This window comes from Miscanthus floridulus, chromosome 4, assembly GCF_019320115.1.
Source record: "Miscanthus floridulus cultivar M001 chromosome 4, ASM1932011v1, whole genome shotgun sequence".
Taxonomy (NCBI): Eukaryota; Viridiplantae; Streptophyta; class Magnoliopsida; order Poales; family Poaceae; genus Miscanthus; species Miscanthus floridulus.
In genome coordinates, this window is record NC_089583.1 from 101,167,839 (window position 1) to 101,312,017 (window position 144,179).

The 144,179-nt window shown below is 44.0% G+C and overlaps 6 protein-coding genes, 1 long non-coding RNA gene and 1 pseudogene across 9 annotated transcripts in view; 5 read left to right on the forward strand and 3 right to left on the reverse strand.

The window, feature by feature from the left end:
* The window catches only part of LOC136548932 (protein IQ-DOMAIN 14-like), a 5,156-nt gene extending 1,628 nt beyond the window's left edge, over window positions 1-3,528 (reverse strand). The window contains exon 1 of the mRNA XM_066540284.1: window positions 3,271-3,528. Coding sequence (XP_066396381.1) covers window positions 3,271-3,528 — 258 coding nt within the window. The remainder of the gene's footprint in view (window positions 1-3,270) is intronic.
* Window positions 3,529-47,865: 44,337 nt separating this feature from the next.
* On the forward strand, window positions 47,866-50,844 carry LOC136552336 (uncharacterized). Of its 3 annotated transcripts, none has more exons than XR_010782811.1 (5): window positions 47,866-48,439; window positions 49,252-49,361; window positions 49,436-49,538; window positions 49,644-49,736; window positions 50,606-50,844. It is a non-coding gene; the product is annotated as an uncharacterized lncRNA (long non-coding RNA). The 3 variants fall into 3 exon arrangements; XR_010782810.1 differs by having other exon boundaries at window positions 47,867-48,439; window positions 49,436-49,492; window positions 50,606-50,841; XR_010782812.1 differs by lacking the exon at window positions 49,644-49,736 and having other exon boundaries at window positions 47,869-48,439; window positions 49,436-49,492; window positions 50,606-50,837.
* A 12,114-nt stretch (window positions 50,845-62,958) lies between these two features.
* LOC136548933 (protein FAR1-RELATED SEQUENCE 5-like) lies at window positions 62,959-63,709 on the forward strand (annotated as a pseudogene).
* Window positions 63,710-64,375: 666 nt separating this feature from the next.
* On the forward strand, window positions 64,376-65,170 carry LOC136548934 (protein FAR1-RELATED SEQUENCE 5-like). Its single transcript, XM_066540286.1, has one exon. It carries the CDS (start codon window positions 64,376-64,378, stop codon window positions 65,168-65,170), a length of 795 nt encoding a protein of 264 aa, XP_066396383.1.
* A 13,639-nt stretch (window positions 65,171-78,809) lies between these two features.
* LOC136550158 (peptidyl-prolyl cis-trans isomerase CYP21-4-like) lies at window positions 78,810-85,613 on the reverse strand. Its single transcript, XM_066541645.1, has 8 exons — window positions 85,404-85,613; window positions 84,703-84,901; window positions 84,489-84,528; window positions 83,937-83,987; window positions 82,028-82,113; window positions 81,094-81,231; window positions 80,833-80,980; window positions 78,810-79,288 (listed from the first exon to the last, which is right to left on the reverse strand). Exons 2-8 carry the CDS (start codon window positions 84,852-84,854, stop codon window positions 79,202-79,204), a joined length of 702 nt encoding a protein of 233 aa, XP_066397742.1. The 5' UTR covers window positions 84,855-84,901; window positions 85,404-85,613; the 3' UTR covers window positions 78,810-79,201.
* A 26,883-nt stretch (window positions 85,614-112,496) lies between these two features.
* On the forward strand, window positions 112,497-113,892 carry LOC136552337 (thioredoxin-like protein CDSP32, chloroplastic). Its single transcript, XM_066543876.1, has one exon. It carries the CDS (start codon window positions 112,522-112,524, stop codon window positions 113,557-113,559), a length of 1,038 nt encoding a protein of 345 aa, XP_066399973.1. The 5' UTR covers window positions 112,497-112,521; the 3' UTR covers window positions 113,560-113,892.
* Window positions 113,893-114,505: 613 nt separating this feature from the next.
* Window positions 114,506-119,393, reverse strand: LOC136552338 (DNA-directed RNA polymerase III subunit rpc8-like). Its single transcript, XM_066543877.1, has 7 exons — window positions 118,942-119,393; window positions 118,693-118,788; window positions 117,694-117,781; window positions 117,028-117,091; window positions 116,308-116,377; window positions 116,110-116,199; window positions 114,506-114,954 (listed from the first exon to the last, which is right to left on the reverse strand). Exons 1-7 carry the CDS (start codon window positions 119,050-119,052, stop codon window positions 114,865-114,867), a joined length of 609 nt encoding a protein of 202 aa, XP_066399974.1. The 5' UTR covers window positions 119,053-119,393; the 3' UTR covers window positions 114,506-114,864.
* Window positions 119,394-135,562: 16,169 nt separating this feature from the next.
* LOC136550159 (serine/threonine-protein kinase STY17-like) overlaps window positions 135,563-144,179 on the forward strand; it is a 9,802-nt gene continuing 1,185 nt past the window's right edge. Inside the window, exons 1-11 of the mRNA XM_066541646.1 lie at window positions 135,563-135,928; window positions 137,065-137,179; window positions 138,191-138,291; window positions 138,542-138,596; window positions 139,426-139,536; window positions 141,057-141,104; window positions 141,506-141,681; window positions 141,753-141,860; window positions 142,306-142,379; window positions 142,504-142,676; window positions 143,367-143,462. Of these exons, the coding sequence (XP_066397743.1) occupies window positions 135,729-135,928; window positions 137,065-137,179; window positions 138,191-138,291; window positions 138,542-138,596; window positions 139,426-139,536; window positions 141,057-141,104; window positions 141,506-141,681; window positions 141,753-141,860; window positions 142,306-142,379; window positions 142,504-142,676; window positions 143,367-143,462 (1,257 nt within the window). The 5' untranslated portion in view covers window positions 135,563-135,728. The remainder of the gene's footprint in view (window positions 135,929-137,064; window positions 137,180-138,190; window positions 138,292-138,541; window positions 138,597-139,425; window positions 139,537-141,056; window positions 141,105-141,505; window positions 141,682-141,752; window positions 141,861-142,305; window positions 142,380-142,503; window positions 142,677-143,366; window positions 143,463-144,179) is intronic.

Consider the following 144,179-nt stretch of genomic DNA (forward strand, 5'->3'; position numbering starts at 1 on the left):
AAGAATGAATGCCTCTGCCATGGATGCCTCAATTCTAGCTTTATTTCTATACTTTTTCCGAAGAACCTTTAGGCATCTCTCGATTAGATAGCACCAACGGGCTTGCATGGGCCCCCCCCATTCGTGCCTCGTGAGGCAGGTGCAAAATCAGATGCTGCATTGAGAGGAAGAAGCCGGGTGGGAAGATCTTCTCCATTTTACAGAGCAACACAGGTGCCACTTTCTCTAAGTCATCAATCATGGCCCGAGATAGCTCCTTGGCACAAAGCTGGTGGAAGAAATAGCTCAACTCTGCCAGGATGCGCCACACATGCTCAGGGACGAAACCTCTGGTCATCGTTGGAAGGAGCCGCTCAATCCATATGTGGAAGTCATGACTCTTCATCCCTAACACTCGGCAAGTGGACACGTTCACTCCCCTCCTTAGATTCGCCACATACCCATCAGGGAACATTAACGACTAAACCCACTGACATACTTCCCTCCTTTGGTCCTTCTTCAAAATGAAATCGACCGAAGTCCTTTTCCATTTCTTGCCAGGCGCGGGAGTCTTCATCACTTGCTTTGGTCTATCGCACAGTGCTGCCAGGTCCACTCTTGCCTTAACATTGTCCTTTGACTTTTTTGTGTCCATGAGTGTTCCCCAAAGCGCCTCGGTGATATTCTTCTCTATGTGCATTAAATCAATGTTATGTGGAAGAAGAAGATCGTTGAAATAGGGAAGCCTACTCAAGCCCGATTTATGAGTCCACATGTGGTACTGACCATATCCATCAAAACGACCTTTCTCTTTATCAACTTTGAGAGCCTCTATCTCAACGCGAATCTCGGCAGTGGTCATCATCTGAGGTGCAGGATCGGTGACTTCAACACCTTTCGTGAAGTTCTTGATGTCTCGTCTGAATGGATGGTCAAGGGGGAGGAACTGACGATGTTGGTCGAACGAAGAAAACTTGCCACCACTCTTTAGCCAAGTGAACCTCACACCTGCCTTGCATATTGGGCATGGGAACTTCCCGTGAACACACCACCCGTAGAATAGGCCATACGCTAGGAAGTCATGCAGGGAGTAGTGGTACCACACATGCATTGTGAAGTTTCTCTTTGTAGCTCGGTCGTATGTCAGTACCCCCTTTTCCCAAGCATCGATCAAATCATCGAACACAGGCTCCATGAACACACCCATATTGTTCCCCGGATGTTCAGGAATTATCAGCGACAAAAATACGTTCTTAGGTTGCCAATGCTACACGTACATTGCGAGCCTCCTCAGCTTTAACACGATGTATGCCATCGAAATGGGTCCAGGCGTCGCCATCCGATGGGTGTACCATCTTGTCCGGATTGTACCTTTTGCCATTTTTGTGCCATGTCATCTGTTTTGCGGACTCCTCTATCATGTACAGCCGTTGGATCCTCGGTATGAAAGGAAGGTACCGTAGGACCTTCGTAGGGATACTCAGCTGTTCCTTCTTGCCATCACTAGTGTTGACCTCTAGGTACCTAGAGGATTTGCACTTTGGACAGTGCGTTGCTCCCTCGTGATCTTTCCTAAAAAGGACGCATCCATTCGAACAGGCATGGATCTGCTCATACGGCATCTTAAGTGCACGAAGAAGTTTCTGTGACTCGTACAAGTTCTTCGGTAGGATGTGATCCTTCGGAAGCAGGGATCCAAAAACTACCAACATACCATTGAAGTTGTCCCAACTCATGCTAAACTGCGACTTCAACCCCATGATGCGTCCAATTGCATCCAGCTGCGATACTGTTGTCTTTTCATGCAAGGGCTTCTGCGCTGAAGACAGCATATCATAGAACATCTTTGCGCTTTCCTCTGGCTTCTCCTCCAATCCTTCACCAAACCGTGCCTGCTGAATGTCATCCATCCAGTCTGCTACCCTGCCATCTCCATCATAATCCTCGAGATGCTGTCTCACCACCTCCTCTCTAATATGATCGGCTTCACCATGGTGGATCCAGTGGGTATAGTTTGCCGTGAATCCATACTTGATAAGATCTTCCCCCATGAGCCTCTTAATTTTTCTTTTCTTGTTCCCACATCTACTGCATGGACATGGCATCCGGGCTGACCCTTTAGCAGCCTCACCAAATGCATGCTCCAGGAAAGCATTGGTCTTGGTCATCCATTCTAGGGCCATACTTGCGTGGCCCGTGTACATCCACTCATGGTTATCCATCCTCTGGCACATGCATATGTAAGCGAGTAATAAAAACTGCAGGTAAATCCACAAGGCGTTCCTACTATACATCTAATAGGTGAAGGATAGGTCCTAATCCCACCCGAGGATGCGTAAATGAGGTTGGCTTCCATGGTCCACTCCTATCCAAGATAGAATTTCGGCAGCACCTCCTCGCTGTTCTCCCGATACACGTCCTGGCAGGGAGATTGTGTATCAGGAGAACAACGAGGAGGTGGTGCCGAAACTCTGTCTCGGACAGGAGCGGGCCATGGAAACCAACCCATCTACGCATCCGCGGGCTGTCCAAAAAACGTGGACAATCCGAAACAGGTATAGAATTTGGTATGCAAAGATATGCATACCAACGATCGTATCTCTTTTGGACGGGAGATGCCTAACTGGGGTTACACGAGATGCAAGTATGCAAGATGGGTTATACCTAGGGTGTCGGTGAGGTCAGGCTAGTGGGGCGGTGGTGAGTCGCTGCAGTGGCAAGGCGACGCGGTGCAGGCAGAACCACAACGCCAACGAAGACGATCGGGGTCACCGAGTGCCTCCCAACGGTCCTCGTCCTGCAAAGAAAAGGCAAATGGTTAGACTCCATTGAAAATTTCGGCAGCACCTCCCCTGCACGGAGAGGTTCCCAAAACCTACAGAAAACATTGGCACGAAGGCCAACAACCACATGTATACCAAACATAGGCACGAAGGCCATCAACCACATACATACAACAATAACTACTACTAACACTAAAACTATGAACAACAACTACAACTACTACTGTCACTATGACTTACTAACTAATACTAACACTACTAATTAACTACTACTACTTACTAACTAATACTAACATTAGGGCATACATTGCCAGCGAGAATGCGAAGACCGAGGGCCGGCGACGACAACGGGGACGACCGCTACGGCGTGAGGGTCGATGAACCGAGGCGGCACCTTTCTTCTCCTCTTCTCCTCTTCTCCCCTTCTCCTTCTCTCCTCCCTTCTCTTTCTTCTTCTTCCTCCTCCCCTTCTTCTCCTTCCTGCATTCCTTCCTCCTCTTCCTCCTACCTCCTCCTCCTTCCTACAGTGGGCGCGCGGGCACAGGGCCGGTGGCGCGCGGGCGCGGGGCCGATGGCGCGCGAGCGTGGCGGGCGCGGGGCGGGAGGCGCGCGGGCGCGGCGGGCGCGGGGCCGAGGTGCGTGGGCGCGTGGGCCGGGGAGCTAGCGGGGCGGGCGTGCGGGGAGCCGGCGGCTGCGGCGCGGCGGCTTCGGCGGCAGCGGCGCAGCGGCTACGGCGCGCGTGTGTGTGCGTGTCTGGTGTGTGCATGGTGTGTGTTGTGTCCGATTTTTTTTTATTTCAAACCTCTTTGCCGAGTGCCAGATACGGGGCACTCGGCAAAGAAAGTATTTTGCCGAGTGCCCCCGATCTGGCACTCGGTGAAATAAAAAATTAAAAAAAATCCTGTCCTGGCTTTGCCGAGTGCCTAGGGCTAGCACTCGGCAAAATATTCACTTTGCCGAGTGCCAAACCTTGGCACTCGGCAAAATATTTTTTTTTTGTTTTTTGCCACCAACTTTTTTTTAGATTTGTATTTGTACCATGAACAACATGTTCAAATTTGGCATAATTTCATTGCTGTTTGCTATATTTCTTCACTTTATTTCGTTTTCTTGTAATTTTCCGAAAAATGTAGGTTTGAACTGTAGGTGCATCGAATAATAGTTTTGATCCATTCCAAAAATGTTATTCTTGTTTGTTAGTGTCACTTTATGCTAAATCTAGGAACTGTCTCCAAATTTCGATCAACGTGCTCACGGGATAACGTCGCGAACTTGCGTGCGAGTGGTTATTTAATTCTATAAAATTCAAACGAATCCCGAAAATCATGAAACTTGGCGAGATGTCGTGATATCACATGCATATGCGGTGGTAAAAATTTGAAAACGTTTGGAGGACGTCATCACGTATGGTGTTCACAAACCAGGACAATGTGATGATGTCCTGGTTTGTGAACACCATACGTGATGACGTCCTCCAAACGTTTTCAAATTTTTACCACCGCATATGCATGTGATATCACGACATCTCGCCAAGTTTCATGATTTTCGGGATTCATTTGAATTTTATAGAATTAAATAACCACTCACACGCAAGTTCGCGACGTTGCCCCGTGAGCACGTTGATCGAAATTTGGAGACAGTTTCTAGATTTAGCATAAAGTGACACTAACAAACAAGAATAACATTTTTGGAATGGATCAAAACTATTATTCGATGCACCTGCAGTTCAAACCTACATTTTCTGGAAAATTGCAAGAAAACGAAATAAAGTGAAGAAATATAGCAAACAACAATGAAATTGTGCCAAATTTGAACATGTTGTTTATGGTACAAATACAAATCTAAGAAAAAAAGTTGGTGGCAAAAAAAAATTATTTTGCTGAGTGCCAAGGTTTGGCACTCGGCAAAGTGAATATTTTGCCGAGTGCTAGCCCTAGGCACTCGGCAAAGCCAATATTTTGCGGAGTGCCAAACAGAAGGCACTCGGCAAAGAGGCCGGCGTTGGGTACCATTATCCCGGGCGCCTCTTTGCCGAGTGCCCAACTTTGCCGAGTGTCTGGCACTGGGCAAAGTTTGGCTTTGCCGAGTGCCTTATTTTACCGAGTGCCAGACACTCGGCAAAGCCCTATTTGCCAAGTGCCAAGTTTCGCCGAGTGCGGCACTCGGCAAAGGTGGCCTTTGCCGAGTGCCCGATATTTGGCACTCGGCAAAGATTTGAGCACTGGGCAAAGTCCCGGTTTTCTGTAGTGAATATTGATTAGTCTTGGTCCTCTTGGAACGATGGGATTTTGTTTTCAATAATGGTGAATTCTCTTTAATTATAATCTATGTATTTGTATTGGTTGCACTTTTTCATCTTTTCCTGTTAATGATGACAGTGATAATGTTTCATATTATCCTTGACAAGCACCGCATAGGTTTTATTATCAGTGATGTTAAAGTACCAATCGAGAATTGGCATATATTGCTTCGCTGGTTTTCATGTTGTGAATGTTGATCATCACACATGGAATCATCTGAAAATTTAGCTTCCTGTGAAATCTTGGTGGTGACAGAGGATGACACCATCTCATGTTGCAGCAGGCCTATGATTCCTTTATTATTTCCCAGGAAATATAAATGTGCTTATAGTGTGATTGGCCACTTATGTGCTCTACTACTTAGCCATGTCATATGTAGCTCGCATGAAAAAAAGCAATATTAGTGTTGAATGTTGATGTTACCACCAACTTGAAATTATAATGAAGTAGATCTCGATAAATTTTCAAGCTAATTATTTGATCCAAATTACTGGGATTCAATCAGTTCCAAAATGGTTGAAGTTTTAGTGAAATGGTTCTAGAGAAGATATGCTAGTGAAATGGACTATTATTTTGATATGAAGGTTAAATCTGATTATGGACACATGTTTTAATAAAAATAATCAGAAGAGATGTTTTCAAGAAATATGTGTGTATCGGTTTTACATCTTGTAGTTGGTATAGGGTCTAAATATAATCTAAAATTTGGCACATTAGTGCCCCTGAATTTCTAGGATGATCGTGTGGTCAGGGCTTTTATTATTGTTTGGTGACTGCAAAATAGCAATAGCTATATACTTTTGTAACACACTAAAAATTTTAATTTTGAAAATAGGTTTAAAATGATTAATTTATAAATTTTTGTGCTCATAAAATATAGAAAAAAGAATATTTTTCATTATGTTAAAATTCATCATAAGTAGTAGCAACATGGTTGTGCATACATGCTGTTGCATAATATTTGTTTTATATTGTGTGGTTTGAAACTAAACTTCAAATTGCTTCAAATGGATTTGAAAAATTCTTGAGATAAAAAGAAAATGGAATTCCTCTCCTCTTTCTCTTTGGCCCGGCCTGTTTTTTCCGCCGGCCCGCTTACCCCCTCCTCCTCGGCCTATTGGCCCGACCGACAGCCCAGCGTGCCACCGCAGCCCAGCAGGCCGGCCCAGCCGAGCTACGCGCCCGCGCCACGTGTCTCCTCCCCTCCAGGCCCGCCCGCGTGGAGCGCCTCCCTCACTCTCCCTCGCTGACACCCTGGCCCCGCCTTCTTGCCTCACTGATGTGTGGGACCCACCTGTCGGCGCCATCCCCTACCTCGAGTCGTCGTCGTGCCGAACTCTACCTCCGCCCCGTCTTCACCGGTTGCCGTGCACGCCAAGCTCCCCGCCCCCATAAATATCGAGCCCCATGTTTTCCGTCTCCATCCCCAACCCTAATTCGAGCTGCTATGCCGCCTTGTGCCCTAGCATCGCCGTCGAGATCTCACCGTGAAGAAGATCTACACCGCCGTGACGATTAGCTGCTCCTTCGTGCCCGTAAGAGCTTCCCTGAGCTTCACGTTGTGTTCTCGAGCATGCCAAGCCTTTTCTTTTTCTCTGTCTTGCTTTGCTTTACCTTAACCGCATCGACATCGCTCCGCTGCCGCTGGTGCTCGCCGCCGCTGGTGCTCGCCACCAGCCACCTCTGTCCACTTGTAGCCGGCGTAGATTGCAGTATTAGTTTCGCCGTGGTACCCTCTAACTCCTAGTACAGATCCCGAGCCGAATAGTGGTCTCTAGGACCGTCCCTGTGAACTCCGGCGAGGAGCCGAGCTCCCTAGCCATGGCACTGCCGTTCCTAGCCCCACTTCGGCGACCCCATCCCCACTAACCTCTCTCAGTCATCCATCCGAGAATAGATGGCCACAATTAGATCCCCAATCCAGCATACCCCTTCGGTCCATGGCACAGTGGTGGACTTGGTCCACTTTCCCACATCAACTGGTCCACGGCCGGCTCACCGCCCCGGTCCACTCCTGCATTGCCATGTGGCACCCACATGGACAACGACCCAGTCAACCCCACCGGTGCCAGCACTTTTGCGAAAAAAGCCCCTGAGTTTCCTTGAAAACAACCCACGGTCCACCCTCTATTGAAAGTATTTCAACATATGCCTTTAGATCTTCTGTTTTAGCCCCTCAGTTTTTATTAAAATGAGGCCCGGTCCAGTTAATATTTTATTTCAGTTTTCTTTTAATTTAAATACGAAATTTGATTTCCAAGTATTTACAAAAATGCCATTGATCTTATTTTATGCGTAGTTTCTCCGTTTTAACTCCGATTTGACCCGTTCAAGTTGCGTTAGATTCGTAACGACATAATCTACACATTAGTATCAATGTTTTCCATGTCAAGGGATCTGGAATATCATGATTTAAATCATAACTTGATTAATAACTATGCAACTAGATTTATAAATAAAATATGATTTATTTTGCTCTAATTTTTAGATTTAAATCTAAATTTGACTTAATATGATTTAGACATTTGTCTAGAATATTCTATATATACTTTTATATAAATAAAATAAATAAAGGCTATAGCTTCCTCTCCACATATAAAGTGAATCTTTTGGTAGATTTATCTTTTTCACCATAGCTCCGATTAGAGTGCTTTTCGCGTCTGTGTGATCGTATCAACGCGTAGATTTGGTTTCAAATTTTTTTTCATTGATTGGTGTATTGTTCTAATATAGTTATGTTTGAATGCAATGCATGTTTGTTCAGATGCTTGTGTGGTGCTTAATGATCTTGTCCAGTCGGTGAGTTTTACGTGTTGATCAAGAAGGAGTTTCTTTGAAGCTTTGGACTAGAAGAAGGATCTGAGTTTTAAGGCAAGTATAGCATGGGATTATCCTTGTTACCTATTCACCATTAATCACTTATCATACTGCATGTGTCTATCTTGATTATCACTAAGGATATCCTAGTCTTTTGGTACCTTGTGCCTTGACACCTTTGGGTTATTGCATTGGGTAGCTTTGCTAGTGCTCAGCCAAAACCATGATCTTGTAACTTGACTAATGGTATATGCAATAAACATTAAAAGATGTATTTTAGCAACATGGAATAAGGGGGCTAGAGCATTGGGCTATTTTATGGTGCTCTAGATTCATCTAAGGACTTATCTATAAGTGATTATCCGGGGCTTACAGTATAGCTGTGAGGGCTACATGGCTCTGGCTTTAGTTCAGTATGGGGACCTTTTCTAGCTTGTTAGTGGTTACCTTTATTGGCATAAGAATGGCTTGCCGAATTGGGTATAGGATAGCCTCTACTCTTATATGTATAGCTGTAACACCTCAGGTGTTACGAGCTCGCTAAGCACTGAGGTTACGGTTGGAGAACTAGATCTATAAATATAGTGAGTTAGTTACTTAAAGGTGCTAATGAAAATCCCGACAAGGAAATAGACGGGTAGATTTAATCGTTTGGCACAAAAAACAATTTTTATAAACAAAAATAAAATATAACTTGTATTTAGTACTTAAATAAATTCAAAGTGCAAGTTTAGTAGGTGAAAACAAAACCGTGGATTTGGTGAATAGAGGTTGTTCCATGGTATTTCTGATGGCTCAAAAATCAAATTGGAAATTAAAATTTGCCCTTTTCGTTGAATCGGCAAAAATTCAAAGTTGTGTTGAGAGTACACTTTTTTGACGAATTATCAAATGCAAAGTAGTTAAATAACACCCTGATGTTTTGGTTCTATTGTTTGGTATAAAGTGTGCGTGCTATGCTGTGAAATAGTTGTTGGTGAAGTTTAGTAAAGTTTTGGCCATTTAAAAATTCAACCAAAAGTTCTTAGGAACATTAGTTCTAACAGAAACCTTGAATTCTTTTAAGTATGAAACTATAGTAGACAATGCCATTTTGGCATTCAATTTCCAACAAAAATGGTGAAGCACTACATCTATGTTTTCGCACGATTGGTTGTAGTTAGGTGTATACTAGGTCGTGGTTACGTTAGAGTTACGATGCTCATGCAAAAATTGACCGAACTTCGCTAGAACGCGTTGGGGATATGTCATTGGCGCTCTGTTTGTGAACTGACAACTGTAGCGAATGATCTCAGCCGCTCACCTCAACTACCTCGCCCCGCTAGCTCTCGGCCGTTCGTTTCACCTACCTGAGCTACTACTACCGCGTACTACCTTCGCCCTGCTTTTTCTCTCTCTCACTCTCTCGGTGTCTGTCTCTGTCTGCCTCTCTAGCTGCTGTTCGTCGTGGCTGCATCCGCCATGTGAGCGGAGCAGAGCTCCACCTAGAGATGCTTCTCCTTGTTCTCTTCATGAGCCACCACCTCTATCCATCTCTCTCGCATGCCCATGTCGCCTTGGCCTGCTCCCCGCGCCCTGACCACGCCGTGCACCCTAGGCTCGCGCTCACCACGTGCCGAGCTCCGCACCGCCTCACTGCCCCGCTGTCGTGCGAGCTCCAGCCATCATGCAGCTGTCGCGTGCCCTCGCCATTGCCCTAGGAAGCAACTTCCCAGCCACGCCTTTCCCCGCCAGCTAGCCCTGACCGGCTATAAAGCCATAGTCGAGCAGAGCACCCATCCATAGCCACCCTCATGGTCTCCCTTCCTTCTCCAAATTGGCCACGCTCAACTCATCCCCCTCTAATTGCTCACACCCATGACTGTGCTAGGTCCTTAGCTAGCCTTTGGATAGAGCTTCGACGATATACATCCACTGGTGCAGCCGTGCATGGCCTCACCATCATCATGGTTGCCATCGGCGCCGAAGCTTGGCTCCTCCATGGGCATGCACTCCTCATCCATCTCCTCCTTGTTTTTACCTCATCTCGGAGCTACCTTGGTACCTTGCCACTTCTGCTGCAACAGGTTCTCCGATGGAGCTTCGTACCACTAGGAAAGATGGCGCTGCTCTGGTTCACCACCACCACCACGCCGACACACACGGGCAGCTCTCCTCATAGCGTATTTGATCAAACCAACGCCTCAAGCAGTACCTAGGTGAGACCCTATTGCTTTCCCACCCCTCGGATCAATCTGTACCGTGCTCATCTCGATGGAGCACGTGCGCCACCACCGGCAAGCCGCCATCACTGTGGTCATAGAACCCTAGCTCATCTCTGACCTTCCCGTGGCATGTCCCGAGACCGTGGGGACCCTGAGCTAGACCCGCGCACCTTCCAGCGACCCCTCCGATGCAGCTTCATACCACCGAGAATGATGGCACTGCTCTGGTTCACCACCACCATGCTGGCACACGTGGGCAGCTCTCCTCGCAGCGTATCCGATCGAACCAACGCCTCAAGTAGTACCTAGGTGAGACCCTATTGCTTCCCCACCCCTCGGATCAATCTGTACCATGCTTGTCTTGATAGAGCGCGTGCGCCACCACCGATGAGCCACCATCACTGTGGTCATGGAACCCTAGCTCATCTCTAACCTTCCCGTGGCCTCTCCCAGGACTGCGGGGACCCTGAGCAGGACCCGCGCACCTTCTGGCGACCCCTCCGCCGCCGTTGAGTCCTCCCTAGCTGGGCGTGATGGCCGGCCAGCGCGCCAAGAGCTGCGCCCTGCTCTGGGAGATTTTGTGGACCAAGTAGATGAGAAGGCAGATAGTTATAGGATCCTTTCTATAAAACACGAGACTCATATGAATAGTATCACATAGTGTTCTTTACCTTGAGTTAAATAAGGAAAAGCGTAGGGTCCTTTTTGCATAGTTACACGCCCTCTCTGGGCCTTGGCCGCGTGGGCCGCTACCGCATGCGCGCCTGGTGGGCCGCTGGCCTCTGCTAGGCCGTCGGTCGGGCGCACCGCCTGGGCCGGCCTTGTGCCGCCAGCGGCCGGGGCTTCGCCATTGGGCTGGCCTGCCTTGATCGGCTGGGCCTAATGTGGCCCGTGGTTCATTTTTATTTTTTCTGCTAATTTTATTATTTTATTTAAAATGTCAAGTTTGTAAATCCATAATAAATCAAATAAAAATCATAAAATGGCAATTCTAGTTTTGTTGAACTCTGAATAAAAGTCTATACACATAGAACACATAAAATCATATGCTTAGTACAAGATAATTGTCTTAAAAAATTAATCTAGAATTTGTTGTAATCAATGTTTTCCTAAACGGTAAATGGTCTTTACACGGTCGCCCTTCGTTTAGCGTTTAGGCTGTTACACGGTGTTTAAACGTAGTTAAACGGTCTAAACAGTTTTGTACTTTAAAAAATACATATAGTTATATATGTGCATGTAAAAAATCAAGTATTCTAGCATTTATACATATTTATCCGAGTAAAAATCAATTATTTTGGTGTGTATATATATTTATGCATGTGAAAAGAACCAATTATAGATATTTATGCATGTAACATATCAAGTGTACACATTTATAAATATAATAAACTTAAGTATACAAATTTATCCATACAAAACTGAACTAGATTTACCTCGTGTTCGCCTAAACAACCAGTTAAACAGCTGTTTAGCCCGTTTAATATTGTTTATCTCCGTTCTGTTTAGACCGTTTTTCCTATTTTTTTACTCTTTAAACGGTCAACCGTTTAATTTCTGTTTACCCCCTAATCAAAATGAGAGAATTCCTTATTTGACACTGGGAAAATGAGTCGTTCCTTTCTTGGCCCTGAAATTTTCTTCGTTCCCTATTTGACACTCACTTCAACTTTCATCCCTAATTTGACACTACCGTCAAATCCGTTAGCTAACGGTGTTAACTCGATGTTAAAAAGACGTTTTTGCCCCTAAAAAAAGCGGCGAAGCAAATTTGAGAGGAAAAAAACCTGCGCCTTTTTTTGCAGCTGGGCGCATGCATCAGCGGCGGGCGCAGTTTTTTTCCCTCTCAAATTTGCTTCGCCGCTTTTTTCCTAGGGGCAAAAACATCTTTTTAACAGCCAGTTAACACCGTTAGCTAACAGATTTGACGGTAGTGTCAAATTAGGGATGAAAGTTGAAGTGAGTGTCAAATAGGGAACGAAGAAAATTTCAAGGCCAAGAAAGGAACGACACATTTTCTCAGTGTCAAATAAGAAATTCTCTCAACCAAAATAGTTTACCACCGTTTACCGTTTAGTGGCCGTTTAATCGGCTGTTTAGGCCGTTTAGGCAAACACTGGTTGTAATTAATTAAATTAGTTCCTCTAGTCCAAATGGTATGAAAATTTTATGGTAGGTTCATCATATGGTTAGGTGTCCACTGTAATTTTTTGTAGCTATAGAATAATTAAGTTGCTAAGATAGCAAATGAGCCCTAGTTTGAATATATATTAAATCAATTAAAAGAAATAAAGAAACATCTTGGAATTGTATAACTAAACGCTTGTTTGAAAATGACATCTTTCTCAACGATGTTGATACGTAGATTAGTACGTAGTCATTAGAGCTAGCTTGTTAGTTCGTAGTATGTACTCTGTGTTAAGAGTTGTTGTTGCCTTGTTAATTAACTGTTGCATCGTCTCTGCATCGCATTACATATCAAAATAGGGACATCGATGGATCGCGGAGTCATTAAGAGTTGCTGGAGAAATAGTACTTTTGGAGATCATGTCACAAAGATGGAATACTAACTTTTGGTTATATGTTACCTTGGCAAGCTCCGATGCATAACCCGTACTTTTCTGCACTTTAAATTATGTTTGTGCATTAAGTTTTAAGGAGTTGAATGAAACCCACTTGCATATATATATATATATATATATATATATATATATATATATATATATATATATATATATATATATATATATATATATATATATATATATATATATATATATATATGCAAGTGGGTTTCATTCAACTCCCGAGTCTTACTAGTATGATAGGATCGTGTAGATTGCTGTGCTACAGGACTTCGATAGAAGTCAAGTGATTGCCTTTCACTCGTGAGAGATAGAAAATATATTATTATTGTTACTATATTATTATCACTTGGAATATATATATCAGTGATAAATAGAGACCGAGCAGGGATATGGTTTGGGTATTGGTGGTTATAAGAGGTTGTGTCCTACGACCAATGGGGCATAGCTTGGTTACACTGTTTCCCTGTCTGAGTCGATTAAGGACCGGCCGTTGTATTAGACTCTAGGCAAGTCACAGACTTATTATCCCGAGCACATACTTGTGTATGGGCGCAGGGAAGGCTTGTTGCTCTTTTGTCATAGTTCTGGCTCTATCCAGACCGACTTTCAGGGTTGTTTTTGGGTGGAGGTCCAAGCACCACTCTGAGTTCGAGACTCAGGAGCGAGGGCTTGGAGTCCAAGTTTGGACAGAGACCTGGACCCTGTGACAGAAGAGTGGCAGGTTGGTTCTGCTTGTGCCTGGGGTACAAGCAGGGCGTGTGTTTCGGGGTATCCAGTTGGGCACGTTGATTCATGAATCGCCAGTGTTCCCATATGGCTTGTCTACAATCTAGCACCGTAGTAAGAACTAGAAGATGAAATATGGTAAAATGAATCTGATTGGTTACCACCTGCTTAAAAGTAGCACAGGTGCTTACATAGAATGGTTAGTTAATGAACTAATGCTGACTGCTAATAAAGTTGAATATAAGGACGCATGCTTAGTAATGCTTCCTGTAGATGTAATAAACCCACAAGCCAGATAGCCTTGCATATCCTTGGAGTCTTTTCTTTCCTCCTGTCGGGTAAGTCTTGCTGAGTACAATTGAATACTCAGGGTTTTATTTTCCCCTGTTGTAGGTGATAGGCGGATGCTAGAGCTGACCCTTGTGTGTGGATTCCTCCTGGTGGGCTCAGAGAGGATTCCTTTATGCGGCGATTATAGTTTTTATTTATAATTCTAACTAAATATTTTTATAAATTGAAGTTGTAAAATTTGTTGTCATAGTTTATATATCAATGCTTCATCATGTCAGGAATAGATATTTAATTCCGTTGTAACTCTGATCACATGTTTATATTCCGTTGTTAAATTAAATTGTTCATAACTCTGATAACATGATTACATTCTTTTGTTATAACGATAAATATTATACTCTGATGTTGTATGAAAAGTGATGTAAGAAATGGTTAATAATGATGTAAGCTTTATTCTCTCATTTGTGATCCTGATGGAAAAATGTGGATTTTCGGGTTCTCCCTTGGGGTGTGCCCGATGGAACTACGTAATTTGGTGTCCTCCTTTGAGTACTTAGTGTCTAATAGAAGACAAGTACTCCTGTGAGACATTAGATTAGGCGGTTCTACCACAATAGCCATGATGAAATTGTGCCCTTTGGAAGGGGGTTCCTATATATGTTTACCGAGTGAATCTAGTGGCCCTAACTTGTTAGACGAACCTTTGAAAGGCTTCATAGTGAACCTTGCCGACCTTCCTTGGTAGTGGGTCAAGAGGCTGACCACCTCAGGCGAAAGAGTAAATCACGACTCACAGTGAAAGTGTACAACCTCTGTAGAGTGTAAAACTGATATATCAGTCGTGCTCACGGTTACAAGCGGTCTTAGAACCCTTACGGAATAGATGATCATTAATAGTTATTGATGATAATATTCATGTTTACCTGATCATGTGTTTATATGGGCTTATGAATAAACTTGTTGCCACTCAATTGCTAAAAGATGACTCATTAAAAGCTAATTGTAGTTAAACCAGTGTCAGCCTTTTAAGCCTCATGAAGCAGATGTTATATTTGTTGAGTACGACATGTACTTACACTTGCTTTACTTTTCAATTATTTAGAAAAATTCCAGATGGGTACCATTTTACTAGTCTGGAGGAGTTAAGCTTGTGATCAACCAGTCAGTTATCCCTGTAGATTGGAGACTTCACCCGAAGATCGAAGTTGTCTTTCCGCTGTTTGTTGTCTAAGGTTATATCATTTATACTAAGTACGTTATATATTGAGCATTGTCTTTTGATATTACCCTTATTTATAGCTATATGTAAGATTTGACTTCCTGGGTCCACGTAAGGTGCGTATCTGATTTTGTTCTTAAAACCGGGTGCTACAACTTTCCACGGGTTGAAATATGCCAATGGTTATGATATAGCTGAGCTGCATGGGTAGAGAAGCTGCAGGTCAGAATGTGATTGTCATGAATTTAAAACACATAAGTTTAGAAAATATTCTTTGACCAATTGCATACAGTATATATCGTCCAGTTGTCTTAGTGATCTGTTCTATCTGACATGATTTGATGATTAGAGTTGTACCTCGGAATTTGGGACCCTTTATGAATTGAAAATGGTCTTTACGAACAAATCCAACTACAAATACATATAGCCAAAACAATTTCCTTTATTTAATGCAATTAAAATTGTAACATAACACAAAATTGGCAGTCTATTTTTTTGTGAAACAATATTTATGTGTACATGCACCGGTCTGTCCAGGAAAATATTAAACAGAAGTTCTAATCCCAGGGATTGAATCACAACAGTGATGACATATTCATGCAACATAAGAAAGAAAATATTTTCATATCCAAATTGGCACCAATCTCTACAACGATGCCACTATTTTTTTCATATTCATTTTGGTTTTCTTTATTTCTTCCATGGTTTTTTTTGTTTTACTTTGATTGGTGGTGTGTTTTTTAATCGATTATCACCGGAACTACAAGGAATACTCTTTATACCCATTTCTTAAAGAAATGGAGATCATCATGATGTATATAACATATCTGGAAATATTTCCATGAGTAGTGTAGTTGGGTTCATAAACCCGGGGTCCCTCGCGGACCGGCTTCCCAACAAAGGCTCGACCCAAGCAGACAACGCGCAACTCATGGGCCGGCCCAAGTACCTAAATGATAGGCCAAAGGGGCGATCGAATCTCTAGCCGGGAGAACTAGCCGAAGAGGAACAGGCCCGCTTTCTAATTCCGGCCCACCTCTCCGACTGGAGCACTCGCTTCGGTCTCCAGCCTGCCTCTGGACAGCCTCTCTGACCGAAAGGCCCGACCAAAAGCACTACTTCCGACTCCGACCTGCGTCTCCGACCGAGGATACGCCAAAACCCTGCTCACAACTCGTCTCCGACTGGCGCAATCAGAACCGAATGGGACCAACCGGCCGGGGACGCCCGCTCGGAAAGAACCGGGGAACGAACAGAGAAAGCAAGGTAGGGTTCACAAGTCAAACCACGATACCAGGGACCGTACCCTGTACACCTACAGAAATAGTACTCTGCAACCTCCCTGATACAAATAGTGTTGTAGGCGTCGATATTTTCCTCTACAGTATTATGGGCGCCAATAACTCCCATACAGTAAGGCCCCCCGCCACATGCCTCTAGGCATCGACAGTGTTGTGGGCGTCGGCTTTTTCCGTACCGGACGAACATGGTAAAAAACCCTTGCATGCCTCAGGTATCAACAGTATGGCAGGCGCCGACGTCTGCCATACCCAAAGAAGACAACACCACCTCCCACGTGCATCCAACATTCAACAGTATTATGGGCGCCTACCATCATCATGTACCCGCCGGCATAGGCAGCAAGGCTCAGAAGCATACGTACTCTCTCCCCCTCACTTGTAAGGCCATCCCCTTCATCTATAAAAGGGGATGCGCTCTCTCCCAACATTCAAGTGATTCTAGATTCATTAGATCGATCAAGTTCACTAGTTCACAACCATAGAACCGCCAGGTTCGAACCTCAAGCATACGCTTGAACACTTAGCTCATAGCGGAGCTCCTGTCGCTCTCGGCCCTTCCGACTAGAGTCCGACCGGACCTCTTATACCCCCCCATCTTTCTCCTTCTCGTTTGTAACCCCACTGTAAACTTCGAGCACCTGGCCTCAGGAATAAAGTCACCGACCGACCCAAACTGGACGTAGGGCACGTTGCCTGAACCAGTATAAACCCTGTGTCATTGAGTGCAAGTCCACCTCTGACCACAACGTACGACAAAACTATAAATATTTACTTGTTGGTCACTTTCTGCACCGACAAGTGTGGTGAAATAAATCTTGATTATTATTCCATTACAGTATTGCAGCTGGTTCGCTCATTTATCAAGTATGTCATTTATAAGATGACCATCTTCATTAAGGGTTTGTTTGACTGCACTTCAATTCATCCCATCCACATGTATTGGGGTGGATTGGCGTGGAAAACTAACTATAATTAATTTTCCACCCCACAATACATGTGGATTTGGATGGACTAGAGTGCAGCCAAACAATAAGACCTCAATTTGTTTTGTGGCACTCTTGTTATTTCATAATCTAGTTATCCAACTGCATCTAATCTTCACGAGGAATGTAGATGTCCAATAATGCAATTGCTAGGATGCTACATCATTTTTAATTTTCCCAAGCAAATGTGAGCAACACAACACATAGCACACTACTCGGTGCACATACATGACCTATTTTAAGTGGTGGTATGGTTCACAAACATTTCATAGTATTTGGTGCATGTAGAATCAAGATACCCAAAAAGTTACTCAAAGCGTGCAGTATATAGAGGGTTGAGTTTAAAAGTTCTGTGTGCATCGAGTATATGTCAACGTGCATAAAAGATCAGTTTACAACTGGTAAATTTAACTTTCTACACAATTATCGGAATTGGTGTCCGGATGCAAATCTTTCCAGAAAGAGGAATCAATTTGATGAGGTTTTGTATGGAGCTTTAATACCTATTAGCTTTCAACCGAGACATTGGGTTATACCGACACTATAATTTGTATGCACAAGCCAAACAATTCCTTGTTTGACATCATATTTCACCTCATTTGGGTTTGGCTAACCAAATTTCACTTTTTTTTGTTGTCAGGTAGAGTTACAGTCACCAGCAACATCTGGAGTTGGATACAAACTAGAAATTTGTAGTGTGATGATGAAACTGTTGGGAGATGTTAGTATAGTTTTCTAGTGTGATAGGTTCGTGCACTAACCTACCTCAATTTGAAATATCTGCATGCTACTAATAACAGAACACAACTGAACAAATGTATCATTGCCGGCCATCCTCAATCACAATCGCACAATTAGTGGTAGCAAGGCTGATTTTCCTCTTCAACTTTGAAAACTGTTGGGGCCCTTTAGCTTTCCAAGGCTATATATTTGTTGATTGATATTGTGATGATATCCTTTCTCCCCCAACATAACTTTTTTTACAACGAAGACATGCACACACTGCTATGCACAAATTTTACTCACACATGGCAATATGGATCGGACCATCAATGCAAATCAGGTCACCCGCACATACAAGGTCTTAATTTAGTTATGGTTCCCAGATTGTTTGTATAGGTTTTGGAATCAATATTGTGCGGAAGCAATGGTTGAAATAATAGTCATTTGCACCATTCAAGATATAAAAATATTCAAGAAATATGAGGAAAATAATATTCACCTGAGCCACACCCACACCCCAAGCTGCACACTCTTTTCCACAAATTTTTTTGAACCTGGTGTGCTTCATGCATATGTTCATCGGAATGAAACCCACTACCCCCCCCCCCCCCCCTCATGGGTAGTTTTCTTACCATATCATATATCACTTCATTTTGCCTAAACTTTGGTTGACTTGTTGGTGTCTTTTAATACCCTACCCATATATTATTAGAGGCCTGTAGTACTTGTGTAGTTGGTCCATGTGTGATTGTAGTTGACGGAATTTAAGGAGGTGAAGGATGACTTGTATTCCTTGTTGTTCCAAACATAATACCTTAGGGTTAACTCTTTTGCACGAAGCGAGAACGAAAGAGTAAGAGATGTGCTATATGCATGTGCAGTATCATTCCATGTGAGGATCGAAGTTGGGGCATAAGCTAATTTTGGATGCATGGTGTCACATGTCTAAATGATTTTGAATTTAAATGTCATAAATTATGAATATAAAATTTGTATGAATACTTCCTAAACTTCTCTATGCCTCGTCCGAATCAATAATTGTTTTCTTTGTTTCAATATTAACAAATATTTGCATTATGTATATTAAAATGTACTATAGTTAATTTATCTAATTTATTTTTCATTCCTTGTTACGTTCAACTTGAATTGAGTTGACCTATATCAGTCTAATCCTTCATTTTTTATACAAGCTAATAAAGATGCTTATTAATTGTAAACCATATTAGATTTTAAAGGAAAGGCGAAATAAAGAGTAATGTCACAGAATGGTTCTAATTCACAACACCATGTGGTATATAATACTATAACAATATATCAACTAGTTGTTTGGTCTCTTAATACCTTGTGCAGAAACATCTCTTAATCGCCCCGGTTCAGACCTCAAGCACACGCTTGAACACTTAGCTCATAGCGAAGTTCCTGTCACTCTCGGCCCTTCCGACCGGAGCCGACCGGACCTCTTGTACACCCTATCTTTCTCCCTCTTGTTTATAACCCCACTGCAAACTTCGAGCACCTAGGCTCAGGAATAAAGTCACCGACCGACCCAGACTGGACATAGGGCACGTTGCCTGAACCAGTATAAATCCTGTGTCATTGAGTGTTAGGCCACCTCCGATCACAACGTACAGCAAAACTACAAATATTCACTAGTTGGTCACTTTCTGCACCGACAGTTGGCGCCGTCCGTGGGGAGGACGCTGTACATTCAACACTTTTTTGGTCATCGGATGGCCCATACTTCTACCGCCCCCGCCGTGGTGAGCTCGGGCGATACGATTCACTTTGGCTCATTGGAGTTTCCCGCACTCTCGCCCACTGGGATGCGGGTTCCACCTGTTTTCGAGCCATCCCAGGCCTTCCTCTTTGGAAGCCTGGAATTCACCGCCGACCGGCTTAGCGTACTCCACCTCCGTGAGGAGACTCGTGACCCGGCACCTGTCGGAGAGACGTCCTCCATCGACTCCGGGATGCGTGACTTCAACGATGCGGCATTTGCGCTCCATTCCGAGCAAACTCTCTGCTCAAACCCTGTTATGAGTAATATACATGCTATTATTCACTTACTATGTTCTATCCTCCACCAAATACCTGATGGAACCCCGTTGTCCCCAACGCAACTGTCGTACGACCGGTTCCCCTATGGTCTTGCATCTTCCGTGGACGCATACGCCCGGGGACTCCAAAAGATGCTGGCACCGCACCCTCTCACGTCTGAGTTCGTGGGGATGGTGAGCTATGCTCCCACCTATTTCCTCGACATCATGGATGACGACGTCGGGAGTGATGGCTCCAGCATCAGCGATGTGGTGCCTAGCCACCGTCCGTCCTGAGAGTACACTGTGGCGGATGCTCCAGAGCAGCCGCCAGGGGTAACGGAGTCCTCACAGACTCACGCCCCTTCGGGCCCTCATGTAGAGACCCCTGAGCTCACACATGAGCATGAGGAGGATCTATGATGATAGTGGCCGCATCAGCCACTGACTGCACTAGCGCGCTCGGTGCACCACATTGCGCCCCGTGCGCATAGACCGACAAACGACGCTCGGGGTCACGCCCGTCAGATCCAGCGCAACATCCCAGTTAGGGGACCGATCCCCTATAGTTCGCTCAGGCCAGTCAGAACATTGCCGCCGTGGTAATGCTCCTGCATGACCTATCTGAGCTGAACGACCCTCGCGAACGGATGATCCACCAGAACCTCCGGGCACTGCTAGAGACCACCATCATTCAACAAGCAGAGTGCTCCATATCACGACGCCGACTCGCGACCTCGCTCCCTGTCCGGGGAACAAGGACGCGGCAGATGGGGCACTACACCCTATCACCGCAACAACCACAGAGTGCGGCCTAGGAAGCCGCAATGGCACCTCACCTCAACTTGATGACCGCTCCGTGCCGACCGCTAGTCTATGCGTGGCTCAGGCTGAACCGAGACACACGCAGCGTCGACTGGAGTCCCAGCCCTAACAGCCTAGGACCATGGACCTTTGTCCAACACCTCCAGCAAGCGTCGTTCCCACTGTGCTTCAACGGAGGCCGCAGCAAAGGTAAGGCCAAGCACTAGGATCAAGATGAGGGCCCCTCCACGCAGAGGGGGAAAAAGAACAGAAAGGATCACCGCCGATCGGCCAACTCTACGTTGGTCGCCGTGGTGGATCACGCGGGCACGCAGCCCTAGCAAGACCCTCCGGGCCACTTCCACGATCTCATGGAGAGCCCGTGCACCAACCACGACTACCCCGTCAAACACCTCTACAAGGACTACCAGCTCCTCAAGCGCCTGCTGAGGTAAGCTGGCAGGCCAAAGGAAGAAAAAGGCGAGGAAGCAGCGACCAAAGAAGGGGGTGTAGCGGGCAAGGATCCAGACGACTGAAGGTTGAAGTGATCTGACTGGACACCTACCGACCAAAGGACGACAACGACGCCCATCTCTCTGAACTACTGGAACAACTATGTCGTTTTTCCTAAAGCTTCAATCTTACCATTATTTACTTATGCTCCTCCAAAAGCGCCTCGACCTGAACACTTTTTGGCCCAGGGCACTCAGGGGCTCCACTAGGGTACACTACTATCATTATGCTTAGTGACTACCTCCCTGTTTTGTTTACCTATGGTGGAATTCCTTCCTACCCAACCAACGGGATAGTTTGTTCCTTAGTTTTGCTTTACGTAGCATTGCTTTAAAAACATTCCAACCGATTGCACCCCGCCTTTCCCTATGGTTACGAGCAACCGAGCCTCGTGGGCCACGCCCCGGGCTCCCAAGGTCGCGGCCTATAGGACAAATGGGCAGGTATGAGAAAGAAAGAATAAAAAACAAAAAATATGCTAAGGGAAAACTAATGAATGAAAGGGAACAGGCTCCCCCGAACGGAGTAATTCCATCACAGAAAACAAAACCGACGGTAGTCATTAAACACATAGTAATATTTACATGGGGCTCCCCCACAAACTTAACTTTTACATTTTCTACTACTGCAAATACTACTATGACCGCAAGGGATCCGCTCGGTTCCGCTCCCTCGGCTTCGTCAAGCGCAACAGGTAGGAAGCGAAGGGACACCCCATGTAGGCCATGCCGACTCCGTCACGAACGACGAGCACAGGTCCTGGTCGAGTTTCTAACTGAAGCTCTCTGAACCCCGTCACTCAGGTCATCAAGGTCCCGGTTGGACATTTCCAACTGAAGCTCTCCGAACCTCGTCACTCAGGTCATCAAGGTGAGCATGCGTTCATTAATACAAAAACTATTCACACAAGGGCTCACCCACGATTGATGAGCATAGGTCTCGATCGAACATTTCTGACTGAAGCTCTCCGAACCCCGTCACTTAAGCCATCAAAGTGAGCACTACCAACCCCCTCTATTTCCTTACAATCATTTCATACATCCATACATGCATTCATTCCATATGCCCATGCCTCTCGGATGATTCGGACCCTAAACCACCCGGGGGCTCAGGAACTTAGCATCACATGTGCAGCAAAATGCATCAGAACGCTCCCTATTGCGTCATGAAGCAGTGGTTGCCTCATTCGACATGAGCAACCAACAGAGCCAGGGGAGAAAACCGTAGATGAGCACCATGCGGCCCTCGCCTGGTCCGACAGACTGGGTCATCTCAACCTTCTCGTTCAATCCTGAACCTCTCGCTAGGCCCATAGAATCTCCATCAAGGGGAGGCCATTAGGCCACCCGGGTCGATCTCCGAAATGACCAAGGCATCTGCCGGGTTGCAGGTAAAGGAGTAGTGGAATGTCACAAGAGGGCTATGCCGACCCCATCATGAAGGACGGACCCAGATTCTACTCGATCACACCCGTTAGTGAACTCACTGAGCTAGTCTTCGAGACCGAGCAATCGGGACAAGCAATGAAACTCAACCCCTCTGGTTTGTGAGGAACCAGATGGGGTAACGCACACAACTCACATTGAACCCCACGAAGGCCCGATAGGGCTCAGGGGCTCAAGACAAATGCCAAGGAAGCGACCTCAAACTTGCCAGATCCACGACTACGACTCGCCTAGTCCCACGGCGCGCACCGACGCTAGGATCCGTGAGCACCGCCTCTTCCGATCTTTAACTAACTAACTACGCTTCGTCTACACTCCAAAAAACCATGGGACCACAACTTCGAACTCATGTAACGGCTTCACTTCTGACTGCACTCCAAAAAACCCTTAGACTGTGACCCTGAACTCGCATCGATAGGATCTACGACATCTGGCTATGGCTTGGGACCGTGACTTCAAACTCGTGTAACGGCGTCACAACCGAGGCTAGGATCCATGACTCCGACCTGCTCGGTCCCATGGCGTGCACCGATGCCAGGACCCATGGTCTTGGTCTTGTCCGACCCCTAAACTAACTATTTAGAAACCACGGCACACACCGATGCCAGGGTTTGTCCAAACTAACTCCCTCACCCGATCCCATGGCGTGCATCGACGCTAGGATCTGTGACCTCTCTCACGACCGAACTAACTCCCTCACTCGATCCCACGACGCGCATCGACGCCAGCATCAGTGAGCTCTGGCTCATCCAAAACATGACTTTGACTCGCTCAATCCCACGGCGTGCATCGACGCCAGCATCAGCGAGCTCTGGCTCGTCCAAAACACGACTCTGACTCACTCGATCCCACGAAGCGCATCGATGCCAGCATTAGTGAGCTCTATCTCGTCCAAACATGGACTCCCTCACTCGATCCTACGGCGCACATCGACGCCAGCATCAACGAGCTCTGGCTCATCCAAAACATGACTCCGACTCGCTCGATCCCACGGCGCACATCGACGCCAGCATCAGCGAGCTTTGGCTCATTCAAAACATGACTCTGACTCGCTCAATCCCACGGCGCGCTTCGACGCTAGCATCAACAAGCTCTGTCTCATCCAAACACGGACTCCCTCACTTGATCCTATGGCGTGCATCGACGCCAGGATGAGGGAGGTCTGTCTCGTCCAAAACACAACTCCGACTCGCTCGATCCCACGACACGCATCGACGCAAGCATCAGCGAGCTTTGTCTCATCCAAAACTAACTACCTCACTTGATCCCACGGCGCACATCGATGCCAGGATCAGTGAGCTCTCTCACGACCGAACTCACTCCCTCACCCGATCCCACGACACGCATCGATGTCGGGATCAGTGAGCTTTCTCATGTTCAAACTAACTTCCTCGCTCGATCCCACGGCGCGCATCGACGCCAGGATCAATGAGCTCTCTTGCATCCAAACTAACTTCCTCACCCAATCCAATGGCACGCATTGACGCCAGGATCAATAAAGTTCTATTTCAATCCAATCTTCGTGCCTAAAAACGCCTCGGCTGCACAGCAACGCCTTGGTTGACAAAATTCCATCTCAAACTAAAAACACACACACACGCCCGCTAAAACAATACCCCCCAGACAGTTCCACCCAAACCACCTAGGTACTCGGGGGCTACACCGGCGGGTACGCTTGCGCGCACCCACCGATAAAACAAAAAACTTCCCCTGATGATACAGAAACACCCTCTAGACAGTTCTGCCCGAACCGCCTAGGGGCTCAGGGGCTACACCCGCAGGTGCGCTCGTGCGCACCCATCGACAAGACAAAAAAAAATCCCCCAGACGATTCTACCCGAATCACCCGGGGGCTCCTGTCGGGTTCATAAACCCGGGGTCCCTCGGGGACCGGCTTCTGCACCAAGGCTCGGCCCAAGAGTCTAAAAACAATAGGGCAAAGGAATGGTCTAGCAACCGACTAGAAGGCTAGGCCCAAGAAGAGCAACGCCCGCTCATCAGATACTTCGGCCCACCTCTCCGACCAGAGCGCTCAATTTGGGCTTCAGCCACCTCCGGACGGCCTCTCCGATCGGAAGGCCTGCCGTGAGCCCTACTTCCGACTCTAACCCTACGTCCCTCCGACTGGGGCTCGTAGGAACCCTACTTACCGCTCTTCTCCGATCGGCGCACTCAGAGTCGACTGGAGCCATCCGACCAGGGACGCCCGCTCAGTAGGAACTAGAAGACGTACGGAGAAAGGCAAGGCAAGGCTCACAAGTCAAAACCACTATACCAGGGACCATACCCTGCATAGAACAGTACTATGCAGCCACCTAACACAAATAGTACTATAGGCGCCGACATCTCCCTCTACAGTATTGTAGGGGCCGCTAAAACTCCCATACGGTAAGACCCCCCGCGTGTCCCTGGACATTGATAGCGGTATGGGTACCAGGATTTACCATACCGGGTGAACATAGCGTGACTCCTCACATGCCTCTAGGCATCAAACAGTATTTGCAGGTACCGATGTCCACCATCCTTGAAAAAGGCAGCACAACCTCCCATGTTCATCTGACATTCTACAGCGACAGCAACAGTGTTGTAGGTGCCTACCACTATCTTGTACCCGCCGGTGTGGGCAGCAAGGCTCAGTAGGCGTGGGCAACAAGGCTCGGCAGCATACGTACCCTCACCCTCTCACTTGTAAAGTCATCCCGTTCATCTATAAAAGGGGGTGCGCTTCCTCCAACAAAGAGGACCAATCGATCCAAGCTCAGTTCCTTTAGATTCATTAAGTCCAATAGCTCACAACCACAGAACCGCCAGGTTTAGACCTCAAGCACACGCTTGAACACTTAGCTCATAGCAAAGTTCCTGTCACTCTCGGCCCTTCCGACCAGAGCCAAACGGACCTCTTGTATACCCCATCTTTCTCCCTCTCATTTGTAACCCCACTGCAAACTTTAGGCACCTAGGCTCAGGAATAAAGTCACTGACCGACCTTGACTGGACATAGGGCACGTTGCCTGAACCAGTATAAATCCTATATCATTGAGTGCTAGGCCACCTCTGATCACAACGTACAGCAAAACTACAAATATTCACTAGTTGGTCACTTTCTGCACCGACACCACCCTTCTGTAACCAAATGAACCTCAGACCTTCCTTGCATACTGGACATGGAAACTTTCCATGAACACACCAGGCATAGAATATCCCATACGCTAGGAAGTCATGCAAGGAGTAGTGGTACCAAACATGCATTTTGAAGTTTTTTCTTTGTAGCTCGGTCGTATGTCCATACCCCTTCCTCCTAAGCATGGACCAATTCATCAATCATAGGCTCCATGAACACACCCATATTATTCCCCAGATGTCCAGGAATTGTCAATGACAAGAATACGTTCTGTCGTTGAAAGCATACACCGGGGGGAGATTGAGGTGGATAACGAACATAGGCCAACATGTGTATGGGGCAGCCATCATTCCATAAGGATTGAACCCATCTGTTGCCAGTGCAACACGTACATTATGAGCCTCTTTAGCTTTCTCATGATGAATGCTATCAAAGTGGGTCCATGCTTCACCATCGGATGCATGTACCATCCTGTCAGGATTGTATCGTTTGCCATTTTTGTGCCATGTCATCTGTTTGGGTTTTTATTTCCCCTGTTGTAGGTGATAGGCGGAGCTAGAGCTGACCCTTGTGTGTGGATTCCTCCTGGTGGGCTCAGAGAGGATTCCTTTATGCGGCGATTATAGTTTTTATTTATAATTCTAACTAAATATTTTTATAAATTGAAGTTGTAAAATTTGTTGTCATAGTTTATATATCAATGCTTCATCATGTCAGGAATAGATATTTAATTCCGTTGTAACTCTGATCACATGTTTATATTCCGTTGTTAAATTAAATTGTTCATAACTCTGATAACATGATTACATTCTTTTGTTATAACGATAAATATTATACTCTGATGTTGTATGAAAAGTGATGTAAGAAATGGTTAATAATGATGTAAGCTTTATTCTCTCATTTGTGATCCTGATGGAAAAATGTGGATTTTCGGGTTCTCCCTTGGGGTGTGCCCGATGGAACTACGTAATTTGGTGTCCTCCTTTGAGTACTTAGTGTCTAATAGAAGACAAGTACTCCTGTGAGACATTAGATTAGGCGGTTCTACCACAATAGCCATGATGAAATTGTGCCCTTTGGAAGGGGGTTCCTATATATGTTTACCGAGTGAATCTAGTGGCCCTAACTTGTTAGACGAACCTTTGAAAGGCTTCATAGTGAACCTTGCCGACCTTCCTTGGTAGTGGGTCAAGAGGCTGACCACCTCAGGCGAAAGAGTAAATCACGACTCACAGTGAAAGTGTACAACCTCTGTAGAGTGTAAAACTGATATATCAGTCGTGCTCACGGTTACAAGCGGTCTTAGAACCCTTACGGAATAGATGATCATTAATAGTTATTGATGATAATATTCATGTTTACCTGATCATGTGTTTATATGGGCTTATGAATAAACTTGTTGCCACTCAATTGCTAAAAGATGACTCATTAAAAGCTAATTGTAGTTAAACCAGTGTCAGCCTTTTAAGCCTCATGAAGCAGATGTTATATGTGTGAGTACGACATGTACTTACACTTGCTTTACTTTTCATTATTTAGAAAAATTCCAGATGGGTACCATTTTACTAGTCTGGAGGAGTTAAGCTTGTGATCAACCAGTCAGTTATCCCTGTAGATTGGAGACTTCACCCGAAGATCGAAGTTGTCTTTCCGCTGTTTGTTGTCTAAGGTTATATCATTTATACTAAGTACGTTATATATTGAGCATTGTCTTTTGATATTACCCTTATTTATAGCTATATGTAAGATTTGACTTCCTGGGTCCACGTAAGGTGCGTATCTGATTTTGTTCTTAAAACCGGGTGCTACAACTTTCCACGGGTTGAAATATGCCAATGGTTATGATATAGCTGAGCTGCATGGGTAGAGAAGCTGCAGGTCAGAATGTGATTGTCATGAATTTAAAACACATAAGTTTAGAAAATATTCTTTGACCAATTGCATACAGTATATATCGTCCAGTTGTCTTAGTGATCTGTTCTATCTGACATGATTTGATGATTAGAGTTGTACCTCGGAATTTGGGACCCTTTATGAATTGAAAATGGTCTTTACGAACAAATCCAACTACAAATACATATAGCCAAAACAATTTCCTTTATTTAATGCAATTAAAATTGTAACATAACACAAAATTGGCAGTCTATTTTTTTGTGAAACAATATTTATGTGTACATGCACCGGTCTGTCCAGGAAAATATTAAACAGAAGTTCTAATCCCAGGGATTGAATCACAACAGTGATGACATATTCATGCAACATAAGAAAGAAAATATTTCATATCCAAATTGGCACCAATCTCTACAACGATGCCACTATTTTTTTCATATTCATTTTGGTTTTCTTTATTTCTTCCATGGTTTTTTTTGTTTTACTTTGATTGGTGGTGTGTTTTTTAATCGATTATCACCGGAACTACAAGGAATACTCTTTATACCCATTTCTTAAAGAAATGGAGATCATCATGATGTATATAACATATCTGGAAATATTTCCATGAGTAGTGTAGTTGGGTTCATAAACCCGGGGTCCCTCGCGGACCGGCTTCCCAACAAAGGCTCGACCCAAGCAGACAACGCGCAACTCATGGGCCGGCCCAAGTACCTAAATGATAGGCCAAAGGGGCGATCGAATCTCTAGCCGGGAGAACTAGCCGAAGAGGAACAGGCCCGCTTTCTAATTCCGGCCCCTCTCCGACTGGAGCACTCGCTTCGGTCTCCAGCCTGCCTCTGGACAGCCTCTCTGACCGAAAGGCCCGACCAAAAGCACTACTTCCGACTCCGACCTGCGTCTCCGACCGAGGATACGCCAAAACCCTGCTCACAACTCGTCTCCGACTGGCGCAATCAGAACCGAATGGGGACCAACCGGCCGGGGACGCCCGCTCGGAAAGAACCGGGGAACGAACAGAGAAAGCAAGGTAGGGTTCACAAGTCAAACCACGATACCAGGGACCGTACCCTGTACACCTACAGAAATAGTACTCTGCAACCTCCCTGATACAAATAGTGTTGTAGGCGTCGATATTTTCCTCTACAGTATTATGGGCGCCAATAACTCCCATACAGTAAGGCCCCCCGCCACATGCCTCTAGGCATCGACAGTGTTGTGGGCGTCGGCTTTTTCCGTACCGGACGAACATGGTAAAAAACCCTTGCATGCCTCAGGTATCAACAGTATGGCAGGCGCCGACGTCTGCCATACCCAAAGAAGACAACACCACCTCCACGTCGCATCCAACATTCAACAGTATTATGGGCGGCCTACCATCATCATGTACCCGCCGCATAGGCAGCAAGGCTCAGAAGCATACGTACTCTCTCCCCCTCACTTGTAAGGCCATCCCCTTCATCTATAAAAGGGGATGCGCTCTCTCCCAACATTCAAGTGATTCTAGATTCATTAGATCGATCAAGTTCACTAGTTCACAACCATAGAACCGCCAGGTTCGAACCTCAAGGCATACGCTTGCACACTTAGCTCATAGCGGAGCTCCTGTCGCTCTCGGCCCTCCGACCTAGAGTCCGGACCGGACCTCTTATACCCCCCCCATCTTTCTCCTTCTCGTTTGTAACCCCACTGTAAACTTCGAGCACCTGGCCTCAGGAATAAAGTCACCGACCGACCCAAACTGGACGTAGGGCACGTTGCCTGAACCAGTATAAACCCTGTGTCATTGAGTGCAAGTCCACCTCTGACCACAACGTACGACAAAACTCTAAATATTTACTTGTTGGTCACTTCTGCACCGACAAGTGTGGTGAAATAAATCTTGATTATTATTCCATTACAGTATTGCAGCTGGTTCGCTCATTTATCAAGTATGTCATTTATAAGATGACCATCTTCATTAAGGGTTTGTTTGACTGCACTTCAATTCATCCCATCCACATGTATTGGGGTGGATTGGCGTGGAAAAACTAACTATAATTAATTTTCCACCCCACAATACATGTGGATTTGGATGGACTAGAGTGCAGCCAAACAATAAGACCTCAATTTGTTTTGTGGCACTCTTGTTATTTCATAATCTAGTTATCCAACTGCATCTAATCTTCACGAGGAATGTAGATGTCCAATAATGCAATTGCTAGGATGCTACATCATTTTTAATTTCCCAAGCAAATGTGAGCAACACAACACATAGCACACTACTCGGTGCACATACATGACCTATTTTAAGTGGTGGTATGGTTCACAAACATTTCATAGTATTTGGTGCATGTAGAATCAAGATACCCAAAAAGTTACTCAAAGCGTGCAGTATATAGAGGGTTGAGTTTAAAAGTTCTGTGTGCATCGAGTATATGTCAACGTGCATAAAAGATCAGTTTACAACTGGTAAATTTAACTTTCTACACAATTATCGGAATTGGTGTCCGGATGCAAATCTTTCCAGAAAGAGGAATCAATTTGATGAGGTTTTGTATGGAGCTTTAATACCTATTAGCTTTCAACCGAGACATTGGGTTATACCGACACTATAATTTGTATGCACCAAGCCAAACAATTCCTTGTTTGACATCATATTTCACCTCATTTGGGTTTGGCTAACCAAATTTCACTTTTTTTTGTTGTCAGGTAGAGTTACAGTCACCAGCAACATCTGGAGTGGATACAAACTAGAAATTTGTAGTGTGATGATGAAACTGTTGGGAGATGTTAGTATAGTTTTCTAGTGTGATAGGTTCGTGCACTAACCTACCTCAATTGAAATATCTGCATGCTACTAATAAACAGAACACAACTGAACAAATGTATCATTGCCGGCCATCCTCAATCACAATCGCACAATTAGTGGTAGCAAGGCTGATTTTCCTCTTCAACTTTTGAAAACTGTTGGGGGCCCTTTAGCTTTCCAAGGCTATATATTTGTTGATTGATATTGTGATGATATCCTTTCTCCCCCAACATAACTTTTTTTACAACGAAGACATGCACACACTGCTATGCACAAATTTTACTCACACATGGCAATATGGATCGGACCATCAATGCAAATCAGGTCACCCGCACATACAAGGTCTTATTTAGTTATGGTTCCCAGATTGTTTGTATAGGTTTTGGAATCAATATTGTGCGGAAGCAATGGTTGAAATAATAGTCATTTGCACATTCAAGATATAAAATATTCAAGAAATATGAGGAAATAATATTCACCTGAGCCACACCCACACCCCAACGCTGCACACTCTTTTCCACAAATTTTTTTGAACCTGGTGTGCTTCATGCATATGTTCATCGGAATGAAACCCACTACCCCCCCCCCCCCCCCCCCCTCATGGGTAGTTTTCTTACCATATCATATATCACTTCATTTTGCCTAAACTTGGTTGACTTGTTGGTGTCTTTTAATACCCTACCCATATATTATTAGAGGCCTGTAGTACTTGTGTAGTTGTCCATGTGTGATTGTAGTTGACGGAATTTAAGGAGGTGAAGGATGACTTGTATTCCTTGTGTTCCAAACATAATACCTTAGGGTTAACTCTTTTGCACGAAGCGAGAACGAAAGAGTAAGAGATGTGCTATATGCATGTGCAGTATCATTCCATGTGAGGATCGAAGTTGGGGCATAAGCTAATTTTGGATGCATGGTGTCACATGTCTAAATGATTTGAATTTAAATGTCATAAATTATGAATATAAAATTTGTATGAATACTTCCTAAACTTCTCTATGCCTCGTCCGAATCAATAATTGTTTTCTTTGTTTCAATATTAACAAATATTTGCATTATGTATATTAAAATGTACTATAGTTAATTTATCTATTTATTTTTCATTCCTTGTTACGTTCAACTTGAATTGAGTTGACCTATATCAGTCTAATCCTTCATTTTTTATACAAGCTAATAAAGATGCTTATTAATTGTAAACCATATTAGATTTTAAAGGAAAGGCGAAATAAAGAGTAATGTCACAGAATGGTTCTAATTCACAACACCATGTGGTATATAATACTATAACAATATATCAACTAGTTGTTTGGTCTCTTAATACCTTGTGCAGAAACATCTCTTAATCGCCCCGGTTCAGACCTCAAGCACACGCTTGAACACTTAGCTCATAGCGAAGTTCCTGTCACTCTCGGCCCTTCCGACCGGAGCCGACCGGACCTCTTGTACACCCTATCTTTCTCCCTCTTGTTTATAACCCCACTGCAAACTTCGAGCACCTAGGCTCAGGAATAAAGTCACCGACCGACCCAGACTGGACATAGGGCACGTTGCCTGAACCAGTATAAATCCTGTGTCATTGAGTGTTAGGCCACCTCCGATCACAACGTACAGCAAAAACTACAAATATTCACTAGTTGGTCACTTTCTGCACCGACAGTTGGCGCCGTCCGTGGGGAGGACGCTGTACATTCAACACTTTTTTGGTCATCGGATGGCCCATACTTCTACCGCCCCCGCCGTGGTGAGCTCGGGCGATACGATTCACTTTGGCTCATTGGAGTTTCCCGCACTCTCGCCCACTGGGATGCGGGTTCCACCTGTTTTCGAGCCATCCCAGGCCTTCCTCTTTGGAAGCCTGGAATTCACCGCCGACCGGCTTAGCGTACTCCACCTCCGTGAGGAGACTCGTGACCCGGCACCTGTCGGAGAGACGTCCTCCATCGACTCCGGGATGCGTGACTTCAACGATGCGGCATTTGCGCTCCATTCCGAGCAAACTCTCTGCTCAAACCCTGTTATGAGTAATATACATGCTATTATTCACTTACTATGTTCTATCCTCCACCAAATACCTGATGGAACCCCGTTGTCCCCAACGCAACTGTCGTACGACCGGTTCCCCTATGGTCTTGCATCTTCCGTGGACGCATACGCCCGGGGACTCCAAAAGATGCTGGCACCGCACCCTCTCACGTCTGAGTTCGTGGGGATGGTGAGCTATGCTCCCACCTATTTCCTCGACATCATGGATGACGACGTCGGGAGTGATGGCTCCAGCATCAGCGATGTGGTGCCTAGCCACCGTCCGTCCTGAGAGTACACTGTGGCGGATGCTCCAGAGCAGCCGCCAGGGGTAACGGAGTCCTCACAGACTCACGCCCCTTCGGGCCCTCATGTAGAGACCCCTGAGCTCACACATGAGCATGAGGAGGATCTATGATGATAGTGGCCGCATCAGCCACTGACTGCACTAGCGCGCTCGGTGCACCACATTGCGCCCCGTGCGCATAGACCGACAAACGACGCTCGGGGTCACGCCCGTCAGATCCAGCGCAACATCCCAGTTAGGGGACCGATCCCCTATAGTTCGCTCAGGCCAGTCAGAACATTGCCGCCGTGGTAATGCTCCTGCATGACCTATCTGAGCTGAACGACCCTCGCGAACGGATGATCCACCAGAACCTCCGGGCACTGCTAGAGACCACCATCATTCAACAAGCAGAGTGCTCCATATCACGACGCCGACTCGCGACCTCGCTCCCTGTCCGGGGAACAAGGACGCGGCAGATGGGGCACTACACCCTATCACCGCAACAACCACAGAGTGCGGCCTAGGAAGCCGCAATGGCACCTCACCTCAACTTGATGACCGCTCCGTGCCGACCGCTAGTCTATGCGTGGCTCAGGCTGAACCGAGACACACGCAGCGTCGACTGGAGTCCCAGCCCTAACAGCCTAGGACCATGGACCTTTGTCCAACACCTCCAGCAAGCGTCGTTCCCACTGTGCTTCAACGGAGGCCGCAGCAAAGGTAAGGCCAAGCACTAGGATCAAGATGAGGGCCCCTCCACGCAGAGGGGGAAAAAGAACAGAAAGGATCACCGCCGATCGGCCAACTCTACGTTGGTCGCCGTGGTGGATCACGCGGGCACGCAGCCCTAGCAAGACCCTCCGGGCCACTTCCACGATCTCATGGAGAGCCCGTGCACCAACCACGACTACCCCGTCAAACACCTCTACAAGGACTACCAGCTCCTCAAGCGCCTGCTGAGGTAAGCTGGCAGGCCAAAGGAAGAAAAAGGCGAGGAAGCAGCGACCAAAGAAGGGGGTGTAGCGGGCAAGGATCCAGACGACTGAAGGTTGAAGTGATCTGACTGGACACCTACCGACCAAAGGACGACAACGACGCCCATCTCTCTGAACTACTGGAACAACTATGTCGTTTTTCCTAAAGCTTCAATCTTACCATTATTTACTTATGCTCCTCCAAAAGCGCCTCGACCTGAACACTTTTTGGCCCAGGGCACTCAGGGGCTCCACTAGGGTACACTACTATCATTATGCTTAGTGACTACCTCCCTGTTTTGTTTACCTATGGTGGAATTCCTTCCTACCCAACCAACGGGATAGTTTGTTCCTTAGTTTTGCTTTACGTAGCATTGCTTTAAAAAACATTCCAACCGATTGCACCCCGCCTTTCCCTATGGTTACGAGCAACCGAGCCTCGTGGGCCACGCCCCGGGCTCCCAAGGTCGCGGCCTATAGGACAAATGGGCAGGTATGAGAAAGAAAGAATAAAAAACAAAAAATATGCTAAGGGAAAACTAATGAATGAAAGGGAACAGGCTCCCCCGAACGGAGTAATTCCATCACAGAAAACAAAACCGACGGTAGTCATTAAACACATAGTAATATTTACATGGGGCTCCCCCACAAACTTAACTTTTACATTTTCTACTACTGCAAATACTACTATGACCGCAAGGGATCCGCTCGGTTCCGCTCCCTCGGCTTCGTCAAGCGCAACAGGTAGGAAGCGAAGGGACACCCCATGTAGGCCATGCCGACTCCGTCACGAACGACGAGCACAGGTCCTGGTCGAGTTTCTAACTGAAGCTCTCTGAACCCCGTCACTCAGGTCATCAAGGTCCCGGTTGGACATTTCCAACTGAAGCTCTCCGAACCTCGTCACTCAGGTCATCAAGGTGAGCATGCGTTCATTAATACAAAAACTATTCACACAAGGGCTCACCCACGATTGATGAGCATAGGTCTCGATCGAACATTTCTGACTGAAGCTCTCCGAACCCCGTCACTTAAGCCATCAAAGTGAGCACTACCAACCCCCTCTATTTCCTTACAATCATTTCATACATCCATACATGCATTCATTCCATATGCCCATGCCTCTCGGATGATTCGGACCCTAAACCACCCGGGGGCTCAGGAACTTAGCATCACATGTGCAGCAAAATGCATCAGAACGCTCCCTATTGCGTCATGAAGCAGTGGTTGCCTCATTCGACATGAGCAACCAACAGAGCCAGGGGAGAAAACCGTAGATGAGCACCATGCGGCCCTCGCCTGGTCCGACAGACTGGGTCATCTCAACCTTCTCGTTCAATCCTGAACCTCTCGCTAGGCCCATAGAATCTCCATCAAGGGGAGGCCATTAGGCCACCCGGGTCGATCTCCGAAATGACCAAGGCATCTGCCGGGTTGCAGGTAAAGGAGTAGTGGAATGTCACAAGAGGGCTATGCCGACCCCATCATGAAGGACGGACCCAGATTCTACTCGATCACACCCGTTAGTGAACTCACTGAGCTAGTCTTCGAGACCGAGCAATCGGGACAAGCAATGAAACTCAACCCCTCTGGTTTGTGAGGAACCAGATGGGGTAACGCACACAACTCACATTGAACCCCACGAAGGCCCGATAGGGCTCAGGGGCTCAAGACAAATGCCAAGGAAGCGACCTCAAACTTGCCAGATCCACGACTACGACTCGCCTAGTCCCACGGCGCGCACCGACGCTAGGATCCGTGAGCACCGCCTCTTCCGATCTTTAACTAACTAACTACGCTTCGTCTACACTCCAAAAAACCATGGGACCACAACTTCGAACTCATGTAACGGCTTCACTTCTGACTGCACTCCAAAAAACCCTTAGACTGTGACCCTGAACTCGCATCGATAGGATCTACGACATCTGGCTATGGCTTGGGACCGTGACTTCAAACTCGTGTAACGGCGTCACAACCGAGGCTAGGATCCATGACTCCGACCTGCTCGGTCCCATGGCGTGCACCGATGCCAGGACCCATGGTCTTGGTCTTGTCCGACCCCTAAACTAACTATTTAGAAACCACGGCACACACCGATGCCAGGGTTTGTCCAAACTAACTCCCTCACCCGATCCCATGGCGTGCATCGACGCTAGGATCTGTGACCTCTCTCACGACCGAACTAACTCCCTCACTCGATCCCACGACGCGCATCGACGCCAGCATCAGTGAGCTCTGGCTCATCCAAAACATGACTTTGACTCGCTCAATCCCACGGCGTGCATCGACGCCAGCATCAGCGAGCTCTGGCTCGTCCAAAACACGACTCTGACTCACTCGATCCCACGAAGCGCATCGATGCCAGCATTAGTGAGCTCTATCTCGTCCAAACATGGACTCCCTCACTCGATCCTACGGCGCACATCGACGCCAGCATCAACGAGCTCTGGCTCATCCAAAACATGACTCCGACTCGCTCGATCCCACGGCGCACATCGACGCCAGCATCAGCGAGCTTTGGCTCATTCAAAACATGACTCTGACTCGCTCAATCCCACGGCGCGCTTCGACGCTAGCATCAACAAGCTCTGTCTCATCCAAACACGGACTCCCTCACTTGATCCTATGGCGTGCATCGACGCCAGGATGAGGGAGGTCTGTCTCGTCCAAAACACAACTCCGACTCGCTCGATCCCACGACACGCATCGACGCAAGCATCAGCGAGCTTTGTCTCATCCAAAACTAACTACCTCACTTGATCCCACGGCGCACATCGATGCCAGGATCAGTGAGCTCTCTCACGACCGAACTCACTCCCTCACCCGATCCCACGACACGCATCGATGTCGGGATCAGTGAGCTTTCTCATGTTCAAACTAACTTCCTCGCTCGATCCCACGGCGCGCATCGACGCCAGGATCAATGAGCTCTCTTGCATCCAAACTAACTTCCTCACCCAATCCAATGGCACGCATTGACGCCAGGATCAATAAAGTTCTATTTCAATCCAATCTTCGTGCCTAAAAACGCCTCGGCTGCACAGCAACGCCTTGGTTGACAAAATTCCATCTCAAACTAAAAACACACACACACGCCCGCTAAAACAATACCCCCCAGACAGTTCCACCCAAACCACCTAGGTACTCGGGGGCTACACCGGCGGGTACGCTTGCGCGCACCCACCGATAAAACAAAAAACTTCCCCTGATGATACAGAAACACCCTCTAGACAGTTCTGCCCGAACCGCCTAGGGGCTCAGGGGCTACACCCGCAGGTGCGCTCGTGCGCACCCATCGACAAGACAAAAAAAAAATCCCCCAGACGATTCTACCCGAATCACCCGGGGGCTCCTGTCGGGTTCATAAACCCGGGGTCCCTCGGGGACCGGCTTCTGCACCAAGGCTCGGCCCAAGAGTCTAAAAACAATAGGGCAAAGGAATGGTCTAGCAACCGACTAGAAGGCTAGGCCCAAGAAGAGCAACGCCCGCTCATCAGATACTTCGGCCCACCTCTCCGACCAGAGCGCTCAATTTGGGCTTCAGCCACCTCCGGACGGCCTCTCCGATCGGAAGGCCTGCCGTGAGCCCTACTTCCGACTCTAACCCTACGTCCCTCCGACTGGGGCTCGTAGGAACCCTACTTACCGCTCTTCTCCGATCGGCGCACTCAGAGTCGACTGGAGCCATCCGACCAGGGACGCCCGCTCAGTAGGAACTAGAAGACGTACGGAGAAAGGCAAGGCAAGGCTCACAAGTCAAAACCACTATACCAGGGACCATACCCTGCATAGAACAGTACTATGCAGCCACCTAACACAAATAGTACTATAGGCGCCGACATCTCCCTCTACAGTATTGTAGGGGCCGCTAAAACTCCCATACGGTAAGACCCCCCGCGTGTCCCTGGACATTGATAGCGGTATGGGTACCAGGATTTACCATACCGGGTGAACATAGCGTGACTCCTCACATGCCTCTAGGCATCAAACAGTATTTGCAGGTACCGATGTCCACCATCCTTGAAAAAGGCAGCACAACCTCCCATGTTCATCTGACATTCTACAGCGACAGCAACAGTGTTGTAGGTGCCTACCACTATCTTGTACCCGCCGGTGTGGGCAGCAAGGCTCAGTAGGCGTGGGCAACAAGGCTCGGCAGCATACGTACCCTCACCCTCTCACTTGTAAAGTCATCCCGTTCATCTATAAAAGGGGGTGCGCTTCCTCCAACAAAGAGGACCAATCGATCCAAGCTCAGTTCCTTTAGATTCATTAAGTCCAATAGCTCACAACCACAGAACCGCCAGGTTTAGACCTCAAGCACACGCTTGAACACTTAGCTCATAGCAAAGTTCCTGTCACTCTCGGCCCTTCCGACCAGAGCCAAACGGACCTCTTGTATACCCCATCTTTCTCCCTCTCATTTGTAACCCCACTGCAAACTTTAGGCACCTAGGCTCAGGAATAAAGTCACTGACCGACCTTGACTGGACATAGGGCACGTTGCCTGAACCAGTATAAATCCTATATCATTGAGTGCTAGGCCACCTCTGATCACAACGTACAGCAAAACTACAAATATTCACTAGTTGGTCACTTTCTGCACCGACACCACCCTTCTGTAACCAAATGAACCTCAGACCTTCCTTGCATACTGGACATGGAAACTTTCCATGAACACACCAGGCATAGAATATCCCATACGCTAGGAAGTCATGCAAGGAGTAGTGGTACCAAACATGCATTTTGAAGTTTTTTCTTTGTAGCTCGGTCGTATGTCCATACCCCTTCCTCCTAAGCATGGACCAATTCATCAATCATAGGCTCCATGAACACACCCATATTATTCCCCAGATGTCCAGGAATTGTCAATGACAAGAATACGTTCTGTCGTTGAAAGCATACACCGGGGGGAGATTGAGGTGGATAACGAACATAGGCCAACATGTGTATGGGGCAGCCATCATTCCATAAGGATTGAACCCATCTGTTGCCAGTGCAACACGTACATTATGAGCCTCTTTAGCTTTCTCATGATGAATGCTATCAAAGTGGGTCCATGCTTCACCATCGGATGCATGTACCATCCTGTCAGGATTGTATCGTTTGCCATTTTTGTGCCATGTCATCTGTTTCGCGGATTCCTCGGTCATGTATAGTTGTTGGATCCTCGGTATGAATGGAAGGTGTCATAGGATTGTCATGGGAATGTCAAGCTGCCTCTTCTGGCCATCACCAGAATCTACCTCCAGGAACCTAGAGGATTTACACTTTGGACAGCACTTTGCTTCCACGTATTCTTTCCTAAATAGGACGCACCCCTTCGGGCAAGCATGTATCTGCTCATACAACATCTTAAGTGCACGAAGGAGTTTCTGTGACTCGTGCATGCTCTTTGATAGAAGGTGACCCTCCAGAAGTAGGCTGCCAATAACTGTCAACATACCATCGAAGGCGTCTCGCCTCAGGCTATACTGGACTTTAACGCCATTATGCGTCCAATGGCATCCTATTGAGAAACCTTTGTCTGGCCGTGAAGGGGTTTCTGTGCCACGACAAACATGTCATAGAACGCATTTGTGGTTGCCTCTAGCTCCTCCTTCGTACGTTCTTCAGCGAACTGTGCCTCATGATAGTCATTTAACATGTCTGCTATCCTGGCATCAGCATCATAATCCTCAATGCGTGGTCTCACCACCTCCTCTCTCATACGATCGGCTTCACCATGGCAGACCCACCGGGTATAGTCTGCCGTAAATCCATTCTTCCAAAGATGTTCCCCCATGACCTTCTTCATTTGTCTTTTCCTGTTTGCACATTTGCTGCAGGGACAGCAAATTTTACTCTCTCCTTTAGCAGCCACGCCAAATGCCCATTCCAAGAAAGCATCGGTCTTGTCAATCCATTCATTGGTGACCTAACCCAGACTTGCGCGGCCTGTGTACATCCACTCACGGTCCTCCATCCTCTAACATATATAGCGATGAGTAATATAAACATCAATTGCATCTACACGACGTTCCTACTATCTAATAGGTGAGGATAGGTCCTAATCCCATGCGAGGATGCATATGTGGGGTTAGTTTCCATGCTCTACTCCTATCCGAGATAGAATTTTGGCAGCACCTCCCCGCTATTCTCCAAATACATGTCCTGCCAGGGAGAGTGTGTATCCAGAGAACAACAGGGAGATGATGCCGAAACTCTATCTTGGATCGGAGCTGACCATGGAAACTAACCTCACCTACGCATCCGTGGGCTGTCCAAAAAATGTGGACAATTCAAAATAGATACGGTTTTAGATATGGAAATATCTGCATATTTCCAATTGTATATCTTTCGAACGGGAGACGCCTAACTGGGTTACGTGATCTACGACCATGATATGGAAAGAGGGGTTATACCTAGGGTGGCGGTGGAGTCAGGCTAGCAGGGTTGTGGCGGGTTGGTGCAGTGGTGAGGCAACGCGGTGCAGGCAGACCCGTAGCGGTGAGGAAGGCAATCGGGGTCACCGAAGTACTCCGGCTCTGCTCCAATAGGCTCTTCTGTACAAAAAAAAGAAACATAAAACTGTCAATACAAAATTTCAGCAGCACCTCTGAAAGCTCTAGTTTGGTTTTGGTTAATTGATGAAACCCTAAGTGCTAACCTAGTTTATCAAAGTGATTATGAGATAGGTAGCACTACTCCAAGTGATGAAGCAATGACGAAGATCATGACAAAGGTGATGGCATGGTGATGATCAAATGCTTGAACTTGGAAAAGAAGAAAGAGAAAAACAAAAGGCTCAAGGCAAAGGTATAAAATGTAGGAGCCATTTTGTTTTAGTGATCAAGACACTTGGTGAGTGTGATCACATTTAGGATAGATAGTCGTACTATTAAGAGGAGTGAACCTCGTATCGGAATGCGGTTATCAAAGTGCCACTAGATGCTCTAACTCATCGCATATGCATTTAGAATCTAGTGGAGTGCTAACACCCTTGAAAATGTTTGTGAAAATATGCTAACACATGTGCACAAGGTGATACACTTGGTGGTTGGCACATTGGAGCAAGGGTGAAGAAGTTAGAAGTGAAAACGAGTTGGTCGTGAAGACGCTGGCGTCGGTTAACTGACCGGACATTGGGTCTAAAAGCACCAGACGCTGGCAGCTTATGTCCGGTCGAACTGGTCGGTCAGCACAGTACCTAGGGTATTGCACCGGACACTGGTATGTGTTCGGTCAAGGTAGACCGGACACGTCTGGTCGATGAAATACGCCTCGAGGAGCTTACTGGAAACGACCGGACGCTGGGGCTTCAGCGTTCGGTCTGTTTTGCCGGTGCGTCCGGTCAGCTTCGTAGCTGTTGGAATTTGACGAACAGTGTTTGAAGCAAGTGACGCATGGCGTCCATCGAGCAATTGGACGCTGAGTCCAGGGTCCGGTCAGTATGGCCGGAGCATCCGGTCAGAGCGCATTTTGCCCAATGAAGGGGTATAACGGCTCTATTTGATTGGAGCTGTATTTATAGCCCCATGGCTGGCTCAAGGGTGCTCTCTTGCACATTTTCATTGACATAGCAACCTTGTGAGCTTAGCCAAAGCCCTCCCACTCATCTCCGTCATTGATCCATTATCATTGTGAGATTGGGAGAGAATCCAAGTGCATTGCTTGAGTGATTGCATCTAGAGGCACTTGATATTCGTGTTGCGCTGCGGATTTTGCTTGTTACTCTTGGTGGTTGCCACCACCTAGACGGTTGGAGCAGCGGTGGAGGATCGGCATGAGTTGGTGATTGTTCGTGGCCGTCTCCGGTGATTGTGAGGGGAGTTGTACCTTCCCCGGCGGAGCGCCGAAAGGTAACTCTAGTAAATTGCTCGTGTCATTGAGTTACCTCACTTGTGGGTTGGTTCTTGCGGTGTCCTATCATGTGGACAAGGTTTGTGAAACACCTCTTAGCCGCCAAACCACCAAGTGTTGGTCGACACAACGAGGACATAGCGTGTTGGCAAGCACGTGAACCTCGGGAGAAAATCTATTGTCTCTTGTCTTTGGCATTCTCCCGGTGATTGGCTATATATTCATCTTGTGATTGGTTCATCCCCTACACATCGGTATAATCACCCTACTCACTTATTTACATTCTTGCAAACTAGTTGACACAAGCTCTTTAGTGTAATTAGAATTGAGAGCTTGCTTTATTATTTACATTCATCTAGTTGAGCTCTTTAGAGTAGCAAGTTTGAGAGCTCTTAGTGAGTATTTACATAGCAAGTTTGTGTGCCTAAGTAATCATTGCAACTAGAATTGTTGGATAGGTGGCTTGCAACCCTTGTAGAGCTAGAGCAAGTTTGCATTACGCTATTTGTCATACTAATCAAATTGCTCTAGTTGATTTGTAGATTTTTAAATAGGCTATTCGCCCCCTCCCTCTAGCCATATTAGGACCTTTCAACCTCCCCTGCACGGTGAGGTTTCCAAAACCTACAAGAAAACCAACGGCACAATGGCCAACATGCACATATATATGAACGGCACGATGGCCGACATGCACAAGATTATATCCAACCACATATATATAACAATGTCACAACCACTCCTACGACCACCACCACTGCTACTCTACCACTACTACTACCGCAACTACTAGTAATACTACGACGACAATGATGGTAGGGCATACCTAGTGGGGATCGTAGGACGGCGGTGGTGAAGGGGCTAGGGCGCCGGTGGACAAGGCGACGGCTAGGGAAGCCTCAGAGACGGCGCGGGCACGGGCGGGGGCGGCGGCGGCGCGGGCGCGGCCGGCGCTGGCGTGGGTGGGGGCGGGGGTAGGGCTAGCGCCTCCTTCTTCTTCCTTCTTCCTCCTTCTTCCTCCTCCTCCTTCTCTTCCTCCTTCTTCCTCCTCTCCTCCTCTCCTCCTCCTCCTCTCTTTCACCTCCTCCTCCGGCGACGCGGCGCGGGCGCGGCCACCGCTGGCGTGAGCGGGGGTGGCGACGGGGCTGGCGCGGCAGCACGGGCGCGGGCGGCGCGGCGCTGGCGCGGGCGTGCGTGCGGTGTGTGTGGGCCGGCTGGGCCGGGAGGTTAAATCCTCTCTTTGTCGAGTGCCCCCGATCTGGCACTCGGCAAAGTTTTTTTATTTTTTTTTAATTCTTTGCCGAGTGCCACCTGGCCAGGCACTTGGCAAAGAGGGTTTTTTCAAAAATTTTAAAAAATTCTTTGCCGAGTGCCATAGGTCCTGACACTCGGCAAAGAGACTCCTTTGCCGAGTGTCTTCTCCTGACACTCGGCAAAGAGGCTCCTTTGCCGAGTGTCATTTTTTGACACTCGGCAAACCATATTTTTTTCACTTTTGACCTCCAAAAAATGACACTCGGCAAAGGAGCCTCTTTGCCAAGTGTCAGGAGAAGACACTCGGCAAAGGATTAACGGCGGCTGCTGGCCGTTAACGGTGGCGGCCCTTTGCCGAGTGTTATTGTTTGACACTCGACAAACCTGGTCTTTGCCGAGTGTTATTCTTTGTCGAGTGTTCGGCACTCGGCAAACCACCTTTTTGTCGAGTGCCATTTGTTTGCCGAGTGCTTTCTCTCTGGCACTCGGCAAACAACCTCTTTACCGAGTGCCCGATAAAAAGCACTCAGCAAAGTCTGGGACACTCGGCAAAGAAGCCGTCTCTGGTAGTGCCCCTTGGCCACGCCCGACACTTGGGTTGGCGCCTAAAACTTGGGTTGGCGCTCCATCTTGCCCGACCCCTCGGTCGCGCCCGACACTTGGGTTGGCGCCCGACGCTTGGGTTGGCGCTCCATCCTCGTCCGTGCCCGACGCTTGGGTTGGCGCCCCATCTCGTCCGACCCCTCGGCCGCGCATGACACTTCAGGTTTGTGCTCTGTCACGTCCGACAGCGACCCACGATCTTACACCCACCGGATGCGCTCGTGAAATGAGTGTAAACAACCCCTTCGTGACTTCATAGAAGTCTAAAAAGGGCTCGGGGGCTCCTATCAGGTTCATAAACCCGGGGTCCATAATGGACCCGCATCCCAGCAAAAACTCAACCTAGCAGATGGCGTGGCGACAACGCGCGCCTCTCGGGCCGACCCAGATACATAATGATAGGCTGGAAGAATGATCCGGTCCCCGACCGAAAGGCCTGGCCAAGGTGGGGACATAGTCCGACTCCAACCTCCTTTTCTGACCAGAGATACCCTGGACCTCTGCTCGCGGCTCTTCCCCGATCGACACGGTCGGGGCCGACTAGGAACGACCGACCGAGGACGCCCGCTCGGTGAGAGCCCGGGGATCAGGCGGAGCAGATAAGGTAAGGTGCTCAAGTCAAACCGCAATACCGAGGACCGTACCCTGCCATACCCTGTGCACCTGCAAGACGGTGCCACCAGGCCATGCCAGATGGGCACTATGTAACCTTCCAGGCATGTCAGAACACAAACAGTATTGTAGGCGTCGATGTTTTCTATACCAGGCGAACATGGTAGAGCCTGCCACATGCATCTGGATATAAACAGTATTATGGGCGCCGACGACAGTCTCGTACCCGATAACGTGGGCAACAAGACTATGTAGCACATGTATACATTCTCTCTCTTTCTCTGACTTGTAAGACTATCCCCTTCGACTATAAAAGGGGATGAGCTCTCTCCTAAAAAGCTCTCTGGCTCTCTGGCTCTACTAAAAAAAGAGAAGCTAGACGATTCGATCACTCGAGGAACTGAGAACTCGAATAGCTCAATAGCTATAGAACTCTAAAGCTACACAGAGCATACGCTCTAATACTTAGCGCACGTTAGAGCCCCCGTCACTCTTGGCCCTTCGGTTTAGAGTCTGACCAGGCCTTTAACACCCCCCTTCTTTATTCCTACTCGTTTGTAACCCCACAGCAAACTTCGAGCACCTGGGCTCAGGAATAAAGTCACCGACCGACTGAAACTGGACGTAAGGCACGTTGTCTGAACCAGTATAAATCATGTATCATTGAGTGTTAGGCCACATCCAATCACAACGCATGACAAAACTATAAATATTTACTTGTTGGTCACTTTTTGCACCGACACTTCCTTTCTTCCAGGCTCCATGTCTAGCAGCTGGGGATTCCTAGTTAGGGACTGAGATGGTGATGTTGTGCAAATAGGAAGAGGGAAAATTAATTATCTCTTGAGAGCTTTCCACGCGGAGCTGATTACTTGTCTCCAAAGTTTTCCAGACGGCGGTGAACATGGGTATCGGTCATCTAATTCTGGAGAGAGATGCTCAAGAAGTGGTACGCGCTATCAAAACCGATGTGTATTCAGGGTCTTCCTTAGGCCATCTGATAGAGGAAATCAAGACTTTGTCAAATTTGAATTTTCTTAGTTTCGAGTGTGTGTTCATTGGTAGGGAATGTAATGGAGCCGCTCATCAGTCATCTATGTGTAGAGAGGAAGGAGATAGTCTCATGCTCCATGCCCAACAACATGTCTATAATTATTGCTAACCATTTGTTAGCCAATGAATAATGAATCTATACCCAGTTTTTTTTTTAAAAGAAAAAAGAAAGAAAGCAAGCCGTCCAGGGAGGAGACAAAATTGTGGGCTCACGCCCACGCGGTTTCAGAAAAGAGGCAGACCGCGTGGTTCACTCCAGGTCTAGGTCTGCAGCAGCAGCCGCCGCAGCAGCAGGCGCAGCCGTCGCCGACTCGCCGTCTTCATTTCCGCCCCCCTGCCCCAAATCCCCAAACAACCACACCACCAATAACAAACCCTAGCCAGCCCAGGCCTCAGCTCCCCACTCCGTCCGTCCATCCGGACCATCCGAAGCCCCGAGAGAGCGCTCCTCCCGCCGGCCGGCTCCTAATCCTATACGTGCTCGGCGTCGCCTGCCCGGAATCCGGGAATCGATCGGGCTTCTCGTCGCGTCGATCCCCTCGAGCTACCACTGCGAGAGCATGGCCTCCGGATCTCGCGGCCGCGGACAAGGAAACGCCGCCGCCGGTGGCGACGCTCTGGACACCCTCACCAACCCCGACCTCGCGCTCCTGTCGGCCGTGGACCTCGTGGTCCGGCTGCACCGCGACGACCGCAAAGGATCCGACTTCGCGGACGTCGCGCTCGTGCTCGCCCCGTGCGCGAGCGTAGGCTCGCCGAGGCCGAGGATAGGGTCCGAAAGGCCGACGTGGTCGCTGCTGACCTGCGGGACACTATCTGCGCGCTGGAGCTCCGGGCAGCCAACGCCGAGGCTCTTGCGCGCAACAGCTTTGGGTCCGACTCCGGCGGCTTCAGCTGGGGTGAGCGCGCGGTTGCCCGTGAAGACGACCTCCAGTCACGGGCAGGCCTCGAGCCCCAGATCGGGGCGGCCGAGCTCACGGGTGGCGAGATCCGGCCGCGGGACCTCACGGCCAGCGAGACCATCGTTGTGCCCGAGCTCCCGGCTGGCGAGATCGAGGACGGCGAGATTACTCCTGCTGAGATCAAGGCCACGCCTGCCGAGGTCGGGGACAACATGCCAAGACCTAGCCCGCTGAGGAGGATTGGCGCCACACTCCCAGCTGCTAGCTCGATGCCGGACGAGCTGGCTGAGGAGAGGGCAGTGGAGCGGGTCGTCGTGGACGTCGCTGTTCGCATCAGCCATGAGGTGGCGCAGGCAGCAGGAGTGGTGGATTCCCGTGACGAGGTTTCAGAGGCTGTCGCCGGCAAGAGGAAGAAGGAGCCAGCGGCTGCATTTGTATCTCAGGAGAAGGAAGAAGAAGCTTTGAAGAAGAAGCCGAAGCCCGCTGGTGCTCTGGGTGTGGCCTCCGAGGACAGTGATAGTGACAGTCAAGTTGAAGAGACGGAAGAGGAGCTACGCTTCACAGAAGCACAAGGCTGGAAGATGCTGGACATCCTGAAAGCTCAAGTTGCTGCTTGGGAGTCTGAATATGATGCTGCGGATGCCGCACAGAGCACGCTCCAAGCAGCAGCGCGCAGCAACACCACCTGTGGAGGAGGTCCAGACTGTTATCGAGGCTGAGGCTCGGGAAACAAGTGAGGCTACAGTGGCCAGTCTCCAAGAAGAGATCATCTTATGTGAGAGAAGGCTCGAGGTACGTCTGTGCGCTGAGATCACCAAGTGCAAGGATAAAGCCACTAAGACTGAAGCAGTCCTCTGGGAAGAGATCCTGGCCTGATGGCTCAGCGCAGTCACAGAACTTGTGGTCTGGAAGCACAGTGCAACAGAAGCCCAAGCACAGATCCGTGCAGCCTCCATGACCGTGGCACGGCTCTGCGATGAGATCGAAGCAAGGAACCACATAGCATCTGAAACTGAGACGTGTCTTCAAACTCAGGACAAGATCATTGCCATACTGCAGGCCAAGGTTGACGAGGGCAAGTGTAAACTCGCCAAGGCTGAGTCTCGGATCCGTGTCTCCGAGGAGCTCGTCGCCGAACTGCAGGACAAGATTGAGGCGAGCGAGCAGGACAGAGCCATCGAGGTGGAGGCACCAAGATCGAGGAGGATCTGCAGGCAAAGATCCGTACGTTGGAGCTCACGGTCGCCAACTTGGAGGCACGCGGGTGTGACATCAGCAGAAGTGACCGCACGGTTGCTATCGATGAGCAAAACCACTCTGGTATCACTATGCCAGAAAAGCTTATCAGTGACACCTTGATTAGTGACACAGAAACAAAACACGTCACTATAAGAATATTAGTGACGTGGGTAAATGAGAAGAGTCACTGATTAGTTGTTGCCCATACTCCAGGAACAAGACGCGTCACTAATAACAATATATCAGTGACTCTTGCAAAGAAAACGCGTCACTGATAAAACCTGTGACGCGTCTTGCTTAGCCGCGTCACAGATATATGGCTGTATTGGTGACGCGTATTGCTCAGGCGTGTCACTGATAAGGCAAGTGACACGTTTTGCCTAGACGCGTCACTGATACAGGGACATATCAGTGACTCTTCTCAACAATCCGCGTCACTGGTACAGCCGGCTGGACAACAAGTCAGATGTATTTGGCATTTGGGCTGCAAGGCAGGACCAAGTAATACGCGTAGGCCCAAGTTGGGTACAGACGGGTTGCTCAAAAAAAAAGTTGGGTACAGACGGACTCAACTCCGTTCTCCACAAGCCGCCGCCCCCGTCTCTCTCGTCGCATCCCTCTTCGTCTCCTCTCGTCGCTCCCCCACCGCAGCAATGTCACGAGCAGAGATCACGACTCCGCCTTCCCCCGGTGCTCCTCCGAGGTCCCAGCCCTTCCCTGCAGCCCGTCCGCGCCCCCCCTCGCGCCACCCCCGCCGCCCGGTCTCATGCTGGCTGTCCGCTACCTCCACACCGATGCGGCTCCCCAGCGCGCGGACAGCAGGTTGCCGCCCCTCCGCGACTTCACGACGCCGTGGCTTCCCCGCATCTGCACCGGATCTCGTAGGGGCAGGAGGCGCTCCATCCAGTCCTCCACTACTCCAGGTGTGGCCTTCTCCATCCCCATTCGTCTCACATCCCCAAACCCTAGATGGCGCATCAGCGGTCTAACGGTTTCGTCCTACTCTTCCGGAGGGGCGCCGGCAAGGAAGCTGGATCTGAGACGACAAGGACGTGCATGAACTCGCACTACTCTCAGCCAAGTTCAGGACCTCAATTCAGTCAAGCATGTCGGCACCAATATTCCATCAGGTGAACATGTAAGTAGCTAATCATCCTGTATCTTCTTTGTTCAGTTGCAACAGATTGTGTTTTGTTTAGGCCAGTTATCTTGGCTTTTTGAACTAATCAGTTCATTTTTTTATGCAATATATAAAAAATTGTATGAAACCTGAACATATGCACAGATGGCAATTTGATAGCTAAGTATTGAAACTAATCTTTACTTTGCGCTACATACATATCTAATTCAGTTTTAAATTTTAATTGAGTTGGAATTTCTGTAGTGTGGCATTAGTTAATGGGATTGCTAGCTTAGTTCCTGATAGAGCGGTATCGAGTTGCCTGATCCATGAGCATTATTGGCATGATGCTGTTATGCAGCTCAGCCAAATTCATAAATCGTCCATATTTAGATAACAGGGCAGGTCCTCTGGAACACCATCTTTTGATTGTATATATATGAAATAGCAGGTCCTCTGCAACCATATGGGTTGCTTAAGTATTACTTATGGAATGATTGTTTTTTGCTGACAAGAGGTACTTGATTACTGCCTTGATGAACTGAGTTCTAGCATAACTGAGCATGAAGAAACCCGGATGTATGGTTGTATGTTGATGAATCGGCTGAGGGTTCTGCTTTACAGTTTTAGTTTGAGTTCTAGTCTAATAAACAAGCTTTAGAAATTAATGCTGGTATACTAAGTATATGCACACTGAACTGCCACACAACAGTCTTCAGCAAGAAGCTCACTGTGATTAGATGCATCATCATACAAGAATATGTAATGCTGAAACTGATTAGTTTATTTTTACATAATCAACAGACCATATATTTATTCTTTTTTTTCAGTGCACCGAGGAAGCTCATCGTCCAGTAGAATGTGTGGAGTGGAATGTGAGTGCTCAAACTGAATTAGGCACCTGAAGTACTGATCTATAAAGGGACAGTTCTTGTGCGAGGTATAGTATTGAAGACATTGACCTGTGAGCACATGACTTGTAGTCAGCCTATACTTAAATTTTGATGTTTGCAGGGCTGCAGGTAGCTATGTTGGCTTCTAGCTGGTAATAAACCACTCTAGCAAATGCAGGTAATTAACGAACATGCTTATCTTGTAACACGCTTTTAAATATGCGGTAAGTGCTTCCAAAAATAAAAGTCAATATTGTGCCTCTAGTATATTAAGTACTGTGTTCAACTTCCATTTTCAAATTATTTTGTTCTATATATATTTGTCGCAGTGCCTTCAACAATCTTCTGCTAAGTCATCTGGCTGGTATGCTGCACACCACTTGTTTTTAGCTATGAGAAAGACAAACTTGGAATACTCTGAGGTATTCATATCTAAACTTTGGATGTGCAAATATAATGGCCCATGGTTGTTTGAGTGTGTGTGACTGTGTCATGTCCTAGTATAGTTTTTAGCCCATGGTACTTGTTCTGTTACCTGTCTTTTTCTATCTCAAGAGAAGAGAAAAGGTGGAGGCTTTATTTGTATTGCTACCTGTCTTTTCGTTTTGGGGAGTGATCTGATGAGGGTGGAGGAGCAGGTGCCAGCTCTGTGCTTTTGCAGCTGAACCTCCTTATGCTCCAGGTAGTTTAGTGATTGGATTAGGAGCATGCAGCTAGCTAACAGATTATTTTCTCTGATTGTTTATTTGTTTCCTAGCACTCGGATATAGTGTGGCCATTGTCGCAGTGGCCAGTTTGTGTTTCAATTTGAGTATCATTATTCGGTAATAGTGGCACTAGCCGATTACTCATAGTCTTGATGAAAAAGTTTGTGTGGCCTCAGCATTCTGTCTTCAAATCAGTCTCAAGGAAACAGTCCTGCGTGTCCAGAAAAAAGTCTCAAGTAACAGTTGTATTTCAAACCTTAATGCGATTTCACTACATTTGTAGGCTATTCCCTTGATGTAGAAGAAAACTCTGCAGTTTCTTTTCAGTGGAAACATGCACAGTACTACTTTAGTCATAAGCTCGAATGCTCGATGCTTTACGCTGCCTATATATTTTACTCAGTGATAGACATAGGCACAGCACCATCTGCTTGCTAATGAATTTCCACATCTGCGGATGTTCCTATGTCCCTTGATTGTTTGCATCAAGCTTAGCAACTATGATTTTTTACATTGATTGTCTATATTGTCCTATACATTGTACTGTACCATGTTTTTTTTACCAAAGTTCTATCTTGACACAGGAATTTGAAGTGTTGACGACGCCCATCGATATGCTCATGATTAGAGAAAAGCTAGCCAGGTTCTTAGTGGAACAAGTCATTGAGAAGAAAGGAGAGTTCCATCATGACCAGTGATGTGTGTTTGCCATTATCAGTGTGAGTCCAGTGATGTAGTGTGTGACTAAATAAATTAAGCCCAATGTTTAGATGGATTTCGAACAAGTTGTGATGGATTTTGAACAAGTTGTGAACATTTGATATAAATGTGAATCTGTTGAACTTGATGTCTATCTCGTGTGAACATGTTACATATTGATGACTTATATATGGATTTATCAGTGAACGATGTGGGGTTCTGATGAGCAATGTGTACATTTGTTATATGCTATCAGTGACACATTAGACAGACATGAGTCACTGATATCAAATTATCAGTGACGCAAATCAGTGATGCATATTCTTAGTATGTGTCACTCATATATCCTTATTCGTGACGTGTGTTACCACAACGTGTCGCTGATATAGACTTATTAGTGATGCGGGTTCCCACAGCGTGTCGCTGATATGGATTTATCAGTGACACGTGTTCCCGTTTTCAGTGACGCGTATTCTGAATAAGCGTCACTCTATTTCCTTATCAGTGACGCGTCTTATAGTTATCGGTGACGCATGTTCGCGTTATCAGTGACTCATGTTCTAAATATGCGTCACGGATAGTTTCCTATCAGTGACGCGTTTTTACGCGTCACTAATGTGCCCTTATCACAGACGCAAGAATAGTGACGCGTGTTTTACGCGTCACTGATGACCCTCTACACGCGTCACTGATAAGGTTTTCTGGCATAGTGTATGGTACCTGAGATCGAGGTGCATAGAGTGGTGCTACAGGAACCACTAAGAAGGCACGAAGGCAAAAGGGAGTTTCATTATACAATGAAATTTTCAAATCTGAAATGGAGAAAAGGAAGCTCATAGGAAATGAAGAAAACGAGGAGAGCCTTAAGAAGCAAGCTGCTAAAGCTGCCTCCAAGGCGCTATATCTCAGGTGCTTTTCACAAGCACCATATTTGCCAGCACAATTAGGGTCACAGACTGCGGAGGAGGATTCTGGTGAGGAAGCTTGATAATTCTTAGAGATATGGCATATTGCTGCTCTTTAATTAATATGACATCATTTTTTCAAGTCTTAGACTCAGTGACTGCAGCGAAGCATTGTTAAGAGAATCGCAAGACATAAGAATGATGAAAACACAAAGATTTCATGCACAGAACCACATAGCTACAATTTGAGTTTAGCCATAGGCATCTACAAGAAATGTTAGTAGCACATATTTCATTGTTTGCGATACATTACTTACACATCTAATAAATAGGGAATATTGCCAAATGACGCTTAGGATAAATCTATCACAATAGGGTCAGCACGGTGAATTTAGCATTTGTGATGGAGCCTCCATTTCTTTTTTATTAGGAACATATTCCAGGATATATAGAAGAAATAACTGAACAGCCACAGTTGAATATGATCCCAATGTTATAACTTCCTGAAAAGGAAGTATTTTAGTAATATAGCTTTTGTTCAGTGCAAAAGGGATCGGATCGATAATGCTTCTCAGTTTTCGAAAGGAGTGATTAAGGTTAGAAAGATTCTTTAGTGAGGTTGTAAACCAGTGGTGGGTAATAGGAAAATATTTTGTTTTGGGAGTATGTTGGATTGGGGAGGTACATTTGAGGTTGGAATTTCCTAGCCTTTTCAGTATTAGCAGTGACACTAAAGTGGTGGTCAGGGATTATTGGGAAGGGGATGGATGGAATATTAAATAATTTAGAAGATCTTTAGGGAGTGATGATGTATAGAATGGGAAACGTTGATTGACTTGTTGGATGACTATATTCTGAATGAAGAAGATGACACTTTTAGTTGTTATTTTGAAGGCAAAATTAATACCGTTGCGGAGATCCCCGCAGTCACTCACTTGTATTGACACTTTTAGCTGGTTGAAAACAGAAGACTCTCCTTTAGGGGTGTGGTAAATAGAAGAATGAGGAAATTATAGAAAAGTAAGCTACCTATGAAGTTAAGGGTTTTTATGTGGCTGGTGATACAAGATAGAATCCAGACAAGGGTGAATTCGAAAAAAAAAAGAAATGGAAAGGGAGTGTGAATTGCTGTCTTTGTGGGGTGGCAGAAACAGTTGATCATATTTTCTTTCAATGCCATGTAACTAAGGGCGTGTTCTTTTCTCTAGTCCTATAACTAGAGATTAAAACAGGAACTAAAATGGTGTTTGTTTCCAGGGACTAAAGGGGAGGAGAGGGACTGCGAGGGAGGAGAGAGAGGGAGGGGTATGGGTTGTTTAGTCCCAATTAGCAGCCCCCCAAGGGACTACTTCATTTTAGTCCCTAGTCCCTGGTGTTTGGTTCACAGGGACTAATTGGGACTAAAATTTAGTCTTTAGTCCCTTCTCTCATGGAAAAGAACATGCCCTAAGTCTGTGGGGCGATTTCAAGGAAGCATTGGGCTAGGATAGAACTCCAACTAGTATTCAAGATGTGTGGGAACACCATACCCCTTGCGTTGTAAAGATTATCATCTTAAGTTGTTCATGTTTGCTATTATCTTTATGGAATATTCGTAAGAAAATGGGGATTGAGAAGAAATTTCCGAAGTCGTCTAATGAAGTTTTCCACAAAATCTTTTCTTTCCTGCAGAAATGGCGCTTGTCGTTGAAGGTGGGAGATGCAAGATATTTGGATGAGAAGATCAAGATGTTGAAGGCCTGGCTGGGAGCATTTTGGGAGAGCGCTAAGGACTTGGAAGTGGAGAGTCTTCTTTGACTTTTTCTTGTTATTAGTAGTTGCTTAGTCTTCTTTTGAGGGTAGTCGTTTGGAGACGCTAGTAGTCTCACCTTGGGTGAGCATTTTGTTCTGGTTGTAACCTTCTTTGTAGCTGGCAACCCTAGCTGTGTGAATTGTGTTTGTAAGACATGGTTTGCTTTATAAAAACTGGGTTTACCTCCGTCAAAAAAAATATGATCCCAATCTTTGTAATGATGATGAAATTGTTATCTAAACGCAGTGGTCACTGCCATTCCTAAAATAATGAAGTCTAACAATATATAATTTTACAATTTTTTCCAACTTGAAAAATGCCCGACAAGATTTACCTACAAGAATCGGCATCCAGAAGGCCAATCTAAGAATATACATTTTTTTTCCTTTTCTGCAGAAGAATTTATTATCAATTACAGTTTGAAGCTTCAAGGAAGATCCTTTTTTAGAGAGGATGGAAGATTCTTATGCACTTGTATTTAACTATTTATCCTCTTTTAGGATATGTATCCATTATTTGAGTGAGAAATTAATTTTGTATGCCATTAACTTAAAATTAGGAAGACATGAGCCGTTGATTACCCTACAACTCAAGGTTCCAATTGTTTGAAGTCCTAATTTGTGTTTGTCTTACATATAAATTGTCTAGACATCTCAATGTACATGTTATTTTAACTGTGCATATTTCTGTGTCCAACTACACTGGTAGTTATGTCTATTGAAAGATTTGGACTCCATTTGTTTGAAGCAGTAGTATTCTAGTTCTGCCATATTCGTAACAACAGATAGTAAAGTGATACATAGGAAAATTCTATATTCTCATGTCTGGCCTATGAAGATCTACATGCTGTAATTGTCCAAGGTTTGCTGATAACATATTGTGTTACATTGCACCATTACCCGAGCTAGAACCTACAGCAGTTTTAGATGTTGCTTTCTGCATTGTACTAACAGAAGGGAGCAACAGAACCTGCAAACTGGATCTCAGATTTTGTGGAATATTCCCCACATGTGTTCCACTTCCAAGTTTTTTTTTTTTTTTTGCCACGGAGATCAGGTTTAGTAACTATATACGTGCAGTACGTTGTGCCACTGCCGTGTAGGCCTCACGGCGACTGCACGAGTATTTACTACACTTTTTTTAGTACGCTTGATCCATGTATGCTTAATGGATGTGGTGCCAAAAACTTCACTTGACTTCCTAGTATTCTAAAATAATTATTGTTTGGTATTTCCTGACCTTTGTAGTTATTGGGATGCTGCTATAGTCTCATGGCTGGGGTAGTGTTGTTTCTATGCACAACCAATACTCAGTGAGAACTCTAGCCAACCTACATACTGTTGATTATAGTTATTGGAACTCAAACTATTTAGCTGCAGCGACAAACACTTCTATTCTTTGCCACTAAGTCATGTTTCACTATATGCCTAGCTAGTCTTAATAATGATAAGGATACCCAGAGATGACTATTAGTTCAAATGATAAAAATAGGTTTAATCTTATGTCTTCTTACCTAAAAGGATATAAATGGTGCCATTAACACATATTATTTTCTTCCCTTGTAGGTTCAGAGTTTGGAGGCAATTTGGTCAATTGCTCAAGAAAGCCTCCATTTGATAAGAAGGTTTATCGCAAGCGTTTTGGGGCAAAAAAACAAATCTTTGTTGGTTGTAGCCATTCTTTACAATGTTGGGATGCCTTGTATATTTTCTTTTCCTTCATAGAAAAGTCATCCTGGCTTATTGTATTATTATGCGAGAAGCTTTGTTACATTACATTTTTAATAACACAAAAAATTAGGGAACCAACATTTAGTTATCAATCTTTCTTTATTCACCTTGTATTTTCCATATGCTACTCTAATATGCTCCTTTTAATAGACTAATCTTATGGATCCACCCTTCCATGTAGTTCTTCGAATAGGCATTGCCCATGACAAGATGGTGCTTTGAAACAAAGAGAAATCTAAGACAATATAGGGTGTGGGCTTGATTATCAAATGAAATACTATAAGGATACGTTGTGCGTTGCAGAGGAGGTAGAGGAAAAGCAAGGCAGGCCGATTAATGATGCATTGAATATGTGATTAGGGACGTTAGATCATACATGATTCGGGATGTAGTTGAGACATGGCCACGTTGCTTACAGAATCGTGTACATTAATTGCCGATGGTGGCCAGTGATCCTCTCTTCTCGATTGTTGATGAGGGAGGATGATGGCACTGGCCAGTGATCCTCTCTTCTCATCGATGAGGGAGGGCAGTGGCGCCTAACAAAAGCTATTTCAGTATCTAAATAGGTTCTAAACTTATTTTAATAAAGTTTTGTGCTTCCCAATGACAAGTACACAAGTATACACTAGTGGTAAGTAACTTCAGTCAAGACTACGAGGTTAATCGTTTGAAACCTGTTTACAATTATTCTTATATTTTTGCTAAGCATTGTGCTCTACAACCTTAGCGATTGCAAAAATTTAGTTTTTTGTTGCTATATGTACAACCCTATTGCAACACATGCGACCATTACATACAACGAAACAGATTCGTTGCAACATAGTTGTGCTATCGCAACGATCAAGTAAAGAGTTACAATATCATCTAAGTACAATGCAAATAAAATGGTTCACAATGCAACTCAAATCGTGGCAACAGTGACAACTTATTACAACCATTTTACAAATAGTTGCAATAACACTTACTTATTGCAACAATCTTTATACTTAGGGCCACGAAACAATTTGCGTGGCAAAAAATCCCACCTAGCGCAAGCAAAAGTGCAAAAAGTTGCGATAACACCCCTTATTGCAACCAAATGGTGCCGTTGCGACAAAAAAACGTGGCATTAGGATCAAAACTTAGTGGTGGTCTCGGTGACTCGAGCGACGACCACAACCGCTGCCACCCACCCCACTACCCTCCGCTTCTCTTGCCTCGCCTGAGGCCTACGAGGACAGCGGTGGTGGGGCCCTTGCGGCTGGTCCTCGTTGGGGGAGCACTCGTGCAACTCCCATCGGGGAAGTTTGTCGGCGTACGGGAGAAATTAGCGGTGGTGGTGGCGTGGTGGCTCAGGCTTGCATCGGCAGCGGTCGTTCAGCGCCATCGCGGCTCGATCTAGCTGCCCCCACCAGCATCCATGGCAGCAAGTGGACGGCAGTGGCAGTGGTAGCCGTGCGTGGCTGTGCGCCTAGGGCGCGCAGGCAATGCGTGGATGGCGTGGGTCGGCCACTAGTAGAAATTTGCACATACATGACAAACAACTTTCGTAACTGAAGAAGCAATATTCGTCATAAATTCAGTTTTATGATGAAAATTCATTCATCGAAAATGACATCATATTTGTTCATGCATGACAAACCAGAGCAACACGTCATAGAAGTGATTTGATTTGTGATGAAAAATTGATTGTCATAAAACTATTTGAGCATGCGTGCCAGGGGTAGCCACGCTGACGAGTGCTTCCGTTGGAGATGCTTCCACATGTAGATGCTATAGTCGGTTACATTGGAGATGATTCGGGTCACGTGTCACCTTCTTATTGGACAATGTGGTGGCCCTCTCTTATTCTCGCACGTTTCAGGTTCTTAATGGACCACATGTCGTGTCCATGTTGTTCCACTTGTCATGTTTTTTATTGGCACATGTGTCGTGTTGCCATTGGAGCATGTGTCACTTCCTCTTTGGACCATGTGTCGTATTTTTGTTGGTCCATGTGGTGTGACCACAATATCCCACGTGTCTTTTTTTACTTGACCACGTGTCATGATGTTGTATGTCTACATGTCAATTTTTTAGTGGACCACGTGTCACGACCTAATCTACCCATGCGTCTTTTTTCATTCGACCACATGACAGGACGGATTTGTACCACATCTTGGATTTGGATTGGCCCACGTGTCGTGTCCTAGCTCTTACACGTGTCATTCACTGGTTTGCCCACATGTCAAATTTTTATTTAACAGCATGGTCTGTGTTGGATCTACCACGTGCAAAGCAATCATTTACATCAGAAAATTTCCAAATCAACACTATTGCACAAAATGACTACATACATAATTATTGAACCTAAATCAATAACCGTAGTTTAGGTCAGCAGCAAACCACTAATAGAGTTCACATCAAACCAGCAAACAAACCACACATGTTCACTACATCAAGAAGACTGAGAGTTACCAGTGCTAAAGAGCATGATATGCTCATGGAGCTTATTGTACTCCTCCCGTTGATGTTTCTTAAACTCCTCAAACTTCCTTTCAATATTTTCTGTCTTCCTCTTTAGTTGATCCACTTGTTCGACGAGGCCAGCTAAACTTTCCTGTTCAGCAACAAGTTGTTCCTAAAGCGCTCTCTCTATCGATGTCTTAGTTCTAGAGTAGCTTGTTCATATACTAGCATTCTTCAAAAAAGGTGTTGCAACTGGCCTTGCAGAGGACCTTAGAAACAATATCAGCACTAGGCATTGGTTCCTGGCCATCAGCAACAGGTTGTGCTCGTATAGTTTCCATATCTTCATACGAAAACTAAGGAGTAAACTTTAAGTTACAGATAGTGCAAGACTACTTAAATTGCAAAGCCAAGAGATTAATTCATAGCAAGTAATGCATAGGTCTTCCTCAGCCTACTGCTGATAGGAGATTACATAAGCACAATGCATAGGTAACAAACATATTGAATGTTGTAAAATTATTACTTCAAAATGATGGTGCCACATTAGGCTCCTACTACTTTTACTTCTTTTTATGACAATGGCTTCAGTAGAATTCAAGAAAAGCAAATGAAGGTACTTACAACTACTTCTCTTGCAGCATCGCTCGGTCCCTTTTTCTACTAGTATGAAAGTTTTTGAAGATTCTAGCTACATGAACATCTATATGGGGTCGATCATGTTCTTCATCAAGTACTTCTTGATCGTGCTCTGCGTCCTTGCTATTCTTGTCCTTCTATTAAAATTGCACATGTGTTTCTATTGAAATAAAGGCAATGCGTATTGAATATAAAAAGAGTAACACAACCATCACTTACATATGCTTGTAGTTGGGCAACATTGGAGCGAGATCCAGCAGCGCATCTTTAGGTCATGCAGGCTGCTCGTGGATGGCTTGGTCATGGAGAGGCGATTGCAGTGGTGGTCGGTCCATTGGTACCCTTAGGACAGCGGTGACATGAGCGTCGATGCAAATATCTCAGCGAGGAGGAGGAGGATCCTGTTGGTAGTGGTGGCCCTAGAGGTGGCGGTAGCGACATAGGACTCTAGCAAAGGCACTAGCCATCCCAATGATTGTGGCTACCCTATGGGTGACGGAGGCCTAGGAATTAGGCGAGGCAAAAGCGGATCCTGTCAGCGCGCATCTGATCGACTAGTTCAGATGTAACTCCTCATCGTTCCGTAGTCCTTGAGGAGATGTCTAGCCTACCCACCATGGAATGGGTAGGGCCCCTCAAGCGCTTTCTCGAAGTGTTTAGGGTACTGGCTCCTCCCCTTGCGCGTTCATTGAGTTCAATATGTGTGTAGGCCACAAGAATGTGTGAATGGCATTAGCTTCTAGGAAACCCACAAGGGCCTCTAAGAGGCTAGAACTTTGGATTGGGATGCCATCAAGAGGTTGAAGAATATGTCCATGAGGCGAGAGTAGGCTCACCAAGGTCGGGGCTTAATCCGTGTGGTCAATGAGAACGCTGCCAGCTAGCAAGAAGAGATAGTGACGTGAGAGCTATGCAATGCCATCAAGGCAAAATCACATCCATGATGCCACCGAGGAGTAGCTGTGGGCATCCACACATTGGACCTCGAGGCCACCAACGTGGGTATGTACAACCCACAAACAGGGGGTCATCTCCAAGAGCATAAAATCTAACATACAGATAGCCAAAAAGATAGTTGGTACAACAGAGAGGTAGTATCAGTGTCTGCAAGGTATTTAATGCTTTGCATGTAGCCAAGATCAATCATAAACACTACTTTGTATACCATTATGTTGCTATTTGATAGAAAAAGGGTCAAGCTTAAAAAATATGAACATGATTACAATTACTTTTTAAAATCATCAATATAAATGGTTGCTTAGAGCAATAGAAAAATTTGGGAATACTATAATACCATAATGGAAAAGGAAAGACGTTGCTCCCACCGGAGGACGATGTGGCTTTCGACGGTGCATGACCTGCTCCAGTACAGTCGCCATGGAGCTAGCTCCCGCTCCCTCCAACACGACGACCAAGGGTGTAGCCCACGGCATCCACCCCCAACACCGAGCCGCCGCCGAGGCATTCTTCCTATTCCTAATGCGGCGCCGCGGGCGGTGAAGGTTAGCGGCAGGAAAAAAATAGCGGGCTATAGTGGCTGGAGAGACTTGACGCTACGCTATTGCTCTTTGTGCCGCTATGCCAACTTTGACCGATGTTGCGAGCTATAGCGCCGCTAAGTTGCATAGCTTTAGCGTTAAAATAGTGGCACTATTTCATATTTGCCTAATTATCATTTGCTTACTAATTTAATTAGTTATTTCCTACTTATAATTTGCTACTAATTTGGTATTCTGAATAATTAAACAGTGGAGTTTCACAAACCATGTTGTAATGTCATATTGGTAATGTTACCTAGACTTGTGGAATCTTAGAAACATATTTGTGTTCATCGAATTTCATATTTGACAAGTTTTTTGCATCAATTACTGGTATTTTTTATGCTTATTTTATAAAAACACTATCTGTCGTAGCACTGCAATAGCGCCACTATAGCTTCATAGTTGCTAAAAAAAAGTTGCCGCTATTTTCAATTGCCCGCTATTTTAAACTATGGTTAGCGGTGCCCCGCGCAAAAGAATGAAGGATGGAGGATTCGAGCTGAACGGCAAGGCTTCTTCGCTAGGGAAATAGGGAAAATCAGAACAAATTTTATGCCGTCGAGTCAGAGAGGCGAGTTGTACAATGCTGTTGGAAGCACCTTCTATGCCTCGGAGCATGGGCCTTCCCCGTCACCTCATGAGACAACACAGCCACCGTCTCTAAGCTCGAACAGGGTGTTTTCAATAAAAACAGCAACGAAGAGACGGACTCAAAGAGACCCGTTGTACATGCCCTCAGAGATGCATGAACAACACGGGTACAACACTGTTGCTATATAGTGAGCATGACCACTCTTGCATGGTGCCTGTGATCGGGGAGCATAGAATGGTGCATGCAGGAGCCACCGACACGGCATAAAGGCAGAAGGGAATTTCATTCTACAACATGGTTTTCAAAACTTACATAGAGAAACAGAAGCTTATAGAAAATGAGGAAAACGAGGAGAACCTTGTGAAGAAAGTCAGTTGATGCTGCCTCAAAGGAGTTGTGCCTCAGTGCTGGTCACATGCTCCTTAGTGTGCGTGTGCGTGTGCGTGTGTGTGTGTAGGCCACATGAATGTGTGTATGGCATTAGCGTATGGGAAACACACAAAGACCTCTAAGACCAGTCTCAGTGGGAGTTTTATGTGAGTTTCATTTGCATTAATTAGATTGCCACATAAACATGATAGTTTATTTAAGAAGAGAGAGATGAAATGAGTTTTATGGGGATGAAACTCTCTCGGCACGATTACTAACTCTCTATGAGTCATCAAATTAAATGCCGATAAAACTATAGAATGAAACTTTGCATTGAGAGTGGATGTTGCATTGAAGTTTCATTTCATTCTATATGACATTGCAGTCTTAGAAACAACGCCATGAAACTATCCATGCAGACTGGCCTAAGAGGCTAGTACTTTGAATTTGGTCGCCATCATATGAGCATGTATTTTAGCTAAGTGTGACAAGGCATACCAACATGTATATATCCGCTTAATTAGAGTTTCTCTCTTTGTCTTATGCATTTGTTTTTCCTATAGTAGATGTATTTTCTAGCTATTACAAATAGAGCCCTTTTACAATAGTTGGAAACGCTTCCTGATGCTTGCTGACGCTTCCTAATGCCTACCCAAAATAGTTATTTTTGTTAATTTTATTCGTCTAAGGGTATTAAGGTCATTTCGCAAAGCCAACTCACCACCCCCGCTGGCCCACCTCCTGGCCCACCCACGCACCCGAGCTCCTATGCGAAGGGAAAACATCGTCGGCCGGCCCGACATCAGCCTCCCCGCAACATCGGCGCCCATCCCTAGCGCTAGCCCTAGCCGTCTCTAGCCTACCCTCATCCTCGTGCGGCGCCGTCATCGCTGGCCTGCCCTCGCCCATGCCTAGCGCCGTCTCTCCTCCCTCCTCCCCGACGCCACCGCCTAATGCGAGCAGCACCTGCACCCGCGCCTAGCGCTTTGTGACCCGTACCCCCGCGAGCACCGTCATCGTAGATGTCGAGGAGACATGCTTGGCCCCCGCCGGTCGCCCCGTGCCCTACATCGACAGCGCTTGTTGTGGAGAACTCTCTGATCCGGATCCGATCGAGTTCCAATCACAGAAGGCCAAGGTTCTCGTCCTCTGCACTTGTTTTGCATTTGATTTATCTCATATAGCATGAATTGGGAGTGCAGCAATGCATTTGTTTCCAGTGTATGATCCAGGCACTTGTTTTGCACTTAACGATGGATTCATAAATGCTAAATTTTATTCATCTCACTTGCAGACAGTGTCAACGGAATGATATCCTAATTTCAGGATAAACCATTGCTCGTTGCTAGGACATGGTCATCTTAAACAAACATACTTTGCTCGGAGGATTATGTAAACTGTACTTTGGTTATTGCTGAGATAAAGCACAGTTAGTAAGCATCTAAACTAAAAAATCATAAAATGTGTCAGGTCCTTTTCAGCAGTGATAATATAATCTAGTGAAATCTGGTTTCAGCTGCATGCTCTGCTACTGAACTATCTATCTGCAATCTGTTGGTGCCACAGTTTTGAACATGTGATATATGGCATCGATGCACATGGTAAACAATGTTTGTTTGTGAATTTGATTCTTGGCATATATTGTATTCCTCATATAGGTTTATTTATTTTTGGTGGGTTAAGTGGTGCTTATAACTGCACACATGATTTGAGCAATCTAATTTCGAACTTGTTGCTGTCATGACGCTCTTTGTGATGGAGTTGTTAACTGGGGTTGGTCATTTCTTTTTTCTTTACTGATGATTGCATGTAGGCAAAGAACCTGTTATGCATAAGATATCTTGTAGGATGTGGCATACTAATGTACTCTATTTTTTTATTGATGCGGGAGGAAATGTCAGGTCTTGATTCTTTGCTGGAGTACAATGAAATTGTTAGGAAGATGTTTGGTAGTGAAAAAGAAGGATATTGGTTTTATAATAGATACGCTAGGGGGAAAAGGATTTAGTCTGAGGAAAAGCTATTGTGAGTGGGGCAACAGCAACAATGAGAGGACCCTTCGGAAGTTTGTTTGCAGTTGTGAAGGTTTCCACGAAGAGAAGGAGCTAAAGAGGGAGATTAAGAAGCGGAAGCCATGGAATATTACTCGTGTTGGATGCCCTGCTAAATTTGTGATTGCACAGGATCGGAACATAGGGCAGTGGTATGTGAAGGATTTCATCTATGAACACAACCATCCGATGGCAGAATGAGACCTTGCTTGTCTTCTGCATTCACATAGAAGAATCAGTGATGAGCAGAAAGCTGATATTGTGGCGATGCAGATTTCTAGGATCCGCAAACACCAGATAATGGATATTATGGAAATGCGGTACGGTAGGTATGATAAGGTTGGATTTACAACAAGGGACTTGTATAATTTGTGTCATCGCAATAAGGTGGAGACAGTTGCTGCTGGTGATGCTCAAACAGTCATCAGTTACCTGCCAGAATGTAGACGTAAAGATCCTGATTTCTTCTTCGACTACAAGACTAATGAGAAAGGGCACCTCAAGGGACTGCTCTGGGGTGATAGTCAATGTGGGCTTGATTATGCAGCATTTGGTGATGTCATCGTATTTGATAGCACATACAAAATGAATCGGTACAACCTACCCCTTGTTCCTTTTGTTGGGGTGAATCACCATGGTAGCACAGTTCTTTTTGCATGTGGAATTATTTTCCAGGAGACAGTTGAGTCATATGTGTGGATTCTTAGCACATTCTCTGATGCCATGGTTCAGAAGCATCTAGTTTCAGTGATCACTAATGGAGACCTTGCTATGCAAAGAGCAATCGGGCTGGTGTGGCCAAATTCATCGCATAGGCTATGCATATGGCATATTGAGCAGAACATTGTGCGTAATCTTCATGATGATGGTGTGAAGGATGATTTCAGGTATTTCCTTTATGAGTGTTGCTCCAAAGAAGAGATTGAGAGGAAATGGATAGAATTCTTGGATAAGCATAACGTTATAGATAAGGAGTCATGGTTGTATCAGATGTATGAGAGGAGGGAAATCTGGTGTGATGTGTATCATGCTGATAAGTGCTATTTAGGACTGAGGAGCAACCCACGGAGTGACAGCCTAAACTCTAGGCTTTAGGTAAATCTAGATCGTAAAATGACACTGTTCGAGCTAGTAGAGTACTTTGACCACTGCCTTTCATGGCTGTGCAGTAATGAAGCAAATCTGGACTTTCAAGCATTGAATTATTTGCCATGCTTAGAACCAGATGCTTCAATTATTGAGAAAGAGGTTGCAAAATCATTCACACCAAGAGTTTTTGCCACGGTGCAGTTCAGCATAAAAGTAGTAAAACAGTGTTTTGCGAGAGAGATTCTAGATGGCTATGATACGATTAAGTATATTGTTAGCAGGGAGGATAAAGGAGACAGAGAATATCATGTGGAATGTGAGATATGTGTTGATTAAGGCAATCTAAAGGGAATTTCTTGTTCTTGTCCTAAGTTACAGTCTCTTGGAACCCCATGCTCACACATCTTCTTTGTATTGGGCTATCGCAAAGAACGCGAGCTTCCAGGCTGTTGTGTTTTGAAAAGGTGGACAAGAGGGGCCAAGAGTGCATTTACTCCTATAAGGAAGAGCACCATGTATGACTATTCTGATAGCCAGCGATGAGCAGAAAGCTGATATTGTGGTGATGCAAATTTCTAGGATCCGCAAACACCAGATAATGGATATTATGGAAATGCAGTATGGTGGGTATGATAAGGTTGGATTTACAAGAAGGGACTTGTATAATTTCTGCCATCGCAATAAGGTGGAGACAGTTGCTACGGGTGATGCTCAAACAGTCATAAGTTACCTGATAGAATGTAGATGTAGGGATCCTGATTTCTTCTTCGACTACAAGACTAATGAGAAAGGGCGTCTCAAGGGACTGCTCTGGTGTGATAGTCAATGTTGGCTTGATTGTGTAGCATTTGGTGATGTCATCGTATTTGATAGCATGTACAAAATGAATCAATACAACCTTCCCCTTGTTCCTTTTGTTGCGGTGAATCATCATGGTAGCACAGTTCTTTTTTCATGTGGAATTATTTCCCAAGAGATAGTGGAGTCATATGTGTGGATTCTTAGCACATTCTCTGATGCCGTGGTTCAAAAGCATTCGATTTCCATGATCACTGATGGAGACCTTGCTATGCAGAGAGCAATCGGGTTGGTGTGGCTGAATTCATCGCATAGGCTATGCAAATGGCATGTTAAGCAGAACATTGTGTGTAATCTTCATGATGATGGTGTGAAGGATGATTTTAGGTATTTCCTTTATCAGTTTTGCTCTGTAGAAGAGATTGAGAGGAAATGGCTGGAATTCTTGGATAAGCATAATGTTATAGATAAGGAGTCATGGCTGTATCAGATGTATGAGAGGAGGGAAATCTAGTGTGTTGTGTCTCATGCTGATAAGTGCTATTTAGGACTAAGGAGCAACCCACGAAGTGAGAGCCTAAACTCTAGGCTTCAGGTAAATCTATATCGTAAAATGACAATGTTCGAGCTAGTAGAGCACTTTGACCACTGCCTTTTATGGTTGCGCAGTAATGAAGCGAATCTAGACTTTCAAGCATCGAATTATTTGTCATGCTTAGAACCAGATGCTTCAATTATTGAGAAAGAGGTTGTGAAATCATTCACACCAAGAGTTTTTGCAATGGTGCAGTTCAGCATAAAAGCAGCAAAAAAGTGTTTTGCGAGAGAGATTCTAGATGGCTATGATACGATTAAGTATATTGTTAGTAGGGAGGATAAAGGAGACAGAGAATATCATGTGGAATGTGAGATATGTGTTGATGAAGGCAATCTGAAGGGAATTTCATGTTCTTGTCCTAAGTTACATTCCCTTGGAACCCTCTGCTCACACATCTTCTTTGTATTGGGCTATCGCAAAGAACACGAGCTTCTAGGCTGTTGTGTTTTGAAAAGGTGGACAAGGGGGGCCATGAGTGCATTTCCTCCTATAAGGAAGAGCACCATGTATGACTATTCTGATATCCTACAGAGGTACCATGAGCTACGCAATATTAGTCACAATGCATCCTTCATAGCATCTCATTCACCTGAAGCATATGAGCGGCTCAAATGCGTTCTACATGATGAAGCTGCTACGATCCTACCAAATGGAGGAGAGCACGAGACAAGAGGTATGGTCCGATGGTGTCGTAAGCCCTAGATGTTGATTCTATAGAGTCTAGAAATGTCTTAGATCCCACACATGTTCCTGGCAGTGGGGCCCCAAAGAAAAAGTTGAAGTCAGTTTCAAATAAGAAGAAATCTAAGGTGAAATGTACCCTGTGTAAGGGTGAGGGTCACAATCGGCGACCATGCTCCATGAGAGAAGAGGTAGTTAAGAGTAATGTTCATCAAAGCCAAAAACTACTAGTCTATGAGGATTGTCTAGTTATGGCTAATGTTACTCTTCATTTGTAGGAAACAAAGCTCCCTAAAGATGTGCTGGATATATGATTTGCCAAGGATCCGCTTGCTGTTGCATAATAGTTACATTGGTGCATAACTCATTTGAAGTGATGCTTGTGTTATTATGCTACTTAGTCATGTGTAGCGCAAGCCCAATAGTTAGTTGGACCTTGTGATGTTGCCCTCAACTAAACTAAAACTGAAACCCTGCACTCGCTGCTTTACTAGAGAATATAGCTTTTCTTTCATATCCTTTGAACATTGCCACATGATCATTAGTTCCCTTTTCTCTGGTTTTTGTTCGCTGAGAATATATTAGTAGTGTAATCTGATTTGCAATCATTTGCACTAGTTACAGTTAGTACACGACTAGTAAGTGAACTCTGGTTCAGAGGAACTTGTAAGTCCAGTTAAAATGAAACCATGCTCTGTAGGGCAGATTTTATTTGATGAACCTGTTCGACGCCATGTAAAGAGATTTGTGGTGTGATTTTCTTTATTGTTTGTTTCATCTGGTAATTATATTGTAGTCTTGGGATAAGGACAACCCAAGACCCAACACTGTTTCTATTATATATGCCTTGAGTTTTGCAACCTATATGATTTTATTATCCTGTATTGAACCTGCAATTTCATATTGATCTGAACCTACAATTTTTTTATTGATCTGAGCTTGAGTGGCTTGGTCATCTATGTAAGGAAAATGGACCCTAGGCCCATTTACTTTGGATTTTGGTGTTTGATGACCAACACAACCAAGTTGGACTAATGAATTTACAAGTGATTGTTTTATAGTTTAATAGGGTGCAAGACGTGACTTGGACGAAGGCGACGTGATGATCCGATGATCAACACCATAAGCAAGACCCTAGGAGCACAAGAGAAGACCCAAGATATCAAGCAAAGTCCAAGCACGAAGATAGGAACCAAGCCGTACACAACATTGTCTAGCTAAACAAAATTATGATTCCTTTAAAATGAATGATGATGAGCTTGTTCGTGATATGTATTTTTATTTGAATCTAATTATCAATGAGCTCCATTCAATAGGATTAACAAAGCTAGATGATGCGGACATCGTGAGGAAGATCATCTCCATGCTACCACAAAAGAAATATGCAAGTATCATCACCATCCTTCACAACATGGAGAACTTGAGCACCATGACCCCGGCATAGTCATTGGCAAGATAGTGGCATTTGAAATGTCACGTAAGATGGGTCAAGACGAAGCCTCTTCATCAAGCAAAGGCAAAGCTCTCGCATGTAGCAAGAAAAAGAAGATGAAGGGCAAGCAAGTTGAGACAAGCTTAAGCTCAATCTCCTCAAGTGAAGATGAAGAAGAAGATGAGGACGATGATGATGATGAAGATTCAAGTGAAGATGATCAATCTTCCTCCTCCACCTCCGACCTTGATGAAGAATCAATCAAACTAATCAACAAGGTGGATAAGATGATCCAAAGGCTCAATGTTAAGGGTGTGCCCATCCAAATCCAAGATCTCATTTTCGCCAACCAAAGAAATGAGCAAAGAAAGAGAGGATGCTATCGATGCGGCAAGTTGGGGCACTTTGTGGAAGTTTATCCAAACAAGCCCACACCCAAGACAAAGAAGAGGGCATGCAAAAACCAAGCCCTCACATCAATAAGGTCATGGGATGATTCTTCAAGTGAAGAACACCATCACAAGAGGCGAGGATGCAAGCACTTATCATCAAGCTCTTCTCGTATGTGCCTTATGGCATGAGGTAACAAAAGCTCATCCTCTAGTGAGAGTGATAGTGATGATGAAATGCCTTCTTATGATGAAATTATGTAACAAAATCTTAATTATGCTAAAGTTTGTACTAGTCAACAAAAGAAGCTCAAAAAATTAAAAGAAAAGCTAGACAGTTCATAAGAAGCATACAAAACTTTGCTTAAACAATATGAGAACTTTGCTAATCTCAATGTTGAACTGTCTACTAAAATTGAGCAACTTGAGGCTAGTGCAACAACAAATGCGTGCACAATCAATGATGAGCAACTTGTAAAGAAAAATAAAAAATTAAAAGAAAAGTTAGCTAGCTCACAAGATGCTTATACAAGTTTGCTTGCTAAAATGGAAACCATGTGCAAACATTGTGATGAGCTAACTAATAAAGTTGCTAATCTTGAAGCCGTTAGTACAACCCCCACCAAGACATCTAAAAAGAAAAGTTCTATCTTTAACATGTCTAAAAAGGATGCCTCTACTTCTTATAATGATTTATGTTTAGACTCATCTTTGTGCAACCAAGTTTATGTTGAGAAAGTTGTTGTAGATACATGCACACAAGAGGTTGAAAAGGAGAATGAGCAACTCAAGCAAGAAGTAACTCGCCTCACCAAGGACTTAACTCAAGTGAAAGGCAAAGCGAAGCAAGCCCAACTTCATTAAGATAACACCGTCAAGGGAGTGAAGAAGCTTGATGAAGGACAAACCGTGGTTTGCTATGTGTGCCACAAGGAAGGTCACAAGTCCTATGAGTGCAAGGTGAAGAATGGGGGAGGAGTGAAGAAGAAAGAGAAGAAGCAAACAAGCAAGCTCTCCAACACCTACACCAACAAGGTGAACAAGAAGGCCTCCATACCATACTTGTTAAAGAAGAAGAAAAATGATAAGGTGGTGGCCATCAAGGTGAACAAGCAAGCCAACAATGGGGTCAAACGCTTTTGGGTGCCAAAGGAAATCATTTTCAACATAAAGAGCACCAAGAAGGTTTGGATCCTAAAAGGGAAGTGATAAGTCCAATGGACTTCGGGGAATTTGGAGACTTGGCAAAGTATGGATGCATTTCATGGGGTGCATCATGATGGATAAAATCATTGCCAAGTGGGTTAGTGAATACTATGGACCCAAATTCCCCTTCCCATGTTAGGTAACTAGATTTAATTTGCTTCAAATGGTACTAGATTTAATTTCCTACTAGTGGCGTCTTTAAGCATCTAGTTATACTTCATGCCTAGGTTTGCATTTGCATGCTTATATCTTTTGTCATGCATACACTAGGTATATCTTATGGTAGGCTTGCTCAGTTTCATTCTTATTCCTTGGAGCAATCCTACATGGTTTAAAATTGTTTAGGAGCATGACACATAGCTTGTCTTATGATTGTTCATCTAATATGTGCTAAAGTCCAATTTGTAGATAATTTCTCCTGAATATCGCCTTCAAAAATGACTCTCATATTCAGGGTTTTCAATTTCGGTATTGCAAAAATTTCGGCCACCACCGAAACTACCGAATTTCGCGAAATTTGGCCGAAATTTCGGTGAAAATTTTTTAGAGACTAGCACATGAAGTATGCTTTTTCTAAAAAAACATTTAAATCTAAATAAATATTAGTATGATTTATGACTACACATCTATTGAATACAAAAATATGCAATATAAACAATAAAAAATTGAGTCTAAAGTTATATAACACATGTATTAGTGTATTATAAAATTTTGGATTTTTCTTTCGGCCACCACCAAAATTATCGAATTTCGTGAAATTTCGCCAAAATTTTGAACCCTGCTCATATTCATGTGATGTCATCTTTCAAGTGGTATTTTTTATTCTAAAATTAATGTGCATGTTTTCTACAAGTATTCCATACTTGTGTGCACAAATTTAGGGGGAGGTTACTCTACAAGTTGGATGCTTTGAGACTAACACCTTTCCAAGCTTACCATGTGTGTAGTAGTCTTATTGCAAGAAAAATGGAGTCCCCAGAGTTAAGCATCATACTTCAAATATCCACCACCTATTGCAAGTGGTAGAAATCAAAATTGGTTTCCACATGTGGTATTTCTAAACCGATATCATCATGTTGATTTCATTTTGATATTTATATGCTTTCTCCATGCATTATATAGATTAAATTCCCTTGAGCAATAATTTGCCAATTATGCATATGCTTTGTCCTCTACCATATGTATGCATATATTTAGGGGGAGCTTAATCTATATAATGTGAGAGTCAAATTTTGTGACCTATTCCACTTTACACACAAAGGATCACAAAGTTTGACCCTCCCTTGTGCTACTAATGTCTTCCTTTTCGGTGTTTGATTCCAAAGGGGGAGAATTTAGAGGACAAAAAGAAAGCAATAATTTGTAGGACCAAAAGCTAGATCATAATAATTTACAAGTGGTAATGGTCTACAAGTAGGTAATGGTCCAAGAAAGAGAGGATAGTGAATTATGGATTAATCTATGTAATTTGGAAAATTTGTAGGAAGTAAGGCTTAAATCCATAATGCCATATGGGGACATTTGCAAGGGCAAGATAAGTTTTTATGTGGTACCCTTTAGTTTTACAAGTAGTTTCTTTTAGCATCATATAATCTTGCCCCTTGTATTGTATCCTAGCAAGTAGGTAGTTTTCAAATTTCAAAATTCTATTATTTGCTTGCTTTGGTCGTGTTGTCATCAATCATCAAAAAGGGGGAGACCCTAGGACCATTTACTTTGGATTTTGGTGTTTGATGACCAACACAACCAAGTTGGACTAATAAATTTACAAGTGATTGTTTTGTAGTTCAATAGGGTGCAAGATGTGACTTGGACGAAGGCGACGTGATGATCTGATGATCAACACCATAAGCAAGACCCTATGAGCACAAGAGAAGACCCAAGATATGAAGCAAAGTCCAAGCATGAAGATAGGAACCAAGCCATACGTAAGATCGCGAAGAAATGAGCTCACAGAGGTGACCGAACGCTGGAGGAAAGTGACTGAACGCTCCGATCAAGAGGCTCAACAACAGAGGCATCAGCAGCAGCGACTGAATGCTGGCGGTAAATCGACTGGACGTATGACTGCAGCATCCAATCGAGTATAGAAAGGTTCTAGAGTGGTGAAATTGCGATCGAACGTGTCCGGTGGTATATGACCGGATGCTGGCAGCGTCCGATCAGTTGATCGTGGCTCCAACGGTCAGGACAACCGGACGCGTCTGGTCAGTAGCAGAAAAGCGGGATTTCGTCCCCAACAGCTACTTTCTCAGTTGGGCTTATAAATAGACCCCCCAACCGGCCATTTGAGGGGAGTGGAGCTGAGGAAACATATCAAGGGTGTTGATACACCATTTTAGTGATCTCCACTTACATAGTGCTTAGTGATTCATTAGGTAATTAGCGTAGGTGCTTTGCAAAGTGCTTAGGTTGATTAGACCACCGCTTATGTGCTTGCTCTAGGTTTAGGCCTAGTGTTTAGTGAGGTTTGCATACCTCTTACCACTCGGTGCTTGCGCGCACCATTGTTGTACATCAGAGGGGCTTGTAGTCTTGCGAGATCACACTAACCGCGGTTGTGGTGTGGCTACCACCGTGTACTTGAGAGAACAAGGCCTGTGGCATTTTGGTCAGAAGCTTGATAGTGAAGACGGCGGGGAGCATCCGGGAGAGACTTGCCGGAAGGCACGTCAGAGACCCACTTATGCGTGGGGAAGGCCCGAGGCTATCCATGGAGTTACCCGACCAGGAGCTTAGCCCTTGCGAGGGATTCCTTATGAGGGGCTCCAACGAGGACTAGGGGGAAGCTTGCATGCTTCTCGATACCTCAGTAAAAATACCAAAGTCGTCAACGGGAGTTTGCATATCTCTACCTTGCTCTTTAGCTTCGGCATTTACATTGATTGTATTACTCCTTTTGCGGTAGAGATAGCAACACACTAGCAAAACCGTAGTTGCACATTTAGATAGTTTATCTTTTGTATAGGTTTTGCTAAGATTAGAAAAAGAGGCCATAGTTTAGAGTTAGAATTTTAAGTTGCCTAATTCAACCCCCCCCCCCCTCTTAGGTGTCACGGTCCCCTACAATCTCGAAGTAATGTGAGCCTGTGACCAGTCGAGCCCACGTAGTACTTTGAACCCTCTCACTGGGCTATTGTATATGTCTGATAAGCACTGTCATTCTGCTATCATGTCTGGTTTTCTAATTAGCCTTGTCGATTATCAAATAGCCAAATTAGTAATAGTTTTTTCAGTGGTGAAGTAACTGAAGTATGGTGAACCATGGGTCAGCTGTTAGTTTCAGTGATTCATAATCTATTGTTCATTTCTCAAATTCCTGCATCTCAAATTGCTTACCAGTTACCACCACCAAATTTTACTAATAATGGAACTGTCTTAACATATTTACAGTGAACTTACCCATACTGCATTATTAGCTTGTGTACTTTTAGTTATGTCCAACGTTACTGATAATGATTTGGTGGATCATCAGTCAAAATAAAGTGATTGCACATTTTTTAAGGCTATTGAATTAGAGGCATGAAGCTTACCCATTACAAGATGAGCTTACCCTTGCCTTAGGCTAGATATGGCTTGAGATGTATGATTGCTTTGAGTTGGAGCTGGTACTGGTTGCTTTAGGCTTTTAGTGCTAAGTAATTCCAAAGCCACCATGGCTATTATGCTACTTGTAACCTTGATTTATGTGTTTGTGGTTACATTTTATGATGATTGGTAGTTGGTACATCTTTTTCACTAATTCAGTCCTACAAACACTATTATCTATCTGAAAGATGTATTAGACAACTTCAGCTGGTGACTAATCTAACATTTCCAGTGCCAGAGCCAAACAGATTACAGATATACTTGGCACATGCATTCATAGATTAGTCAAGTTCTAATCTGACATTTTTAGGTAATCCAATTCTTTTTTTCCCTGGTCAACATAAATAATGCCTCAGTTTCATTAGTTTTTTTCCTTGTTCAGAGGAGTATGGGGAAGGGAAAAACAGAGTATTGTCACCAGAAACCTTTGGGTGATAATCTGATACAAAAGTTGATAGGCATAGAACTAGATTAATTGCAGAGATCATAACTTTAGTCTTGCTCTATTTAAGCTCTGATCAGTGTCACAAGTACAACTATGCTTCATTGTCCAAGGAACACCAAATCTTCCAACGATATATCCAAGCGATTTCAAATGCTTATAAGCCTGAAACAATTTGAGCTATGAAGAATACAGAAGTTTAAACAAAGCACCTAGCAGCCTTACAACTAGTTTAAACAAAGTAAGTTGACATGCAGTTGCACATATCCAAGATCAGTAAGATGTTGCAATCCTAAACATGCCTCAACTACTAGGCAATGATTTAGAAGACTTCATTATGTGAGCGTTCAACGTTCCCTTCAATTGCTATCATCTGCTGGTTTAGGCTAGCAGCCATGTTGTTGGCAGCATGCCCTCAAGGCCTTGAAAGTGGCACTAGTACCTGTTGGTTCAGATAACCTAAAAAATAAACAAACATTAGAAGATGAGTTGCTTCCTTTGGAAGAAAAACAACATGCAATTCCTATCAAACAAGTGCTTGACAGAAGCATCAGACAATAAGGAAACAAATGTACACCCTATAGATCATGATGTTATAGGTTTGATCCCATCCATGCTGAGATGCAGGGGTGATGACACCAATGGAATTGGAAATAAATGGAGTATCATCTAAACCAAAAGAGCTAGCAAATATTCAGAGTTCAGAATTGTGACATGTAAAATGTTAAGGTAACAGGCAAGACAAGTTTAAGCGATATTATTCAGATAGGTAACTGAATCAACTGTTCAAATCATCCCACGTGGAACAATGAATATGAAAAGGGACATACTCAGTACATGACAATGTTTAATTAGCAGAAAAAAAAACACTTGGGTGTCATATTAGCATATTCATATTTCTATACAACAATTCGATGACTTATCTATGCAATCATGGACCTTTAGACAATAGAGTTTCAGGCATAGGACAAACAAGCTATAGCAATTCTTATTCACTTAAGTATCACTATTTGTTGCTTTATAACAATGATGGCTTCGTTTGCTTGCTTGTCTTAGCCTACAGACTTCAACCGAAAGCAAGCAATGCAAGCAGCAGAGGAAGAGGAGAGCAGCAGGTGTGTACCATCTGGTCGTTGGTGAGGAGCAGCACATTGGGGATGGGGCTGAAGCCGGGATGCGTGTCCCCGCCGTGGCAGTAGCTCATCTGCGCCCTGAGCAGTGGCGGACCTAGCCGAAAATATGAGATAGGGCGGATCGCTATGTACAGATACAAAACTTGACCGATATACCAGTCTAACTATGTATGTATACCCTATCGATATTGTAATCCAATTACTATACCCCAGACCCCTCTTTACTTAATGCATCATGACCAAAATGTGTTTCTAAGGGCTTTTGCTTAAAAGGAAAGCAATAGAAGCAAAATGTCGCATCCTTAGCCACACTATATTCCAACCAATCATACTGTTGTAACCAATCACTTGTGGAATTTGTATTAGGAAAAAAGCTTTTCAAATCTGCAAAACCAATTAACCATTGAATTGATTTCACTAGTCAGAGATCAATCTTTATCTATTTATTTGACTAACAAATTTTAATGGATAATGGATTAAGGGCAGTACCTATTTTCTTATACCGCTTCTGGCTCAATGGAGTTGGAGCTGCCGACCTCCTCGCCATGCTAGACGCATCACCGGCTCCAGCTTCATCTCTTCCCCCAATCGCTTCATCTCCTCTCCCATCCATCTTCTGTTGCCTACTAGGTGCTGGCGTCCTCGCTCCTCAGCCGCCTGAGCGTAGCCGCGTGTAGGGCCGCCCGTCGCCACTCGCTAGCCACTGGCGTAGGGGGCTAGGGGGTAGGGATGGGGAGCTGGAGAGGGGAGGCAAGGAGCATGGCCTGCCGGCCTAGAGCAGTGGAGCGCCGCCGCGAGTTGGATTAGAGCACCGTCGCCGAGCTCCTAAGCTGCTATGCGAGCGATTGAGCGAATGTGGGTGCGCCCCTGGTCCCTCCAACTTGCCTTGCACCAAGCCCTATTGCCATTGGGCTAGAAAATGGGCCATGACCCTTGAGGACTGGGGTGGGGATGGGCCTTATTTGCTAGATGGCCCAGCAGGAGGCATCTTCTTCAACCTCATGCAGCTAACCAACTCGCGGCTGCGCTCCACTGCTCTAGGCCGGCAAGCCATGCTCCTTGCCTCCCCTCTCTGGCTCCCCGTCCCTACCCCCTAGCCCCCTACGCCAGTGGCTAGCGAGCGGCGACGGGCGGCCCTACACGCGGCTACACTCAGGCGGCTGAGGAGCGAGGACGCCAGCACCTAGTAGGCAACAGAAGATGGATGGGAGAGGAGATGAAGCGATTGGGGGAAGAGATGAAGCTAGAGCCGGTGATGCGTCTAGCATGGCGAGGAGGTCGGCAGCTCCAACTCCATTGAGCCAGAAGCGGTATAAGAAAATAGGTAGAGGCAAGGAGCATGGCCTGCCGGCCTAGAGCAGTGGAGCGCCGCCGCGAGTTGGATTGGAGCACCGTCGCCGAGCTCCTGAGCTGCTATGCGAGCGATTGAGCGAATGTGGGTGCGCCCCTGGTCCCTCCAACTTGCCTTGCACCAAGCCCTATTGCCATTGGGCTAGAAAATGGGCCATGACCCTTGAGGACTGGGGTGGGGATGGGCCTTATTTGCTAGATGGCCCAGCAGGAGGCATCTTCTTCAACCTCACGCAGCTAACCAACTCGCGGCTGCGCTCGCTGACTCGCTCGACGGACGCCGTCGCCGGCCGGAGAACTGAGGGTACTAGTGGAACTCGCCGGAGAGGACCTAGGGCGGCCGCCCAAGCTCTCCCTATAGGTCGGTCCGCCTATGGCCCTAAGCATGGACTCGACGACGTACTGCGGGTCGTCATCGTGCCCCGTGCTGCCGTCCTGCAGGCCGAACTCGCCCTCTAGGTCGTCGACGCCGTCCTCTTCCTCGTCGCCCACCACACGCGAGCAGCCCTCACGACGCTATTACTCGTAGCAGGCGCGGTAGTTGGTGGTGGGCACCGGCTTGCCGAGCCCGCCCTCTAGCTTCGCCACCACGGACCGCTGCGTCCATGGACGCGCGCACCTCGCCACCCGCACCCCCCCCCCCCCCCGGGCAGCGAGGATGGCCACCGCCGCCACGACCGGGAGCATAGTCACCGCCATGGCCTCCACATGCTCGGTTGGGGAGCTGAGGGCTGGTGAGAAGGGGTCGGGCCTAGATCTCGACGGAGAATTCAGAGACGGCGGCGAATGAACCCTAACAAGACGAAAATATTCATCTTTTTTTAAAAGCAAATATTCATCAAACTATAGTACTTAAATCATACATCCCAACTATACTACTCAAAATATTATTTTTACAATTGTGGATTGACCGTTTTACCCTTGATTAAAAAAAATTAACTAAAAAAAGGAATTGCCACTCTTTTATTTGAAGTCCTAATCCTCAGGTGTTGGGAGGCGTTACGGCGCATATGGGCCTACCGACCATAGACACATCTAACGTCTCCCTCATTGACGCCTCTCAACGCCTTCCCTTATATGGGTCCACCAATCATAGACACATCTAACGTTTCCTGGTGCCTCCCCAACCATAGTAAAAAAGTTCTTACAAATATATTGCAATGTCGTCCTAATACCAGATTATCTATGCACTAGACTAAACATAACTGTTTGATTATGTTCACTTCAATTTCAGGCAGCTCAGCTGGTGGAAACTTGTTTGGATAGTGATCATGTGTGCCTTTGAAATTGAAGGAGGTAGAAGCCCCTGATATAATCCATATCTCTATCGACAAGAAGTCCGAAAGGGGTAGGACAGTGACAGCGACGGTGACAACAATGGCAGTCAAGTTGAACAGGCGAAAGAGGAGGTATGCTTCACAAAGGCACAACTGCACAAGGCTGAGAGATGCTGAACGACATGAAACCTCAAGTTGCTGCTTGGGAGCCTGTATAATGCAGATGCTACACAAGCATGCTCCAAGCATTAGTAGCAGCAACACCACCTGTGGCTGTGCAGGAGGTCAAGAGTGTGGACGAGCTGAGGCTCAATGTGACCGTGGCTATGCTCCAAGACGAGATCATCTTATGCGTGAGAGAATCCTCAAGGAGGCTAAGGACTGGGCAGAAAACACCAAGGAACGTCTTCGAGCTGACATCACCGAGTGGCAGGACATGGCCACTAAGATTGAGGCAGTCCTCTGGGAAGAGATCCTGCTGGCACGTAGCAGCGCGGTCGCAGAACTCGAGGTTTGGAAGCACGGTGCGACAAAAGCCCAAGCATAGATCTGTGCAGCCTCCATGACCATGCCACAGCTCCAGGACAAGATTGAAGCATGGAAGCGCAAAGCATCTAAAACTAAGACATGCCATCAATCTCAGTCAAGAGAATTTCTAGACTGTAGGACAAGGTTATTGCGGGCGAGTGTAGGCTCACCAAGGCTGAGGCTCGGATCCGTGCGTCCGACGAGCTTGCCGCCAACCTGCAGGCAGGACAAGATTGAGGTGCGCGAGAAGAACAGCGCCATCGAGGCGGAGGCACAGATCCACTGAGCCACCATGACTGAGGAGCAGCTATGGGCTAAGATGTACACTTTGCCTCTAAGTCTCCAACTTAGAGGCATGCGAGCAGCACGAGTCTGACATCAGCAGAGGCGACCGCCTGGTTGCTAGTGAGTATGACCACTCTCGCATGGTACCCGGGATCGAGGTGTATAGAGTGGTGCCTGCAAGAGCCACTAAGAAGGCACAAAATTAGAAAGGAGTTTCGTTCTCTGCTACGGTTTTCAAATCTTATAGGGAGAAAAAGAAGCCCATAGGAAATGAAGAAAATGAGACCCTTAAGAAGCAAGTCGTTGTCGTTGCCTCCAAAGAGTTGTATCTCAGGTGGTGGTCACACGCCCCTTAATTTCCAGCACAGTTAGGGTCGCAGTCTGTGGAGGATTCTGATGTGGAACCTTGACAATTCTTAGAGGTGTGGCATATTTTGCTCTTTAATTAATTCAAAAGGACTTTGCTACTATGAAAGGGGGAATTTTTTTACCAGCACGCAAATCTTATTTGCAGAGGCGCAACTGCCAACCTCTTATGTAGAGGGCCTCTATAGACCAACTTTTCCACAGGCGAGTTGATTTGCTCTCCTCTACAAATAATTTTGGGAATTAAAAAAAGTCCAGCCCAAATATGTAGGCCCACTGAGCCCATCAAGGAAGCCCACAGGACCCTCCATCACCAGTTGGTCGTCGTCCCTTCCTTCCACCACCCATGGCAGCTTCATCGCCTTCATCCACGAGCTGTGTCACCTTGCGTTGCAGTATCGCAAACAATGGTAAAAACAAATCAGAGGGAGATGTGATTGAGGGAGAGAGCGAAAAATAATGCAACTTGAAGTCCATGAGCTCGTGTGTGAACCTTGGATGATCCTGCTTTTCAGGAATATAGTCACCGTGATGTTCTTCGGAAGTCTTTGACTGTGCAGATTCAAATTTCGTCATATATTCTACCAGTTCAGTTGGCTACAAATGATTTGGTGGTAGGTTCGAATTTCCCTGTATGACCATAGCCTCTCTTTTTTTTTGAATCTTGACCATAGCCATATTACATCAACAAAAGATAAGTATAATACTTCTATTTGCAAAACTTTTACTCCGACATTTATTTTTGCTAAAAAGAACCTTGTGCACCAAATTGAGCGACCACAGTACCCCACGACCCACTGTCCATGCTAAATAAGTCCCACCTGCTGCCACCTCTTTCGTGCGATATAGACATATACTTCTGGTTGTTACCAAAGAAATAACCAGCAGAAGCACGTGCACTGATTTTATTGGATTCATTCACAAGGCCCAAATAGGTTACTGATAGCATTAGCAGAGAATAGACTGCTTACTGTTACCACAACCATTATATGGGGTGTAGCAGCACAGTATTTATATGCTCGCACATGCTGACAGCCAAAAACCTGTGAATATTATACACAAACGCTGCAACAACAACTTGAACAATCGTCACAAATGCCTTCCACGCAAAACATAAGGCGTCGTCCAGACTCCAGAGGAAGGATCGCATCCGAATACACGTCATCAATACAAAAGCAACTCAATGAGATGTATGGACCTTTTCGAACTACAGAAAGTCATCAGGCATGTGGTTAAGGTCTTCATGTACATGACAAGGAGGATACGCAGCTCAAGGCTCCTGTTTTAGCATGATATTGATGATGCCTATGGCAGCCTTTGGCTGATAATGCTCATCAGTGTCAACTTCTTCAATCTCCTGTGTTGTGTAAACAAGCAGACAAAAACAAAATCTAATAAGCAACTATTATAGTGATATAACCCAAATGAAAATACGTAAACAGCCTATGTGCATATGCCAACAGTCCTAACGTAAATGACGAATTCAATTTGGCCAGGCTTTTTCATTAATGCAGCATGTTATATTCATATATAACTTGGCATTTTGAACACCTTCTAGTGTATAAATCGACATCCGAAACACCTATTTGGGCTCAAATTCTGAAGAATAAGTATGTGAAACAGGGTTCTTTCTTTATCACCAAACAAAAAGGCTCCTCACAGCTCTGGCAGACATCTTGGGGGGGGGGGGTGGTGCAGGGTTGGCAATGAAATGGCTAGCATAGGGAACGATACATGATTGAAAAGACACCACTAGAAATCTACTATTCTGACCTATTTAGATTACGATCTGATCCTGATACTCTAGTAACAGTTACATGATGACGGTGACTGGAATACACAGTTCAGGAGTCTGCATGGAGCAGAGATGGAGCTTCTGGAGGACTGGAGAGCTCAACTTGATTCTGTGTGTGTAGATAATAGGAAAGAGGATAAGGTTGTATTGGCTTTAGATAAGTCCTAAGTGCCTCTATAAATTCTTATCTGACGTAGGAGTGACTGATATTCAGGCAAGGGCAATTTGGAAGTATAAAGAACCGCTAAAAATTAAAGTGTTTATAAGGCAATTGTTTCACAAGTTACAATCTGCTGCGACTTTGAAGAGGAGTTGGAAACGGAAATTTTACTGTTGCTCATGTGATCAACAGGAAGCAATAGACAACATATTTTTTGTTGCTCCGTAGCAAGGGTACTGTGGTGCTGTCTAAGAAATGTGTTTGGCTTGAATGGTTTCCCAAACTCAAGAGCTGAATTTAGCAGAGTTGGCTCCAAAATAGGAACGGTATCTCTCAGCACTTGGCAACGTTTGTTTTTTGCAGGTTCTGCTTGGGCACTGTGGAATAATAGGAACAAGATGTTGATTGAACACACTTTCCCCGATAAGCCTATGGGCATATAGTCCTCACTGGTGTCGCTTTCTTGCAGAAGTGGAGACCCCTGAAGAAGGAAAACAACTGCAAAATCTGGATGTTAAGATGGAGAAACTCCTGGATGACTGCATAGCTTTGAGCCTTCAAATGTGCCAAGCTAGGATGTGGGAGAGTTTAACAGTACTGTTTTAGGGCAGCTTCTTGTTTCGCCTAGTTTCGTATCTTTGCTGCCTAGTGTTTCTTGTACTCAGTTCCTGTTAAGCTGATATCCCAACATACTTTCGTTGTATTAACTCTATATGCTTCCAATATAAGCAGAGTTATCTCAATTCCAGAGAGAGAGATTTGAACATCTGCTTTCAGAGCTCAAGAACAGTTTCATGTAAATCGGCCAAAATGCAGTACATGTGGTATACAATAAGCAAAGAAGCCATTCAGCACAAAGAGATAAAAGGAAAACATAAGTCATAGCTTAATGATTCAAGCAAACATTACGGAAGAAAACTCCCAGAAAGAGAAATTCAGAAAGCACCTGAACGATGTCCTCTCCCTTGATAACTCGCCCAAATACAACAAGCTTGTCATTCAAGTCAGGAATTGGAGCGGTCGTGATAAACAAATCAAATCCTTTGTTATTAGGATTCTTTGCAGTCCCAATCATAAATGCCTCATGTTTTGGACTGCAAAATCGTAGAAATATAGTTAACGTTAAGGACATTGCTGTTATAAAAGATCTGGTCTACAAAACTAAGATTCAAGATAATTTAATATATGCACTACACAGGAATCAAACCTGAGATCATTTTTCCCACTAGCTTTAGCTTTCGTTATCCATTCTTGGGCAGCTCCATCAAAATCAAAATCACCTCCTTGAATTACAAAATTTTTTATGATATGCCGAAATGGCATTCCTTTGAAATGATTACTCTTGCTGTGCAATAGGATAAATATTAGATACTATACCAAATAGCCAAAAAATAATAATAGCTCATCCTGAAGAATTATCAACTTATTAGCTCCAACTCGAAGTGTTTTCCCAGGAAAGATGCATAGTAGCAAATACAATATTTACGATATCATAAGCATAGTTGCCATATGCTACCATGGTAGCGATAGTTTCACACTTTCCACACTAGCATTAAAAACTGCCACATATTCATGCCACCAGTAACTAGTTTATCATTACAACCAAACTTTGTTAACAGGTTCATGAAAGACTCAAATAAGCCCATTGATTGCCCATTAATTAACACTATTAGACTTCATGTTTCCTTTGGGAGAGCATAAAAGCACTTTTTAAGTTCAATGTTATGACTCGAATAACTGAATATAAATTCTACGAGAATTTTAGTCCAACTGTTGAGTGTTGAAACTAGCAGGTGTTGCTTGACCCATCAACTAAAAGTATTGTTTGATAGGTTGCAGATTTGTAGTTATTCATAGTGTAACTGTGGTGCATAGCCCTACCTCTACTGCCATTCAAATTGTGATAAAGTTACTGGTTCGAAGTTCTAACTTCTGTGGATTAATCATATATGCTATATACAGCGAAGCTATGTTTTTCAACCAACTATGACACACAAGCAGAGCTACGTTTTTTAACTGACTATGGCACAGCTATATTGTGACACTAACACAATCAAAATAACAAAACAAATGATCATATAAATCTTATGTCATGAAACTATTAAATAAATCCTGGATTCATCACAATTTATGGTGCTTACCACAAGTCGATAAATCTATCCACAACACCAGCAGAAGCATCTTTGTATATTTCTATAGTAATTGGACCCTTTGCAGTGTTCATTACCTGCAGAAGTTAAGCAGTGGCATAATGCTTCTTTCTACTACAAAGATGATTAACTGCAGTAGGGTGATAAAATATTTGTAAAACAAGTAATTTATCTGCAAAGCATCATTGCATTCAAAATTTATATCACCAACTTAGTAAGGTTGTATGCCATAATTTTTCATACTAATTCTGTGGATGAACAGAATCTGGTCTTCTTGCTAATTCTGCGGATGACAACCAGTGTTACAAAATGTTGAGTCTCAACAACATACAGCAGAAGTTTAACATAGCAAAAGAAACACTTCATAACTAGGTATGCAGTGGCGTCCAATATATCACAGTATTAGTCGCATTTAGGCCCTGTTTGGTTGGGCTTTTGAACCTGCTTTTGCTTTTGCAAAAGCCAAAAGCCAACCAAAGGGCCCAAAAGTCACAGCTACTTTTGCCCAAAAGCAGCTTTTGCTCTAGTACAAAATTGAAAGCAGCTCTCCCCCTGCTTTCAGCTGCTTTTGGGGTAAAAAATTACCCACCTGCCACGGTTATGAACATACCGGTTCGGTTTTATTCTTTTCTGTCGTGAACTTCTTTCCCGTCGCGCACCTCGCAACTTCACCCCGCCACCGTCGCGGACTTCTTCCCGTCGCGCAACTCGCGGCCTCCTGCTCGAGCTCCAGCGGACGGCACGGGCGCATCCCCTGCCTCGGCGACCCCTCGAGCTCGAGCTCCGATGACCCCGGTCCTGGCGGCGGACCTGCTCCGGCGTCCCTCCCGCGCTCAGCTCCGGTGACCCCGCCGGCGAGTGCGGCTCCAACCCCTCTCCTGCTCCTTCATCCCGTCACGCACCTCGCGACCTCCTGCTCGAGCTCCGGCGGGCGGGCGCTGGATGCACGTGCGCAGGCAGCGCTGAATGCGGGCGTGATGGATGCGCTGGAGGCGGTCGGCGCTGGATGCGGGCGAGCTGCATGCGCTGGATGCAGGCGAGCTGCATGCAAGCGCACCACCGCGGACGGGCTTCGGCGCGGGCACGCCACCACGGGCTGCTTCGCGATCCTGGTCGGCGGATCCGAGGATGCGGAGCGGGTGGACATGCATCCCGCCGGGAGGAAGAAGAAGAGACTGCCGAGCGGGGTCCACTCGTCAGTGAGCGTGGGAGAGAGTTGAGAGCTGTGGGCGTGTGAATGACATGTGAGGTCTGCTCAACATTTGTTTCAAAAGCTACATCTGCCGAACCAAACAGACTTTTGACTTTCTCACAGCTACTTTTCCACAACTGTTTTTCCAAAAGCCACAGCTCACAGTTGCTTTTCCAAAAGCCACAGCCCAACCAAACAGGGGCTTAGATGATTTGTCTCAACTTCTCAAGCCCAGTGGAAGTGTTACTTAGTGTTAAACTTTGGTCAGTACTGACTGACTCAGGTTTCATCATTTCATGAGCATAGTTTGAGCAGTATAGAACATCAAAAAAAACACCATTCATCCCCACTTAACAAGCACTGTTACCATTACCTTGTTTGGGTAATGGGGTTCACACAAAAGGCCATAACTCACTATGCTACAACAAAAGTTGTATTTCCACATGCAAATTCATGCATCCTTAGCGGAATAATATTTTTTGAAGACGTATCAGAGTGTCATATCCTTTAAGCATATCATGCTTCAAGAAAATAAACCACAACCTGATTTAGATGTCAGGAGCAGCACAGCATGTTATAATGCATATACAATATACATTAGATGTTACATATATTCTCAAGTTAGTTTCAATGGTTGATTAAATATGAGATCAGCATCTGGTGGTTTGTTTAGAAATTGAGTTGAGAAGAGTGAACAACAAAACTTACCGCATATCTTGGTCTACTTATCATTTTTGGATCCACCGGTCTCACAGCAAGCTTGATTCAAACAAATGAACAAAGGAAGACAATCAATGAGTTTGACCGTTGATGTCTAATGTCCCCCAAAAACTGATAATAAGTTATCAAGAAAATTTTATTAAGTATTAAAGACTATGTCAAATACATGTTCCATTTCATCACAAATGAACTATGAAGAAAGCAAATTCAATAGGGAAAATGCAGACGACAGCCCTATATATTTCTTATAAACAAGAATTCTCATTGGTTCTGCTGCCAGAACGAATAAGAAACAAAATCCAATAGCCACATCAATGAGTTAAACCTGAAATGTATAATTATGATACTAACCATGCAACACGCTTTCCAACATATCAGTTAGTATAATCACTAGGCCATACAAAGTTATTTAAAGGGGGGAAAGAGAGATGATGCCACCTAAGTAACATAAATGACATGTACCTAGTTGCAGATTCATTAAGTGTAAACAATACGAGCACAGTTTCTTGCACTAGATTTTTGTAAGACTGTGTAACTTACCTCAGCTTCATGAAGCTCCATTTCAAAGTCTTGGGCAGACCTGCGGTTGAACTCATCAATAGAGGAATGGTGAGCAGAAACAATATTAAACTACTTATTGAACAACTACAGGGCATGAGCATACTTCATCTCAACTTATTGCAATATATAAGTGTGCTAGGGGCACCAAATAGTAAAATAAACAAAAAAAATGATTTCCAGAAAGGACATAAACCTTTGATGCCAATGGCTGTAGGTAGCATAGAGAGATAGCACAACCAATATGACAATCAAGTTCCATGTGATGATAGTAGAGTAGCTGATCCGAGATGGAGCCTTCTTCGTCTTGCTTTGGATTAGCAATTGCTTGGGCTTTATCCTCGCCATCTGATACACTGGAGGGGAACAGCTCTATCTGGGAAGCTCTCCCTTCTCTAGGATGGCAAAGACAAGTTTAAGTCAGGGCAAGAGAAGAGAATAAAAGCAAAACAGCTAAAATCCGCAATGGACTATATGATATTCTCAGTCTCAGCAATGCAAGCAAAATAGAAAAAAGACACAATTTTGAAGAACAGAGGACAGACTCTGCATCATTCAGAGGGCTTCGGATAACCCTATTCTAGAGGCATCCTAAGCACAATCTGCCTCAAGGGTCATGGCCCTGTAGAAAAGAATGCAAAAACCTCTAGCTGTGTGTCGTCAATCTCAAGCTGAACTCATATCACCGAGGCCGAACAACTGGTCTACTGAGAAGGGGCGGACAGGACATGGGTGTCCACTTGTACACCGATAATTTTTGCAAAAACAATCAAAGTTTGTAGGCATAATTCATGGATATACACTTGTAATTAGACCAGATCCGAATGCAAATAGTAAGTTAGGGTTTGGGTGCTCGGTTTTGTACAGCAGGAAGGGAAGAGCAAGGCGTGGGCATACCTGGTGGTGCTCGCCGCCGGCGAATGGCCCGAAGAAGACCTGGGCACCTGGCGTAGGGAGGCAGCGACGGCACCTGGCGTAGGACGGCAGCGACGGCCGCCCAGTCGTCGCCGAGAGAGAGAAGGGGGGTGGGGCAGAGGGACAGAGCGCGCACCCTGGGGGTAGGAAGAGAAACGTCAGGGCTGAAAAAGTTGCAGTTGCAGTTGCAGCATGCCAGCGTACGGTACAGGCAGACCGGGGTTCGTGTAGGCCGTGTAGGGCACTAGGGCCATTAGATGGGGCTCGAGGATACGAGAAAATTACTCCCTCCATTTTAAATTTAAATTATACTAGCAAATATTCCTCTCGATCAACGGTGACGTCACAGCCGAGAGTCAACCAATTCCACCAAATCTTTCCAGTTTTATGTTGGATCATCCTGTTCTTAACGTACGGGGGGTGTTGTGTGTAGTCGTGTCTTTGAAACAAGGACACGGAGGACGCTCAAGGTGAACCTAAGAAGAAAGAGACAGAGAGAGAGAGGATGGATCAGGAGATAAATCCTGAAGATCGGCTGAGGAACCTAATGCTGACGGGCGAGGAGGATGACGATCTAGATTTCTTAGGAGAGCTAGAGAATCTGATCAAGGATGTTCGATGGCTTGCAATCTTTAGGGTTCACACCACCAAACCCTTTAGTCATGCAGCCTTGTTTAATGCGATGCGCATAGCGTGGTCAGCAGCAAAGGAAGTGACCTTCAAGGCGCTGAACGCAAATCTCTTCCTAGTATAGGCTCAATGCCTATGTGATTGGAATCGAGTGATGGAGGGGGGGCTTGGCTTTTCGGAGGAGCTCTAGTTGTCATGGAGGAGTACGATGGATTCACTAATGTAAAGGAGTTCAAGCTCAATAGAATCTCGGTCTGGGTTCGCATCCAGGGTATACCAGAGGGTCTCATGAAGAAGAAGGAATTGGCAAAGAAAGTAGCTAGGAAGGTTGGCCACCCTCTTATCACAGTGATTGTGGATGAAGGCATAATCAACCCATCCTCGTTCTTGAGGGTGCGAGTGTTTATGGAGCTTGATAAACCTCTGGTCAGAGTTGTCCCAATAACAATAAAAGAGAGTAGGCGCTATTTGGTATAATGAAAAACTTCCCAACTTCTGCTATGTTTGTGGACTTATGGGGCACGAGATGGAGTGCATGATCAAAACAAGTGCCAATGGGGGACTGGCTCCTAGTGAAATTTGGGGGCAGTTCAAGTGGTAGAGGAGTAGGTCGTGGGGGTGGTAGTCGAGGTGGTATGCAAGGTCGGGGGCGAGGTAGAGGAAGGGGTTTGACCCATGAGGATACTGAAGGAGAAGATATGGATATATATGAAAATGAGGTGAATATGTATAATCCTTTGTTTGATCCAGGAGCATCAACCAGGACAGATAGTCCAGAGAAGATTCAGGAACAGAAAAGACAAAGGAAAGAAGGGGTGACTGATGGAATTGTGAAGACTGCAGTGAAACAACTAGCTCTATCGGCATCCTCCCTTGAGGAGGTTCGACGGGAACAATGAAACTCTTAGCATCGAACTGCTACGGGCTAGGTTCAGCTCGGGCAGTTCGAGCGCTTTTGGAAGTCCGAAGGCGTCTAAACCTAGATGTGTGGTTTCTGTTTGAAATACATCTGGATAATGCAAAGGCAGAAAACATTAGAAGACGGGCAGGCTTCGATCATTTGCTTATTCACGAAAGTGATGACCAAAGTGGAGGGTTGGTACTTATGTGGAGGGATGATATTAGTATCCAGGTTCAAGGAATTACGAAGAACTATATTAATGTCATCATTGATAATGGAGTGAGTTGGAGGTTTATTGGAGTTTATGGCGATCCGGAGTGGAATCAAAAGCATGTCACTTGGAAAGCCCTGCGCTCAATCAAAGGTGATTTAAATACCTCGTGGCTTCTCATGGGGGGTTTTAATGAAATTTTGTACAATATGGAAAAGGAAGACTGCAGGCCTAGGCCACAAAGGCAAATGTAAGCTTTTCATGACGTGCTTTCAGAATGTAATCTTAATGACATGGGTTTCCTAGGGGGATCACTTTACTTGGCGGCGAGGACAACTCAGGGAAAGACTTGATAGAGCGGTGGCTAATGTGCAATGGTCGGACCTCTTTCCTCAAGCGGCTCTGACTAATTGTGAGATGACAAGGTCTGATCACCGCCCAATTTTGATGGATGTTAATTACCTATGGGGAACTCATGGGGGCCAAGCAGTCCATAAAAGGAGGTTCGAGGCTCGATGGTTACAGGAGGACACGGTGGAAGAAATTATTAAAGCAGCTTGGCAAGAGCAACAGCACATGGGGAAGGGCCCAAGCTAATGGAGAAAGTAAATGAAGTGCATGAAGAATTACATTAGTGGGATAAGGAGGTTCTAAAAAGACCCACCGCTCGTATTAAGGTTCTCCAAAAGGATTTGGAGCATCTAAGAAGGGAGCTAATGAATGAGGCTAACTCAGCAGCACAAAAGGAAGTCATGATCAGAATTGAATTGCTGCTAGAGCAAGAAGAAATTCATTGGGTCTAAAGAGCTCGAGCAAACTGGTTGAAGCATGGAGATAGAAACACTAGTTTCTTCCAAAACTATGCATCCAAACCTAAGAGGAAGAATACCATAAAAGGTTTAGCTGATCATAACAGAACAATCCAGGAAGATGGGGCGACGATGTGCTCCATTGTGCAAGACTACTTTGGTAATTTATTTACCTCAGAGTTGGGTGAACCTCATCCAGCTATTCTGGCAGATGTGCAGCGCTATGTAACACAGGACATGAACATAGGGTTGCTGGCGCCTTTCTCCTATGAGGAAGTAAAGAAGGCTCTCTTTCAAATAGGAGATCTCAAGGCACCGGGTCTAGATGGACTGCATGTAGTATTTTTTAAAAGGTTCTGGAATCTATTGGGTGATGACTTAGTAGCTGAAGTTTTGGAGGTAGTGAACCGTTGTAAAGTCCCAGATAGTTGGAATGACACAACAATTGTTTTGATCCCCAAGGTAAATAATCTAACTTTGGTGTCACAATTTTGTCCGATCAATCTTTGTAATGTGGTGTATAAGGTCATTTCAAAAATGCTAGCGAATAGATTGAGAGCGATTTTGTCAGAGATTATTAGTGATCATCAAAGTGCTTTTGTACTGAGGAGGCTGATCACAGATAATATCCTTATTGCCTATGAAAGTATTCATAGAATAAAGAAGAAATGTGGTAAGCGAGGCCTTTGTGCTATAAAGTTGGATATGCATAAAGCTTATGATAGAGTGAAATGGGATTTTTCTGGAGAAAATTATGCTAAAATGGGTTTTAACCGAAGATGGGTGCAGCTGATCATGGCTTGCGTGTCCTCAGTGAAATATAATGTCAAGTTCAATTCGATGGAGACAGGGGTGTTCATGCCAACAAGAGGACTATGTCAAGGTGATCCTCTATCCCCTTACCTGTTTCTATTTGTGGCTGAAGGCCTCTCAAGTCTGCTGAAGGGGGCCAAAACAAGGGGAGAGATAGAGGGAATTCGGGTCTATAGAGATGCACCAGAAGTATCCCATCTTTTATTTGCAGATGATTCCTTGATCTTGATTCACACAGATAAGAGAAATGTTGATAATCTGAAACATCTGTTAGACAGTTATTGTGCAAGTTTGAGGCAGATGGTGAGTGATGCAAAATCAAGTATCTTCTTCAGTGAGAACACCTCTGTATCAGATAAATTAGAGGTGTGCCAATCCCTAAATATCATGACAGAATCGTTGAACCACAAATACCTAGGTCTCCCTGCGTTGGTAGGAGCAGATCGCAGTGATTGTTTTCAACATCTAATTAATCGTGTCCGATCTAAAACAAAGGGATGGAAGGAGAAGCTATTAAGTATGGGAGGTAAAGAGATTCTTATAAAGTCCATCGCTCAAGCCTTACCAGTATATGCGATGATGGTTTTTAAAATCCCAAACAAAATTTGTAAAGGGATATCAGATGCCATATCACAATTCTAGTGGGGTGATGAAGATGACAATAGAAGAATTCACTAGAAGGCATGGTGGAAACTTTGCATCCCAAAGAAAAGAGGTGGAATGGGTTTTAGAGACTTAGAAAGTTTTAATCAGGCTTTGTTAGCCAAGCAAGTCCGGAGACTGCTAGCTGAGCCAGACTCTCTATGTGCTAGGATTCTAAAGCAAAGTATTATCCGGATGGTAACTTGTTAAAGGCTAAACCAAAGAGAGGAAGCTCATACACTTGGCAAAGCATTTTGGCGGGTTTGGAGGTTTTAAATGAGGATACATTCAGAGAGTTGGGGATGGTTCCCAAATTAAAATCTGGGAAGATTGTTGGATCCCATCCAGTCACAACCTAAAAATTTTGACCCCTAGAGGAAATAATCTGATAACTAATGTGGAGGAATTGATAAACCCTATCGACAGGAATTGGGATGAACAAATGATCAGAGACTTGTTCTGGCCAGTTGATGTACACCGTATTTTACAAATTCCACTATCGGCCGACAGGGAGGATATTGTTGCATGGAATTTTAATAGGAATGGTCTCTTTTCTATCGGGTCTGCATATCATCAGTAATGGATGTACAAGTTTAGAGGAAACCTGATTCAGGAACAAGCTAGTGGAGTAGGCGATGAGAAAGTATGGAAAAAACTATGGCAATTGCAAATCCCAAGCAAGATCAAAATTTTTGGCTAGAGAGTGTTGCATGGTGACTTATCGTGCAAGGGGATTCTTGCAAATAGACATATTGAAACTCCAGCAGCTGTCCTACATGCCATGATGACTATGAGGATATAAAACATCTCCTTTTTACTTGCTCCCGTGCAAAGGAGATATGGTAGAGGCTTGGAGTATGGAGGAAATTGGAAAGAGTTCTAGAATCAGATAGATCGGGTTCAGTGCTTGTTGCTAATTTGATCAAAATTTCTTGGCCGCTTGAGAAGCTAAACTCTGTTGGTCTGGCTGAACTGATCCTAATGGGTGGCTGGTACACTTGGTGGGAACGTCAAAAATTTGTTCACGGCGAACCGATCCAGCGCCCGGTGCGATCAGTCCTCTCTATAGCTACTCTTGCCACTAATTACCAAAGAGTGATGAGAAAAACTGTCAGGCAAAGAGAGGGATGGAAAAAAACCTCCAACAGGGAAGTTATTAATAAATGTTGATGGTAGTTTCAGAGAACAATATGGGGATGGAGGAACAGGAGTCGTCATAAGGGATTCTGATGGCTCCTCCATTGTAGGCTCTTACACTTATAGGGAGCATGTGGTTGATGCCCTAATGGCGAAAGCAATGGCACTGAAAGGACTGCTACTTGCTCAACACATCGGATGCAGCGGCTTCATCGTTCATTCAGACTGCACGGAGGTTATGGACACTATGAAAAGTGGCATCTCATCTACAGCGATCGCCAATCTTTGATGAATGTTTCTAGCTATGGCAGAACTTTGAAGCAATATCTCTTGAGAAGTGCGATTGGGAAACAAATAAGGTGGCGCACGAGTTAGCGAAAGTAGCTTTATCAGCAAAAGAAATTTGTATTTGGGTCGATGAACCCCCTAATTTTATTCTTGAGAGTCTTGTAAATGATGTAATCCTATTTGATAATCAATAAAGTGCGCCGCATGGCTTCCCTAAAAAAACTAGCAATGCTATCAAGCAAGCCCTAGCTCGCCTCTCCAAGCAAGAAAATCCTTGCCCAAACAGGAGAGCCAGATCGGCTCTCTCACATCGGCAAGGCGAGCGGCAAGCGCATCTCGTACTGTATGGTGCAGATTTGCTACTCCTCTGACATCTATGCATGATTGAATGATCACCAGACCAAGATGAGCATTTGGCATGTTCGCTTGAACTTATCAGCTGGCTTATCAGCTAGAATCTATAGTATTTTCTCTCTCACAACAAAATAGCTTCAGCCGGCTTATCAGTCGGCTTTAATACCAGCCGAATAGGTCCTATGGGGTGTTAGACAAGCTTTCACACTAAGCAAAACAACCAAACAACTAATTCTATTTGGACTCACCTTGCTTAGCCTTGATTTGCATGCTAGCCTGGTTAGATAAAATTGGGCAAAGCAACCTTAGATATTCTTGCAATGAGACTATAATGTCATTTCAAGATTAAAATCTAGTTTTAATTTTTCTCACCCAACATTTAGACCTAGAGTGACCATTTTGCTCATATGTTCTTTTACCTTATCCCTTCATCTCTCTCACGTGTTCTCTCTCGGAGTTGGGGCGACCAATGAGACTGACACCAATGTTGCCACCCCCCAAGCCACGTCTCCCCTAAGCAGGGTTGCACTAGCATGAGCCATGGCACGGCTAGCATCGCCCTCACCAAGCCAAGCCGCCATGAGCACAACCATGATGACAGCCATGTCCACGACAGTGACAGTGGCGCCACCTTGGGTAGCGGTGACTGTTGCCCTGACACGCATGAGCCAACGATAGCATCGGTGAGAAAAGGAGCCAGCGGCAACATCATCCTATCTCAATCATGGACGACGCTCTAATAAATCGCTCGTGAGCTATCTTTGATGTGGGCAATTCCACCCAAATGGGAGCTTGCTCAAGCTCAAAGTCAGGGGAGGCATAGCCTGGGGAGCACCGGCGTTAGAATCATAGGAGACCCGATCGCCCCCAACTCCATAAGAAATAGGGGAGAGCACGTGAGAGCCTTGAAGGGAGAAGGTAAAGAACACATGAGCAAAATGGTCACTCTAGGTCTAATTTTTTTGAGAGATAAAAACTGGGCTTAAATCTCAAGATGGTATTATAGCATGATGGACTTATTTTATAAAGATTTTTAAGTGGCTTTTATAGTGATGAAACTCATTTTCTTTTCCATCTTCATGTTGGTGCTACCTTATCACTTTTGCTGACGTGGCTCTGAATCAAATAGCTATCAGCCGACAACGAAGTACCATAAAAGCACTTCGTACTGGTGACTTTATTCATTTAAGTGTTGAGCACGTAGTCATTGGTAAAGACACATATAGTAACTTTTGTTATTATATTCTTAAAAAGTGTCGTATCGGTCAATTTTTTTAAGTTTAACTAGATTTATATAAAATATTAACAATATTTATATCTTTAAATAAGTATATTATAAAAATAGATTCAATGACATATCTAATGATACTGATTACGTACTATGAATATTAATGTTTTCTTACATATATTGGTCAAAGTTAAAAGTGCTTAACTCATCGAAAAGCGAAAACAACGCTTATTTTGGGAGGAAGAAAGTAGAACCCTGTATAAGAGTTGTCTCAAAGAATCTTTCTTAAACCGCTTACTTTTTGAATCATCATATTTGAATAAACATCGCTCTTTATATTTTTCCATCTCTATATTTTGTATGTACTCTAGAGAGCTAGCTCTGCTCTTCATCTTTAGCTAGCACGAAACTCAAAACAAAGAATGATTATATTTGGAGATCTAAGAGCAACTCCAAGAGACTCTTTATATATTTCCTAATTTATAGGATAGAGATTTCGGTGAGAAAAATACCCTCCAACAACAGCCTCTTTAATTAGATATCTAAATATAGACATTATCTATTTCTGATTTCTCGCTAGCTAAAGATAAAGAGTGAGAATAGCTATTTAAAGTGCACACAAGATATAGAAAATCTGTTAGAGGGTACAAACATATAGAAAACGGTTTTTACTCGAATTACTCCACAAATGATAATTTAGAGAGTACTCCTTCCGTCCCAAAATAAGTGTCATTCTTATTTCACGCGAAGTAAAATGCTTTGAAGTTGAACCGACTATGTACAAGAAATCATTAATATTTATGATGTATAATAAGTATTATTAGATTAATTATTCAAAATATTTTTATAATAAATTTATTTGGAGATACAAATTAAATGATATTTTATTTTGAAACAGGGAGAGTAAATTTTAGAAAAACACTTGTAGATGCTTGAAAGCATCTAGGCCCTTAGTTGGGTTTTGGTGATTAATGACAATATATGATTACTGTGACTAACGTGTATTTTGCAGAGACAATTAAGTTAGGTCACGATAATGGCAATTGATTAGGCAATCATGGTTGTCATGCCCCTACGATGGAAATTGTTTCGGTTTTCAAAGGATGGACGACAAGGTTAAGGATGGACTAGTTTTAAGTGTCGTTTGGTGTTGAAGAGACACTTAGAGTAGTTTAGGACTTTGTTTTTCCTTTGGCCATACTATTAAGAGGGGTTTGGACGGGTAGCTTGACATAGGTGAGCCTAGTGGGTTAGGTGTGGTGCACATTTATCAAATCTAGTACTAGGTAGCTCCTAAGTAGCCCTTAGATCAATTGGAGCGAACTTCATTTATATATGATTGCGAGTTGGAAGTGAATGGAGGGTTAAATGTTGATCGGGCGCTGGTTCCGGTGTGACCGGACGCTGGCACAGAGTCCGGTCAGTTCATTTGATTAAGGAGAAGTCATCTAGATGCGACCGAATGCTGAGTGAAATATGATCGGACGCTGGGTGCTAGAGTCCGATCAACTCTAGTAAGGTCCTAGAAAAGGAGAATCCTGATCGAACACATCCGGTCAGTGCTGATCGGACGCTGGTCAGGTTTCGGCTATTGACCGGATGCTGAGCAGCAAAGTGATCGGATGCTGGGTTCCAGAGTCCGGTCAACATCAGTAAGGTTCCAGAGGATAGTTTTTGTGATCGAACACATCCGGTCAGTGCTGACCAGACGCTGATCAGTGTCCGGTTACAACTTAACTGCTTAGTGGCGGAGAGAACTGACCGAAGCATCCGGTCACCTTGATCGGAGCGTCCGGTCACCCCGCGGTAGCATATAACGGTTCGTTTTGAATGAGGGGTTATAAATACTTCCTCTATTCACTTAAGGGATCACTTTTGCTCATTTCAACAGCTGAGAAACACCCTTGAGAGTGCCAAGAAGAGTAAGGTCCTAGTGAGGTGATTGAGATTTGAGAATCCAAGAGAGAGGCATCATAGTGAAAGCAAGAGTAGCAAAGTGTGCATCCACCCTTCTCATTAGGCTTGTCGTGGTCAAGTGAGAGTTCGTGCTTGTTACTCTTGGTGATCGCTATCACCTAGACAGCTTGGTGGTAATTAGGAGCTTGGTGATCATTTAGCCGAGCTTGTGGATGATCCAACTCAAGTTGTGAGCGGTTGTGAGTGATTCACCGCGATGAAGTGTCGAAGAATCAACCCATAGAGAGCACTTGATCCGTGCGCAGATCAAGGGGGAGCTACACCCTTGCGTGGGTGCTCCAACGAGGACTAGTGGGGAGTGGTGACTCTCCGATACCTCAGCAAAACATCACAGCATTCCTTCTTCTCTCTTTACTTTGAGTAATTTAATTCTTGTCTTTACATTCATAGAATTGCCATGTTAGAGCAGGATTGAAACTTAGGTTGCAAAACTTTTATGTGGTAGAATATTAGAAACACTTTCTAGATACAAGGGGTGAAGTGGGCTAAGTATAGGGTTTAATTATTACAAAGAATTTTAGAATTAGCCCAATTCACCCCCTCCCCCTCTTGGGCATCTTGATCCTTTCAATTGGTATCAGAGCCTCGTGCTCTCGTATTTAGGCTTAACCGCCTAGAGAAAGATGTCTCACAGGGATAGTCCTTCTCCTATCTTTGAGGGAGATGATTTTCCATATTAGAAAATCCGCATGGAGGCGTATTTAGAAGCTCTAGATGTTGGAATACTTAGAGCCGCCTCACAAGGATTCCCAAAACCTTGGTATCCCATGCACCTTCAAGGCGATGAAGTGAACTATAAAAATGAAATGCAAAGGCTAGAAACACTATCTTTAGATGCCTTTGCAAAGATGTGTTTAACCAGGTGAGGAACCACAAGGACGCCCATGCACTATGGTCGGACATTTGTGCGCTCCATGAGGGAACTAAGAGCGAGCGTGAGGAACGCTATCATCTCGTAATGAAAAAGCTTAATTCTTTTGAGATGCTTCCTAAAGAGAGTGCTAATGAAATGTACTCATGCTTGAATATTCTTGTAGAGAAAGTCAATGGGCTTAGACTCACTCAAATGCAACCATCCAATGTTGTAAGAAAAATCTTGAGTGTCCTCCCCATTGATAAATTTGGGTATATTGTGATCGTATTTCATCAAGGTGATCTTTCCACCACTACACCGACTCAAATCTTGGGAAAGATCAATGCTCATGAGATGTACATGCACATCACACCACAAGATGACTCATCCTCTACCAAGAAGAAAGACAAAGACTTAGCATTCAAGGCTAGCCAAGAGAAGGGCAAAGGAAGAATTGAGTATGAGAGCTCAAGTGATGATGAAGTTGATGATGCAAGTCTTGCTTTCATGGTGAGAAAAACTGCCAAGATGCTAAAGAAGCTCAACAAGAATGGCGTCAAGTTTGATAGCAAGAAAAAGAAGTTCTTCACTAGCACAAGAAGGAAGCCAATCTCTAAGATGGATTGCTATAATTGTGGAGAACTTGGTCATCTAGCTCATCAATGTACCAAGCCCAAGAAAGACAAGTACAAGAAAAAGTATAAGGGCAAGAAAGATGACTCAAGTGATGAAGATAATGATGAGAAGAAGAAAAACAAGCCATACAAGAAGGATGGCAAGAAGAAGGACTTCTATAAGAAGAAGAAAAATGGGAAGGCATACATCATCAGTGATTGGCTCACGGACATTGATTCATCTAGTTGCTCATCTGATGATGATAGTGACAACGAGAAGGTGGTCGTCATTGTGATTGACTCTTCATCATCTTCACCGACACCACCGCCATCATCCTCTATACACCTATGCCTTATGGCCAAGGGTGAACGAAAGGTATCAAATGATGATGATAGTAGTGGTGATGATCATGCTAACAATGATGATAGTGATAGTGATAGTGATGATGATGAATTTGAATCACCTTCATATGATGATCTTGTTAAATTTATAAATCAATACACTAAGATCATTAGAAAGACTAGAGCTAAGAATGATAAGCTAGAAGCTAAGAATGATTCTCTTTTAGCTAAATGTGATATAGCGGAAAAGGCTAGTGTTGAGCTTAGAGAAGCAAATGATGCTATGTCATCCAAACTCAAGGAGCTCAAATCTTCTAAGAAAGAGCTTAAAGAAAAACATGATAAACTTGAGAGGATACATAATGAGCTCATCACTAGTCATAATATGCTAAAAGAAGAATATACAACTCTCAAGATCAATCATGATAATCTTGTTATTGCTCAAGAAGTTTTATCCAATGAGCCACATGATGCTACTAACAATATTGTCAAGATTGATGTAGCTATATCATGTGATTATTTAATTGTTGAGAGCATTGAGGAAGGATCTAGTGGCAAAGGCAATCAAGTGGTTGAAACTGACAACTATGATGAGTATGTCAAGCTCAAGCATGATAATGAAAAGCTCAAGAAAGATCTTGAAGAGCTCAAAACCACCAACACTCTAGTGTTAGAAACTCTTGATCATGATGGTGATTTGATTCTTGAGAATGAGAAGCTCAAAGAAGAGAACAAGAGACTTAAGGAAGAGAAAAATGATGATGCACTCAAAGAAGAGAACAAGAAGCTCAAGTTGAAAAAAGAACATCGCAAGATTGGATTGAGCAAGTTCACAAGAGGCGAGTATCTTCAAAGTGAGTTGCTAATGAACACCATCATGAAGATGGATAAAAGTGGCATTGGGTACTTGGTAAACCAAGAGAAGAAGGCTCAAGCTCAACAACAACAATACAAGTCAAAGTCAAAGCCAAAGAGGTATTTTGAGTGTGGACAAGAAGGTCACTTTGCCCATGAGTGTCAAACTCCACCACCACAACCCTTGCCCAAGCATGCTAGACCCTTTGCTTTCAATGCTCATTACATGCTTAGAAAGGACCCTAGTGGAAAGATGAAAGTTATGTTCTTAAGACCTCCCAACAAGAATAGGCCTAAGAAAATTTGGGTTGCAAAGTCATTTGTTGAGAAAGTCAAGGGCCCTCAACAAGTTTGGGTTCCTAAAGCTTGATCTCTTATGTATAGGTGAACTACAAGACCGGTGGAAGTCATTGGGTAATTGATAGTGGTTGCACACAACATATGACCGATGATCCTTATATGTTCACCTCCCTAGATGAAGAAGTAGATGGACAAGAAAGAATCACATTTGGAGATAATTCAAAGGGCAAAGTTAAAGGATTGGGCAAATGGCAATATCAAATGACCATTCAATCTCAAATGTGCTATATGTTGCTTCATTGAGTTTCAACTTGCTATCCATTGGACAATTGTGTGGTCTTGGCTTTCAATGCCTATTCACCGAGAAGGAAGTGGTTGTATCTAAGAAGGATGATGATCAAGTGATATTTAAGGAATTTAGATACAATAACCTATATCTAGTGGATTTTACCTCTGAAGATGCTAATTTAAAGACATACCTATTCACCAAAACATCACTTAGGTGGCTATGGCATAGAAGACTTTCTCATGTTGGAATGAGTTCACTCAAGAAGCTAATGAAGAATGAATTGGTAAGAGGGTTGAAGGATGTGAAGTTTGAGAAGGATAAGCTTTGTAGTGCATGTCAAGCCAGCAAACAAGTTGTAAACACTCATCCTACAAAAGCTTTCATATCAACCATAAGAGTGCTAGAGCTCCTTCACATAGACTTATTTGGACCAATAACATACAAGAGTTTGAGAGGAAATCTTTATTGTCTTGTGATTGTTGATGACTACTCTAGATACAAATGGGTATTCTTCCTTCATGACAAATCTGAAGTGGCATCATGTTTTAAAAAGTTTGCCAAGAGAGCACAAAATAAGTTTGAAGTAAAGCTCAAGAAGATTAGAAGTGACAATGGTAAAGAGTTCGACAACACAAACATTGAAGCCTATTATGATGAAGTTGGAATCAAGCATGAAGTCTCCGCAACCTACACTCCTCAACAAAATGATGTAGTTGAGAGAAAGAACCGGACACTAATCACACTTGCAAGAACAATGCTAGATGAGTACAACACACCCGAAGCTCTATGGGTGAAAGCTATCAATACCGCATGCTATGCATCCAACCGCCTATTCCTTCAAAAGTTTTTTGGCAAGACACCTTATGAGTTGCTCAATGGAAAGAAGTTGGACGTCTCCTTCTTTAGGGTGTTTGGTTGCAAATGCTACATCTACAAGAAGCAACAACATCTAGGGAAGTTTCAAAGATGTTATGATATTAGTTTTCTTATTGGTTACTCATCAAAGTCCAAAGCATATAGAGCATTTAATCATACCACCGGCTTGGTTGAAGAAACATATGATATGGAATTTAATAAATCTAACAGCTTCCAAGGAGCACATAAGAATCTTAATGATGTAGATGATGAACCATTGAGGGAGACCATGAAGAATATTCCGATTGAAGACATCAAGCCACAAGATGATGAAGATGATGTACAGGTGATTAGTCCACCTTCTTCATCAAATTTGCCACAAGATGGTGATAAAGATAGGAGAGTAGAAAATGAAAATATTCATGTCTCCCATGATCAAATGGTGGCACAAGCAGATGTTGATGCTCCACAGCCTCCCCCTCAAGTGGTTGATAGAAGAAACTTATCTCTACTACAAGCTCATCCACAAGATCTCATCATAGGGAGTCCATCGAAGGGTGTATGACTCGCTCTCAAAAGCTTGTTTTATTTACTGAACATCACTCTTTTGTCTCATGCTTTAAGCCTACTAAGGTAGAAGAAACTCTTCAAGATCTGGATTGGATAAACACCATGCACGAAGAGTTGAACAACTTCGGCTGCAATGAAGTTTGGACTCTTAAAGAGTGACCACAAGGTGCAAGAGTCATTGGAATAAAGTGGGTGTTCCGCAACAAGCAAGATGATCAAGGTGTAGTTGTGATGAATAAGACAAGACTAGTTACAAAGGGGTTCTCTTAAGTTAAAGGGTTGGATTTAGGAGAGACCTTTGCACCGGTTACAAGACTTGAAGTCATTCATATCCTCCTTGCATATGCATCACATCATGAAATGAAACTATATCAAATAGATGTGACAAGTGCATTTTTAAATAGCTTTATTAATGAACTAGTCTATATTGATCAACCTCCTGGGTTTGAAGACCCTAGATATCCTAATCATGTGTATAGGTTGTCCAAGGCGCTATATGGGCTTAAGCAAGCCCCAAGAGCTTGGTATGAGCATCTTTAGGATTTTCTCATTGAGAAGGGATTCATCATTAGGAAGATCGACATCACACTATTCACCAAGAAGCTTGATGGATATATCTTCATTTGTCAAGTATATGTTGATGATATCATATTTGGCTCATCAAATGAAGATTCTTGCAAAGAGTTTTGTGAATTGATGTCGAAGGAGTTCGAGATATCAATGATTGGAGAGCTTACATTCTTTCTTGATTTTCAAGTCAAGCAAATGAGAGGAAATTTTCATCTCTCAAGAAAAGTACACCAAGGATCTTCTCAAGAGGTTCAATATGGATGAATGTAAGCCAATCAAGACACCTATACCATCTAATGGACATCTCGACCTAGATGAGGGAGGTAAAATGGTTGATCAAACTCTCTACCGCTCTATGATTGGTAGCTTGTTATATTTAACCGCATTTAAGCCCGACATCATGTTTAGTGTGTGTATGTGGGCTAGATTTCAAGCTAATCCTAAGGAAGCTCATTTGATTGCCGTTAAAAGAATCCTTAGGTATCTTAAGCACACACCAAGCATTAGCCTTTGGTATACCAAAGGAGCTATATTTGAGTTAGTTGGCTATTTTGATTCGGATTATGTCGGTTGCAAAGTTGATAGAAAAAACACATCCGAAGGGTGCCATTTGCTTGGTGGCAGGGAGAACTGACCAGAGCGTCCAGTCACCTTGACTGGAGCGTCCGGTCACCCCACAGTGGCACATAATGGTTCATTTTGAATGAGAGGTTATAAATACTTCCTCTATTCACTCAAGGGGTCACTTTTGCTTATGTCAACAGCTGAGAAACACCCTTGAGAGTGCTAAGAAGAGCAATGTCCTAGTGAGGTGATTGAGATTTAAGAATCCAAGAGAGAGGCCTCATTAGTGAAAACAAGAGTAGCAAAGTGTGCACCCACCCTTCTCATTAGGCTTATCGTGATCAATTGACAGTTCGTGCTTGTTACTCTTGGTGATCGCCATCACCTAGATGGTTTGGTGGTGATTGGAAGCTTGGTGATCATCCAGCGGAGCTTGTGGATGACCTAACTCAAGTTGTGAGTGATTGTGGGTGATTCACCATGACGGAGTATCGAAGAATCAACCCATAGAGAGCACTTGATCCTTGCATGGATCAAGGGGGAGCTATGCCCTTGCGCGGGTGCTCCAACGAGGACTAGTAGGGAGTGGCCACTCTTTGATACCTTAGCAAAACATCGCTGTGTTCCTCCTTCTCTCTTTACTTTGAGCAATTCAATTCTTGTCTTTACATTCATAGAATTTCCATGCTAGTGTCGACACTGAATTTTTGTCCTGTGCCGAGGACACACGCAGCAAGCTAGAAGGGTCTGCTCGATGGAGCTATAGATCCGCCTAGCTTCAGCATAGGGATGGTCGATCATGCACACTCCTCTTGAGACGTGCTAGTCAATTTGACCCTGTAATTGACAAGGAGAGAAAGCTTATCAATAATTAAGGGCAGAACTTGCCGGTGTTGCCAGACAGTCCTGAATGTGCGGCTGTGAGAGCTGATATGAAAGGAGATCGACTAAATAGTCGATTCCAGCATATTCATGAGAATAAATCGGTTAAAGCTCATTAGGTTGTATAAGAAGAATCTATTATCATTCAAGATAAATGTTGTTATTTGAGCAGATATTAATCAATGGCATTAAAATGTCAACAATGATTAGTTTATGCTGAGCCATTGATTACAAGCAACCGAACCCCTTTTTATATAAAGAAACAATTCAACACCATTTAACCGTTTAATAAAGATAAATCTAATGAACATGTTAGATCTCATCTATTGCTATGACTAGTGGGGCATGAGGCAGAATCATACAAGCTGTAGAAATAACAATAGACTCGATGACCCTAACTCATTACTAATATCAGTGGGGCATGAGGCAAAATCATGCAGGCCGTAATACAAATAAGATCATGGGGCTAACATATCTTTCAATATATCTTTACTTCAACAGTCTCATAATGTGAACTGTTCATGAAAGCACTCAATATCGATTAAAACAGCCGATTCAGGCATAGCGCACAGTTAAAGTCATGCCTTATCTAGAATAGTCCTACCGAATAATGATCCCCACTCCACAGTGCTAATAGTGGGGTGTGAGGCAGAATCACATAGGCCATGATAACGGGCCGTGGAACGGTTTTTGCTAGCCAATAAATCTACTCAAGACGCAACATGCTTTAACCACACGCTATGCATGATCAAGATTGATGTAAAACAATCGATAAAACATAACTCATTGTTTAATGTACAGATTAGATCAGGTTTAGATTAACAAATGATGGGCTAAATAGGATATAGGGCTAATCTAGATCAATCCCAATCGGGCAAAGTGATATTGCTGTAATTTAAATAAATAATGAAAGCAATAAGCAATATCAGTAACTTAATGAATCTACCAAAGACTGTCGTTCTAAGGTAGAGCCGATAACTTGACCTTGATCTAGTTCATGTAGTGGGGGTCGACCGGATCGATGCAGTCATACTTGAACTAGGCAAGAATCGATAACTAACTTATACTAGAGTCGCAGTGGAGGTCGACCGGATCGATGTAGCCATACAAACAGAGGTATAAGCCATGACGGTACTTACAACAAGCAGTGGAGGTCGATCGGATCGATGCAGTCGTACTTACTGAAGAACTCATCGAGATCTACTCTACTCCTACTCCTAAGGGGTGGCCAGGGCTAAAAAAGTAAATGACTTCTATATTGGATTGATTGTTGTCCTTTATAATAGCCGGGGTTTGGTATTTATACCCAAAGTCTAAACATGAATCCTACTCGAGCACGGTTCGTTACAATTTTTTGGCATAAAAGAAAACACTCCTAATTTAAGATAACTTGGACCCTAATCTTTCTCGTTTTGTAGAGTCTATCATATTTTGTCCTAGCGCCGATAGTAGCCTTTGTCATTATCTACCAGCGCTGCCTGAAGAAAGCTGATTCCGGTGCTGCATTCGAATCAGCTAATTCTAATTTGCACGCAATTGCTTCCTTGATGACAGGATCTTAGGAGCTTTTAAGTCTCTGCGAGACTCCTTCTAAATTTTGGTGTAAATCCATATCCTCCAATTTTGGGATAAAAGTAATTTTATTCTAAAATTATTATGTTTGTATCCCTAATTCGTCCACAGTCACGGGCAGAGAATCTTGATCTGGGGTCTATTGTTTGTTGCCGTCCGCAGCTCTTGAGCCTATGCCTCAAAACTTTTACAAGAGCGTCATTGCTTCATGGGCACATGGATTCATCTTTTTGGGCCGGCTATAAAATGTTTATCTGACCCTGGTGAGAGCAACTCAACAATCCAGCCATGTTTTTCTTCCATCTGCTCCCTCGAGTGCTTCTAGCTCCACCGGACCCTCCATGGTCCATTCTTTTACTATGAAGATCTTGAGTGGTTAGAAGAATCCTTGTGCATAGGGTGATTGTGTCGCTCATTCTAGCGCCTTGTCAAGTAAGAGGATTAGTTACTGTGGCTAGAAGAAGTCTTGTGATATCACCTGTGTCTTCTCACCATGCTCGTAGAGTTGTTCTAGTGTTTGCGAGGGCTAAAATATGTGGACACCTTCCCCTTGTTTGTTCCACCAAATGCCCACAGGGAAAGCCACATGCTTCTTTCCCATAGTTTCCCAGCCACCGAGAATTAGCTAGGCATCTGTTGGGTGGCCTTTCCCCTTTTCCTGGCACAGTTCTATCAATGGGCTGATGTGACTCGGTTCATGATGACCTTCGGTCTTGTGGGGATCCAAACTCCCTTCAATCCAAAGAAGTCTTGGTGGGTCGGTCTCTGGTCAATGTAAATTCTTCGTATCCGCCCCACGATATTTTTGTAATTCAGGGAAGTAATAAGTCTGAATTTGTTATTTCTTCGTTATCTATCCCCTAAATTTCTAGAGTGTCGATCTGTTTCTGTTCCTAATTTTAGTTTTACACCCCTGGTGAAGTCTATCTTCTTGCCTTCCCAGGCTATATATACAGGCCATGGCTCTGAATCAAAAAACCACCCGCTTCGTCTCAAACCTCCTACATCCTTAGTATAGTTTTTGCTTTTTTCGTAGGCTTGAGATCATGGAGAACAGCAATAGATCTGCTGAGGAGGCTCTTGATGGATCTGCATCATCGTGCCAGCACATCCATTGTGAAGAGGGTGCACCTCATGATGCTCCTGTCGTTTTAGAGCAGAGGGCTGACTCTACTCAGCCTTTGGGGTCATCCTCCACACCAATTTGTTGATAGCTTCCCCGCTATCTAAGGAGGCCAAGAGATAACAATCACTTGATCGCTTCCATTGACCAGACCGGTGAGAAACTTGCAGACTGCCTCGCTATTGTGGAGTCGGCTCTAGCCATAGTTCAGGGCCAATCACCCCCTGAGGCAAACCTAGTGCGAGAGAGGCTAGCCAAGGTTGAAGCCAGAATCACTGGTAAGACATTTACCATAATTTTTTGTTTCTTCTTAACTTTTGCCTCCAATACCCTGATCACCTCTTCCTTAAATCCTTTAGATCTATCAGCTCAGCTGGAAAACCTCTGTTTAGCTATGGACCATACGGCAGAATTCGTGAATGCCAGGGGCACTGTTCCGATAGTTCGCTTGTATGACATCCCAAACCATGTTAGAGAAGTTGCTCTTCATGGCATTCGTCATGGCGCTGCCATGGCGCTGGCTACTACACAAGTTCACTCCAGCCACAATCTTCGGCTTCTTCCCCGTGGAGCTCCAGCCACCGGATACTCTAGAGATTATGAGTGCCTGGTCGAGGATTTCTCCGACGCCGCCAACTCTGTAGTCCTGACCTCCTAGGCCGATGATATAGTGAACAAAGTGTTTTCTGGTCTATAGCTTGTAATAGTGACATCAAGCAAACAATTCCATCGTCTCCAATGATTTTCCTCTTACTTCATGCACCACTTTGTCCGTGTTTGCCTCACTCCTACGGGTGACACATATTGTATCGGCTTTTACTCTTCTGGGTTTATCTTCGCACTAGAAGCGATACCTTTCTGGTATCGGTTATTAGAACTGATAGCTGAGCAAATTAGCTATCAAGTATTACTTCAAACGTTAGGGTAATATTCCTTTAAATATTCCCCATTCGATTGCTCTGCCGAATCCCTCTTCTCCTCTCAGTGTTTCCAAAAATGTAAATATTACCAGGCACATAACGTTTGATCCGATAAGGTTTCTCCTGATTAGGCAACCATACCGACTATCTCGCTTTTGGCCGTCAAGGGTAATCCATCCCTAGCTTTCTCTGGAGTCTCATTGTCATTGACCGTCATAAGTACATCTTCGAGAGCATCCCTAGATCAGCTGAAGAAGTCAAACGGATCACGGGAGCTGATGCTATTCGGCTTAGAAATTTTGAGAGCGACCCATGACGTTCTAGACTTGAAATCTGCATGTCAACGCGTACCTTGTGTAGAATTGATCATACTCTCCGTTATTTAATTACACTTCTTTTTTGGATAAAGAGCCAATTTGATATAGCCGATCCCATACTTATAATCCAATCAAGTCTGAAAACATAGCTTTTATTAAGAGAACCCTTCGATTTCCTGCCTTCAGTTGCTCAACGCCATATTCCCATCGGCATTAGTGAAGTGGCGCTTCACCTTCCATTAATTGTGGCTGCCTTTTGCGCGTCCTGGGGTGTCCGCCTCTTCGCTTCAAGTCTTTAAATACCAGCCGGTGGCTTCGGCCTCGAACACATCTCCACTCACAACTGTTCCTTTGCTCTTCTTCGCCTACCGAAATCCTATAGCGGTTTTCCTTCTCCCTTTCGTAGATCTAATCATCCCTCATGACCGGCGAAGACAACCAAGGCAAGCGTGTGGCGGAGAAAATCCTAGAGGAGAACATGCTGATGAACCAGCGTCTCCGACGCATGAGGTGAGATTGATATTTTTTGTTTATGATGATGAACAGTTCGGACTTGCCTATAGGTCTATTGTGAATGACAGCCTCCATCCTCTTCCTAGGGCCAGAGGGCCTTCTAACACCACATATTCTGTGCCAGCCTCATCATCGGATTCTTCCGACTCCTACAATGGCGACGACGCTCGGCGCCACCTTCATGAGTGGAGAATGGCTTAGAATGGTTATTCTGAGGTGACTTGGGAAAACGGCCAACTGGAGATTTGCCTTGGGGTCTCTTAGGCTGCCCTTCATGTGGCTAAGGAAGAGGGCAGCGCCGTCCAAGCACGGCTGGCCGAGTATGACATCATGGTGGTGGGTAAGATAAATTCCAAGAACGCCTCATTCTGATTTCCATTATCTTTATCTTGATAATCTTTTCTTCCTATGACTATTAGCCCTAACAGTGTAGTTAGAGTCTCTCCAATTGGCGATGAATGTGGCCATGGACGCCATCAATGCGCGGGGTTCCCCTATCGACGCTCGTCTCCAAGACATCTCGGTCTGTGTTCAGGAAATCACCCTCCATGGCGTTCGTCATGGTGCAGCATTGGCGCTGACCGTGGCACAAGTCTAAACTAGGTATGAGCTCCATGCCATGGAGACTGGTTTTCCAATGGGCGATGGCCCTGAGGGCATGAGGACCTGCTCGAAGAATTCATCATGGTAGCGGAGGCCATAGTAGACATCACATCTGCTCAGGATGTGGTGAACAAGGTCTTTGATTAGTCTATACTTAGGGTAATCTGATGAACAAAGACTCTTGTTCTTTCATATATACGCTTCAGTGCAATGCCCTTATGTATGACTGTTTTTTGCTTTTTGTTTTTGCTCTATAGGTGATACATATCATATCGGCTTTCATTGTCTTTGAAGATTTTTATTTTTTTGAACTAGAGGTGATACCCTCCTGGTACCGGCTATTAGAGCTAAGAACGAATCGGCTATCAAGTGTTGATCAAATGTTAGGATAACACCCCACAGAACTTTTCATATCAAAGGTCAAACGATTAATTAATCCAGGTCAAGCATCCTATTAAGTGAAACAGAACTTCTTTAAGAAATCCATTAACTCTGAATCGTGCTTACAGTTTGACTCAGCATTAACATACGTCGGCCTAAATCCATCTCCAAGACTCAATGCTTATTTTTCCTTTAATCTGACGGCCGGCGTGAAGCCGTGACTTTTCTACTAAAACAAACTCTTAGAGCCGATCGCTTGCATCGGCTGTTGGCTTTTATTGCTGATCTTAATGAAGCCTCCTTCCCATGACTTGCTAGAAAAACATTCAAAGTCTCCTAGTTCCCAAAAGACTAGATCGGCTCTTGCGATGCTCATGGACTCATCAGCATGAACTAGTTCGACATCATCTCCATGCCATTGAATCAAACACTGATGCATGGTCGATGGTATACAGCAGTTCGCATGAATCCAATCGTGATCGAGGAGCAAACTGTATGACCCTTTTTCCATCGATGACGAAGAATGTTGTGAGCAGAGTCTTGCTCCCGATTGTTAGTTCAATGTTTATTGCCCCTAGGTCTTAGACGTATTACCTCTAAAGTCTTTAAGCATCATGTCAGTCTCCATCAGATCTTCTGGTACTTTGCCAAGTTTACAAAAAAGTAGTGTAAGTCATAAGATTGATAAAAGCACCTCCGTTCACCAATATTTTGTTCATCGGCTTTCCATCAATAAAACCTTTCATATATAACGCTTTTAAGTGCCGATGTTTGACTAGGTTGTCAAATATTGCTTGTTGTACAACCGTTAACTTGGCAACTATCTCCCCATACTCTGATTCATTGAAATCCGAATAGACTTCTTGATCTACCAGAGCTCTGAATTCTAATGGCAACAGAAAAGCCATTTGGATATTAGCCAATGGTTGCTTTCTATCGGCTGTCTACTTGGTATGCCATACTTGAGGTTTACCAGATGCCTGAGCCTATTCCATCTCTTTATTCCTTAGACGTCGCACCCTTCTCTTCTGGCTTTTTGTTAAACCTTCTGGACACCATTGGCCCTTCTACCAAACATATTTTCTTTTATTGTCTTTCTCTTCATGATCAGCCCAGTCCTGGTCAACAACTCTTTTTCCAAGCTAATCATAAACACTTTTATTTTTTAAGCGTCGATCCATGTTATTATGTTGATATGCATCTTGAGCATGGATAGACCGACGGCTGGTTTGAGACTACCTATACTCTCGATATTAATTGCTACATTTTGGATAGTCATGTCTGGTAGGCAACTTCAAACCTTCATTCCAGCAATGTCTGAAGAAAGAACAATTCTAATGTAATTCGGCTTGTTTCCTTTCATACCTCTCTTCTTTCAGTTGATGCTGGTACGCTTGATCCTTTAACTAATGCTGATAATCATTTTCTATCTACCGCTGCCACTTATTCAACAGAATCAGAGACAACCCGCGGCTTTGTCATCTCTGCTTTTGATGTCTCCCCCTGCTCATATCGGCTCTTTTGCTCGGCACGATGTCTTCTAATCTCTCTGTACTTGTCAGCCGATATTTACATCTTGGGATCGACTGTTCCAGCTTCTTTTGATTTGGTTGATGTTAGGACCTTAGGTTTTCCTTTGAATAGCCCATCATCAACCATGTTTAGATCTCCTAGGAAAGGATTATCGTCAACTTTTATTTTCTGAGGCGTATCAAATTTGAGCCTCCCCTGCTGAATAGCCCTCTATATATGCTGCCGAAAAATTCTGCATTCGTTGGTGGAATGAGAAGTAGTATTATGGAACTTGTAGAATTTCTTATTCTTTATTGATCAGGGGGCAACATGACATGACCATCGGGCAACATGATCTGCCCTTTCTCAAATAAGAAATCAAAGAGCTTGTCTGATTTGGTGACATCAAAGTCATAGCTCTCTTTAACTCCTCTTCTCCAAGGATTTGGCACCATTATTGTCTTCTTGCCCTAATTCTATTCAGCTGCAGCAACCTCTTCTTCTTCATCTTCATAGCCGTCATCGACTGAGTATGGATCATAAGCTTCGGCTACTGTGGTGCTCTTCTAGAACCGAGTATCTCTGCGCATACTCTAGAATTGGCTATTGAGCGCTACTACTCGTTGAGTCAATTGACCCAAATTGTCAAATTCTTATCCCAGTAGCTTTTCTTTCTACATCGACAGCATTCCTTGAACAGCTAAAATAGCTAGTTGATCATCGGCCAAGTTTAAGAAGAAGCACAAGTTTTTAGTTTCTCGGAACCTCTGAAGAAATTCAGTGTCTGATTCATTAGTCTTCTGTCTTATAGTTGTCAGATCGGTAATCTTCTTTTCTCTAGTCCCAGTGTAAAAATATGTATGAAATTTCTTCTCTAGGTTAGCCTAATTGGCAATAGAATCGACTGGCAATGATGAAAACTAAGTGAAGGCTGGCCCTGATAAGGACAAGGAGAAGAAACAAACTTGATGGGCATCCTCAACTGATGCTTCACCTAATTATGTAAGATACCGACTAACATGTTCTATCATGCTTGTACTGTCTTGGCCAGTAAACTTAGCAAACTCTAGGAGCCTGTAATTTATGGGAAGAACGATCAAATCATACCATTATGGATATGGGCGTTTGTACAAAAAGGTCAACCCTTTTGGCTTCAGACTAAACTGATTCTTCATCATCTCGGTCACCCTCAGCAGTAATTTATCAGCTTGCGGATTTGGATTTCTTTACACCTGCTGACCCATCTGTGGATTGAAATCCCGTGTGCCTTGGTATCCTAGATTTGGCATCATGTGAAGGGTGTTATAATCCGTGCCATAGTGATACCCTTGTGGAATCTCGATCTGTTGGGTCCTTTGCTAGCTTGCTGCTTGAAGTCTCTGATTATAGACATAAGTATCTATATCCCTATGGATCCTTTGAATTAATGGTGTTATTTTTTGAGCCGATGACGGTATGTGGCCTGATGTGCCAAAATTGATCACTTGGTTCTGACTTTGCCCTGCTGGCTGTTGCACATGTTGCACTGACGATCCAGGATTGTACTATATCTGATTCGTAGTAGTTCCTTGAGCCTGTTCAGATGAACCCTGAACTATCTGGACATCACCATTACTAGCTGGTGCCGCTTCTTGATGGCTGGTACCAACTTGATTAGTCTCTTGGGTCAATGGATCTAGAATGTTATAATAAGCTAGTCCGCCTTGACCAACTGGAAATCCATGAATCGCCTCTCTTATGGTGTTGTGGAATATGTCCACGAAAGCTGCGTTATAGCTTGATATGTCATCATGAACACATTTGTCTATAACTTTCTTAAAAAAACACCTATCTTCATCTTCAGTTGTATCTGTCTACCCGTATAACAGAACTCTTAGTAGTGGAAATTTCTGAACAATTGTGTTTTCACGTGTTTTGGTGTAGGACAACAAACATTTATTTTGAAATTCTTTTGTAGCTTTGCTGATGATATCCTTATCCCCATTAGGTAGATCTTCATAATGCAGCATAAGAATGTCGTTGTTGTTGTGAACCGCCATGACGATTGTAGGGTCCCATCGGGCGTGCCAAAAACATGTGTCAACACATAATTTTTGTCCCGTACCGAGGACACACGCAGCAAGTCGGAAGGGTCTGCTCGATAGAGCTATAGATCCGCCTAGCTTCAGCACATGGATGGTCGATCCTGCGTACTCTTCCCGAGACTTGTCAGTCAATTTGACCCTGTAATTAACAAGGAGAGAAAAGTTATCAGTAATTAAGGGTGAAACTTGCCGGTGTTGCCAGACAGTCCCGAATGTGCGGCTCTGAGAGCCGATATGAAATGAGATCGACTAAATAGTCGATTCCAGCATATTCATGAGAATAAATCGGTTAAAGCTCATTGGGTTGTATAAGAAGAATCAGTTATCATTTAAGATAAATATCGTTATTTGAGCAAATATTAATCAATGGCAATAAAATATCAACAATGATTGGTTTATGCTGAGCCAATGATTACAAGCAACCGAACCCTTTTTTATATAAAGAAATAATTCAACACCATTTAACCGTTTAATAAAGATAAATCTAATGAACATGTTAGATCTCATCTATTGCTATAACCAGTGGGACATGAGGCAGAATCATGCAGGCCATAGAAATAATAATAGACTCGACGATCCTAACTCATTACTAATATCAGTGGGGCATGAGACAGAATTATGCAGGCCGTAATACAATAATAAGATTATGGGACTAACATATCTTTCAACCTACCTTTACTTCAACGGTCTCATGATGCGAACTATTTGTGAAAGCACTCGATATCGGCTAAAACAGCCGATTCAGGCATAGCGCACAGTTAAAGTCATGCCTTATCCGGAATAGACCTATCGAATAATGATCCCCACTCCACGGTGCTAATAGTGGGGTGTGAGGTAGAATCACATATGCTGTGATAACGGGCCATAGAACGGTTTTCGCTAGCCAATAAATCTACTCAAGACGCAACATGCTTTAACCGCACGCTATGCACGATCAAGATTGATGTAAAACGGCCGATAAAACATAACTCATCGTTTAATGTATAGATTAGATCAGTTTTAGATTAATAAATGATGGGCTAAACAGGATATAAGGCCGATCTAGATCAATCCCAATCGGGCAGAGTGATATTATTGTAATTTAGATAAATAATGAAAGCAATAAGCAATATCGGTTATTTAATGAATCTACCAAAGACTGTCGTTCTAAGGTAGAGCCGATAACTTGACCTTGATCTAGTTCATGCAGTGGGGGTCGACCGAATCGATGCAGCCATACTTGAACTAGGCAATAATCGATAACTAACTTATACTAGAGTTGCAGTGGAAGTCGATCAGATCGATGCAGCCATACGAACAGAGGTATAAGCCATGACGGTACTTACAACAAGCAGTGGAGGTCGACCGGTTCAATGCAGCCGTACTTGCTGAAGAACTCGTCGAGATCTACTCTACTCCTACTCCTAAGAGATGGCCAGAGCCGAAAAAGTAAATGACTTGTATATTGGATTGATTATTGTCTTTTACAATAGCCGGGGTTTGGTATTTATACTCGGAGTCTAAACATAAATTCTACTCGACCACGATTCGTTATAAATTTCTGGCATAAAAGAAAACATTCATAATTTAAGATAACTTGGACCCTAATCTTTCACCTTTTGTAGAGTCCATCATGTTTTATCCTGACGCCGATCATAGCCTTTTATCATTATCTGTCAGCGCTGCCTGAAGAAAGCCGATTCCGATGCTGCATTCGAATCAGCTAATTCCGATCTGCACGTAATTGCTTCTTTGATGACATGATCTTAGAAGCTTTTAAGTCTCTGTGAGATTCCTTCTAAATTTTGGTGTAAACAGCTGGAGTAGGGTTAAAACTTAGGTTGCAAAACTTTTGTGCGGTAGAACATTAGAAACACTTTCTAGACGCAAGGGGTGAAGTGCACTAAATATATGGTTTAATTATTGCATAGAATTTTAGAATTAACCAAATTCACTCCTCTCTTGTATCTCGATGCTTTCCATGCTTTAATTAATTGTAGAAGTTGATGGAGTGTGTGTTTTCTACTGACAGGACACACGTCATGCATTCAATTCAAATACGAGTGTACACATAGGCGAGATCATGTCCGTCATGCTTTTGAAAAAAATAGTCATGTGGAGTAATTTTATCAGTTCTTAGGTTTTCAAAAGGACGAAGTACTTGTTGATTTTTTTTATAACAATGTTTAGCTAGGTAGCAATCCGGACCATTAATTTCAAGTGTCTTATTTGGTGACCAGGATTGCCTGCCACACCGATGATGGGCTCGTAAAGTAGCCACTTGAATTTGTCGGCGCCAAATCACCCAAGCAGAAGCCAACAAAAGTGCAAAGATCAAATAATCAGGACCCAGATCGAAAAGTCTAGGACGGAAGAAATAGCAACCACAAGCAAGTGGCCACCTTTGGGTGGATGTTGGATGAAATAGCAGCCACAGGCAAGTGGCGGCTACCTGTGTGGTTGTGTCATCCGATTTCTGGCCCATCCCATCTTCCACCTCCCTTCTCTAGTTCTCTGTTCCTCAGCAGCAAGTTCAGCACACCAGCGATGGCCTCCACCGCCACCTTCCCGTCCACCCTCGCCACCAGGTCCGCGGCAACCGCTAGCCTGCGCAGCGCCGTGCCGACCGGCGCCAAGATCGTCAGGTTCTTGCCCGCCCAGATCAGCCGCACGGGGCGGGCGGCTGTGCTGCCCACGCCGAGGGCGGCGGTCTCGGGCGCCGAGAAGGCGCAGCCGGCGCCGTCGAGCAAGCACGAGCGCGTGGTCAGGGTGCACAGCACCCAGGAGTTCGACGACGCGCTCAAGGCCGCCAAGAACCGGCTGGTGGTGGTAGAGTTCGCGGCGAGCGACAGCGAGAGCAGCAGCCAGATCTACCCGACCATGGTGCAGCTCAGCCGCACCTGCGGCGACGTCGACTTCCTGCTCGTCCTGGGCGACGAGTCGGAGGCCACCAAGGAGCTGTTCCGCCGGGAGGGCATCACGCAGGTGCCCCACTTCAACTTCTACAAGGGCGCCGAGAAGGTGCACGAGGAGGAGGCCATCGGCCCCGAGCGGCTCGCCGGCGACGTCCTCTACTACGGCGACAGCCACTCGGCGGTGGTGCAGCTGCACTCGCGGGAGGACGTGGAGGCGCTCATCAACCAACACCGCGGCGACAAGGGCAAGCTCGTCGTGCTGGACGTCGGCCTCAAGCACTGCGGACCCTGCGTCAAGGTGTACCCCACCGTGCTGAAGCTGTCGCGGTCCATGGTCGACAACACCGTCTTCGCGCGCATGAACGGCGACGAGAACGACAGCTGCATGGAGTTCCTCAGGGACATGAAAATCGTCGAGGTGCCCACTTTCGTCTTCATCAGGGACGGCCAGATCGTCGGCCGCTACGTCGGCTCCGGCAAGGGGGAGCTCATCGGTGAGATCCTCAGATACAACGGCGTCAGGGTCACCTACTGAAGAGTCAGAGCAAGCGCCAAGCAGCAATATTTCACACACATATGAACTGAGAACAGCATGCAAATTGAAGATACAAAATTTTAAATTAGTGCCTCCCGGTTGAAGATGGCGGTGTCCAAGGACGTCACAGCCGAGGCGTTGTTGTTGAAACCCCCTCCCCCAACAGAAACTTGTCTCACCCGCATAGGGTGATCCTTCGTCGTCGGTGCTTAGGTTTCTTTGGTTATTGTCATTGTGTGGGTTCGTGGTGTTCTAGTCTTCTTCTGTATCCATACAATACATGCCCGACAAAGCTCTTGTCGGTAGCTCTTTGAATTAATGTTTCTTTGGTTATTGTCGTTGTGTGGGTTTGTGGTGTTGTAGTCTTCTTTATCAATACATGGTTTATTGTGTTGTAGTCTTCTTCTTTGTCCATACATGCCTGGCAAAGCTCTTGTCGGTAGCTCTTCAAATTAAAAAAAAAATACTGCAACATCCATCCATGATTCGTCGATCTTTAGACTATTTGTTGTTTACCATTGCCATCTTGCCCGTTAATCGCTACTATTTTCAATAGTAATAGCACAATTCTAGAGTGCTAGCAGCTGCGACTTTGCTACTTTCATCTTGTGTGTTGATCTATCAGCTTGATTGTCCAACTATCTTGCAAAGTAGCAAATTTACATTCTACTACAGTCGAGAAAAAACCGTATTTTTGTATTTCACACATGGACGATTCTTTCGATGATTGAACTCCAGGAAATGGTATAGCCACAGATTTTGTTTCAACTTTGCCAATTTCCATACCACGAAATATCTACGGTGGAATCCACATCCAACAAAAGAACCGCTCAACAAGAGACCAGGTTCACCAAACATTTGTCAACCCAGCTAGGTGGTCTGAAAATATCGCAAACATGCATTTTTTTCAGCCGCCAAGCTGCAAAAGACAATAAAGTGTGCCAACCATGTGACTGGAAAAATATCAAGTCCGGCTTGGGGAGTTGCACCGTGTCCACCACTTTTACACTTCACAGGAAAATTATACATCAGATATCGGTTTCACCACTCCAAGATCTTTTACCCAGCTGTTAGCTGGGGAGTAACACCAAGCACTGGTTAGAAGTGAACTTCTATGGTGTCGGCCTGCTGAATGCTCTTACAGGGAGAGATCTCTGTGCTATCAGATTATATAGTGACAGATATTCAGAAAATTTCAGGGGATTACATACATACATAATTTCTCCTAGGAATCTGACCTACACTACACATGCTACCAGGCTGGTTTTGTAAACTACACGAAGTGCGCCCTAGAGCAACACAATGCTATTGCTCTTGCTCTGCCGCCTCCTCCCCCTCCTCTTCATCAGCTGCCCACCAAGCAAGAAGACCAAGGCCATCTCCTTTAATACTTCCCTGCAGAGACATTACCACACTTACTCACCAAAACATGAACTGACAAAATTCAGTATATTAGTATAATATAATCCTCTCAAGAGGCATGCAAAGATGTTATGTTTGACAGAATAAGGGAATCAGAGCATAATACGATCCAGATTATGGGATTCGTCTATTTATGTAGTTTATCAATGCAAGGAATTGTGTGTTCCGCGTTCTAGATTTGACACCATGCATGATGCATGGAATGCATAGCAAATAACATTACTTTTGTGCATAGACTATGCAAGGAATCGTGTATAAAGTGTGCTAGATTTGACACTGCATAATGACATGGCACGGTGGCAGGTTTGACATGGCAATGACAAGTTGCAATGCAGACACAAGTAAAGCAATGTGCACCCAAAAAATACCAGCTAGCTTCACATGACCTCGCAACTTTTGCCTTGCCATCTATCACAAGCTTCACATGACGTCTCCACTTCCCACATGTAAACACAGTCATGCACTGACAACTTGGAATTAACGTTTCTCGTACACTGAACGACACTAGACACGTTAATGAAACTAAGGCCCAATGTCTTCGCTTCAACATAGGTCTATAACATATCAAGCCACCAAATTGGATACCACATCACAACAAAATAACTGGCTCAGCTTATAAGATATAAAATGAATAAATGTCATGTAAGCAAAACAATGGTTTACAATTTGTAGATCCAACACGGAAGTCATTTGCCAAAGCATGATATTAATCAGAAATCACCATACATGAATATAAACAGAGTCAGGCTGCATATGCACAACAATATGCATACAGGGAAGTGCTTACACAAAAAGCATGAAAAGACAACATTCAGCATATTAAGAGAATAATTCTCTCGAAAGGCATATGCAAAGAGGTTATATTTGACAGAATAAGGGAATCAAAGAAGCAAAGTCCATATTATGGGATTAGAAATGTTTTTGTGTTATCCAACTATCCAAGGCCCACATGGGCTTCACTCCGAAATTATAAAATATCAACTATCAAGCCACCAAATTGGATGAGACATGTCAGAATAAAATAACTGGCACAGCTTATAAGATACAACAAAAAAACTTATGCAAGTACAACTTGAAGCAATGCTCAAGAAACTACCATACAGAATGAGGATAGATGTAGATGCTTACAACAATCTGCATTGGAGCAAATGGTGGGTCATCCTCCTTTTGGTCAATTGGGATAGGTGGGTATTTTGTGCTAGAAACCAAGAACCTTATCTGTACAATGTTTGGATTGGTCACGAGTTTGGTCGGGGCAGCAACCATAGGAAGTAGTCATTGTTTTGCAATAAACAAAAACTAAACTAAAGCACACATTTGATGTACCTCGTCATCTAGATCTAGATAAAGCTCATCACCATCTTCAGTCTTCAGCATCCACCTACCATCTGGTCCCCTGGAAATTCAATGAACAGTGAACACAGATGAGAACTAAAGAAAAATACACTGAACTTTATGCAGAAAATACTTTCTTCAGAAACAGAGGAAAAGATCAGTGTTTCATCAATGCAATAAGTTAAACTAAGGTTCTTTTAACTGCATTGAAAGTGCTACCTACATGCTGGAGAGAGCAATCTTTTTCCGTAATTTTTTTCCCAAGTCAAATTTCATTTTAGTTTCTCACAGGCTATGTAATGGTTTTACAGTCCCATAACAATTAGTCGAATGGAGTACACTATACACTGACATGATAACTAACATAATTTAGGTCATACTACAGATGTAAAAGGATGAGTGGTTGAAATGCTACTTCAAGACAAACAAAAAAAGGGGGCAGACCCAGTGCCGGAGGCTCCCACATGAGTGGGGTCTGGGGAAGGGATAAACCGAGACAAGCCTTTCCCCCGCAAAATCTACGGAGAGGCTGCTTCGAACCCACGACCTGGTGACTCAGTGAGACAGCTCTCACCACTGCACCAGGCCTGCCCTTCAAGACAAACCAAAACTAAATTGTACAATATAACTCCAGAAGCACATATCAACTTTAAATAATACTAGTGATTTATATACTGCCACAATAAATTAGCAAAACAGGTGGTGCACAACCTTACTGTGCCAAACTGCATCAAGTGTCCAGGTATGGAAATGTCACTGAAGAAATCAAGTGAAACTGCAAAAGAACCAGGTCTATTAGCTAAAAGCAATGTAGTTACGACGATAAAGGGCAGACCCAGTGCCGGAGGCTCCCACATGAGTGGGGTCTGGGGAAGAGATAAACCGAGACAAGCCTTTCCCCCGCAAAATTTGCGGAGAGGCTGCTTCGAACCCACGACCTGGTGACTTAGTGAGACAGCTCTCACCACTACACCAGGCCTGCCCTTCTAATGTAGTTACGACGATATCATACGTATTTGATGTTTCATTTAATTCTCAGAACAGGAATGGAGCATTTAAATTTTGTAGCAACCATTTCAACCAGGTAATGCACCATGCTTGTAAAAATGAAATTAATATTTCCAATAAAACATTTAGTTTGGAAGTGTTAGGCTAATAGGCTTAAAATTTATTCATGCATGGCACAGATTAGACATGAGCAAACCATTTGGACCTTTTGTTTAAAAGTTAGGGCATACAATTTTGAAAGTATGAACAAAATGCAAAGTAAAGTTATTATAGAAAGCTAAAATACAGCACCAGAAAGGACCATGGACAGTTCACATGAGGGCAGGAATCAAGAGGTTTCTACTGAAGCAGTTCTCCAAATGAACTCACCCTGCAACCCCTTATCATCATATCCAATAATCCTCCCAACAAGAACCTCCCCATTAAAAGGCTTGAACATCAGCAAACGAAATGAAACCTATCCAAAACAGGAACAAGGAAATCCTGAGCATAATTTGCAAAGTGTAGGAAGCCCCAGAATTGAAATAAATAACTTTGCAGAGATCAGATATATTATAATAATACAAATATACAATACTGGAAGAAAGGGTATCACTGTTAAAAAGGTGTGTAATTCTAGTTAGAAAGGGTTCTTCGTGTATCATAACTTTTTTTTTCTACAACGGGAAACCCAAATTTCATTACCATTCAGCAAAGAAATTACAATAACCATGTATCGTAACTTGTTATACTGAAATCAAGTCATTACTAGGTAGCAACACTCTAGATTACAAATTCATGTCAACAAACTAATTAGCATTGTTTTTTTTGACAAATGGAAGAACTGGATCTTAGCATCATAACTAAAAATAATCAATTAGAAAATACAGCCTGGGAACCATCACGGTTTTTGAACTAAATTGCTAAGTGCCTCAGTGGCAAGGCCATTGGAAAGAGAAAAATGCTGGGAAAATATGCATATTTTGCCTTTCAAGTGATGGGCAAGTAGCTATCATACTCATACATGAAGAGAAGAAAAAACAACAATAGGATAAATCAAAAAAGCTAATATTTCCGCTCTAGCACAGCAACCAAATGCTAAGCACTACTAGAAACAGTTTTAAGTAATTAGTGAGCACCAATTAGAAGGAAACTGGACAAAAGATAAATATTAACTGAGATTTCACATCTTGCTTGCAATTTATCACAAATTAAAGAGTGTGAAAAAGGCAACATAGCAGCACCCATGTCGCATGATTTGGAAGGTCACGTTTTATGGGAATCACAATACTTCCACAAACTTACCTTCAATAAAACATTTAATGCAAGCATATTACTATACCAAGAATATAATATAACATAATAAGAGATACACAAGGCATGCTTTACTTTATAGGTCGAGCAGCCCTCTCCTGGATGGATGGCACCACCTTCAATGGATCTGATATCATAGACAGACACGCACAGCCCAAGGTTTGCGATTACCTGCATCGTACGCGAAACGCAAACAGATACACACATTTAGGAACCACCAAGATGTTGTGAGCAAATGGGTTTAGTCCGAGTATTGCTGCACTCCGAGCAAAAATTCCAAACAATGCTAATGCCACGGCTAAACGGAACCGACATCCGCGTTACCTTGTCCAAGAAGAGCCTCTCGAGCTCGGTCTTGATGGCGTCGGGGAGGGGGCGGCTCAGCAGGTGCGGCGGCATCGGTAGGTCGTGCTCGATCTGGCTCAGCGTGAACATCCTTCCCGCCTTCCCACCTGCCTAGAACAACAGGCCACCGAGGAGCCTAATCGAGGAGGGAGGCGCCGTGCTTGGATGCGCCGAATTGATTGCTGGAGCCTGCAGGCGGCGCCGGTGCGCCCCTGTCCCGTTGGGTGTGGCTCCCAGCGAGGACCGACGGGAGCGAACGCAGGGCTGCCTGAGCCTCGGTGAGGAAGCGAGCCGGTGATGATGGGGAGCGAACGCAAGGCTGCCTGCGCCTAGGTGAGGAAGCGAGCCGGCGACGACGGGAAGGAAGCGACGGCGACGGCGACGGCGAAGGAGGCGCCGCGAGGTATAGGGTTTTTACCTGACCAGCTCGATAGGTTAGAAATGGGCCCTGTACTTGTTCGGGCCACCATCCAGGGATCCAGAAGGACGAAATATTTTTGTGTTTGGGTGGCCCAATTGGCCCGCGAGCAAATCTGGGTCGAGCCTGAGCTAGCTCTAACCTCGAGCCCAACAACTCATTAAGTAGAGGCATCTTTGTTCCTTTTTTTTTCTGCTCAAAATAAATCTTTGTTTTTTTTGGAGAATCTGTTCTTTTTTTTGGTGGGACTCACCGGCGGCATATTTGGCCACACTAGTCGAAGTTGCACTTGAAAGTCTTGTTTTGACAGGTTCAAGCAAACACAACGTCATGCAAATTCTTACAGCTGCAAAAAGTTCTTGCGTGTAGCTAAACACAAAAATGATATTACTTTGCACATTATAGATTTGCCATGAGAAGGTGCAGATACCCATCGGGGCTGCTGTTCGCTGGGCTGTGCACTTGAGCTGCCCCTTCCTCCCAAAGGAAGCCTTAGAGCTGCAAGCGGAGGCGAGTAAGCATGTGATGTTTATCTATCTTTGTATCGGTCCAATTAAAATAGTCATGAAGCATAGCATAGTTACAAGGAAAAAACATATACATGACATGCATATGCAACTACAATATATTGAGAAAAAAGCTTAAGACAACTACAGTATTGAGGAAAAGGTGACCTTAAACATTTAATGCAGCAACAATGATAGATCTTAGCGAAAGGGTTTGTCGACCAGTAGTTATAAGAGCCTCAGTAGTATCTCAAGTCCTGAGTTCAACTTCTCGTGGGAGCAAATTTTCTAGGATTTTAACGGTGTCGTGCTTTTAGTGGTGGGTGACTTTCTCGTCGAAAGTGGCACTAGTTCTGATATCTCGTGCTCATTTGGGATTTCCTTTTCCGTTTCTGGATTTTCCTTTTCCTTTTCGATATCCTAGCTAGTTATACCTTTGCCGCCAGCTCGTCCTCCTATAAGATGTTTTGGTTTGAGAATCATTGTAGGACGAAGGAAGTGATTGTTAACTTTGGTGGTAGGTAATATGAACACCGATTGTTAGAAGTGATCAAGGATCGTGTTTACGTTGGTTTTTTATGGATACGAGAGGAGCGCGGGGTAGTTTGGGGAGTAAAAAGAAAGTGAGATGAAAGAATTTCTTCGCTCTTTAATATTAGGTATAGATATAGATAGATTAGATACTCTCGCTTTTTCTAGAGGTATTATTTTTACTATATATGTAGACATGGTGTATATTTAAAAACTATATATCTAAAAAAGTCAAAAACTTTTATAATTTGGAACGGAGGGTAGAGGAGAAATGGATCAGAGACGTGTTGAACAATTAATGAACCGTCACGAGTCGGGACCTGTGCGCCCCTACCCTAGTAAATGGCGGCGCGCCGACACCAGCCGCCCGCTGTCCCACCACAAGTACAATTCGATTAGAAGACGGTGCGACGAAGGACTAGAAGAAAGGTGCTCGGCGAGTCAAGGTTCTTTAGCCGCTTCTCCACACCTGCCACCTTCTTCGCCGAGGTTCTTCTCTCTCTACTTGCTTCATCTGATCAATCAGTCGTAGCTAAATGGATGAAAGGAATAAGGCCTAAAGGGGCAGAAAGGCAAGGTGGAGGAAGACCTTTGGCCATCGCAATTAGCTCTCTCCTTCTTACTCTCTTCTATCTCATGTCGGTGTTTTTGACGCAAGATCTCATGTTGGTGTTGTACACCAATATTAACGAATCTTTTTTTGTGAGAGTGTACAGAGGGACCGAGGGAGGAGCTTCAACCTTTTCTTATCCCAAAGAGGTACAAGGCCATTCAACGAAGGATCAAATCGAGGTTTATGCACTTTACTTGGCCTCGCTATCATTTTACAGGCTACCACAAACACAAACACAAACACAAACACAAAAAGTGGATTTGTATGATTGCTAATCTTGTCTGACATATGTTATGTACATGGCGCGAACCCGTCATATTTCTCCGTTCGCTTAGATAGGTCACCAGCTAATTCAGCAAAAATCCATATAATTCCCAAATAATCGTAAGTTACCTGTGGGTTCGAGTCAACACATCCCTCGGGACCTCTAATGTCCTTCGCTAACACATTTACTAAAACAGACTGATAACGAATCAGCATAAGCCAAATTTCAGCGAAACGAACAGGTCCAATGAATTCTTTTCACATCTCCTGAGTATTCTAGTTAGTCGTCCTTTGCCACCTTATTTCATGAAGAAAAAAGTTTTCAGCTCTTCCAACGTCCTGGGGGCCTCTTTTCTGAGACATCGATCACCTTCGGCTCAGCAAGCCAAGCGAAAAAATAAGTATGGCTGCCAATGCTTTTAAGCTTGGTGTAGCAAAAACAATTCATAATTAGTTTTTCCATCCAAGTTCAACACAGATGAGCATGGTTACCACGTGTTTTCATGATGGCTCGTCGTGTACTGTTGTTAGTTTCTAATTCATAATTTCCTGAGAATGCGTTTAGCAATAAAGGAAATCTAACTTCGGAATTGCACATGGTTGCCCCTTCGCATACAAACCGTAAAACTAGTTACCTTCGCGTTTACAAACTTTAATCCTTCAGAACATTTACCCTTTCCGAAATAGAACATTTTTTTATGTAGCCGAAAGTCGTATCATTTTGCTTCGCTCTCGCATTATTCGTTTCCGTCGAATAGTCGCAGTTTGCATCGGTTATTCACTTATCAAATGCTTGTCATTTTTTTATTTTTTTATATATAGCCATCAGCCATCGCTTATTCATTGTTCATCGATTTTTTCACTAAGATAAAAATAAAGCATCGGGTCAAACTCTTCTTTGGTGTTAAGGCGTAGTACCTGTGAATAATCATTGCTACCCGAAAAAGGTAGAAGAACGGAACATATTCCGGGACATACAATGCATTACAAACGTGTGATCATTACTATTCAACTCGGTATTCTATTCTACTTCTACTTTTAAAATTAAAGGGTATTCTGAAAGAGGTATTTCTTTTGTTTTTACAATAGCTTTCTTTTGAATATAATTTCAAGTTCGATTAGAAGGATAGAAAGGCAAAAGAAAGCTAGTCCACTAGACCATAAATAACATGATGATTTATACTTAATAACATTGATTGTTTTTTGTGCGAATACACTCATCGCATTGTGGGCCATCTCTGCAGTCCGCTACTGAAGCCCAAGCCGTCTTTTTTCACCCGACTTTTTGTTTTTCACGCGCGCTCTGCATCTATGACTTGCCTGTTAATATATCGCTAATGTATATAGCTTGCCCATTTATTAAGCAAGGTGCGAAAGTATAAGATTGGCATGAAGCAAAGTTATCAAAGTGATAGAAATACTTGCAACAGTTTTAGTTGCAGATTAAAAATCATCCAAGCAACTTAATTTCTCACTTAGCCATTCGGAAACGATCATATATTCATATTTTTGCATTTTATTTACAATTTTATATCTCAAACATGCAGGAATCCACCATTACGAGTATCTCTCACCCTTTCTCAACCAACTCATTTATGTAGCATGTTTGTTCCTTAGCATTATACACAAGTTACCTTGTTCCCCGTCTAGTATGGGTTTCCATATGGTCACTAACTTTCGTTGAATATACTAGTTTTTATGGCACACTAGGTTTCACTATATATTGATCTTTACATTATTGGCTTTCTCAAAAATTATGGATTTCTTTGATCATTAATATTCAGAAAGCATTGGTGTTGTGTGTATGGGTATTCGAAATTAATTGGCCTTCATCAATCAACGAATTTCATTGACAATCAACATTCACAAATTATCATTCCTCTACATTAGGAATCAACATCTTCTATTTTGCCCTCATCATCAATTTGGAGTGGGGGATCACCATCGACATCCTCACCTTCGCTTTTGCCATCAATTTGGAGGGGGTCGCCATCTATGATATATGTGACAACAAGCGTGCCTACGTCATCTAATTTAAGCACGTGAAACGATTTCTCACAAGCGCTAGCCAAGAGGGGATGGCGAGGAGCGCATTGGACAAGCAATCCGCCCGAAGATGTAAGCCTTGCCTGGCACCCATGAGCAAATCTTGAAGACTTGTCGTGATCATTTACGACTAACTCACCTACGTCGACTACTTTGCCTACATTAATTTCTTCGGTGAAGGTTCAATTATGAAGGGAAGATATTGAGGGCTCAAGGCCATGCAGAGGAGCAAAGTTGCCAAAATACAAAGCCATAGAGGTCCGAGCAAAGGTTGCCACCGAAGACTAGCTGAAGATAGAATCATCCCTAGACTATCTTTGTATAGACGAGAGTCGTGTACATGCTCTTTTCTCCATGCCCCCCATTTCCCACAGGGTTTTTGGGATGGAGTTTTTAGTGAGACGCACACGTATGGTTTTTGAAGGGTGATCCTCGCGTCCGGATTTGAGTTGTAATTGGACCACACATAGTTGTGTACTTGTGTTCGACTATTGGGTCTTGTACTTCTGACCAAAATTGAATAGTCGAGGGGCTACTATTGGGGGTGTATCATATGTTAGGGACCCCAATTAGTGTGTTCAGGTCCAGTTACATAGCCTAGGGGCTTTATGAGATAATGTTTAGGACCCATCTGTAACAACTAGAGTTTTTTTTAAATATCGACCCAACCAAGGAAAATGATGAAAACCTCTCCTCCCATCTCCCCAATAAAAGGGTGAGAGAGGCAAGGTGAAGGGAGGCCTTTAGGTGGAGGGAGACCTTTAGCCATCACTCAATTAGCTCTCTCCCTCTTACTCTCCTCTTCTTTCTCATATTGGTGTTGTATACCAAACGCCTATTCCTAAGATGTTGTCGCATCCCCACTTTTCTTTAGGTTCTTCTTGGCAAGCCTCCTCATAGGCATCCAATGCGATGGCACAAACATGTTCTAGTGCTAGGTCTCTATGCGCTTCCAGAATCGAGTACCAGATGCTACTGTATGGCTTGTTGTTCAACAGGAGTATATGTATGTATATCGATTAGTAGTCATATCTAGTCTCTCTAGAAAAACGACTGTGATTTGTATGAGAGATTGAGTTGATTGCTAGTACTTACCTTCTAAATTTTGTTACTCTATGAGAGTAGAGAACTTAGATACAACCTTCAGGAACTGGATGGCAACGAGCAAAAAGAACTCACCAATGTTAGACAACGAGTAAAAAAGTCTCAGATGAAATTGACAAATGTACATATAGTATACATGTTTCAAGCTCACTGGGCGACACGAGAAAGTTGAGAACTAAATGTATCAAATTATATGCAACCTTATGAAAAAAAAGAAGTATAATATGTGAGTCGTCACAAATCTGAGCACACATTCCAAAAAGGGACTATTTAACCAACAAATGTCGCCTTTGATATCGCCTAAGGTCGCGGTTGGACTTGAGAACACCCTATACACCACAATATCCACATTAAAAACTCGTGTGAACAAGAGGAGAGACAAAAGCGAGATAGATTGAGTAGGCGTGAACGAGAGGAGAGACAAAAGCGAGATGGAGCGAGTAGTAAATAGACGAGGGAGAACGGTGTGAGACGCACTAACTGCATCGAAGGCCACCTCGAAAGTGATGTCTCTCTTTGAGTGGGGGTTTGCGTCGAAGAGGTCGGCGGACTTGCTAGTGAGCGCCACTCCGATACCCGAAGCTGTGGTGGCCCATCGACGATGATCCTGCAATGCCCAATGCGTTCCCCACTCTAGCGATGAGCGCTCTGTAAAGGAAGCCAAGACACGACCTCCACCCTTGTGTAGCGCAGCCACAACCACCAGCGACTACCTGCGGGTCGAGGAGGTGGCAGAGGGCAGGAACAAGTAGTAATTGTAGGTGAACGCTGCTCCGATTGACCCCACCAGCAGCCCTTTAACGACGATGATCATGTGATGTCGAGCGTATTCCATGCTCCGATGATGCGTGCTCCAACAGGAAGCCTAGGACACAGACTCAACCCCTATGTAGTGCAAGTGTGCAACCACAACCACCCATGACGACATGCTGCTCGAGGAGGTGGTGGAGGGCAAGAATGGGTAGGAGCTGCTGGTGAGCGCCGCTCCGATCGACCGGATGCCACGGCGGCCCATTGACGATGATCTTGTGATGTCGAGCGCGTTCTTCGCTCTGAAGAGGAAGTTGGGGACGTGGCCGCCACCACTAGACAGCGTACCACAACCACTAGCAACGACGACGTATCGCTTGAGAAGGTGGCGAAGGGTGTGAACACAACGAAGCCCTCAATGGCGTGGATGCCTAAAGGAAGGCGAGCGCTGACTCCCACGGGCACCATGATCAGACGTGCCCACCCGAACCCTATCGTGGGCTATAGAAGGAGGATATATAGGTTGCCGACGTCCATATGGCGTGGCGAGGAGGGGTCCGTTGCTGGGGGAATGGAGGAATGGGGGAGAGGGAATGGAACGGGGTTTTGGGGAAGGAGGAGGCTGCGCCTCACCAAGTCCACCTGCCCGCGCCCCACCGCCTCCCCCGCGCAGCCATGGCGGATGCAGCGGCGGCGGATCCGGCGGCGGCGGCGCCAGGTAGGCCTCCTCCTCTCTTTCTCTCATCTCTCCTCTCTCCTCTAGGGTTCAGGCGAGCTCTCTCTTCTCCCCCAACTCTAGTGGGCTATAGAATGACCGGCCGGGGAGAGGCAGGTAGGCCAGGCGGTGGGAATGGTCGATGGCGGCTTATGGGAGCTGGCGGCGGCAGGGGCGGTCAGGCCAGGTCGGGACGAGGGAGGCTTGCTGAAGCTGGAGAAGATGGTGGCGGGCGAGCTCGCCGGAGCTGGAGAAGATGGCGCAGTGGAAGGGGAGGGGAAGAGAGCGGCCGCCGCAGGCGCTAGGGTTCGCTGGACGCGGCGGGGCGTTGGCTGGAGACAGGGACGAGGGCGTCGGAGTCGGGGAAGAGAGCTGCTGTGTTTTTTTTACTAAAAAACGGTGTTCGAGGAGGTGTGTGCGTGGAACCTCCAAACCCTGCGCATGCATGCTTTAGTAGCGTCCTATGTTCATATATGAGAAATATGAGAATAGGCGCAACCATGTCAAACTTTCTTTGTAGTTGGTTCGTAGGTTTGGGTGATTTGAACTGTACGTTGAGTATGAGATTCTAGGTTGCTGGAGCATACCAGCTGGTCTTCTTCTTCTTTTGTCTTTCTTCTTTTGTATTGGCTGAGTGCACTATTCGAGTGGAGAAGCCGGACGATATTTCATCTTAAAATAAAGATTTTTTATCTGAAAAAAATTACGCAGAGTAGGACTTGTCACTTGTTCAACCTCTCGTGTAGAGAAATTGGTGCAGCAAATTGGTTGCCTGTAGCCTGTAGGATGGTAATATATAGGACCATATATTTTTCAACGAAATATGGTGTGAATAAAGCAAGTGTGACCCACTTGAAAGAAGGGAAATACAATATTAACCCTTATTGTGCATAAAAAAATGTCTCTTGGTGTTTTTGTCATTTTTTTTCTTCATACTATTATGCAAGAAAACCCCTCCGTGTTCATGTAACAAATCAATGAGAAAATATCATAAATAAATAAATGACCAAATGAAGTATTCAAACTTCATGGCGCCATTATACTTTTGGCAAATTTTCCATATTTTTAGAGAATTCAAGGTTAATTGAAATTTCTATGAAGTAAAATAAATGATTTTTTTCACATTTCAACTCGCTCTGGGCCACTTCTAGTCCGGCCCAACTTCCCTCTAGATATGCCCGCTCAGACTGGAGGCCTAGCCTCCATTTCCCTCTCGTCCTGGCCCAGCAATAGCCTGTCCTCGGGGGGGGGGGGGGGGGGGGGGGGGGGGGGGGGGGGGGGGGGGGGGGGGGGGGGGGGGCGGGGGGGGGGTGAAGAAGGGAAGTCGGCTTTTTTTTTTTTGAAAGATTTGGCCCAAAACAAGTTTTAAAAGTTTATAGATTTCTGAGCCAGATTTTGAAACTATTTGGGGTTTGAAACTTTTCAATCTCAGTTTAAAACCATTTTGAGTTCTGTAAACACTTTTGAAACTACATGAAATAGAATTCTCCCCCAAGGTAAGTATGTTTTCGCCATGTGTACGATTGAACTTGGACATTTTGAACTTTCCCATTTGACACGACGCCTATCTATTTGACACTTCCATCCAATTTGTCATTTGTATGTTCAGTTTCTGGTTCCTAATGTTTTGTAATTCTATGGATCAACATGCACTAATATAGGTTTTCAACAGAAAGCCTTTTCAGCAAAAAGCCTGATTAATGAAAGAGGCACAAACACATTCGTCGTGTGGTTAACATCATCTAAAGCTCTGAACTTCTACCTCTGAAATTTGAGAACTGGTTATCTGAAATCGTTTATCTGCCTACTCCCTGAGATATAGCCCTTATTTTTTTTCCATGTTGTGGTTTTACCCCCATAATGTTCTTTCTGTAGCAATGGACATTATATCGTGGTTAATTTAAACACCAATAGTACAATGTTCAGCTTTGGTTGCTTTGTACTCAGTCCCTTCTAAACAAACTCACTCCCTTCTATATCATAAGACGTTTTAGCATTTTAGATACAGTTGTTACTATATATCTAGACAGATGCATAATAAAAACTTCATATTTAAAGAAGTCAAAATGTCTTATAATTTAAAATAGAGGAAGTACTAGATTTAGTGCAACCCGTTCTGCAGCTAGTGGGGCTCGCGACAGTTTCATGTTCTGCTACACTACTTCAGTAGCATTTTTCCGCGAACAAACAGTGTTTTTCTCTCACGGCATTTCAGCATAAGCATCAGCATAAAGTCAAATTTCAGCGAAATGAACAGGGTCTAGTCAATAGAGTGAATAGTAACATAGAATGACCGTACTATCGTAGAGTCTGCAGGGATCATACTTCAATTTGGTGTGGTTAATAAGCATCACATAGTGAAGATAATTTATAGTTATTGTTTATATGCAAAGACTTTAGTATACTTACTATCAAATTTTGATATCTTATTATATAATTTATTTATCTAAAATTATTAGATGAATATTTATAAATAAAATGATATGAATATCTGAACTATCCATTTTATATTATTATCCGTAGATATTCAGATCCGATACATATCCAAAAAAAATATAATAAATAAGTCATTTGAATCCGATTGCATACTCATCCGCTTTCACCATATTACCTTAATAGTACGACGTGTTTGGTACAGCTCCGGTTTTTGTGGCTCTTTGCTAAAGGTTATTTAGAAAAGGTTTCTTGCAAGGAGCCTAGAGGACATGGAGATGTTTTTTACAAAGGCCCCAAAGAGTTCTGCTTCACTGGAGCAGCAACTCTTTTCTTTGTCTTTGGCCTCTTAAGCAGCTCCACTAGTGAAGTTGAATCTGTTTAAAAAACCGTTCGGTAAAACAATTTCTTATATTAAATCTGAGAGAGGAAAATAAGAGGAGCTAATATTTTTAGTTTCATCCAGCACCCAACTCCTATGACAGCGGGTTTGTAGAAGCTTCACTTGAGAAGTTATTTCATTTTATCCCGTTTGATTTGACAAAAAAAAAGCTATAAATAGTTTTTGAAGCTGCTGGAGAAGATGTTCTAAACAGGACCTAAAGCATGTGATAGCTTTCTTTACTCCTCCTCACAAACTTAACACATATTTTTATATAATATTATTAAAGCCATTTTTGTCTAGCATTTTCTGAAACGCACGGACAAACTATTTCAAGAACAAGTCCGAGCCCTACAAAAAGAGACGGCCACTACACGTACAGTCCCTAACTTCCTATGCCCCTGTCACTGTCAAGTATCAAATCACGTCTGGTGGGTGTTGCCTCACTCTCTTTCATTTCACACCCGAGAAGAGACGCATCCATCTCGGCATATTCTTCCTCGTATGCTGCTGTACAAATAGTTTAAACACGTCCCCGAGCGCTGGATGGCAAGCCGACAAAGTACGGCCCGGACGCCTAAACAATAACGTTATCCTCTCCATTATGATCAAATGCTCTGCTTAGTTACTCTAATAGTTTAATCACCCTCCTAATCCTCCGCCGTAGCATTCTTAATTGCTTACTGTCGCTTGGATGCTCTAGTTTATGACCCCCTGCAGCTTCCAATCACATTAACTAATCCTTGTTTTGCAGGCCGACTGCATAAATAATTCAAAGTTGACGCTATATACTGCTATACACGCCGGTTCTTGCCCGTTGCTCGTCACGTCTATATATGTAAACTGGATTCTGGTTCTTTCACCTCTCTTGGGTTATTGCATATGTATACCTTCAATCACGGGCGGATCCAGATATATTTATCTATTGATGTCACTAAGGTGTATTCTTACAAAACCTTTAGAGGCCCCGTTCGGCTTACCTTATATCTGGCTTGTTTGGCTTCTTTTTTTTTAACCGGAACAGTGTTTTTCTCTCACAATATTTCAGCCAGAACAGTGTTTTCCAGCCACTTTCAGCCAAGTTTTAGTAAGCCGAACGATCAGAATTACTTGTTGTACTATATAATGGCGTTATGCCAGTAGTTGTCCAAGCCTCCAAGGTCGTTGGTGTTAGGTGTCACCAATAGTCCAATACCAGCTAGATTCGCCCACTGCCTATATAATCAAAAGCTTTGTTGGTTATAATAACGTTCATAGCCCAATCTTTAACTCATACTTCCTCTATTTCAAATTATAAGACGTTCTAGCTTGTAGATTTGCCCCTTGCCTACAATCGAAGCTTTGATTACAACGTTGATAGCCCAGACTTTTAACTCATACTTCCTCCAATTTAAATTATAAGACATTTTAGTTTTTTTATATACTATTTTTGCTATATATCTAGACATAGTGTATATATAAATGCATAACAAAAACTGTGTATCTAGAAAAGACAAAAAAAATCTTATAATTTAGAATGGAGTAGTTGGATAAAATTCAACTCCCAACTTTCAAAATGGATGCGTTTTCCTTAATACAACCTAAGTTTATTATAATATGTATATAGAGTGTAGGTTGAGTCATTGGACATAATTGGTGACATGTTGGCCTTCTAGATTATTGTCCCTATTTTACATCTTGTTTGGTATAGCTCTCGGTGACTCCGGCTCCTCCTGACAATCACTATGTATAGCGTAGAGCCATTTTGAGTCTTGATGTGAAAGATAAACTACGACAAAGACAGAGCCATGACTTCTAGCTTCACCAACTTTGACTCCGCATTGGTACGATTGTTGTACAGTTACGGAGCCAGACCAAGTAGGAGTTGCACCAAATGCCTACCTAGCTTTGATACCGAAAATGACACGCACTACATGGAAGAAGAGGACGATAGAAAAATGCATATAAACTCATTTCTCCTGTCCACGCCAAATTAATTAACCGAGGTTGTATCTCGGTTATTAGAAATGCACGAAGAGTTGAAAATAGTTCAGCCTCAATACAAAACTATCCATTTTTTTATTAATTTGTAAAGTATTTTTTTGACGTCTTCTGACATAACAAGACCTTCTACGTTACACTTTGATCATTCATCTATTTTATTTTATAAATAGAGGCATAGGGGGGAAACTAATGTTAAAGAACGTTCTGTCATGTGTGGATAAGATCACCACGAGGCCGAAGGACATCGCGGAGCATTATTTAGCTTTAGCTTGGTGGCGACGATGTCCAGGTTGCTGTCCAGATCCACGCGCTGAACCTGGCTGGAAAGATATCCTGTATTATAAATTGGGATAGGATATTGCCCCACTGCTTGGAAGCCCCCACCTGCCGCTTCGGTCCAGCGAAAAGACAAAGTAAGTAATAGATCTCGTCCACGTAGTACTCCCTCCGTATCACAAATAGAGGACGTTCTGGAGCCGAGCAGGTTTACGGCAAAAGAAGACATCCACTCGCTGGAACTTGGTTTTGGACGCGATTGCCCCTGGGCCACGCACGCCGCCCGTCCGCTCGCCTCCCTCGTCCACGCGCGTGCCTCGATCGCGTCTCCTTCACTCGACTCCCACACGCGCCGCCCGTCCGATCGCCCCGCTCGCCTCCCTCGGCACTCCTCGGCTCGCGTCCTTAATTATTCGCGACTCGCCGTCCACAGCTCACTCGCCGCGCGCGGAGTCTGCTGGCTAGGATTTAGGGTCAGCGTGCACGACTCGCCGCGGAGCACGCACGCTCGCCATCTCCCTCAGCGCGCTTCGCCATGGAGCCCCGCGCGGTGGACGGCGGCACAGTGGACGTCGTCCGCGCGGTGGACGGCGGCGCACGGGTGATGCTCGCCACGGACGTCTGGCAACAAAACCATGCAAAAATTGTGGCAACAAAAACTACCGTGGCCGCCAAGGGGTGAACCGTGGACCTCCGGTCTCAAGCTGCAGAGCCTTGGCCAACTGAGCTACGATGGATTGCTATAGAGGTAGCACACTCTGCTGTATTTAATAAGTGCAAGACAGGAAAACTAATCCCTAATTAATCACCCCTTGGTAATCGTACTCATGTCCTAAACGTCCTCTATTCCTCTATTTGTGATACGGAGGGAGTATATCTACACATTTTGCTTTTTGACGATGAGAGTCAAAAACAAACGAAGTGAACAATAGCACTGCGGTGCTTTCTGAAATGAAGTTTATATCTTGTTGTTATTTGTTAATTACTACTCCCGTTTCAATTTTTAAGTCGTTTTTAGCTTTCCTAGATACACTATTTATATATCTAGATATATCGTATATCTAGGTGGCTATGTACCTACTAAAAATCAAAATGATCTATAATTTAGAATAGAAGGCGGTACGTTAATTTTTATCTTCTCTTCTTGTGTGTGGTGCTCTATAATTTTCGGAATACCAGTAAGAATGCTTTTCCTTATCTATAGGATTAAAGTTTCATCCAAAATACTAAATAACAAATACTAGCACCATAAATGATATTATTTGGTTATTTTCAGAAATAAGCAGTTTTCCTTGAAACTTTGAAAGTAACTGTTCTTTAAAGCCGAGGAAATAAAAGTTAGAGCTGGGACACGTGCAGGCACTTTTGCAGCTCCAACCTTTTGAAAGTCACTAATTAGTATGCCTTTAAGCTTGCTTTCCCTTTTTTTTTCCTTGATATATATTGTACTAGTAATTCTGCTAGTTGTGTCGTACTTGTATACTTTACTTGTGCCTTTAAACTCGTTCTTTCCTTTTAAACTTTAAGGTCTTTTTTTTTGGAATGTGGGTTTTTCCTTTCCTTCATTTATCTATGAAAACAAATTGATTTTTGTGGATTTTTTATGTTTAAAGGGGTCTAGTGCTCTTTTACCGTACCATGTCTTACAGCTATGTTTTTATTTTTTTTCTTTTGATTTATAAGATGAGTAGAGGGCATACGCTACCTGCTGCTACGTACATACCGCACCAACATGTAATGTTGAAGTTGAATTTGAAGTTAAAAAAACTTGTAGCAACCTGTACAGGCTTCTAGCCTTCTACGAAGGCATATGCTCATAGATTCCATGCAACGACTCCTCTGAGAGTCACGATCAGACTCGGAAGTTGACGCCGCCACAGGCGCGGCACGCGAACAATTCTAAGAGACTATATTTTTTTTCTAATATATAGGAATAGAGATTTTAGTAAAAAATATCATTCAATAATCTCTTTATTAATTGGATTTCCAAATATAGACCGAATTTCTCGCTAACTAAAGATGAAGAGCGAGGATGACTCTCTATAGTGCAAACAAGATATATAGAAAGCGATTTTTACTCTCTCCAAATAATAATTTAGAGAGTAAATTCTTTAGAAAGGCTCTTGGAGAAGCTCTAAGAGATGACCGGAGGGTGTAGTGATGATATACTACATTTGATTATTAGAAAGAGATCAAACGCAAACATGTTGGTCTTGCTGCAAATTAATATCCTTGACTGCAAAATGTTGAACAAGTATACAATTAAAGCCCTAGCTTCGCCACTGGGGGGTTCTACGGCCTTGAAAATGGGATGAAACCCACAGTCAGGCTGATTGTTTCATCTCTTCCGATCTTTTTGTGGTTAGCTACGAGAAAAGCATTGGTGTAGTTTTCATTTACAATGTTTATTTGTCGATGTGAAATTTCAAACATAAGAGATGGACATGTATGGTAAATCATGTTTATTTGCCCATGTGACCATGTTCTAATACACTAATACTTATCGCAATATCAAATGGCTACACAGTTCACATGACACAATCGATCATAGCTCAATGCAAGAATTAAGGGTACGTTTGGCGGGGTTTTAGATTCTCGTATAAACATTTTGGATCTAGAATTCGTTCAGAAATGTTTCTTTGATGAACTAGAATCACTTCATAGAACCGTTTGGCTAGCTCATTGGACTCTTTAAAATTGAATTAGAATTAGGAGAAATCAAGTTTTTGGTGTTTATCTTTCTATGGCGTATGACAACAATTCTATTGATGGCCTAAAACATTTCTCACTACTAGCTAACCTATGACATGATAAAATGAAACTGTGCATTAAGATGGTCTATTTCATTACCGGTTTCCAAGACTTAATAGTCTTGAAAACTAGGGCATGAAACCTTTCACTGAGACCGGTCTCAGGGCATGTGTAATAAATATGGATGAAGTCCATATAGCTGGGCCCCATATAAGCGGGTATCAGTTGTTGTGTCCAAGCCCACAATGCTGAAGACTAGAGTAGTCTATAAGATGGCCCCACACCAAAAAAGAAAATCTAAGCTCACTCCTCTCAATATCGCGCTCGTCCGCATCGACAAGGCGACAGTGTGCTCGATGCCCCTTTTCCATAGCAGTCGTGGCGGATCGGAGCCCCTCTCCCAAGATCTCAGCGGGAGGATCCCTTCTTTCCAGCGCCCACTGGCGCCCCTCCTCTCGATGCTCGGGGCGTCACCCATCTTCCCCGCCTTCTTCGATGGCTGTGGTGGTGCGTCGCAGTGCCTTGGAGTGGCTCTTTTGCTGGCTTCTCTGGGCCTCCCGGCGTTCTTTTCTAGCCTTCTCGGGTAGCTAGGATGGCGCCTCCTCAACCTGTCATTCTCCAGTGGCCGCGGTAGCACCCCTCTTCCTGGCATTTGGTGGTGTTGCCTCTCTTTCCGATTGCGCATGTTCCGCATGCCTACTTCCTCAATCCTTGGCTGTTACTTAAGCTCTATATATGCGTAGCAAGAGAGATAATATTTTTCATTTCTTATGGGTAGGCCATATGTATACGAGTATCTACAACTATAGACTGCTATAGGACTTTTGTGTCTCACGTTGTGGCTGCCCTTAGCCCTTAGGGTATGTTTGGTTTCGAGGATGGGCAGGGGCAGGATAGGACGACCCTGACTCCAGGACTATTTGGTTCGGAGGTCTCCAGGGGCAAGGACATCCCTTGTGCGAATATTCTCGCAAGATCCGGGCTCACTTCGCCCCCAAAAAATGAGCAGACAGGACCGTCGCCGGTGGGACGATTGTCACACGCGCACATGCGAAGAACGAGAAGAGCAGCGGAGGCTTGCCACAGTTGAGGAAGAAGGAAGAAGCAGGGACTCACCGGAGTTGCTGAAGTCGAGGAAGAAGCGAGCGAGCGAGCGAGCCCCGCCGTCACGCGGGTGAGCTCCACCCCGCCCCGCCCTACCGCTGGCGAGTGCGTGGGCGAGCTCCTCTATGCGTCCTTAGGGAAGGAAAGAGGAAGGAAAAAAAGACTAGCACATTGACCCCATCTATTACGCCACTTAGTGCCTTCAAATCAAACAAAAAAAAGGTTGACTCTGTCTCTTCTCAACCGAACAAAAAAAATTAAGTCATTTCATCACAGAAATTAGAGAGAGGCCATCCCACCTATTTTGGCTTCTAACCAAACGTTATCTTGGAATCTAAGTAGCATATATTTGGGCCGTGTTTAGTTGGCCCGAATCGGCGCCGGCGAAAGCACTGTAAACGTCCGTCTCGAAATCACTGTTTGTATTTGGCAATAATTGTCCCATCGTTGACTAATTGGGCTTAAAACGTTCGTCTCGTAAAGTACAACTAAACTGTATAATTAATTTTTGATTTCGTCAACATTTAGTACTCTATACATGTACCGTAAGTTTGATGTGACGAAGAATATTCTTTTTTTATAGTGCTAAAGTTTGAATTCTGGGTCTTGGGTAGTTTTCCATTTGTGTAATTGTGTTCGTCCCTGCTCCCTGCAACATGGAGAAAGTAGGGGCTGAATTGCGAGAAGTGGAGCATCGAAACCTGGCCCAGGAGAGCAGCTTCCCGTCTCCCCGTCTCATCTCATGTCATGACTAAGCACCACCTCCCCCATCCTCCTCTGTCCTCGTATAAAGCGCCGCAGCCCACGACGGCGACGACGCCCATGGCAGCTGGAGCACCAGCACACGCCGCTTCCCCGGCTCCCCGCCGCTTCCCCTAGCCGACCGCCCCATGGCCGCCGAGTCCTGCGGCAGCCGCGGCGCCTCGCCCCCGCCTCCTCCCTCCGCTGGCGGCGCGGCCGGGAGGCGCCGCAAGGCGGAGGCCTACGCCGAGGTGCTCCGCCGCATCCGCGCTGGCGCCGGCGGCTACGGTGCTGCTCGCCCCGGGTTGGAGGACGAGCTCTGGGCCCATTTCCAAGGCCTACCCGCCAGGTCCAAAACTCTCTCCTCTCTCCCTCCTGCATGTAGGATGTGTTGTGTTCGCTAGTCTGCTTGCTAGCACCTCTGCGAAATTTCGATGCGTCGCGCTTGATGCGTAGGATCCTCTACTGTTGGATCGCATGCTAAGTTGATCTATCTTGTCCTCGCTCGATTTTCTTCCTTTTAGTTACTGCGGCTGGGGTCCAGTCGATCGTACAGTACCCGATCCGCGCCGCAGCTGCTCGTCGCCGCTGTAGCTAAAGCTAAGCCTGCCGCCTTTTTGTCGTCGATAGGATTTGTGTTCGCGTTCGCCGTGGCGCTTGTCGGCCCACCACGGGCCATGGCATCTTTGTTGGTTATACGTAAATTCGCACGGATCAAGATGCAAACATAAAGCAGCTAACCGGTTTCTCTTTCTCGGTATTAATATATGCTAATCTTCTTGGTTAACATGCAAGCTTAACTAGTGCTAATGGTTCCCATTACTAGATCTAGATTAACACAACCCAACTAGACAGTACATGCAGTAGCAGTACAACTCCTTGTAGTACAACAACTTGCTGTTTCTTTTCTCTTTTCACAATGCCAGTCTGGTTGGAATACTAGTTTAATTCCTCTTCGAGAAGGAACACACAATGCCAGTCTGGTTGGATCGACGGCGCAATGCTTAGAAGTAGTCTATTTTATGTCTTTGACGTACTGCTAAAATTTACATTGTTCGTTGCATTAGTCGGTACACACTATCTACTCGTGGAGATTTCTCCTTCTCATGTGAATGAAAACTGTACACATTTTTGTATACCTTTTGTTAACCGTAGGCTGTGTCTGTAAACATCAAACAGTGGTTGCTTGGGTATTCCACTATTCCTCTTGATAATTACCATTTCAAATTTGTGATATGTTATTTCTTGTTTTCTTCTTTACTTGTCACGATCCCATTTGCTTCTTTAGCATGTCTTGGCCTGTTTATCACAGCGCTGCAAGAACATGAAAAATCAAGGCCATTTGCAAGAGCACTGTAGCATTATTGTATACTTGTATATGCACATCTTGTTGTAGCTCCTTGTAGCAAGAACTAGCACTGATTTAAATAATTGCATGCCACTGAAATCTAATACTAGGCATGGTTGACTTCGTGGAATGAACAGATATGCTTTGGATGTCAACGTAGAGCGCGTTGAAGATGTCTTACTGCACAAGAAATTGCTCGAGCAAGCCCATGAACCTATGAATGGTCTGGTCTTTGATGTTCGTCCTTCACAGGTGATTAATTCATGCATCATATATCTACTTTATTTATTCATACTGACTAGGCATCAATTAGTGGCCATTATTCTCCCAATCTATTTCTACGAAATAACCATAAGCTCTTCCTTGAAACATTCTTAAAATAACTCGTATCTAGTTTAAGCTCTCAAATTCACACAATTGCACAATCACCTTCCCTTTCTCTTTTGCTGCACATACTGTTAGTTATTATGTTACAGTGCGCCATTGTCAAAACGAACTTCATAAAGGCTGCTTTCTACTTTATTCCATTGCATTGCATGGTTACATACTCAGGCTTTTGCAATGGTCTTTGGTGGCAGCTATGTCTTTTCATTTTATGTGTGATAACTGCTTTTGCAATAAAAGTGTGCCCAGTTTAAGCTTCTCTTGTCTTGTCTCTTGTGAAATGAATATGCATGAAGGGCTGGATACTAATCAGTTTTAGAATAAAAAAGTACAGTACGCGCTTATTCAAAGATGAGGTGATAGATAATATCTCATATATTTCTTTTTTATTTATCTTGTTTTGGCATTTGTTTATCTGATTCTAATGTTCTCAAAGTAGATCACACATTCATAGTTTGCTATTTTTTTTTGTGTGTTTTTATCAAGAAACTGAGGGAGATAACATGCACAATTGCAGACTCTTTTCTTAGTTCTTACTCAACTAGTTGATGTGTCTGTGGAGATGTGAAGTACATGTTTCCGTAGTACTGTAGTTTGAAATTGAAACGTTATAAGACTTGGTCAGGGATTTATTAGTTTTTACTGTATTTGATGGAATAGCATTATCTTACGGTGGGGGAGAACTTTGAATTTGAGGTTGAGCCAGTGAATCTCTTAGCTGGATAATTGTAGTCCTTGGAAACTCATCCTTTTCGTATAAATAGATAGATATTGATAATGTGAACTTTTTAGCATATATACTCTAGTATATTTCATTAGTATGTTATTTAACTCAACTAAATGAACTGCACCTCTATGTTGACAATGATTTAGTTTTAGGTTGTTACTCTGGAGGAAAGCACTGGATTTGAGTCCGCAACTTCCTTTAAGCAAGAAGAACAAGATCCCCAGTGCTCAGTATTCACATCAAGAGATCAAAGGTGATCTGGTCTAGTCTTCTTTCATATTATACAGTCCACTTGCAAGTTGCAAGCTTGTTAGCTTGTGTCCTTGGAATAATTTTTTAATGCTTCTTATGGTATAGTTTAACACTTCTGCAGTTTTTATTTTTATTTTTTTACTCTGTGTTTCATTAGAGGTGTTGCATTTACGGGGCTTATGTAGGTATTAGTATGTTTTGCTAATGATAAATTAAGGGACAATATTTTCTGATGCATAATACTGTTACAGGCCTTTGCATGAAATTATATTTGCATGTGACGATAAGCCAAAGCTTCTTAGTCAGGTAAACCACCAACATCTTGTCTGGGAACTGAATAGCATTTTGATTTGATTGCATTCTCATGTGGTCACTTGATGTAAGTTATTGTATGGCCTCAAAAGTTGTAGAAACCTCAATCAGCAACGGAGCTGCTAACACGAGTGATGTTTTACTTAGGCCCCATCTGGCACATCTCCAGCTCCAAGTTTCACCTTTAGATCTGGAGTTTGTATACTAAGATTAAGAACCTTGAAACTTTTTTTTTTGTTTTGAATAGAAAGAAAATGAATCCAACAATTCAGGTGTATCCACAGCTGCACAAATTTATAGAGCTAGAAATACCTAGTACCAAATCATCCACAGATTTCTTGGAGCTGGGCTCTGCCAAACAGGGCCTTAGTGTGTTTGATTGTGAGATATCTCCTGCATATCTAAGCTACAGCCAGTCTGTGGCCTGTTTATATAATAGTTTTCCTGTGATTCCTCATCTGTTCTGCATACTTTTGCTTGACATATTCAGCCAATTTCATTTCTTTTTTCCCTTAAAATTCTGCTTTGATGTAGCATCTACATGTTTCAAATCTTGTTTTGTCTTATATCTACATGTTTCAAATCTTGTTTTGTCTTGTATCTGTTCCTTATTCTTTGGATGCTGTAGATCCTTTACTTGTAGTATAGTTTCAGTAGGGTGCTAAACTGCTAACCTACTCTTTTTTTAAGAACTGTTTATACACTAAGGCTATTGATCAGGTGGTTCTGTTTTCTGTTCTTCAAGATTCCACTTTGTTTTACTCTTGGTTGCTTTCTTGTTTTGAGACAGCTATAAAATGTATATATCTTTTGTTTTATTCAGTTAACTTCTCTTCTTGGGGAGCTTGGTCTTAATATCCAAGAAGCACATGCATATTCGACAAGTGACGGCTATTCCTTGGACATCTTTGTTGTTGATGGCTGGAAGTATGAGGTAATTCAGCATTTCTGGTGGATAAAAATTGATCAATCATTGTTTGACAGAGCCACATAAACCTACCGCAAATCCTTTAAGATGAGGTCATGTGAACTGAAGCTGCAATGCTATCAGTGTACTGATTTTGCGTAGATATAAACAAATTTTGGGGTCTGAATCTGTTCTTTGTGTGATGATGCAAACTTTCGGTACTGTACTCCAGATACAATTGGGCTCAGAATCAGATAGCGTATTTTATGTTATTCCTATTGTTTCACCAATCTTGATTTTTGCATATTCTAAAACTATTCTACTATAATTTGACATGTGCCTACACATGATTGAACAGTGACACTAAAAAATATAAAATTCAAGTGATGATGATTCCAGCTCTTTAAAGTATCTTTTCTCGGCTTATTCTAACACCTTTTTAAGTCTTACATGATGTGCCACAACCAGTACCTGTCATAGTTTGTGTGACAGACTGACAGCATGCCTATAGGCACAATGAAAGCGATAAAAAAGCTTGCCTATTCAGTTAACTTAATGCTTCAGGGCCTTTAGTTTATTTTGAAAAATTAGCATTTCCTTTTTAGCTGTCATAATTTTTTTTGAATGATAGCTGTCATAATTTTTCATGGTTATCACTGGCTACTAGGTACCTTGGATTAGGGTGTGTTTTACTAAGGGGATCTTGTCTCTTGTAATTGTAACGAGTGGTATCTTCATTGGCTTTCCTTTTCCTTTTTAACCAAAGGCATGTATCCTTTTAGTTAGCAAAGAGATGAAGAGCAAAAGAAAAAACAACACAGGAGTGCTGGCAGATTCAACTGAGGCGGTGAATGGGAAAAGGCAGATTTTGTAGCTGAAGCATACATCTTGTTCTTGTGTTGGGGGCAGTTAGAGTTATGACCTTTTGCATGTGCAGTTGTGCATGAGCTCAGGATGTGCAAAGGAACATATTTTTGGTTGCTGTTAGTAATTAGTTATTTTGTTATCCTCCGCACAATATAGATGAAAGATGGACGGTGGTAGGTAGATCCTGGTTTATTGCCTAAACATAATCATCTTTCCACTTGACTCACCCTTCTGCCAAACACTCCTCTTGACAGTCCTCCATTCCGTTTCATTGAAACAATTCAATGTTGTTTCTTGATGAACTAATCTCAGAATTCTTTGCAGAAATTGAATGTTTTACAAATTTTAGGGTGGTGATCATTTCGAAATTATTGATTTGAAGACACATGATTTTAGTAGTTGTTTCCAGATCCATCTAGCTACCAGAAATCACTGGATCGCACACAACAGTGGGCACCAATATGGATGGTAGATGCTTGAAGAGTATGCTGATCATCTTAAGCCACATAGTTAGCCTAATTAGCCTAATCCTGACCTCGAGCTTTGTCACTGTAAGAAGGTTTCAGAGTTGTAGCAAACTTTGTAACTGCAGTGCCGGCTTGAATTTGAAAATGTATATATGTTTGTCCTTTTAATGTTTGTTCGCTTCTGTTTCATCCTCCTTTTCCAACAATGTCCAGGCTGACATTCTCCGAAGCGCATTGACGGAAGGCGTTGATAAAATAAAGGTAAGATGTGACAGACTAATGCTTTAACTGGAATATAATCAAGCTCTTCAGATTTATATTTATATCATATGATAAGTCTCGTGTTAGTTGCTTTTGTACAACAGAATTAGTGTATTGTAGGTATAACTTCATGTTTACAACTTGTTACCTTTCTCTTACTATTTTAATACTTATATTGTCCTTAAAAAGTAGTGGTTGCACTTTTTAGTGTTGCTAAACAGTAAGAATTGTTTCTGTCAAAATTAACGAGTGGTAAATTTAGTGCCATTAACCTTGAAGAGCAGCTTGAATAAGACAGCATCAGCACCACTGTACCTGATGCTGCTCATGTCGTTTATCACCCAAAGACTTTCTGTGCATTATGGTCATCTTCTTAGTCCTTTTTTTAAATGCTAATGCAGTACAGAGCATGGCCATTGGTACCGTCGATGTCTGCTAGGATGGATCACCAACCATTGGAGGTTTCTCCTTCATCTGACTTTGTCCAGATACCAGCTGATGCAGCTGATGTTTGGGAAGTCGATCCCAGGCTTCTCAAATTTGAACAAAAATTAGCGTCTGGATCATTTGGTGATCTGTATGTTCAAGAAGCAAATTGAAGTAGCAACTCTTATTTATATGTAACTGACTTATTTGATGTGCCATCAGATACCATGGGACGTACTGTAGTCAAGATGTAGCTATCAAAGTACTCAAGCCTGAGCGGGTTAGCGTTGATATGCTGCGTGAGTTTGCACAGGAAGTATATATAATGAAGTGAGTGATGAACTTTACTTATGCTTGGACTGAGAAAATGGTGTAATATTCACTTCACAATACAGCATTTTAGAATGATGTTCCATCATTTATTTATGACTGCCCAGGCAAATTGAATTTGCTGTAATGACTTTGTGTATGGGAAGTAACATGATGCTAATTTAAGATTTTTTTGTTTCATAGTTCTGCAATTTGAGTTTACTGACCATGGGTTTAAGGAATGATTTATTGTTTAACATCATGTTCGATTACAACTTAATAACATAGTGTATCAAAACCTTGAATAGCATTAGCCTGTTATTTTTAGTCTTGATGATCAGACACTTACTGAACTTGAGACAATCATTATGCTCCAGCTCTCTTTTCAAAATTGATTTTGCATGATGTCACTCTTATTGATATATTCAGTCACCTTCTCCAACCATGTTTAATCCTAATTTCACAGAAAGGTTCGTCACAAAAATGTTGTGCAATTTATCGGTGCATGCACGAGACCTCCTGTTTTGTGTATCATTACAGGTATACAGTCCTGACACATAATAATACCTCCTATCTTCACAGTGCCGCGTAGATTCTCTTGCATTTCTACTTTGGAGCATCACTCGTATTAGCTGTTTATTCCTTTTCTTTTTGTTATTGCCAGAATTCATGCATGGAGGCAGTATTTTTGACTTCCTTTACAATAGACGAGGAAATTTTCAGCTCCCGGATGTGATTAGAATTGCATCTGATGTGTCCAAGGGAATGAATTACTTGCATCAGATTAATATTGTTCATAGGGACTTGAAGACTGCAAATCTTCTTATGGATGATCAGGTACTTAACTGCACATCGTATTATTAACCTTTGTTACAGCATCTATCTCGGGAAAATAGAAGTCTACTACCATACTCACTTCTCAGGATAGTGGAATCTTAGCTTTAGATGCAAAGGTTCTTTTGGTCCTGAACTCCTGATATCCTGACATCTTGAAGATAATTCTGCACTAGCTTAGACCGCTGTGAAATTGAATAAAAATACGGTCAACCTCCATGGCCAATTGCATATGGTACCACAAATCAACAGCTTCACCGGATCTCATGCCTATAAGAAATTGTTCTGAGGCCACCTGCTCCACCCTCCAGCAGTCCTATTTTTGTGCACACCTGTCTGTCTAATTATACTGCAAGTCTGCAATTGCTTCAACATAGGCGTGCATGCATTGTCAGTCACTCAGTCTTTTCTCGAACCAATCAATGGACCCGTTGTATCTGTGAACTATGACATTTGTTTTTGAGAATGGATCATGATCATGTTGAACTTCTTATGTTTGCTTGCCCTTGGGCACTATAAGGGCGTACCCAGTGTAGAGAGCTCCCGCCCTGTGCGGGGTCTGGGGAAGGGTGTTAGTGGCAAGCCTTACCCTCGCCTGTGCAATGCGCCGCCCTTGGGCACTATATATGTTTCAAATAAATAAGCATGTGTTTACTCAGATTATTGTGCCATTTGAATGATATAATCTTGCAGGTTGTCAAGGTTGCAGACTTTGGGGTTGCAAGGGTTAAAGACCAGTCAGGAGTTATGACCGCAGAAACAGGAACCTACAGATGGATGGCCCCTGAGGTTGATTTTGCCAAATTGCCTGATATTAAACATTGAGAAATTCTTAGCATTAAAAGCAGCGTATGTGAAATTCGTTTCAGTGCTTAAATGTGGTTTCATATCAAGCGGATTACATACTAGTCGTGCAGACTGCAGACAGAATGCCCAAAATGCGAGAATTTATCCCCCTAGACCACCTTGATAGTTTGCTTGAAGCAGCAAATTTGTTGGGGCCTCAGTGTGTTATACCTAAAAGTTTACTTAGTTCCCAATGTCACTTTTCAAGAAATCAAGATTAAAATTTTCTTTGAGCAGCTTGCGATGCCTCAGCTATTGTGACATGACTATTTTTCTTTATTCTGCGCGTTCTACATCAATGCTACTTCACCAAGCCAACAATTCTAGCATGCCTGAATATGATTTGTTTACTTGGTCTGCCGTGGGTATTACTGTTCCTGTATTTAAGCTAAAGTACCATAAAGAAAATTCTTATTATTACCAGAAAGTACTTTGAAAAGAAATCCAAGATCCTTTTGTGGGATCAAACTGCTTATCTCAGCTTTAGAGTAAACTAGTGGCCTGTCAAACTGAAGGTAGTCCAGCAAATGTTTATCATTTATTTTTAGTTTACCTTCAGTAATACATAACAGATAATTTATTGGTATGTTGGGGGTTAATGAGCTCCTTAGGTGGTATCTTCACAGTGCACTTCAGATTTGTGCCACATAAGAGTCAAAA

Excerpts from the sequence above, each read along its gene's own strand:
- LOC136552338 (XM_066543877.1), bottom strand. The coding sequence starts at position 119,052 with ATGTTCACGCTGAGCCAGATCGAGCACGACCTACCGATGCCGCCGCAC. Across the intron at positions 117,782-118,692 it reads AGGGCTGCTCGACCTATAAA|GTTTCATTTCGTTTGCTGAT; the intron begins GTAAAGCATGCC and ends TGTTTTGGATAG. Across the intron at positions 117,092-117,693 it reads TGATGATAAGGGGTTGCAGG|TTTCACTTGATTTCTTCAGT; the intron begins GTGAGTTCATTT and ends GTTCTTTTGCAG.
- LOC136552337 (XM_066543876.1), top strand. The coding sequence starts at position 112,522 with ATGTTGGATGAAATAGCAGCCACAGGCAAGTGGCGGCTACCTGTGTGG.
- LOC136548934 (XM_066540286.1), top strand. The coding sequence starts at position 64,376 with ATGACTATTCTGATAGCCAGCGATGAGCAGAAAGCTGATATTGTGGTG.
- LOC136550158 (XM_066541645.1), bottom strand. The coding sequence starts at position 84,854 with ATGGCGAGGATAAAGCCCAAGCAATTGCTAATCCAAAGCAAGACGAAG. Across the intron at positions 83,988-84,488 it reads TGGAGCTTCATGAAGCTGAG|CTTGCTGTGAGACCGGTGGA; the intron begins GTAAGTTACACA and ends GTTTGAATCAAG. Across the intron at positions 82,114-83,936 it reads TAAGTAGACCAAGATATGCG|GTAATGAACACTGCAAAGGG; the intron begins GTAAGTTTTGTT and ends TAACTTCTGCAG.